The sequence below is a fragment of the Tursiops truncatus genome, chromosome 19 (genome assembly GCF_011762595.2).
Source record: "Tursiops truncatus isolate mTurTru1 chromosome 19, mTurTru1.mat.Y, whole genome shotgun sequence".
NCBI classification, from domain to species: Eukaryota; Metazoa; Chordata; class Mammalia; order Artiodactyla; family Delphinidae; genus Tursiops; species Tursiops truncatus.
The window spans coordinates 52,495,180-52,612,714 of record NC_047052.1 but is presented as its reverse complement, the minus strand read 5'-3'; the positions used below and the strand labels follow the sequence as shown (position 1 = coordinate 52,612,714).

Sequence of the window (117,535 nt, the reverse complement as noted above, 5' to 3'; positions counted from 1 at the left end):
AACCTAGAACCTACAACCCTGGGGCTGCCTGTTTTTGTGAATAAAATTTTGTTGGCACCCAGCCACATTAATTCGTTTGCAAATGGTCTACGGTTGCTTTTGCACTACAGTTGAATAGTTGCAACGGAGACCCTATGGCTTGAAAAGCCTAAATACTTACTATCTGGCCCTTTAGCAGAAAGGTCTCCTGACCCCTGACATAAAACGTCAGGTTGAGAAGCTTGTAAATTATTCTTTGGGCTTGAGGAGAGAGCGGTATTTTGGCTATGGTCAGCTCTAAGATTTAGGAAATTCTCTAAATGTTATTACTTGATTTTGGCTATAGCAGGACTAGTAGAAGACAGGGAGGGTGGAAAGGGAAGATTCAGGAATGGCAAGAGATGGTGCTGGAGGTCCAGTCAAGGAAGGGATCCATGGGAGGGTTTTGAGTAGACAGTGAGACTGACATGTAGCCGATGTGGTGCCCGGGACAGGACATACCCAGCCTCTGGGTGAATTGAGCAAACAAACAAACAAAATGTTGCCTGCCGTTTCAGTAAACAAAGGATGTTGTCCGCCGTTAAACAATCAACCACTGGGGTCTCCCCCGAAGGTGTGCCCTGAGGGGAATTCAGGACGAGAAAAACACGATCCTGGCCCTAGAGTGTTAAGCTGCATCTAAGGACTAATTTCCAATCAGCTCAGACTCCTGCATCCTCCCATACACAGAAAAGCTCTAAAGCTCCAAAGTCATTACTCTGATCGTCTGATGTTTGTGGTTGGACATCTTTTGATGTTCGACTACATGTTTGTTTGTTTGTTTTCAGCAAAAACACCCTTATATCCTGGCTCCTCCCTGACCTCTTTGGAGCAGCTCCTCAGAGCTATGGGAGAGGCTGTCTCCCAGGCTATAGTCCTCAGTAAGGTCCCCAAATAAAACATAACATGCAACTTTTAGGTTGTGAGCTTTTGTTCCGTGGACAAAGGTCACAATGTATGAAGACTTCTGTTGCATATTTGGTACTTTCGTTTAATCCTCACAACAACCTTGTGATGCTGGACCTCTCACATCCATTTCACCAAAGCAGAAAACCAAGACATGGCGGGGTAAGGTGCCGCGCATGATATCATACTCTTGCTGAATGAGAAAGCGTGGGTTTGATGCCAGGTGTCTCTGAATGCAAAGCCTAAGATAGTTCCAATAGAGCAGGAAAGGCACTAACAGTAGTTCATAAACCCATCACCTACGGGGATGTTAAGTCCCTAAGGATTAGCCTGTGGGTCCCGCTTCCTGTAGAGGAAATGGACGTCCTGCCTGAGGCTGATGCTGCGTGCGGTCCCTCACTTGGTCCTGATCTCCGAGTATTCTGAGTGGGCGCTCTCCTGAGGATGACGCGTCCCATGGAAGCTGAGGGAGGCGTAATGCAGCTCTTCCTCCATCCCCGAGGTGGGGGTGGCCCCTGCCGAGCTTGTGGGGTCAGGAGGATCCTCTAACTTGGACTCTCGCCGGTGATCCTGGATGGAGAGCAAAGGAAGGGGTCAGATCAAGGTAGTTTCGGGGGGAGAAGGGAGAGAGGGTCCAGGAAGCGAATTTGACTCTGGGACAGAGCATCTATTCCTTCTTCCATTCTGCTACCAAACGTTTCTGAAGGTGCCATTGATTCAGTCATCCAACACATATAACGCTATAGATTGTTTCCCAGTTCTACTGAGCACCCACACAGACCTACGGAGGAAATATTACTACGTTACAGGGAGAGAAACGAAGTCTCAGAGAGGGTAGGTTCCTCCCAAGGTCACACATCTATTGATCACAAACTCAACCCCTGGCCCTCTGAGGTTTCCTGAGGTTTTCCGTAAACAGGAGGGTGTTTATGGAAAAACTCACTTCTGTGTGTCTCTCCTTTACTCTCGCACTGTTATCACACTCACAACACTTCTGTCACCAGATGCGTGGGTTCTTTGTACCCCCACACCAAGGAATTCTCCCACACCAGCTGGGTGTCCTGCAATGTAACTCAATTCTGATACTATCTGCCTGGAGAGAGTGTCAGATCCCACAGGTTGAGGGCTCAGTCCCATGAGACTGCCTCCCCCCCACTTCAGGTGTCAATCACAAGTCCAGGTTGTCACCTGTGCTTCTGACCAACTGGCTATAAATCAGAGGTTCCTAGGGCCTCCTCCTCAGGTTTGATTAATTTGCTGGAGTGGCTCACAAAACTCAGGAAAACCGTTTACTTACTAGATTACTAGTTTATTATGAAAGGATATAGCTTAGGAAGGCGTGAAAAGTCCGATGAAGAAATACACAGGGCAAGGTATGTGGGAAGGGGTGCAGGGTTTCCACCCCCTCTCAAGACACGTCACTCTCCCAGCACCTCCACTTGTGCGCCAGCCAGAAGCTCCCTGTGCCCCATACTATTGGGATTTTTATGGCGGCTTCGTCATGACTAAGCGATGCGTCTCTCCAATGCATCAGCTTGTCCCAACCTCTGAGCCCAGCACTTGCGGCTCCCTCTGTCTAGAGCCCTTCAACGACTCTCTTTCAGGGGCTCACACTGTGTTCCTTCACTTCCTGCAGGGGTTTTCTCAAAGCCTCCCACCCCCAGAACTGTCCCTCCCATTGCATTTCCCTCCATAGCTCTCATTTCCTGTATACTTTCACTACTCACCTGTTCATTGCTTTCACCACAACCGCCCCACTCCCCTCAATAAATGTAAGCCCTTGACAGCAAGGGACATTTTCCACTGTCTCTGTAAAAATACAGAGATTACCCAAGTGCTCAGAACAATCAACAAGTGAGAGATAGTTGCTGAAGGAATAAGTGAATGCATGCATGATGGATTTGCTCAGAGACCTCAGTGATGGCCACATTAGCCATAGCTCAAGAAATAAATGCAAGTCAGGGATCAGAGGATGAGCATGAGTAGGGCTGGTTGATACGGACACGGGAGGAGAAGGGGGCAGATGGGCAATGATTCTGAGGGGCAAAAAGCTTACTTTGCTTGAGCAAGCCTGTTTGGAAGAAGTGCAGCATCAAAGCTGACTCTGGTTTTCCTGCCCTAAATGTCAATCAAGTTGTTTGGCAGTGCGGAGAAACAGTGCATTTCAGACTTGGGCAGGATGGGACGACTGTCTAATACAGATGCAGGCAGTGCAGATGCAGTCAATGCAGATGCAGGTAATACAGATGCAGGCAGTGCAGGTGCAGGTAATGCAGATGCAGGTTATTCAGATGCAGGCCATGCAGACACAGGCAATGCAGATCAGGTCATGCAGGTGCAGGTAATGCAGGTGCAGGCTATGCAGGAGCAGGCAATGCAGATGCAGGGCATGCAGATGCAGGTAATGCAGGTGCAGGTGATGCAGGTGCAGGCTATGCAGGAGCAGGTAGTGCAGATGCAGGGCATGCAGGTGCAGGTAATGCAGATGTTTGGGGGAAGGTGGGGAGGCTTCAGCAGGATAAGAACTAAGTGGGGAGCTCAGCTCAAAGGGAGTGTTTGTATCAAGCTGTATTTAGAAGAAAAACAGACATGCTTTGCAGTGTATCAGTGCAGGAAGAGGTGATGGGGGAAAGGGATAGATCTCTGGCTGGGAGTCAGGAACAAGAGTACCATTGATGAATTGGAGAACCCAGCAGAAGTATGTTTAGGGATGCATTCACCATGTGTTTCTGATGTTTTGACAACCAGGGCTTTGTTAACCCTCGAGGGATTGCCCCTGCCAGTGCTAGTCAAGTTCTAGGGATTCTAAGGGATCTGCCTGCAAGCCTGCCCTTCATATTGCAAACCGATCAGCCCAAACCACTTCCTTTATCAAACTCTTACTCTCTGGACCGTTATCCTGCTCTCATCACCCCGGGGCCAGGTACCAGAAAACCAGAGACAACCCCTACACCCCAGAGCATTCTGAAATCATTCAACTAGACATTCCTCAGTCTGCTTACCCTGCCTGTTCCTTCCCACATAAACCACAAAATCTCTTGCCCAGGTTTCCTCCTCACTCCCTCTGCCTCTTGACAGACCCTTGTGCTGCCCCTCATGGCCCTGCAGGGTGTGGCACGCCCCCTCCTCTTGGGAACTGTACTACCTGTCTTTTTTGTGGCAATCGTCTCCTGATCTCTTGGCCTCACACAGAGGAATAATAATAAATCCTACATTTTCAAAGAAGCAGGAAGGGGAAGAGCTCATTTCTGGACATGCTGAATGGAGCAGGGCTGTGGGCCGCCCCGGGAGATCTGCAGGGCAGGCTGCATTGCCGGGATGCCCGTGTCACTCACCAGGGAAGTTGGTCCTATGACAGGGTGGATGTCCTCCATACCCACTGCAGTCCTGGCTGCTCTCTTCCTGTAGGTCTTCACTCTGTTGGGAGACACGAGGGTCTGTGACACAGGGTATCTCTTTTGAGGCTGGAGTGAGTGACTAAGGCAGGTCAAGCGTAGGGTGAGCCCAACATATTCAGAAAAAACCATAATTCGGAAAGACACCTGCACCCCAACGTTCATAGCAGCACACTTACAATAGCCTGGACGTGGAAGCAACCTAAATGTCCATCGACAGAGGAATGGATAAAGAAGATGTGGCACATATATACAATGGAATATTACTCAGCCATGAAAAAGAACAAAATAATGCCATTTTCTGGGACATGGGTGGACCTAGAGATTGTCATACTGAGTGAAGTAAGCCAGACAGAGAAAGACAAATGTCATGTTATATGGCTAATATGTGGAATCTAAAAAAATGGTACAAATGGACTTATTTACAAAACAGAAATAGAGTCACAGACGCAGAAAACAAACTTATGGTTACCAAGGGGGAAAAGCGGTGGGATAAATTGGGAGATTGGGATTGACATACACACACTGCTATATATAATGCAGATGACTAATAAGGACCTACTATATAGCACGGGGAACTCTACTCAGTACTTTGTAATGACATATGGGAATAGAATCTAAAAAAGAGTGGATATATGCGTATGCATAACTTATTCAATTTGCTGTACACCAGAAACTAGCACAACATTGTAAATCAACTCTACTCCAATAAAAAATAAAAATTAAAAGGGTAGAGGGAGCCCAGGAGCGTTTATAACAAGACTGTGACAAGGTCCCCTCTCCCTCCCGGCTTCTGGATCTGGGACCAGGGCTGGGAACACACTCAAGCCTGGCCAGGTGTCTACGAGCTGGATCTTCACTACCCCTGCACCGCCCCAGCCTTGCTCTGGGTCCTCACAACCCCTCCAGTCCCCTCTTCTCCTCCCCTGGCCCACAGCCAACCCAACTCACCTGAAGAAGATGAGGCACAGGCAGAGAACAAGCAGCGTGGTGACACCAGCTCCCCCAAGGGCCCCCTCAATCACTCCTGCCCTGGCCCCCGAGTTTCCTGCAGACAAGAGAGACTTGGGGAGAATTCCAATCCTGACGAGCAGGCATAGGTCTCCTCCTCTCCGTAGCAGATAGAGAGGGGTGCCCCCCCTTCCCACCGAGGGTTCAGCCCCTATGTTCCCCCACCATTTGTAGGACCTGAGCCTTCTCCAGAAGGGCACAGTCTATGCCACACCTCCTCTCCAGCCCACATACTCCTAACAAACTTCAGCTCTTCGTGGAGTCAGCTATTTGTCCATCCAGGGTCTCTCTGCAAAAGACTCCAGACCTGGCCACAGCAGAGCCATGAGGTTCTGGGCCCCGTGGACATTCCAGAGAGACAGAGAGCACTGTGGGAGGCTGAAGGGCCTTGTCTCTCCTTCCTTCCAGGGAGGGGGTCTAAATCTGCTCTCCTGGCCTCTGTTGGCCCTGTCACTCAGGGTCCACGGTGATCTTTTGTGCCTTCAGAAGGAGGTGGCAGCAGGAAGCTTCTCAGACCTCCAGGTCAGACCCAGACAGCTCTCCTGGCCCTGCCTGGTGGTACCCCTACACTCAGGGCAAGGGATGTGCGTCTGGGCGTCACCTGTCAACAGTGTGGTGGGCACTGCTGAGACAGCCCTAATGGGGCTCTGTCCAGATGGGGGACCAGGTGTTATGACCAGTGGGAATACAGCAGTGAGGGGAGCGCTGGGCTCCAGAGAGGGCTCAGGGTGAGGGCTGAGGGGCTGACAGTCAAAAAAGTGGTCCAAAGAGATGTTGGGACAATCAAACTCTTCTGTATGATACTATAATGGCAGATACATGTCGTTATACATTTGTCCAAACCCATGAAATGTACAACAGCAAGAGGGAACCCTAATGTCAATCATGCACTTTGGTTGAAAATGACGGGTCAGTGGAGATTCATCGATTGTAACAGGCACCCTCTGGCGGGGCGTGCTGTTGGGGGGAGGCCGTGCGTGTGTGGGAAAGTGCAGTGGGGACGAGGGAAGTCTCTTTAACTTCTGATGAATCTGCTATGAACCTAAATCAGTTCCTGAAAATAAAGTCTACTTAAAAAATGTCCCCCCCCCCCCCGCGGCAAGGCTTTCAGTGACTGGAGAAAGATAAAGCCCATATTTAGAATGGGCAGGGAGGGAGGTGTGGGTCACTTTGGCAAGACCAGAGTCGGAGGATACTGCAGGAAGGGACCTAATGGGGGCTTCTTGTGGCTAATTGCAGGACCACACCCGACCTGCACCATTTGAGCTCTGAAAGTGCAGCTCTGACCCAACCTGGAAGAGACCCCACTCCACTCAATGCCCCATGGATGGGGGGGCTCCGTCTTACCTGTGCCATCCCCTGAGCACACACCTCTTGCTGGGCTCTGTGGAGCACCTAGGAGTGGAAGACAGGATTTCCTTCCTCAGTGAGAGGACTGGGGTGAGATAAGCGTAGGCATCCCCCCCACACACACCCAGAAGCCACAGAAATGCAGGAGGGACAGGGCTTCTGTCCTTCCAGGCCCTCCTACTCAGCCGGGTCTCCAGGCAACAGCACCAAGCACCTCCGGCCTGGCCCACCTGCCCCCATCCCCTCACGCCCCGGGCATCACGGCGCAGCGCTCACAGGTGACGCTGAGCTGGATGGTCCTCTCCACGATCACACCGCTTGCGGGGAACTTCACCTGACAGGTGACATTGGTGCCATTGTCCTGGGGCTGTGGGGTGATGGTGAGCACTGAGGACAGGTGGGTCCTGGGGCCCAGGGAGGTGAGGGCGGCTGACGTCCAGGAGAAGATGGGGGGCGCGCCCTGCTCACAGGCCCAGGGCACAGAGCAGGTCAGATTCCCGGGGCGGCCCGCCTCCAGCGTCGCAGGAATGAGAATGTGGGGTGTGTGGTTCAGGGCTGATGAAGAGAGGGGGAGACGGGGTCAGGAGGAGGGTTAGAGGTGCAGCCCTGAGATAAGCTTCAGGCTTTGGTCCAGCCCGTCTTTCTGAACCCCCACTTGCTCTCCCCCCGACCCCTCCCAGGAGGGGGTCCTATCCGAGTCCTGCCCTGGGGCTCCAGGTCCTTCCCCTGAGGCCTCTCCCGGACCCCACTCCTTACCCGTCACATGCAAGGAGAGCTTGTTATAATTATAACTCCATAATGTCATTCCTCTTTCCACATGAAAAAAATATGAACCTTGATCCCTCCTCCTGGCGTCTCTGATGTCCAGGGAGCAATTGTTTCCATGGTCCCCTAGGAAGTGGAATCGGCCTTGGGTCTCTTTCTGAACTTTACGATGTCGGTTGTTTGTGGCCACAGGGGCATCCAGCTTCACATCGGCCCCTTCCTTGAACCAGTAGCCGAAAACTGGGGCAGAGTTGTCCCAGCCGTTCCAGTGATAGTAGAAGGAGCAGGGCACGCGGACACACAGGCCCTCCTGCACCGTCACGGACTCCTGCACTTCCAGCTGGTATCTGCTGTCCCAAGCCAGGGACCCTGCGGGGAAACGAGGGTCAGCCACAGCCCCTGCCCTGCCCAGCCCTCTCCCCGCAGCCCACCCACCTGCCCACAGCAGGGACAGCAGCAGCGGCAGCATCTCTGAGACGGAGGGCTTCTGGGCGTCCTGTGTGTGAAAAGAGAAGGGGGAGGAGAGAGGGAGGTAAGGCTGCGGGGAGACCCACGGGAAGCCGGGGAGGAACACGAGACCCAGCTGTTCACAGAAGAGGAACTGCAAAGCCGGAGCTCGGCCCCCCCTCCGCACAGAGCGCACGGACACCCCTCAGTCCAGTGACCCCGGAGACCTGCCCAGAGAGGAGCAGGCAAGGAGGAGAGCCCTGCCCTGCCCCCCATCTCGGGTGGGTCCTTCCAGCACCAGAGCCTCTGAGGACACGGACGCGTAGGACACGGCGAGCCTCCTAAGGTCCTCCCGTCTGAGCACCGCTGTCTACACCAGGGAGCCGCTCAGCTCCTGTCTCGACCTGGAGGGTCCCAGCCTCACCTAGACCCTCGGGTGGTCGGTCCCGCAAGATGTCGGGCTCTTTAGGGTCTGTGTGAGCGTCTGGGGCAGAAGACAAGAAGGGGCTCCTGGGTGACGTGAAGGCAGCCGCCAATCATGCCTTCACTCCTTCCCCCAACACTGAGCATCTTGGGCTGGTGACCTGGAGACCAGAAGGGCTACGGCTGGCCTGGTCCCTGCCCAGGAGATGCTCCCACCCGGGCCCATCACTTCCCCAAACAGGCAGCACTGTCGGGCTTTAGAGCTGCATCAGTGGTGAGATTGCCGAGTGTCCGGCAGCATACTGGGTATTTTCTAAAAATATGATATGGGATGTTTGTTTAACTTCTACTATGCTGATTCGCAAACTTTCAATGGCATCTTCAGAATAAAAACCATGTAGCATCTTCATGTAGAACAAACGGGCAAGCACATGGTCTATGTCAGTGCAAAGGAAATTTCTTTTTTTTAACGAGCCTCCAAATTATTTAGTTTTCAATTTAGTTTCATTTTTATTTTGTATTGGAGTAGAGTTGATTTACAATGGTGTGTTGGTTTCAGTTGTGCAGCAAGGTGATTCAGTTATACATATACATATATCTATTCTTGTTCAGATTTTTTTCCAGTATAGGTTATTGCAGAATATTGAGTAGCGTTCCCTGTGCTATGCTTTGTCCTTGTTGAGTGTCGATTTTATTTATAGTGGTGTGTATGTGTTAGTCCCAAACTCCTCATTTATCCCTCCCCCATCCCCTTTCCCCTTTGGTAACCATAAGTTTGTTTTCTATGTCTGTGAGTCTGTTTCTGTTTTGTATATGAATTTAGTGGTATTAGTTTTTAGATTCCACATGAAAGTGATATTATATAATGTTATCTCTGTCTGACTTACTTCACTTAGTGTGATCATCTCTAGGTCCATCCATGTTGCTTCAAATGGCATTATTTCATTCTTTTTATGGCTAGGTAATATTCCATTATATATATTCATATATATATCTCACATCCTTATCATTTCTCTGTGGATGGACACTTAGGTTGCTTATATGTCTTGGCTGTTGTGAATAGAGCTGCTATGAACATTGGGTTGCACGTACCTTTTTGAATTAGAGGTTTCTTCGGATATATGCCGAGGAGTGTGATTGCTGGATCATATGCTAACTCTATTTTTAGTTGTTTTTCTTGTTTTTCTGTTTTTTTCTTGCAGTATGCGTCACTGTTGTGGCCTCTCCCGTTGCAGAGTACAGGCTCCGGACGCGCAGGCCCGGCGGCCATGGCTCACGGGCACAGCCGCTCCGTGGCATGTGGGATCTTGCGGACCGGGGCACGAACCCGTGTCGCCTGCATCGGCAGGCGACTCTCAACCACTGCCCCACCAGGGAAGCCCCTATTTTTAGTTTTTTAAGGAACTTCCATACTGTTCTCCTTAGTGGCTGCACCAGTTTACATTTCCATCCACAGTTCCGAGGGGTTCCCTTTTCTTCACACCCTCTCCAGCATTTATTATTTGTAGACTTTTCGATGATTGCCGTCCTGACCGGTGTAAGGTGATACCTCAATGTAGTTTGGATTTGCATTTCCATGAGGATCCTTTTCAAATGAAAGTTCAATCCTGTCTCTGCTCTCCTCAAAGGCTTCCGGATACTTGCATTGGCCTGGAAGCCCTTGGGATAATTGTCTCTTAGGGGAGCACAGAACCTGCTTTCTTCCACTTTCAAGTCTTGGCTCAAACATCACCTCGGGCACACTCTCAGCGACAGAAAACAGCCCCCAAATGTCACCTGTTCGCTCCCTGCCCGATGCTTCTCCAGACACATGTTACCATCAAACACACTCAATGTTTTTCTTTATTTTTAAAAAATGTTTCTATTTTATATCCAGAAGGACAGCTTCTTGATGACAGAGATTTAAAAAATTTCTTTATTGAAATGTAGTTATTTACATTATTTACAATGTTGTGTGTAATGTCTGCTGTCCAGCAAAGTGGCTTAGCTATTCTTATACATATAATACATGTGCTTTTCCATATTCTTTTCCATATGGTTTATCCCAGGATATTGACTATAGTTCCCTGTGTTGTACAGTGGGACCTTGTTTATCCATTCTATATATAATAGTTCACATCTGCTAACCCCAAACTCCGAATCCATCCCCCCCCACACCCCAGGTAACCACAAGCTTATTCTCTATGCTTGATGACAGAGATTTTTTAAAATTTTTTATTTGCAGTACGCGGGCCTCTCACTGTTGTGGCCTCTCCTGTTGCGGAGCACAGGTTCCGGACGCGCAGGCTCAGCGGCCATGGCTCACGGGCCCAACTGCTCCGCGGCATGTGGGATCTTCCCAGACCGGGGCACGAACCCGTGTCCTCTGCATCGGCAGGCGGACTCTCAACCACTGCGCCACCAGGGAAGCCCGAGGACAGAGATGTTTGATGCTGTGCTCACTGATGCCCCCTGGGAACCTCCAACAAGGGGGCACAGAGTACATGTTCAATAGTTCTTGCCGAATAGTCTGTAATTAAGTGTATGCCACTCTTCCACCCAAAACGAGACAATGAAACACACACACACACTCACACACACACACACACACACTCACACACACGCGGTGACATTTAAGCCTGAGCCTGAGGATATTCTCAGGACTTGGAGAGGCAGGAATGGGGAGGGAAGGATGTTTCAGGGGAGGGACTGCACATACAAAGTCTTAGAGTCACAGAGGTCAGGCCAGGCTGGGTGTGGAGACGTGGGGAGATGCAGGGAGAGGAGGGATCTGGGTGGAGAGTCCAGCAGGGCAGAGCCCGCCAGGGTGGAAACTCCAGCCAGTGGTGTGTGCACCTTGGTCTCTGGCTGTGGAGAGGAAACACAGCTGTCCCTGCTGTGCAGCAAGTGGATAGTAACGGTCTCTGCGAACAGTGCGGAGGGCTGTGTTTCCCAGGGAGATGGAGGCAGAAGGTGGGGGGTTCAGAGACCCAGGGAAGAGTTGAGGCTGCTGGAACGACTGGGGTCAAGACGGGAAGGAGATGGGCATCAGGAGGAGCTGTGCTTAGGAGGAAGGATGGACAGCACGTAGTGATTATTGGATCCTGGAGAAGAGGAGCGGGGATGAAAGGGGGCAAACCCCGTCCTTCCTTCTGGCCTTAGAGATGGGGGCCACCTTGTCATCAGTGTGACAGGGAACCCAGCGGAGAAGTGGGTTTGGGGAGGAAGATGGCAGCTCCACTTTGGGTACGCTGAGCGGAGCAATCCTGGGGGCCATTCTGGGGCAGGTGTGCAGTGGGATGTTGGGTGGTAGGATGCCGACATCACTCACCCAGAGGGGTAACCTGGAATGGCGTTTGCAATAGACGCGCCCCCTGCAGGCCTGGCTGCCTTCCTCCTGCGGGACGTCACTCTGAGCCAGGGAAGAGACCAGGCTCTGGTCAGATCGGGTGCCGCGGGCCGCACACTCACCCTGTTCCTTGTTCAGGGGCGGGGGGATGACTGAGGTGGGAGAGGGCAGGTCTGGCCCCACAGACCCTCTAGAGCACAGCGGCTACCTTCAACCCTGACACTGGGCGGGGAGGAGCCTCTGCCCCAGGGGACTCCTCACCGCCCCCAAGCCCCGCCCCCCCACTCCCCCTTCCCGTCAGCCTCCTGCCGGCCCCGCCCCCGCCCCCTCCAGCGCTGGTTCCAGGGTGCAGCCACCTGCGCCCTGCCCTCCCCACCCATCCCCTCTCCCCTCTCCCAGGGGTGCTCACAGGAGGGCGATGAGGACCAAGAAGAGTAGCGGGATCTTGACAGCCGCTTCCCAGATGGCCGTCAGAATCACCTGTGCTGCGACGCGCCCCGACTGCCCTGCAGGAAAGCGGGACCAGGATGGAATCATCTGCTCAATCCTGTGTCCTTCCGCTCCCAGGAGGACTCTGGACGTTGGTCTTCCAGGCTTTCCTCATCCACCGGATGCCAAACCCCATGTGCCTGCGGTATCAGCCCACCCCATGCCCTTACCTTCCAGCAGCTGAACAGGAAACAAAAATGCATAAGTTGGACTTCATGGAAATGAAATATTCGGCTCATCAGTGGACTGAGAAAGTGAAAAACCAACCCATTTAATGGGAGAAAATATTTGCAAATCATAGATTCGATAAGTGTGTGATATCCAGCCTATATAAAAGCCATATAGAAAACAATTGAAGGGCTTCGCTGGTGGCGCAGTGGTTGAGAGTCCGCCTGCCGATGCAGGGGACACGGGTTCGTGCCCCGGTCCGGGAGGGTCCCACGCGCCGCGGAGCGGCTGGGCCCGTGAGCCATGGCCGCTGGGCCTGCGCATCCCGAGTCTGTGCTCCGCGACTGGAGAGGCCGCAACAGTGAGAGGCCCGCGTACCGCAAAAAAAAAAAAGAAAAAACAAACAAACAAAAAAACAATTCAAGAACAAAGAGACAAACAATGAAATTTTTCAAAACGGACAAAGGAATACAAAAGTTCTCCAAATAACCAATACATTCATGAATAAAATGAACGATGTCATTATTCGCTCCATAAATGTAACTCAGAACGTATGAGGTATTTCTTCACACCCACCAGCAGGCTCGAATTGTTTTTTTAAGGAAAATAATGGCGACAAGGATCTGGAGAAATTGGAACCCTCATACATTGCTGGTGGGAATGTAAAATGGTGCTGCCAGTGTGGAAACCATCTGGCATTTCCTCAGAAATTTAAAATTAGAAACTAACATTTGACCCATAAATTTCACTCCTAGGTATATGCCCGAGAAAACTGAAATCAATGATACAAAAAAAATAAAATAAAAATAAAAAGGAAAAGTATAGCAACGTTCATAGCAGCATTGTAAGAGTCAAAAAGTGGAAACAACCCAAACGTCCATCCACTGCTAACTGGATGGAGACAAGCTGGCGCATCCGCGCAATGGAATGTTATTCAGACAAAAAGGAACTGATACTGATACACGCTCTACGGATGATGCTTGAGAACGTTTAGTGAGAGAAGCCGGACAGAAAAGGCCACTGTTTTGTCACATTCCACGTGTATGAAGTATCCACTATAGGCAGATCCAGAGACATGGAGAGCAGCCTCCTGACCTGGCCACAGCAGAGCCATGAGGTTCGGTGCCCCGTGGACATTCCAGAGAGACAGAGAGCACTGTGGGAGGCTGAAGGGCCTTGCCTCTCCTTCCTTCCACGGAGGGGGTCTAAATCTGCTCTCCTGGCCTCTACTCGCCCTGTCACTCAGGGTCCACGGTGATCTTTTGTGCCTTCAGAAGGAGGTGGAAGCAGGAAGCTTCTCAGACCTCCGGGTCAGACCCAGACAGCTCTCCTGGCCCTGCCTGTAGCACCCCAACACCCAGCACAAGGGATGTGCGTCTGGGCATCACCTGTCTACAGATTGGTGGGCACTGCTGAGACAGCCCTAATGGGGCTCTGTCCAGATGGGGGACCAGATGTTATGACCAGTGGGAATACAGCAGTGAGGGGAGCGCTGGGCTCCAGAGAGGGGTCAGGGTGAGGGCTGAGGGGCTGACAGTCACAAAAGTGGTCCAAAGAGATGTTGGGACAATGAAACTCTTCTGTATGATACTATAATGGCAGATACATGTCGTTATACATTTGACCAAACCCATGAAATGTACAACAGCAAGAGGGAACCCTAACGTCAATCATGCACTTTGGTTGAAAATGACGTGTCAGTGGAGATTCATCGATTGTAACAGGAACCCTTTGGCGGGGCGTGCTGTTGCGGGGAGGCCGTGCGTGTGTGGGAAACTGCAACGGGGACAAGGGAAGTCTCTTTACCGTCTGACGAATTCTGCTACGAACCCAAATCAGTTCCTGAAAATAAAGTCTACTTAAGAAATGCCCCCCCCGCAAGGCCTTCGGTGACTGGAAAAAGATAAAGACCATATTTAGAATGGGCAGGGAGGGAGGTGTGGGTCACTTTGGCAAGACCAGAGTCGGAGGATACGGCAGGAAGAGGTCTAATGGGGGCTTCTTGTGTCTAATTGCAGGACCACACCCGACCTGCACCATTTGAGCTCTGAAAGTGCAGCTCTGACCCAACCTGGAAGAGACCCCACTCCACTCAATGCCCCATGGATGGGCGGCTCCGTCTTACCTGTGCCATCCCCTGAGCACACACCTCTTGCTGGGCTCTGTGGAGCACCTAGGAGTGGAAGACAGTGTTTCCTTCCTCAGTGAGAGGACTGGGGTGAGATAAGGGTAGGCATCCCCCCACACACACACCCGGAAGCCACAGAAATGCAGGAGGGACAGGGCTTCTGTCCTTCCAGGCCCTCCTACTCAGCCGGGTCTCAAGGCAACAGCCCCAAGCACCCCCGGCCTGGCCCACCTGCCCCCATCCCCTCACGCCCCGGGCATCACGGCGCAGCGCTCACAGATGACACTGAGCTGGATGGTCCTCTCCACGATCACACCGCTTGCGGGGAACTTCACCTGACAGGTGACATTGGTGCCATTGTCCTGGGGCTGTGGGGTGATGGTGAGCACTGAGGACAGGTGGGTCCTGGGGCCCAGGGAGGTGAGGGCGGCTGACGTCCAGGAGAAGATGGGGGGCGCGCCCTGCTCACAGGCCCAGGGCACAGAGCAGGTCAGGTTCCCGGGGCATCCAGCCTCCAGCGTCGCAGGAATGAGGATGTGGGGTGTGTGGTTTAGGGCTGATGAAGAAAGGGGGAGATGGGGTCAGGAGGAGGGTTAGAGGTGCAGCCCTGAGATAAGCTTCAGGCTTTGGTCCAGCCCCTCTTTCTGAACCCCCACTTGCTCTCCCCCCGACCCCTCCCAGGAGGGGGTCCTATCCGAGTCCTGCCCTGGGGCTCCAGGTCCTTCCCCTGATGCCTCTCCCGGACCCCACTCCTTACCCGTCACATGCAAGGAGAGCTTTTTAGGCTTATAAGTCCATAATGTCGTTCCTCTTTGCACACGAAAAAAATATGAACCTTGATCCCTCCTCCTGGCGTCTCTGATGTCCAGGGAGCAATTGTTTCCATGGTCCCCTAGGAGGTGGAATCGGCCTTGGGTCTCTTCCTGAACTTCACGTCCTGCGTTGTTTGTGGCCACAGGGGCATCCAGCTTCACATCGGCCCCTTCCTTGAACCAGTAGCCGAAAACTGGGGCAGAGTTGTCCGTGTATTCCCAGTGATAGTAGAAGGAGCAGGGCACGCGGACACACAGGCCCTCCTGCACCGTCACGGACTGCTGCACTTCCAGCCGATATCTTCTGTCATGAGCCAGGGACCCTGCGGGGAAACGAGGGTCAGCCACAGCCCCTGCCCTGCCCAGCCCTCTCCCCGCAGCCCACCCACCTGCCCACAGCAGGGACAGCAGCAGCGGCAGCATCTCTGAGACGGAGGGCTTCTGGGCGTCCTGTGTGTGAAAAGAGAAGGGGGAGGAGAGAGGGAGGTAAGGCTGCGGGGAGACCCACGGGAAGCCGGGGAGGAACACGAGACCCAGCTGTTCACAGAAGAGGAACTGCAGAGCCGGAGCTCGGCCCCCCCCTCCGCACAGAGCGCACGGACACCCCTCGGTCCAGAGACCCCGGAGACCTGCCCAGAGAGGAGCAGGCAAGGAGGAGAGCCCTGTCCTGCCCCCCATCTCGGGTGGGTCCTTCCAGCACCAGAGCCTCTGAGGACACGGAGGCGTAGGACACGGTGAGCCTCCTAAGGTCCTCCCGTCTGAGCACCGCTGTCTACACCAGGGAGCCGCTAGCTCCTGTCTCGACCTGGAGGGTCCCAGCCTCACCTAGACCCTCGGGTGGTCAGTCCCGCAAGATGTCGGGTTCTTTAGGGTCTGTGTGAGCGTCTGGGGCAGAAGACAAGAAGGGGCTCCTGGGTGACGTGAAGGCAGCCGCCAATCATGCCTTCACTCCTTCCCCCAACACTGAGCATCTTGGGCTGGTGACCTGGAGACCAGAAGGGCTACGGCTGGCCTGGTCCCTGCCCAGGAGATGCTCCCACCCGGGCCCATCACTTCCTCCCCAAACAGGCAGCACTGTCGGGCTTTAGAGCTGCATCAGTGGTGAGATTGCCGAGTGTCCGGCAGCATACTGGGTATTTTCTAAAAATATGATATGGGATGTTTGTTTAACTTCTACTATGCTGATTCGCAAACTTTCAGTGGCATCTTCAGAATAAAAACCATGTAGCATCTTCATGTAAAACAAACGGGAAGCACATGTTCTATGTCAGTGCAAAGGAAATTTCTTTTTTTTAACGAGCCTCCAAATTATTTAGTTTTCAATTTAGTTTCATTTTTATTTTGTATTGGAGTAGAGTTGATTTACGATGTTGTGTTAGTTTCAGTTGTGCGGCAAGGTGATTCAGTTATACATATACATATATCTATTCTTGTTCAGATTTTTTCCAATATAGGTTATTGCAGAATATTGAGTAGCGTTCCCTGTGCTCTGCTTTGTCCTTGTTGAGTGTCGATTTTATTTATAGCAGTGTGTATGTGTTAGTCTCAAACTCCTCATTTATCCCTGCCCATCCCCTTTCCCCTTTGGTAACCATAAGTTTGTTTTCTATGTCTGTGAGTCTGTTTCTGTTTTGTACATGCATTTATTTGTATTATTTTTTAGATTCCACATGAAAGTGATATTATATTATGTTTATCTCTGTCTGACCTACTTCACTTAGTGTGATCGTCTCTAGGTCCATCCAGGTTGCTGCAAATGGCATTATTTCATTCTTTTCATGGCTAGGTGATATTCCATTATATATATTCATATATATATCTCACATCCTTATCATTTCTCTGTGGATGGACACTCAGGTTGCTTCCATGTCTTGGCTGTTGTGAATAGAGCTGCTATGAACATTGGGTTTCACGTACCTTTTTGAATTAGAGGTTTCTTCGGATATATGCCGAGGAGTGTGATTGCTGGATCATAGGCTAACTCTATTTTTAGTTTTTTTTTGTTTTTTTTTTTTTGCAGTACGCGTCACTGTTGTGGCCTCTCCCATTGCTCCGGACGCGCAGGCCCAGCGGCCATGGCTCACGGGCACAGCCGCTCCGCGGCATGTAGGATCTTCCCGGACCGGGGCACGAACCCGTGTCCCCTGCAGCGGCAGGCGGACTCTCAACCACTGTGCCACCAGGGAAGCCCCTATTTTTAGTTTTTTTATGGAACCTCCATACTGTTCTCCATAGTGGCTGCACCAGTTTACATTTCCATCCACAGTGCAGAGGGGTTCCCTTTTCTTCACACCCTCTCCAGCATTTATTATTTGTAGACTTTTTGATGATGGCCATTCTGACCGGTGTCAGGCGATACCTCATTGTAGTTTGGATTTGCATTTCCGTGAGGATCCTTTTCAAATGAAAGTTCAATCCTGTCTCTGCTCTCCTCAAAGGCTTCCGGATACTTGCATTGCCCTGGAAGCCCTTGGGTCAATTGTCTGTTACAGGAACACAGAACCTGCTTTCTTCCACTTTCAAGTCTTGGCTCAAACATCACCTCGGGCACACTCTCAGCAACAGAAAACAGCCCCCAAATGTCACGTGTTCGCTTCCCTGAGAAGCTGTTCGCTTCTCCAGACACATGTTACCATCAAACACACTCAATATTTTTCTTTATTTTTAAAAAATGTTTCTATCCTTCTTATATCCAGAAGGACAGCTTCTTGATGACAGAGAGTTAAAAACAATTTTTTATTGAAACATAATTATTTACAAAGTTGTGTTTAATGTCTGCTGTCCAGCAAAGTGGCTTAGTTATTCATACACATATAATACATGTGCTTTTCCATATTCTTTTCCATATGGTTTATCCCAGGATATTGACTATAGTTCCCTGTGCTGTACAGTGGGATCTTGTTTATCCATTCTGTATATAATAGTTCACATCTGCTAACCCCAAACTCCGAATCCATCCCCCCCCGTCCCCCAGGTAACCACAAGCTTATTCTCTATGCTTGATGACAGAGATTTTTTTTTTTTTTGCGGTACGCGGCCCTCTGACTGTTGTGGCCTCTCCCATTGCGGAGCACAAGCTCCGGATGCGCAGGCTCAGCGGCCATGCCTCACGGGCCCAGACGCTCTGCGGCATGTGGGATTTTCCCGGACCAGGGCAAACACCCGTGTCCCCTGCATTGGCAGGCGGACTCTCAACCACTGTGCCACCCGGGAAGCCCGATGACAGAGATGTTTGATGCTGTCCTCACTGATGCGCCCTGGGAACCTCCAACAAGGGGGCACAGAGTACATGTTCAATAGTTCTTGCCGAATAGTCTATAATTAAGTGTATGCCACTCTTCCACCCAAAACCAGACAATAAAACACACACACACACACACACACACACACACACACACACACTCACATGCGGTGACATTTAAGCCTGAGCCTGAGGATATTCTCAGGACTTGGAGAGGCAGGAATGGGGAGGGAAGGATGTTTCAGGGGAGGGACTGCACATACAAAGTCTCAGAGTCACAGAGGTCAGGCCAGGCTGGGTGTGGAGACGTGGGGAGATGCAGGGAGAGGAGGGATGTGGGTGGAGAGTCCAGCAGGGCAGAGCCCGCCAGGGCTGCAAATCCAGCCAGTGGTGTGTGCACCTTGGTCTCTGGCCGTGGAGAGGAAACACAGCTGTCCCTGCTGTGCAGCAAGTGGATGGTAGCGGTCTCTGCGAACAGTGCGGAGGCCTGTGTTTCCCAGGGAGATGGAGGCAGGAGGTGGGTGGGTTCAGAGACCCAGGGAAGAGAGGAGGCTGCTGGAACGACTGGGGTCAAGATGGGAAGGAGACGGGCATCAGGACGAGCTGTGCTTAGGAGGAAGGATGGACAGCACTTAGTGATTATTGGATCCTGGAGAAGAGGAGCGGGGATGAAAGGGGGCAAACCCCGTCCTTCCTTCTGGCCTTAGAGATGGGGGCCACCTTGTCATCAGTGTGACAGGGAACCCAGCGGAGAAGTGGGTTTGGGGAGGAAGATGGCAGCTCCACTTTGGGTACGCTGAGCGGAGCAATCCTGGGGGCCATTCTGGGGCAGGTGTGCAGTGGGATGTTGGGTGGTAGGATGCCGACATCACTCACCCAGAGGGGTAACCTGGAATGGCGTTTGCAATAGACGCGCCCCCTGCAGGCCTGGCTGCCTTCCTCCTGCGGGACATCACTCTGAGCCAGAGAAGAGACCAGACTCTGGTCAGATCGGGTGCCGCGGGCCGCACACTCACCCTGTTCCTTGTTCAGGGGCGGGGGCATGACTGAGGTGGGAGAGGGCAGGTCTGGCCCCACAGACCCTCTAGAGCACAGCGGCTACCCTCAACCCTGACACTGGGCGGGGAGGAGCCCCTGCCCCAGGGGACTCCTCACCGCCCCCAAGCCCCGCCCCCCCACTCCCCCTTCCCGTCAGCCTCCTGCCGGCCCCGCCCCCGCCCCCTCCAGCTCTGGTTCCAGGGTGCAGCCACCTGCGCCCTGCCCTCCCCACCCATCCCCTCTCCCCTCTCCCAGGGGTGCTCACAGGAGGGCGATGAGGACCAAGAAGAGTAGCGGGATCTTGACAGCCGCTTCCCAGATGGCCGTCAGAATCACCTGTGCTGCGACGCGCCCCGACTGCCCTGCAGGAAAGTGGGACCAGGATGGAATCATCTGCTCAATCCTGTGTCCTTCCGCTCCCAGGAGAACTCTGGGCGTTGGTCTTCCAGGCTTTCCTCATCCACCCGATGCCGAACCCCGTGTGCCAGGGGTATCAGCCCACCCCATGCCCTTACCTTCCAGCAGCTGAACAGAAAACAAAAATGCGTAAGTTGGACTTCATGAAAATGAAAAATTCGGCTCATCAATCGACTGAGAAAGTGAAAAACCAACCCATTTAATGGGAGAAAATATTTGCAAATCATAGATTCGATATGTGTGTGATATCCAGCCTATATAAAAGCTATATCAAAAACAATACAAGGGCTTCGCTGGTGGCGCCGTGGTTGAGAGTCCGCCTGCCGATGCAGGGGACGCGGGTTCGTGCCCCGGTCCGGGAGGGTCCCACGTGCCGCGGAGCGGCTGGGCCCGTGAGCCATGGCCTCTGGGTCTACGCGGCCGGAGCCTGTGCTCCGCGACGGGAGAGGCCGGAACAGTGAGAGGCCTGCGTACCGCAAAAAAAAAAAAGAAAAAAAAAGACCAAAAAAACAATTCAAGAACAAAGAGACAATGAAATTTTTACAAACGGACAAAGAACTAAAACAATTTTCCAAATAACCAATACGTTCATGAATAAAATGAACGATGCCATTACTCGCTCCATAAATGTAACTCAAAATAAAGTCTACTTAAAAAATGTCCCCCCCCCCCCCCCCCCCCCCCCCCCCCCCCCCCCCCCCCGCGCAAGGCCTTCGGTGACTGGAGAAAGATAAAGACCATATTTAGAATGGGCAGGGAGGGAGGTGTGGGTCACTTTGACAAGACCAGAGTCGGAGGATACGGCAGGAAGAGACCTAATGGGGGCTTCTTGTGTCTAATTGTAGGACCACACCCGACCTGCACCATTTGAGCTCTGAATGTGCAGTCCTGACCCAACCTGGAAGAGACCCCACTCCAGTCAATGCCCCATAGATGGGGGGCTCCGTCTTACCTGTGCCATCCCCTGAGCACACACCTCTTGCTGGGCTCTGTGGAGCACCTAGGAGTGGAAGACAGTGTTTCCTTCCTCAGTGATAGGACTGGGGTGAGATAAGCGTAGGCACCCCACACACACACACCCAGAAGCCACAGAAATGCAGGAGGGACAAGGTTTCTGTCCTTCCAGGCCCTCCTACTCAGCCAGGTCTCCAGGCAACAGCCCCAAGCACCCCCGGCCTGGCCCACCTGCCCCCATCCCCTCACGCCCCGGGCATCACGGCGCAGCGCTCACAGGTGACACTGAGCTGGATGGTCCTCTCCACGATCACACCGCTTGCGGGGAACTTCACCTGACAGGTGACATTGGTGCCATTGTCCTGGGGCTGTGGGGTGATGGTGAGCACTGAGGACAGGTGGGTCCTGGGGCCCAGGGAGGTGAGGGCGGCTGACGTCCAGGAGAAGATGGGGGGCGCGCCCTGCTCACAGGCCCAGGGCACAGAGCAGGTCAGGTTCCCGGGGCGGCCCGCCTCCAGCGTCGCAGGAATGAGGATGTGGGGTGTGTGGTTCAGGGCTGATGAAGAGAGGGGGAGACGGGGTCAGGAGGAGGGTTAGAGGTGCAGCCCTGAGATAAGCTTCAGGCTTTGGTCCAGCCCCTCTTTCTGAACCCCCACTTGCTCTCCCCCCGACCCCTCCCAGGAGGGGGTCCTATCCGAGTCCTGCCCTGGGGCTCCAGGTCCTTCCCCTGATGCCTCTCCCGGACCCCACTCCTTACCCGTCACATGCAAGGAGAGCTTGTTAGACTTATAACTCCAGAATGTCGTTCCTCTTTCCACACGAAAAAAATATGAACCTTGATCCCTCCTCCTGGCGTCTCTGATGTCCAGGGAGCAATTGTTTCCATGGTCCCCTAGGAGGTGGAATCGGCCTTGGGTCTCTTCCTGAACTTCACGTTCTGGGTTGTTTGTGGCCACAGGGGCATCCAGCTTCTCATTGGCCCCTTCCTTGAACCAGTAGCCGAAAACTGGGGCAGACTTGTCCCAGCTGTACCAGAGATAGTAGAAGGAGCAGGGCACACAGACACACAGGCCCTCCTGCACCGTCACGGACTGCTGCACTTCCAGCCGCAATCTGCTGTCCTGAGCCAGGGACCCTGCGGGGAAACAAGGGTCAGCCGCAGCCCCTGCCCTGCCCACCCCTCTCCCCGCAGCCCACCCACCTGCCCACATCAGGGACAGCAGCAGTGGCAGCATCTCTGAGATGGAGGGCTTCTGGGCATCCTGTGTGTGAAAAGAGAAGGGGAAGGAGAGAGGGAGGTAAGGCTGCGGGGAGACCCACGGGAAGCCGGGGAGGAACACGAGACCCAGCTTTCACAGAAGAGGAACTGCAGAGCCAGAGCTCGGCCCCCCTCCGCACAGAGCGCACGGACACCCCTCGGTCCAGAGACCCCGGAGACCTGCCCAGAGAGGAGCAGGCAAGGAGGAGAGCCCTGTCCTGCCCCCCATCTCGGGTGGGTCCTTCCAGCACCAGAGCCTCTGAGGACACGGACGCGTAGGACACGGTGAGCCTCCTATGGTCCTCGCCTCTGAGCACCGCTGTCTACACCAGGGAGCCGCTGAGGTCGTGTCTTGACCTGGAGGGTCCCAGCCTCACCTAGACCCTCGGGTGGTCGGTCCTGCAAGATGTCAGGTTCTTTAGGGTCTGTGTGAGCGTCTGGGGCAGAATACAAGAAGGGGCTCCTGGGTGACGTGAAGGCAGCCGCCAATCATGCCTTCACTCCTTCCCCCAACACTGAGCATCTTGGGTTGGTGACCTGGAGACCAGAAGGGCTACGGCTGGCCCGGTCCCTGCCCAGGAGATGCTCCCACCCGGGCCCATCACTTCCTCCCCAAACAGGCAGCACTGTCGGGCTTTAGAGCTGCATCAGTGGTGAGATTGCCGAGTGTCCGGCAGCATACTGGGTATTTTCTAAAGATATGATATGGGATGTTTTTTTAACTTCTACTATGCTGATTCCCAAACTTTCAATGGCATCTTCAGAATAAAAACCATGTAGCATCTTCATGTAAAACAAACGGGAAGCACATGGTCTATGTCAGTGCAAAGGAAATTTCTTTCTTTAACGAGCCTCCAAATTATTTAGTTTTCAATTTAGTTTCATTTTTATTTTGTATTGGAGTAGAGTTGATTTACGATGTTGTGTTAGTTTCAGTTGTGCAGCAAGGTGATTCAGTTATACATATACATATATCTATTCTTGTTCAGATTTTTTTCCAGTATAGGTTATTGCAGAATATTGAGTAGCGTTCCCAGTGCTATGCTTTGTCCTTGTTGAGTGTCGATTTTATTTATAGTGGTGTGTATGTGTTAGTCCCAAACTCCTCATTTATCCCTGCCCATCCCCTTTCCCCTTTGGTAACCATAAGTTTGTTTTCTATGTCTGTGAGTCTGTTTCTGTTTTGTACATGAATTTAGTGGTTTTAGTTTTTAGATTCCACATGAACGTGATATTATATAATGTTTGTCTCTGTCTGACTTACTTCACTCAGTGTGATCATCTCTAGGTCCATCCAGGTTGCTGCAAATGGCATTATTTCCTTCTTTTTATGGCTAGGTGATATTCCACTATATATATTTATATATATATCTCACATCCTTATCCATTTCTCTGTGGATGGACACTCAGGTGGCTTCCATGTCTTCGCTGTTGTGAATAGAGCTGCTATGAACATTGGGTTGCACGTATCTTTTTGAATTAGAGGTTTCTTCGGATATATGCCCAGGAGTGTGATTGCTGGATCATATGCTAACTCTATTTTTAGTTTTTTTTTGTTCTTTTTTTTTGCAGTACGCGTCACTGTTGTGGCCTCTCCCATTGCTCCGGACGCACAGGCCCAGCGGCCATGGCTCACGGGCCCAGCCGCTCCGCGGCATGTAGGATCTTCCCGGACCGGGGCACGAACCCGTGTCCCCTGCATCGGCAGGCAGACTCTCAACCACTGTGCCACCAGGGAAGCCCCTATTTTTAGTTTTTTAAGGAACCTCCATTCTGTTCTCCATAGTGGCTGCACCAGTTTACATTTCCATCCACAGTGCAGAGGGGTTCCCTTTTCTTCACACCCTCTCCAGCATTTATTATTTGTAGACTTTTTGATGATGGCCATTCTGACGGGTGTCAGGGGATACCTCATTTTAGTTTGGATTTGCATTTCCGTGAGGATTCTTTTCAAATGAAAGTTCAATCCTGTCTCTGCTCTGCTCAAAGGCTTCCGGATACTTGCATTGGCCTGGAAGCCCTTGGGATAATTGTCTCTTACGGGAACACAGAACCTGCTTTCTTCCACTTTCAAGTCTTGGCTCAAACATCACCTCGGGCACACTCTCAGCAACAGAAAACAGCCCCCAAATGTCACGTGTTCGCTCCCTGCCCGATGCTTCTCCAGACACATGTTACCATCAAGCACACTCAATATTTTTCCTTATTTTTTAAAAATGTTTCTATCCTTATATCCAGAAGGACAGCTTCTTGATGACAGAGATTTTAAAAATTTCTTTATTGAAATGTAGTTATTTACAATGTTATGTATAATGTCTGCTGTCCAGCAAAGTGGCTTAGTTATTCATATACATATAATACATGTGCTTTTTCATATTCTTCTCCATATGGTTTATCCCAGGATATTGACTATAGTTCCCTGTGCTGTACAGTGGGACCTTGTTTATCCATTCTGTATATAATAGTTCATATCTGCTAACCCCAAACTCCGAATCCATCCCCCCCCCCGTCCCCCAGGTAACCACAAGCTTATTCTCTATGCTTGATGACAGACATTTTTTTTTTTTTTTTGCGGTACGCGGACCTCTCACTGTTGTGGCCTCTCCCGTTGCGGAGCACAGGTTCCGGATGCGCAGGCTCAGCGGCCATGGCTCACGGGCCCAGACGCTCCGCTGCATGTGGGATCTTCCCGGACCAGGGCACGAACCCGTGTCCCCTGCATCGGCAGGCGGACTCTCAACCACTGCGCCACCAGGGAAGCCCGATGACAGAGATGTTTGATGCTGTGCTCACTGATGCCCCCTGGGAACCTCCAACAAGGGAGCACAGAGTACATGTTCAATAGTTCTTGCCGAATAGTCTATAATTAAGTGTATGCCATTCTTCCACCCAAAACCAGACAATGACACACACACACACACACACACACTCACACACACACACACACACGCGGTGACATTTAAGCCTGAGCCTGAGGATATGCTCAGGACTTGGAGAGGCAGGAATGGGGAGGGAAGGATGTTTCAGGGGAAGGGACTGCACATACAAAGTCTCAGAGTCATGAGGTCTGGCCAGGCTGGGTGTGGAGATGTGGGGAGATGCAGGGAGAGGACGGATGTGGGTGGAGAGTCCAGCAGGGCAGAGCCCACCAGGGCTGCAACTCCAGCCGTGGTGTGTGCACCTTGGTCTCTGGCCGTGGAGAAAACACAGCTGTCCCTGCTGTGCAGCAAGTGGATGGTAACGGTCTCTACGAACAGTGCGGAGGCCTGTGTTTCCCAGGGAGATGGAGGCAGGAGGTGGGTGGGTTCAGAGACCCAGGGAAGAGAGGAGGCTGCTGGAACGACTGGGGTCAAGATGGGAAGGAGACGGGCATCAGGAGGAGCTGTGCTTCGGAGGAAGGATGGACAGCACGTAGTGATTATTGGCTCCTGGAGAAGAGAAGCGGGGATGAAAGGGGGCAAACCCCGTCCTTCCTTCTGGCCTTAGAGATGGGGGCCACCTTGTCATCAGTGTGACAGGGAACCCAGCAGAGAAGTGGTTTTGGGGAGGAAGATGGCACGTCCACTTTGGGTACGCTGAGCGGAGCAATCCTGGGGGCCATTCTGGGGCAGGTGTGCAGTGGGATGTTGGGTGGTAGGATGCCGACATCACTCACCCAGAGGGGTAACCTGGAATGGCGTTTGCAATAGACGCGCCCCCTGCAGGCCTGGCTGCCTTCCTCCTGCGGGACATCACTCTGAGCCAGAGAAGAGACCAGGCTCTGGTCATATCGGGTGCCCCGGGCCGCAGACTCACCCTGTTCCTTGTTCAGGGGCGGGGGCATGACTGAGGTGGGAGAGGGCAGGTCTGGCCCCACAGACCCTCTAGAGCACAGCGGCTACCTTCAACCCTGACACTGGGCGGGGAGGAGCCTCTGCCCCAGGGACTCCTCACCGCCCCCAAGCCCCGCCCCCCACTCCCCCTTCCCGTCAGCCTCCTGCCGGCCCCGCCCCCGCCCCCTCCAGCGCTGGTTCCAGGGTGCAGCCACCTGCGCCCTGCCCTCCCCACCCATCCCCTCTCCCCTCTCCCAGGGGTGCTCACAGGAGGGCGATGAGGACCAAGAAGAGTAGCGGGATCTTGACAGCCGCTTCCCAGATGGCCGTCAGAATCACCTGCTCTGCGACGCGCCCCGACTGCCCTGCAGGAAAGCGGGACCAGGATGGAATCATCTGCTCAATCCTGTGTCCTTCCGCTCCCAGGAGGACTCTGGACGTTGGTCTTCCAGGCTTTCCTCATCCACCGGATGCCAAACCCCATGTGCCTGCGGTATCAGCCCACCCCATGCCCTTACCTTCCAGCAGCTGAACAGGAAACAAAAATGCATAAGTTGGACTTCATGGAAATGAAATATTCGGCTCATCAGTGGACTGAGAAAGTGAAAAACCAACCCATTTAATGGGAGAAAATATTTGCAAATCATAGATTCGATAAGTGTGTGATATCCAGCCTATATAAAAGCCATATAGAAAACAATTGAAGGGCTTCGCTGGTGGCGCAGTGGTTGAGAGTCCGCCTGCCGATGCAGGGGACACGGGTTCGTGCCCCGGTCCGGGAGGGTCCCACGCGCCGCGGAGCGGCTGGGCCCGTGAGCCATGGCCGCTGGGCCTGCGCATCCCGAGTCTGTGCTCCGCGACTGGAGAGGCCGCAACAGTGAGAGGCCCGCGTACCGCAAAAAAAAAAAGAAAAAACAAACAAACAAAAAAACAATTCAAGAACAAAGAGACAAACAATGAAATTTTTCAAAACGGACAAAGGAATACAAAAGTTCTCCAAATAACCAATACATTCATGAATAAAATGAACGATGTCATTATTCGCTCCATAAATGTAACTCAGAACGTATGAGGTATTTCTTCACACCCACCAGCAGGCTCGAATTGTTTTTTTAAGGAAAATAATGTCGACAAGGATCTGGAGAAATTGGAACCCTCCTACATTGCTGGTGGGAATGTAAAATGGTGCTGCCAGTGTGGAAAACATCTGGCATTTCCTCCGAAATTTAAAATTAGAAACTAACATTTGACCCAGAAATTTCAGTTCTAGGTACATGCCCGAGAAAACTGAAATCAATGATCGAAAAAAAATAAAATAAAAATAAAAAGGAAAAGTATAGCAACGTTCATAGCAGCATTGTAAGAGTCAAAAAGTGGAAACAACCCAAACGTCCATCCACTGCTAACTGGATGGAGACAAGCTGGCGCATCCGCGCAATGGAATGTTATTCAGACAAAAAGGAACTGATATGATACACGCTCTACGGATGATGCTTGAGAACGTTTAGCGAGAGAAGCCGGACAGAAAAGGCCACTGTTCTGTCACATTCCACGTGTATGAAGTATCCACTATAGGCAGATCCAGAGACATGGAGAGCAGCCTCCAGACCTGACCACAGCAGAGCCATGAGGTTCGGTGCCCCGTGGACATTCCAGAGAGACAGAGAGCACTGTGGGAGGCTGAGGGGCCTTGCCTCTCCTTCCTTCCAGGGAGGGGATCTAAATCTGCTCTCCTGGCCCCTATTGGCCCTGTCACTCAGGGTCCACGGTGATCTTTTGTGCCTTCAGAAGGAGGTGGCAGCAGGAAGCTTCTCAGACCTCCAGGTCAGACCCAGACAGCTCTCCTGGCCCTGCCTGTAGCACCCCAACACCCAGCACAAGGGATGTGCGTCTGGGCATCACCTGTCTACAGATTGGTGGGCACTGCTGAGACAGCCCTAATGGGGCTCTGTCCAGATGGGGGACCAGATGTTATGACCAGTGGGAATACAGCAGTGAGGGGAGCGCTGGGCTCCAGAGAGGGCTCAGGGTGAGGGCTGAGGGGCTGACAGTCACAAAAATGGCCCAAAGAGATGTTGGGACAATGAAACTCTTCTGTATGTTACGATAATGGCAGATACATGTCATTATACATTTGACCAAACCCATGAAATGTACAACTGCAAGAGGGAACCCTAATGTCAATCATGCACTTTGGTTGAAAATGACGTGTCAGTGGAGATTCATCGACTGTAACAAGAACCCTCTAGCGGGGCGTGCTGTTGGGGGGAGGCCGTGCGTCTGTGGGAAAGTGCAGCGGGGACAAGGGAAGTCTCTTTACCTTCTGACGAATCTGCTACGAACCCAAATCAGTTCCTGAAAATAAAGTCTACTTAAAAAATGCCCCCCCCCCCGGGCAGGCCTTCGGTGACCGGAGAAAGAAATAGACCATATTTAGAATGGGCAGGGAGGGAGGTGTGGGTCACTTTGGCAAGACCAGAGTCGGAGGATACGGCAGGAAGAGACCTAATGGGGGCCTTTTGTGTCTAATTGCAGGACCACACCCGACCTGCACCATTTGAGCTCTGAAAGTGCAGCTCTGACCCAACCTGGAAGAGACCCCACTCCACTCAATGCCCCATGGATGGGGGGCTCCGTCTTACCTGTGCCATCCCCTGAGCACACACCTCTTGCTGGGCTCTGTGGAGCACCTAGCAGTGGAGGACAGTGTTTCCTTCCTCAGTGAGAGGACTGGGGTGAGATAAGGGTAGGCATCCCCCCCCCCACACACACACCCAGAAGCCACAGAAACGCAGGAGGGACAGGGCTTCTGTCCTTCCAGGCCCTCCTACTCAGCCGGGTCTCCAGGCAACAGCACCAAGCACCTCCGGCCTGGCCCACCTGCCCCCATCCCCTCACGCCCCGGGCAACACGGCGCAGCGCTCACAGGTGACGCTGAGCTGGATGGTCCTCTCCACGATCACACCGCTTGCGGGGAACTTCACCTGACAGGTGACATTGGTTCCATTGTCCTGGGGCTGTGGGGTGATGGTGAGCACTGAGGACAGGTGGGTCCTGGGGCCCAGGGAGGTGAGGGCGGCTGACGTCCAGGAGAAGATGGGGGGCGCGCCCTGCTCACAGGCCCAGGGCACAGAGCAGGTCAGGTTCCCGGGGCAGCCCGCCTCCAGCGTCGCAGGAATGAGGATGTGGGGTGTGTGGTTCAGGGCTGATGAAGAAAGGGGGAGATGGGGTCAGGAGGAGGGTTAGAGGTGCAGCCCTGAGATAAGCTTCAGGCTTTGGTCCAGCCCGTCTTTCTGAACCCCCACTTGCTCTCCCCCCGACCCCTCCCAGGAGGGGGTCCTATCCGAGTCCTGCCCTGGGGCTCCAGGTCCTTCCCCTGAGGCCTCTCCCGGACCCCACTCCTTACCCGTCACATGCAAGGAGAGCTTGTTAGGCTTATAACTCCATAATGTCGTTCCTCTTTCCACACGAAAAAAATATGAACCTTGATCCCTCCTCCTGGCGTCTCTGATGTCCAGGGAGCAATTGTTTCCATGGTCCCCTAGGAGGTGGAATCGGCCTTGGGTCTCTTTCTGAACTTTACGATGTCGGTTGTTTGTGGCCACAGGGGCATCCAGCTTCACATCGGCCCCTTCCTGGAACCAGTAGCCGAAAACTGGGGCAGAGTTGTCCTTGTTGCCCCATGAAAAGGAGAAGGAGCAGGGCACGCGGACACACAGGCCCTCCTGCACCGTCACGGACTCCTGCACTTCCAGCCTGTATTCTCTGTACCGAAACAGGGACCCTGCGGGGAAACGAGGGTCAGCCGCAGCCCCTGCCCTGCCCACCCCTCTCCCCGCAACCCACCCACCTGCCCACAGCAGGGACAGCAGCAGCGGCAGCATCTCTGAGACGGAGGGCTTCTGGGCGTCCTGTGTGTGAAAAGAGAAGGGGAAGGAGAGAGGGAGGTAAGGCTGCGGGGAGACCCACGGGAAGCCAGGGAGGAACACGAGACCCAGCTCTTCACAGAAGAGGAACTGCAGAGCCGGAGCTCGGCCCCCCCTCCGCACAGAGCGGACGGACACCCCTCGGTCCAGAGACCCCGGAGACCTGCCCAGAGAGGAGCAGGCAAGGAGGAGAGCCCTGTCCTGCCCCCCATCTCGGGTGGGTCCTTCCAGCACCAGAGCCTCTGAGGACACGGACGCGTAGGACACGGCGAGCCTCCTAAGGTCTTCCCGTCTGAGCACCGCTGTCTACACCAGGGAGCCGCTCAGCTCCTCTCTCGACCTGGAGGGTCCCAGCCTCACCTAGACCCTCGGGTGGTCGATCCCGCAAGATGTCGGGTTCTTTAGGGTCTGTGTGAGCGTCTGTGGCAGAAGACAAGAAGGGGCTCCTGGGTGACGTGAAGGCAGCCGCCAATCATGCCTTCACTCCTTCCCCCAACACTGAGCATCTTGGGCTGGTGACCTGGAGACCAGAAGGGCTACGGCTGGCCTGGTCCCTGCCCAGGAGATGCTCCCACCCGGGCCCATCACTTCCTCCCCAAACAGGCAGCACTGTCGGGCTTTAGAGCTGCATCAGTGGTGAGATTGCCGAGTGTCCGGCAGCATACTGGGTATTTTCTAAAAATATGATATGGGATGTTTGTTTAACTTCTACTATGCTGATTCCCAAACTTTCAATGGCATCTTCAGAATAAAAACCATGTAGCATCTTCATGTAAAACAAACGGGCAAGCACATGGTCTATGTCAGTGCAAAGGAAATTTCTTTCTTTAACGAGCCTCCAAATTATTTAGTTTTCAATTTAGTTTCATTTTTATTTTGTATTGGAGTACAGTTGATTTACGATGTTGTGTTAGTTTCAGTTGTGCAGCAAGGTGATTCAGTTATACATATACATATATCTATTCTTTTTCAGATTTTTTTCCAATATAGGTTATTGCAGAATATTGAGTAGAGTTCCCAGTGCTATGCATGGTCCTTGTTGAGTGTCGATTTTATTTATAGCAGTGTGTATGTGTTAGTCCCAAACTCCTCATTTATCCCTGCCCATCCCCTTTCCCCTTTGGTAACCATAAGTTTGTTTTCTATGTCTGTGAGTCTGTTTCTGTTTTGTACATGAATTTAGTGGTTTTAGTTTTTAGATTCCACATGAACGTGATATTATATAATGTTATCTCTGTCTGACTTACTTCACTCAGTGTGATCATCTCTAGGTCCATCCAGGTTGCTGCAAATGGCATTATTTCATTCTTTTCATGGTTAGGTGATATTCCACTATATATATTCATATATATATCTCACATCCTTATCCATTTCTCTGTGGATGGACACTCAGGTTGCTTCCATGTCTTCGCTGTTGTGAATAGAGCTGCTATGAACATTGGGTTGCACGTACCTTTTTGAATTAGAGGTTTCTTCGGATATATGCCGAGGAGTGTGATTGCTGGATCATATGCTAACTCTATTTTTAGTTGTTTTTTGTTTTTTTTTTTTTGCAGTATGCGTCACTGTTGTGGCCTCTCCCATTGCAGAGTACAGGCTCCGGACGCGCAGGCCCAGCGGCCATGGCTCACGGGCACAGCCGCTCCGCGGCATGTAGGATCTTCCCGGACCGGGGCACGAACCCGTGTCCCCTGCATCGGCAGGCCGACTCTCAACCACTGTGCCACCAGGGAAGCCCCTATTTTTAGTTTTTTAAGGAACCTCCATTCTGTTCTCCATAGTGGCTGCACCAGTTTACATTTCCATCCACAGTGCAGAGGGGTTCCCTTTTCTTCACACCCTCTCCAGCATTTATTATTTGTAGACTTTTTGATGAATGCCATTCTGACGCGTGTCAGGGGATACCTCATTGTAGTTTGGATTTGCATTTCCGTGAGGATCCTTTTCAAATGAAAGTTCAATCCTGTCTCTGCTCTCCTCAAAGGCTTCCGGATACTTGCATTGGCCTGGAAGCCCGTGGGATAATTGTCTCTTACGGGAACACAGAACCTGCTTTCTTCCACTTTCAAGTCTTCGCTCAAACATCACCTCGGGCACACTCTCAGTGACAGAAGACAGCCCCCGAATGTCACGTGTTCGCTCCCTGCCCGATGCTTCTCCAGACACATGTTACCATCAAACACACTCAATATTTTTCTTTATTTTTAAAAAATGTTTCTATCCTTCTTATATCCAGAAGGACAGCTTCTTGATGACAGAGAGTTAAAAACAATTTTTTATTGAAACATAATTATTTACAAAGTTGTGTTTATGTCTGCTGTCCAGCAAAGTGGCTTAGTTACTCATATACATATAATACATGTGCTTTTTCATATTCTTTTCCATATGGTTTATCCCAGGATATTGACTATAGTTCCCTGTGCTGTACAGTGGGACCTTGTTTATCCATTCTGTATATAATAGTTCACATCTGCTAACCCCAAACTCCGAATCCATCCCCCCCCCCGCCACCATAGGTAACCACAAGCTTATTCTCTATGCTTGATGACAGAGATTTTTTTTTTTTTTGCGGTACGCGGACCTCTCACTGTTGTGGCCTCTCCCTTTGCGGAGCACAGGTTCCGGATGCGCAGGCTCAGCGGCCACGGCTCACGGGCCCAGCCGCTCTGCGGCATGTGAGATCTTCCCAAACCGGGGCACGAACCCGTGTCCCCTGCATCGGCAGGCAGACTCTCAACCACTGTGCCACCAGGGGAGCCCGATGACAGAGATGTTTGATCCTGTGCTCACTGATGCGCCCTGGGAACCTCCAACAAGGGGGCACAGAGTACATGTTCAATAGTTCTTGCCGAATAGTCTATAATTAAGTGTATCCACTCTTCCATCCAAAACCAGACAGTGAAACACACACACACACACACACACACTCACACACACACACACACACGGGGACATTTAAGCCTGAGCCTGAGGATATGCTCAGGACTTGGAGAGGCAGGAATGGGGAGAGAAGGATGTTTCAGGGGAAGGGACTGCACGTACAAAGTCTCAGAGTCACAGAGGTCTGGCCAGGCTGGGTGTGGAGATGTGGGGAGATGCAGGGAGAGGAGGGATGTGGGTGGAGAGTCCAGCAGGGCAGAGCCCGCCAGGGCTGCAACTCCAGCCAGTGGTGTGTGCACCTTGGTCTCTGGCCGTGGAGAGGAAACACAGCTGTCCCTGCTGTGCAGCAAGAGGATGGTAACGGTCTCTGAGAACAGTGCGGAGGCCTGTGTTTCCCAGGGAGATGGAGGCAGGAGGTGGGTGGGCTCAGAGACCCAGGGAAGAGAGGAGGCTGCTGGAACGACTGGGGTCAAGATGAGAAGGAGACGGGCATCAGGACGAACTGTGCTTAGGAGGAAGGATGGACAGCACTTAGTGATTATTGGATCCTGGAGAAGAGGAGCGGGGATGAAAGGGGACAAACCCCGTCCTTCCTTCTGGCCTTAGAGATGGGGGCCACCTTGTCATCAGTGTGACAGGGAACCCAGCAGAGAAGTGGGTTTGGGGAGGAAGATGGCACGTCCACTTTGGGTACGCTGAGTGGAGGAATCCTGGGGGCCATTCTGGGGCAGGTGTGCAGTGGGATGTTGGGTGGTAGGATGCCGACATCACTCACCCAGAGGGGTAACCTGGAATGGCGTTTGCAATAGACGCGCCCCCTGCCGGCCTGGCGTTTGCATCTGACACGCCCCCTGCAGGCCTGGCTGCCTTCCTCCTGCGGGACGTCACTCTGAGCCAGAGAAGAGACCAGGCTCTGGTCAGATCGGGTGCCGCGGGCCGCAGACTCACCCTGTTCCTTGCTCAGGGGCGCGGGGATGACTGAGGTGGGAGAGGGCAGGTATGGCCCCACAGACCCTCTAGAGCACAGCGGCTACCCTCAACCTTGACACTGGGTGGGGAGGAGACCCTGCCCCAGGGGACTCCTCACCGCCCCCAAGCCCCGCACCCCCATTCCCCCTTCCCGTCAGCCTCCTGCCAGCCCCGCCCCGGCCCCCTCCAGCGCTGGTTTCAGGGTGCAGCCACCTGCATCCTGCCCTCCCCACCCCTCCCCTCTCCCCTCTCCCTGGGGGTGCTCACAGGAGGGCGATGAGGACCAAGAAGAGTAGCGGGATCTTGACAGCCGCTTCCCAGATGGCCGTCAGAATCACCTGTGCTGCGACGTGGCCCGACTGCCCTGCAGGAAAGTGGGACCAGGATGGAATCATCTGCTCAATCCTGTGTCCTTCCGCTCCCAGGAGGACTCTGGACGTTGGTCTTCCAGGCTTTCCTCATCCACCGGATGCCGAACCCCGTGTGCCCGGGGTATCAACCCACCCCTAGCCCTTACCTTCCAGCAGCTGAACAGAAAACAAAAATGCATAAGTTGGACTTCATGAAAATGAAAAATTCGGCTCATCAGTGGACTGAGAAAGTGAAAAACCAACCCCTTTAATGGGAGAAAATATTTCCAAACCATAGATTCGATAAGTGTGTGATATGCAGCCTATATAAAAGCTATACGAAAAACAATTCAAGAACAAAAAGACAAACAACGCAATTTTTTAAAACGGGCAAAGGAATAAAAAAATTCTCCAAATGACCAATACGTTCATGAAGAAAATGAACAACGTCATTACTCGCTCCATAAATGTAAATCAAAACATGATGAGATATTCCTTCACACCCGCTAGCAGTCTCGAATTTTTTTTTAAGGAAAATAATGTCGACAAGGATCTGGAGAAATTGGAACCCTCATACATTGCTGGTGGGAAAGTAAAATGGTGCTGCCAGTGTGGAAACCATCTGGCATTTCCTCCGAAATTTAATATTAGAAACTAACATTTGACCCATAAATTTCAGTTCTAGGTACATGCCCGAGAAAACTGAAATCAATGATACAAAAAAAATAAAATAAAAATAAAAAGGAAAAGTATAGCAACGTTCATAGCAGCATTGTAAGAGCCAAAAAGTGGAAACAACCCAAACGTCCATCCACTGCTAACTGGATGGAGACAAGCTGGCGCATCCGCGCAATGGAATATTATTCAGACAGAAAGGAACTGATACTGATACACGCTCTACGGATGATGCTAGAGAACGTTTAGTGAGAGAAGCCGGACAGAAAAGGCCACTGTTTTGTAACATTCCACGTGTATGAAGTATCCACTATAGGCAGATCCAGAGACATGGAGAGCAGCCTCCAGACCTGGCCACAGCAGAGCCATGAGGTTCTCTGCCCCGTGGACATTCCAGAGAGACAGAGAGCACTGTGGGAGGCTGAAGGGCCTTGCCTCTCCTTCCTTCCAGGGAGGGGGTCTAAATCTGCTCTCCTGGCCTCTGTTGGCCCTGTCCCTCAGGGTCCACGGTGATCTTTTGTGCCTTCAGAAGGAGGTGGCAGCAGGAAGCTTCGCAGACATCCAGGTCAGACCCAGACAGCTCTCCTGGCCCTGCCTGGTGGCACCCCAACACCCAGGGCAAGGGATGTGCGTCCGGGCGTCACCTGTCAACAGTGTGGTGGGCACTGCTGAGACAGCCCTAATGGGGCTCTGTCCAGATGGGGGACCAGGTGTTATGACCAGTGGGAATACAGCAGTGAGGGGAGCGCTGGGCTCCAGAGAGGGTTCAGGGTGAGGGCTGAGGGGCTGACAGTCACAAAAATGGCCCAAAGAGATGTTGGGACAACGAAACTCTTCTGTATGATACTATAATGGCAGATACATGTCATTTTACATTTGTCCAAACCCATGAAATGTACAACAGCAAAAGGGAACCCTAACGTCAATCATGCACTTTGGTTGAAAATGACGCGTCAGTGGAGATTCATCGATTGTAACAGGCACCCTCTGGTGCGTGTGTGGGAAAGTGCAGCGGGGATGAGGGAAGTCTCTTTAACTTCTGATGAATCTGGTACAAACCCAAATAAGTTCCTGAAAATAAAGTCTACTTAAAAAATGCGCCACACCCCGCCAGGCCTTCGGTGACCGGAGAAAGATAAAGACCATATTTGGAATGGGCAGGGAGGGAGGTGTGGTTCACTTTGGCAAGACCAGAGTCGGAGGATACGGCAGGAAGAGATCTAATGGGGGCCTTTTGTGTCTAATTGCAGGACCACACCCGACCTGCACCATTTGAGCTCTGAAAGTGCAGCTCTGAGCCAACCTGGAAAAGACCCCACTCCAGTCAATGCCCCATGGATGGGGGGCTCCTTCTTACCTGTGCCATCCCCTGAGCACACACCTCTTGCTGGGCTCTGTGGAGCACCTAGCAGTGGAAGACAGTGTTTCCTTCCTCAGTGAGAGGACTGGGGTGAGATAAGGGTAGGCATCCCCCCCACACACACACCCAGAAGCCACAGAAATGCAGGAGGGACAGGACTTCTGTCCTTCCAGGCCCTCCTACTCAGCCGGGTCTCCAGGCAGCAACACCAAGCACCCCCGGCCTGGCCCACCTGCCCCCATCCCCTCACGCCCCGGGCAACACGGCGCAGCGCTCACAGGTGACGCTGAGCTGGATGGTCCTCTCCACGATCACACCGCTTGCGGGGTACTTCACCTGACAGGTGACATTGGTTCCATTGTCCTGGGGCTGTGGGGTGATGGTGAGCACTGAGGACAGGTGGGTCCTGGGGCCCAGGGAGGTGAGGGCGGCTGACGTCCAGGAGAAGATGGGGGGCGCGCCCTGCTCACAGGCCCAGGGCACAGAGCAGGTCAGGTTCCCGGGGCGGCCAGCCTCCAGCGTCGCAGGAATGAGGATGTGGGGTGTGTGGTTCAGGGCTGATGAAGAGAGGGGGAGACGGGGTCAGGAGGAGGGTTAGAGGTGCAGCCCTGAGATAAGCTTCAGGCTTTGGTCCAGCCCGTCTTTCTGAACCCCCACTTGCTCTCACCCCGACCCCTCCCAGGGGGTGGTCCTATCCGAGTCCTGCCCTGGGGCTCCAGGTCCTTCCCCTGAGGCCTCTCCCGGACCCCACTCCTTACCCGTCACATGCAAGGAGAGCTTGTTAGACTTATAACTCCATAATGTCGTTCCTCTTTCCACACGAAAAAAGTATGAACCTTGATCCCTCCTCCTGGCGTCTCTGATGTCCAGGGAGCAATTGTTTCCATGGTCCCCTAGGAGGTGGAATCGGCCTTGGGTCTCTTTCTGAACTTTACGATGTCGGTTGTTTGTGGCCACAGGGGCATCCAGCTTCACATCGGCCCCTTCCGGGAACCAGTAGCCGAAAACTGGGGCAGAGTTGTCCTTGTTGCCCCATGAAAAGGAGAAGGAGCAGGGCACGCGGACACACAGGCCCTCCTGCACCGTCACGGACTCCTGCACTTCCAGCTGGTATCTGCTGTCCCAAGCCAGGGACCCTGCGGGGAAACGAGGGTCAGCCACAGCCCCTGCCCTGCCCACCCCTCTCCCCACAGCCCACCCACCTGCCCACAGCAGGGACAGCAGCAGCGGCAGCATCTCTGAGACGGAGGGCTTCTGGGCGTCCTGTGTGTGAAAAGAGAAGGGGAAGGAGAGAGGGAAGTAAGGCTGCGGGGAGACCCATGGGAAGTCGGGAAGGAACACGAGACCCAGGTGTTTACAGAAGAGGAACTGCAGAGCCGGAGCTTGGCCGCTCCCCGCACAGAGCGGACGGACACCCCTCGGTCCAGAGACCCCGGAGACCTGCCCTGAGAGGAGCAGGCAAGGAGGAGAGCCCTGCTCTGCCCCCCATCTCACGTGGGTCCTTCCAGCACCAGAGCCTCTGAGGACACGGAGGCGTAGGACACGGTGAGCCTCCTAAGGTCCTCCCGTCTGAGCACCGCTGTCTACACCAGGGAGCCGCTCAGCTCCTGTCTCGACATGGAGGGTCCCAGCCTCACCTAGACCCTCGGGTGGTCGGTCCTGCAAGATGTCAGGTTCTTTAGGGTCTGTGTGAGCGTCTGTGGCAGAAGACAAGAAGGGGCTCCTGGGTGACGTGAAGGCAGCCGCCAATCATGCCTTCACTCCTTCCCCCAACACTGAGCACCTTGGGCTGGTGACCTGGAGACCAGAAGGGCTACGGCTGGCCTGGTCCCTGCCCAGGAGATGCTCCCACCCGGGCCCATCACTTCCTCCCCAAACAGGCAGCACTGTCGGGCTTTAGAGCTGCATCAGTGGTGAGATTGCCGAGTGTCCGGCAGCATACTGGGTATTTTCTAAAAATATGATATGGGATGTTTGTTTAACTTCTACTATGCTGATTCGCAAACTTTCAATGGCATCTTCAGAATAAAAACCATGTAGCATCTTCATGTAAAACAAACGGGCAAGCACATGGTCTATGTCAGTGCAAAGGAAATTTCCTTTTTTTAACGAGCCTCCAAATTATTTAGTTTTCAATTTAGTTTCATTTTTATTTTGTATTGGAGTACAGTTGATTTACGATGTTGTGTTAGTTTCAGTTGTGCAGCAAGGTGATTCAGTTATACATATACATATATCTATTCTTTTTCAGATTTTTTCCAATATAGGTTATTGCAGAATATTGAGTAGCGTTCCCTGTGCTATGCTTTGTCCTTGTTGAGTGTCGATTTTATTTATAGCAGTGTGTATGTGTTAGTCCCAAACTCCTCATTTATCCCTGCCCATCCCCTTTCCCCTTTGGTAACCATAAGTTTGTTTTCTATGTCTGTGAGTCTGTTTCTGTTTTGTAAATGAATTTATTTGTATTATTTTTTAGATTCCACATGAAAGTGATATTATATAATGTTTGTCTCTGTCTGACTTACTTCACTCAGTGTGATCATCTCTAGGTCCATCCATGTTGCTGCAAATGGCATTATTTCATTCTTTTCATGGCTAGGTGATATTCCACTATATATATTCATATATATATCTCACATCCTTATCCATTTCTCTGTGGATGGACACTTAGATTGCTTCCATGTCTTCGCTGTTGTGAATAGAGCTGCTATGAACACTGGGTTGCACATACCTTTTTGAATTAGAGTTTTCTTCGGATATATGCCGAGGAGTGTGATTGCTGGATCATATGCTAACTCTATTTTTAGTTGTTTTTCTGTTTTTTTCTTGCAGTATGCGTCACTGTTGTGGCCTCTCCTATTGCAGAGTACAGGCTCCGGTCGCGCAGGCCCAGCGGCCATGGCTCACGGGCACGGCGCTCCGCGGCGTGTCGGATCTTCCCGGAGCGGGGCACGAACCCGTGTCGCCTGCATCAGCAGGCGGACTCTCAACCACTGCGCCACCAGGGAAGCCCCTATTTTTAGTTTTTTAAGGAACTTCCATACTGTTCTCCTTAGTGGCTGCACCAGTTTACATTTCCATCCACAGTGCAGAGGGGTTCCCTTTTCTTCACACCCTCTCCAGCATTTATTATTTGTAGACTTTTCGATGATTGCCATTCTGACCGGTGTAAGGTGATACCTCATTGTAGTTTGGATTTGCATTTCCGTGAGGATCCTTTTCAAATGAAAGTTCAATCCTGTGTCTGCTCTCCTCAAAGGCTTCCGGATACTTGCATTGGCCTGGAAGCCCTTGGGATAATTGTCTCTTACGGGAACACAGAACCTGCTTTCTTCCACTTTCAAGTCTTCGCTCAAACATCACCTCGGGCACACTCTCAGCAACAGAAAACAGCCCCCGAATGTCACGTGTTCGCTCCCTGCCCGATGCTTCTCCAGACACATGTTACCATCAAACACACTCAATATTTTTCCTCTTTTTTTAAAAATGTTTCTATCCTTCTTATATCCAGAAGGACAGCTTCTTGATGACAGAGATATAAAAAATTTCTTTATTGAAACGTAGTTATTTACAAAGTTGTGTTTAATGTCTGCTGTCCAGCAAAGTGGCTTAGTTATTCATATACATATAATACATGTGCTTTTCCATATTCTTTTCCATATGGTTTATCACAGGATATTGACTATAGTTCCCTGTGCTGTACAGTAGGACCTTGTTTATCCATTCTATAAATAATAGTTCACATCTGCTAACCCCAAACTCCGAATCCATCCCCCCCCCGACCCCCAGGTAACCACAAGCTTATTGTCTATGCTTGATGACAGAGAATTTTTTTTTTTTGCGGTACGCGGACCTCTCACCGTTGTGGCCTCTCCTGTTGCGGAGCACAAGCTCCGGACGCGCAGGCTCAGCGGTCATGGCTCATGGGCCCATCCGCTCCGCGGCATGTGGGATCTTCCCAGACCGGGGCATGAACCCGTGTCCCCTGCATCGGCAGGCGGACTCGCAACCACTGTGCCACCAGGGAAGCCCGATGACAGAGATGTTTGATGCTGTGCTCACTGATGCCCCCTGGGAACCTCCAACAAGGGGGCACAGAGTACATGTTCAATAGTTCTTGCCGAATAGTCTGTAATTAAGTGTATGCCACTCTTCCACCCAAAACCAGACAATGAAACACACACACACACACACACACACTCACACGCGGTGACATTTAAGCCTGAGCCTGAGGATATGCTCAGGACTTGGAGAGGCAGGAATGGGGAGGGAAGGATGTTTCAGGGGAGGGACTGCACATACAAAGTCTTAGAGTCACAGAGGTCAGGCCAGGCTGGGTGTGGAGACGTGGGGAGATGCAGGGAGAGGAGGGATCTGGGTGGAGAGTCCAGCAGGGCAGAGCCCGCCAGGGTGGAAACTCCAGCCAGTGGTGTGTGCACCTTGGTCTCTGGCCGTGGAGAGGAAACACAGCTGTCCCTGCTGTGCAGCAAGTGGATGGTAACGGTCTCTGCGTACAGTGCGGAGGTCTGTGTTTCCCAGGGAGATGGAGGCAGGAGGTGGGTGGGTTCAGAGACCCAGGGAAGAGAGGAGGCTGCTGGAACGACTGGGGTCAAGATGGGAAGGAGACGGGCATCAGGACGAGCTGTGCTTAGGAGGAAGGATGGACAGCACTTAGTGATTATTGGATCCTGGAGAAGAGGAGCGGGGATGAAAGGGGGCAAACCCCGTCCTTCCTTCTGGCCTTAGAGATGGGGGCCACCTTGTCATCAGTGTGACAGGGAACCCAGCAGAGAAGTGGGTTTGGGGAGGAAGATGGCAGCTCCACTTTGGGTACGCTGAGCGGAGCAATTCTGGGGGCCATTCTGGGGCAGGTGTGCAGTGGGATGTTGGGTGGTAGGATGCCGACATCACTCACCCAGAGGGGTAACCTGGAATGGCGTTTGGAATAGACGCGCCCCCTGCAGGCCTGGCTGCCTTCCTCCTGCGGGACGTCACTCTGAGCCAGAGAAGAGACCAGGCTCTGGTCAGATCGGGTGCCGCGGGCCGCAGACTCACCCTGTTCCTTGTTCAGGGGCGGGGGCATGACTGAGGTGGGAGAGGGCAGGTCTGGCCCCACAGACCCTCTAGAGCACAGCGGCTACCCTCAACCCTGACACTGGGCGGGGAGGAGCCCCTGCCCCAGGGGACTCCTCACCGCCCCCAAGCCCCGCCCCCCCACTCCCCCTTCCCGTCAGCCTCCTGCCGGCCACGCCCTCGCCCCCTCCAGCGCTGGTTCCAGGGTGCAGCCACCTGCGCCCTGCCCTCCCCACCCCTCCCCTCTCCCCTCTCCCTGGGGGTGCTCACAGGAGGGCGATGAGGACCAAGAAGAGTAGCGGGATCTTGACAGCCGCTTCCCAGATGGCCGTCAGAATCACCTGCGCTGTGACGCGCCCCGACTGCCCTGCAGGAAAGCGGGACAAGGATGGAATCATCTGCTCAATCCTGTGTCCTTCTGCTCCCAGGAGGACTCTGGACGTTGGTCTTCCAGGCTTTCCTCATGCACCAGATGCCGAATCCCGTGTGCCCGGGGTATCAGCCCACCCCATGCCCTTGCCTTTCAGCAGCTGAACAGAAAACAAAAATGCATAAGTTGGACTTCATGAAAACGAAAAATTCGGCTCATCAATCGACTGAGAAAGTGAAAAACCCACCCATTTAATGGGAGAAAATATTTGCAAATCATAGATTCGATATGTGTGTGATATCCAGCCTATATAAAAGCTATATCAAAAACAATACAAGGGCTTCGCTGGTGGCGCCGTGGTTGAGAGTCCGCCTGCCGATGCAGGGGACGCGGGTTCATGCCCTGGTCCGGGAAGATCCCACATGCCGCGGAGCGGCTGGGCCCGTGAGCCATGGCCGCTGAGCCTGCGCGTCCGGAGCCTGTGCTCCGCAACGGGAGAGGCCGCAACACTGAGAGGCTCGCGTACCGCAAAAAAAAAAAAAAAAAGGAAAAACAAACAAACAAACAAAAAACAATTCAAGAACAAAAAGGCAAACAGTGCAATTTTTCCAAACGGCCAAAGGAATAAAAAAATTCTCCAAATGACCAATACGTTCATGAATAAAATGAACGACGTCATTACTCGCTCCATAAATGTAAATCAAAACATGATGAGATATTTCTTCACACCCACCAGCGGGCTCGAATTTTTTTTAAGGAAGATAATGTCGACAAGGATCTGGAGAAATTGGAACCCTCATACATTGCTGGTGGGAATGTAAAATGGTGCTGCCAGTGTGGAAAACATCTGGCATTTCCTCCGAAATTTAAAATTAGAAACTAACATTTGACCCAGAAATTTCAGTTCTAGGTACATGCCCGAGAAAACTGAAATCAATGATCGAAAAAAAATAAAATAAAAATAAAAAGGAAAAGTATAGCAACGTTCATAGCAGCATTGTAAGAGTCAAAAAGTGGAAACAACCCAAACGTCCATCCACTGCTAACTGGATGGAGACAAGCTGGCGCATCTGCGCAATGGAATGATATTCAGACAAAAAGGAACTGATACTGATACACGCTCTACGGATGATGCTTGAGAACGTTTAGTGAGAGAAGCCGGACAGAAAAGGCCACTGTTTTGTAACATTCCACGTGTATGAAGTATCCACTATAGGCAGATCCAGAGACATGGAGAGCAGATCAGTGGTTGCCAGGGGCTGGGGAGGGGAGTGTGGGGAGTGACTACTTCATGGGTACCAGGCTTCTCTTTGGGGTGATGAAAACATCAGATGGATGGAATTAGGTAGTGGTGATGTTTGTAGAACATCGTGAATGTTCTCAAAGCCAACTATTGTATGTTTTAAACTGGCTAAAATGGTGAATATTATTTTATCTGATTTTTCCACAATAAAAAATAATGCATTTAGGGACTTTGCTGATGGTGCAGTGGCTAAGAATCTGCCTGCCAATGCAGGGGACACAGGTTTGAGCCCTGCTCTGGGAAGATCCCACATGTCGCAGAGCAACAAAGCCCGTGTGCTACAACTACTGAGCCTGCGCTCTAGAGCCCACGCACCACAGCTACTGTAGCCCGGGCGCCTAGAGCCCATGCTCCACAACAAGAGAAGCCACCACAGTGAGAAGTCTGTGCACCGCAACAAAGAGTAACCCCACTCGTAACAGCTAGAGAAAGCCCACGTGCAGCAATGAAGACCCAATGCAGCCAAAAATAAATTAAAAAAAAAAACTAACCTTCTCTGAAAGCCACTGGGGAGGGGAGTTCAGGTCGTTTGAGTACGAACTACTCATTCTCCCTGCTTGGTGCCCTGCAATAAATGCTGTACTCTCCTTCACCACATCTTGGTATCAGTAGATTGGCTTTGCTATGCAGACCCAAGCTTGGTTTGGTAACAGAGTGTTGGTGGTTCTGTGTGGGTGTCTGGGGCATAACAGATGAGTAAGGGTCTTAGGTAACTGTTGGAAGCAGTTCACCCATTCATTCATTCACTCCTTCATTCATTCACTCAACAAACACAGAGTGAGCATCTGGTCTGTGATGAGTCTGGAGGCAAAGAGGAGACACAGCCAACTCTATTCATGTCCTGATGCTCCCCCCCACCCCCGGGGAGACACAGACAAATCTACAAGCATCTGGTGGAGACCCTGAAGATGGAAACACGGGCTGGGGCAGCAGGGTTACAGGCTTTGTCAGCACGTTGCTTTGGACACAAGTGATCAACTGGACATGGCCTGGACTCTGAGGGGACAAGAAGGAAGGTTCTCAGCTCTTGGACCCTGCTGTGGGCCCAGGGTCAATGAAGAGGCCAGATCGCCAAGAGGGTAGATCAGGGGAGGGGGGCTCTTCTCACCTCTTCCCTCATCCTCGCTGCTCATGGGACACCTGGCATTTCACAGTGCCCTCAGCTGGCCTTCAGGTCTTGCTTTATTTCTCACCTCCCTTCGTCCTGGGCTGACACTCTGTCATCCTGCCACTCCTGCTGGAGGCCACACCTGCGCTCACAATTGACCCCCGGTTCCCGCGAGAGGATCTGATGGGCTCGTTTGAATAATCCCACCGCTGATTGGGAACTTGTCTTAGTCAGCTCAGCTTCTGTCACAAAATGCCAACCAGGTGACTTGAACAAACACATTTATTTCTCACGGTTCTGGAAGCTGGCAAGTCCGAGATCGCAGTGTCAACAAATTTGGTTCCTAGTGAGAACTCCCTTCTTAGCTTACAGATAACTGCCTTCCTGCTGTGTCTTCACAAGGTCTTTCCTCATAGCATGCATGTGGCAGGGAGTGTGGCGGGGAGAGAGAGATTGCTCTTTCTCTTCCTCTTCTTATAAGGCCATCAATCTTAGGACTCCACCCTTATGCATTTATTGAATCTCAATGATCTTGGAAAAGCACTCTCTGAATAAGTCAATGCTGGGGAGTTAAGGCTTCAACATATGAATCTGCAGGGGACAACATCCAGTCTGTAGCATTCAGGTTCCATGGGGTCCCCACATTCCGTCTTGTCCTCTTCATAGGAAATTCCATACCTGTCACATGCAAAGAAAGCAAGCCACATTAGTAATTATGTTCTGCCTCTCCTCTCTCCACTGGAAAGAAGTATGTCCCATTCGCCATCATCCTGGTTTCCATGATGCTGAAAGCACAGCTATGTTTCCCAGGGTCCCCCAAGGAGTTGGAATCACCCCCTGAATCCCAACCTGCAGTATTTAGTCCAGGTGGGTTGTGGCCACAGGTACATCCTTACCAGGCTTGTCCCTCTTCTGGAACCAGTAGCCACAGGCAGGTGTGGATTCATTCCAGCCATCCCGAGGGTAGGAGATGGTGCAGGACACAGGGATGCACAAGCCCTCCTGTATCATCAAGGACTTATTCACTTCCAGCTGGAAATCCAGATGCTCAGCCTGAGGCCCTGGGGGTGAAAGGCTTGACCTCAGCCCCCCGCCCCCATCCTACTTACTCATTCCCAGATGGTAGGGGCAGCTCCAGCTCTGGAATGGGAAGGGCCAAGCCCTTTTCTGGCGTCTATGTTCCCTCTTTCAAGGAACCAAGAGCGCTAAGACCAAGAGGAAATCCTGAAAACAAGTGTGTGGGGGGGGAGGGGGAGAGAGGGAGGGGCAGGGCGAGAGAGAGAGAGAGAGAGAGAGAGAGAGAGAGAGAGAGAGAGAGAGAGAGAGAGAGAGAGAGAGAGAGATTGTGTGTGTTTGCAGAAGAGGAGTCTTAGACCTGCTCTCATCAGACCTAGGCTGTCTTGGGAGATGGTCCTCACTTACTCATTTTTCAGAGAGACACTGCAGTCCAGAGAGGGCAACGGACAACCCAAGATACTTGGAAAGGCAAGATCTGCTCCCCCGTCTCCTGGCTGCCTCTCCACGTCCTGTCCTTTGGAACCTGCTTTGCATACCAGGGACCCAGGCACTCCCGGGCAGGCATCAGAGAGTCACTACTTTTCATCATGCTGGCATATTATTCCTGCTGGGGATTAGTTCTGGAGTGGCCCGAGTTGGCTTTAAAGGCAGAAGAGTGTGGAAGAACCCCAAGTGAGCTGAGGGAGGAAGATTTTCACTCCTTCGTGTAATTAGCAATACAGAGTGAACACATTCAGTGCACCAGGGGCTGGGACTAAGACCTGGCCTCACCGCTCACTGTTTAGTGGGATGGGTCATAGGCAATTCCAGCATTTCAGTGATAGGAGCTGGAACAGGGGAAGAGCAGAGCCCTCGCTCTTCTAGGTTTTCCCCGAATCACCACACACCTGATCCCAACATCTGTTTGTTTTAAAAGGTGGGGGTGGGCGGGTCATTACTATCATCCGGTGGCCACAACCTGAACTTCTGCTTCTGTAATTTCCCACGTGAAGAGGTGGTCCAAACAGCAGCTCACTACAGGTTTCTACGAAAGAATGCTTGAGTACATGGGTGAAGGCTGTTCCTCTCCGCCTAATTCAAAGTGCAAAGCTGCTCTGGAACTTGCATCCCACATCAATCTTTTTTTTTAACGGAGGCTCTTGCTCTGGGCAGCACCTCCTTTACTCAAGGTTAACACGTGCGACTGTTTCTCTTGCTTTTCACATGCTCTGAGCACCTTGTACGCGTGTGCCCGGAGATGCCTGATTCACGCAGACTACTGTTTATTCTGTGGTGGGAAGAGCAAATTGTGTCTGGTATGAAGGCAGGACCTAGGTTTGTATCAGTGTGCAGTAAGGTTCTGTTACAAAATTTCCTGTGTAGCGGCCGCGAAAAGCCCTCCTCTCTCTCTGCAGAGGTTCCTGGAATGCTACTTTTTACCAACCTCCCATCTAGTGCAGAGAAGCCAGAACAGAATCTACCGTGAAACTGCAGTTCACCAAACGAGGATGAGGGAGGGCATTCTTGCCTGTTTGAGACCACCCTCCTTTGGGAATTTTCAGAGGCAGAAATCAGGTTGTGGCCATCAGATGGCAGTAACAATTCCTCAATTTCTAGTCTTAATTAAACCCAACAGCTATTGGAATCAGGTGACAGGTTATCTGAGACTTGTATGATTAGCCAGATGTAGTCCAGTTATGGTTGAAGCATGTTAGGGTGAGCATCTAGTGTCAATTAATTACTGTTCTAAATTATTTACCTACAGCAGATCCTCTGAGCCTTAGGAAAACCTGCCGAGGTCAGTAGTAATGATCCACTTACCAGTGATGAGGTTCAGAGATGTCAACACATTTTCTTTCTTTTTTTGTTTTAAACTGCGTATTGAGATATAATTTATATATGAATTTATATATCATATAATTATATATGATATCATTTATATATGATATAATTTATAAACATGGGACACATTTAATGTATACAATTTGATGAGTTCAGACATATGCATTTACCTGTGAAACAATGACCACAACCAAAATAAGAGAAATACTCATCACCTCCCAGAGTTTACCTGTGCACAGTACCGGTAACTACAGGTGCTACGTTGTACAGCAGATCTCTAGAACTCATTCATCTTGCATAACTGAAACTTTATATCCCCATTTCCTCTCCCTCAAACCCCTGACAACCACCACTCCATTCTCTGCTTCTCTGAATTTGCCTATTTTCGATACTTCCTAGAAGTGGAATCAGGAAGCATTTGTCTTTCTGTGACTGACTTATTCCACTTAGCATAATGCCTTACAAGAAATGCTTGAGAGAGTTCTTCAAGTTGAAACGAAAGGATGGTAAAGAACGACATGAAAGCATACGGGAGCATAAAACTCACCGGTAAAGGCAGATAAAGAGAGAAATACAGAATACCGTAACAGGGCAATGGTGGTGTGTAAATCACTTTGAATTTGAGTCTGAAAGTAAAAGACACAATTATTAAGGATAACTGTAGTATCCACTATTTGTTAATGGATACATAAGATCAGAAGATATAAGTTGCCACACGAAGAACGTGAAGTGTTGGGGGTGAAATTGTAGCGTTTGGTTATGGGATTAAAGTTAAAATGTTGTCAACTTATAATAGACTGTTACCACATGGTGATATTTCATGACCCCGCTTTCTAGAGAGCAGATCCAGCTCTTGCTTGGAGATAAGATTTGAATCTCATCTTCCTGTCTGTAGAGCAGGGGTGCCCAACCCCCGGGCTGTGGACCGTACGGTCCTCGGCCTGTTAGGAGCTGGGCCGCACAGCAGGAGGTGAGTGGAGGGCGAGCGAGTGAGCCAAGCTTCATCTGCTGCTTCCCACTGCTCCCCATTTCTCGCATTACCGCCTGAACCATCCCCCCTCCCTGCGCCTGTCCATGGAAAAATTACCTTCCACGAAACCGGTCCCTGGTGCCAAAAAGGTTAGGAACTGCTGCTCTAGAGCACCTGGGGTTTTTTTTGTTTTTCTGTTTTTTAAATTGAAGTATAGGTGACTTACCATGTTGTGCTAGTTTCAGGTGTACAACAGAGAGATTCAGATTTATATATTCTTTTCCTTTATAGATTATTACAAAATACTGAGTAGAGTTCCCTGTGCTATTCTGTAGGTCCTTGTTGGTTATCTATTTTATATATAGTAGTGTGTATATGTTAATCTCAGACTCCCAGTTAATCCCTCTCTCCTCCACCCCCACCCTTTTCCCTTTGGTGAACATAAGTGTGTTTTCTGTGTTTGTGGGTCTGTTTCTGTTTTTAACAGTATACTCCAAATCCCCAACCTGCCCCCCACCCCACAAAAATATATATAGTGAGGGATAAAATGTGGACTGGAGTTAAGTATTGAGTCGTCCACCAGGTCTGGGGCTCCTGTCTTATATGTCTCTGCCTCCTGAGTCCCTTTTATTTTTTTTTATTCAGGACATAGTTTGACCTGGCTTTAGATGTGGCTGGATTTCAGGGTGCATATGATGGAAGGGCCTCTCTCTCTCCTCGCTTTTTTGGTGTTGTTGTTGATTTGATTCAGCCTGGTTTTTGCTCTCAGATTCATACAGGTAGGAGCTGTGATGCCCACTTTGCAAATGAAGACACTGATGCCTGCAGAGGTTAGGTAAGTTTCCTTTAGAAACTGGAGTCTGGGCACATCTCACTGCCTCATGAGGTCCTGACCCTTGCAGCTGCGCATCTAGCTCAACGTTCCCTGGGGAACGTTGGTAGCGCGCCCTCTGCTGCTCATCCAGGGAATTACCGGGATCACTGCACAGGTTTCCACTGCCCTGATCATCTTTTTTTTTTTTTTTTTGGCAGCGCTGTGCTTAGTTCCCCCGCCGGGGATTGAACCCACCACGGCAGTGAAAGCACTGAGTCTTAACCACTGGACCTCCAGGGAACATCTCAACTTTTTCAATCCATATTTTTTCACTATCAACTTCTTCCTGATGCCTAGTTCCCACCCTATCACTCAGGGGCTAATCTATCTCAAGATTTATAGTCTCATTACATAGGTATGATAAATAGGAAATAATAATATTATTATTACTGTTATTATTAACAGTGCTATTGTTTTTAAAAAATTTTATTTATTTATTTTTGGCTGCGTTGTGTCTTCGTTGCTGCACGCGGGCTTTCTCTAGTTGTGGCGGGCAGGGGCTACTCTTCGTTGCGGTGCGCGGGCTTCTCATTGCGGTGGCTTCTCTTGTTGCTTTAGGCATGCGGGCTCAGTAGTTGTAGCTCGCGGGCTCTAGAGCGCAGGCTCAGTAGTTGTGACGCACGGGCTGAGTTGCTCCGCGTCATGTGGGTATCTTCCGGGACCAGGGCTCAAACCCGTGTCCCCTGCATTGGCAGGCAGATTCTTAACCACTGCGCCACCAGGGAAGCCCCGCTACTGTTAATCTTAAACTTATTACTATTTTCCCATTCCACTCCCTTCTTCTCTGGAAGCTGATAGGGGACCCTGCCACTTACCCTCTCTATCCAATGCTTACTGTACCCCCATGAGGATGTAGACCAAGAACGGGATTGCCGCGTTTCACAACTCCATGGCTCCCCCTGGTGGTCGGATGCACTTGGGGTGATGGGGTTTGCCCAGGCAGGTCCACAAGGATGGGGGCTGGGGGTTATTAGGTCTCCACCTTGTTTAGAGTTCCACAAAGATTCCAGGTTAATATTCCTTGTGCTCTCCAGGCCTGATACATAGGTGGGAGTGGAAGCTTATTAACGTCCGTGCTGGCTGCACCAGGCAGGACTTTGCCGTGGGCGGGGCTGTGACGTTTTGCTCTTCCGATAAGAAAGAACAAAGCTGCTCCCCTGGCTGCCCCCTGCTCCCAGGTGAGCACTGGGGCTGGCTAAGGGGAGCTATACCTGGTATTAGCATGTGTTTCCGGAGGGAATCAATTCCGCAACATCGGTCAGACTTCTCTGATTCCGGATGTTCAGGGGCTGATGATGTAGGAAACCTCACGCTCCTGACTAGGGGTCAGACAAGTTGCTCCAAGTGATAGGGAATCCAGGATGGAATGGGCCAGGGCCAGCTCCGGCATCTGCTTGAAGGCAGGAGAGTGAGTCTCTGGAGGCTGGGAGGTGTTGCAAGCCTGCAATCACCTCCCGAGGGTCTCACTGCATTAAACTCTCAGGTTCGTGCGATGAACCGGAACTGGACTCTGAATGAAACCGGTTCTATCTATCTTGGACCAGTCATCGCTGATCACGTACAGTCTGAATAAAAGGGAGGGACATTTCTCTGCAATAACTTGGCACAAAACTCTATCTGATGGGGCAGCTCCATGTCGGATGTCGCCAAAGAGGTCCGGTCAGAAGCTCTCTGTGAGAGAGGTTGCTGGTCTCCTCCTATTATCCCCCACTTCTCTTTAGTAATAAAGACCCCCCTCCCCACCCACCCCCACAATGGACACTTGTTCTTTCCCGCCGCTTTTGTATGTAACATTCAAGATGACCCAGGGGCAGAATTCTGATAGCATCACAACGTGTGGGAGTTTGGTGAAACTCAACGTGAATCAAGGTAAGTGTGTTCCAGCAGGATAGGTGTTAGCTCTTCTCTAAATGTTTGATAGAATTCGCCTGTGAAGCCATCTGGTGGCATGGATATATATACACTAGCAAAGATAAGGTAGATAGCTAGTGGGAAGCAGCCGCATAGCACAGGGAGATCAGCTCGGTGCTTTGTGACCACCTAGAGGGGTGGGATAGGAAGGGTGGGAGGGAGGGAGATGCAAGAGGGAAGAGATACGGGGACATATGTGTATGTATAACTGATTCACTTTGTTATAAAGCAGAAACTAACACACCATTGTAAAGCAATTATACTCCAATAAAGATGTTAAAAACATAACTAATGTAGAAGAAAATAAAAAGGTAAGCGTGTTCTAAGACTGAGAAAGTGGGGGGTGGCGGTGGTGACAATGCCCCCCAGAAAGGCTATGCTTTTCATCCAAATCAGAACTTGCTTTGGACGCAGAAAGAAGGCAATGACATTGTAAGAAACACAAAAGACTGAAGAATTCGATTACATCCTTTCTTATCACATTAGTTCCCTGCATTAGCCAACAGCTTATACTGAAAATGATGACCTAGGAGGAAATGGAAGGATAGGGCCCCAGAGTTCTTTCTCCTTCTCATCCTTCCTTACCCATCAGGAATCTGAGGGCAGAGCACGTGGGCAGAATGTGCCTGTATCAGGAAGTGAAATAAAAACACTGAGGTAACAGGGAATGTTATGAACCTACTGTTTCCCCCCAACTAAATTCGTATGTTGAAGTCCTAACCCTCCAGTCAGGACCTTTAGAGACATAATTAAATAAAAATGAGGTCATTAGGGTGGGTCCTAGTCCAATCTGCCTGGTGCCCATATAAGAAGAGGAGATGAGGGCACTGACACACCAAGAGGCAAGACCCTATGAAGACAGCAAGAAGACCGCCACGCACAAGTGAAGGAGAGACGGTGCCTCAGAAGGCACCAACCCTGCAGACACCTTGATCTTGGACTTCTAGCCTCCAGAACCGTGAGGAAATAAAGGTCTGTTGTTTAAACCACCCGGTCCGTGGTACTATGTTACGGCAGGCTGAGAAGACTAACACAAAACCTTATTGTATAATGAGTGCAGATTTCCAGTTTCAGAAGATGAAAAAGGTTTGGAGAGTGATGGTGGTGATGGTTGCACGACGATGTGAATGCACTCAAAGCCACGGCACTGTGTACTACTTAAAAATGGTTAAAAGAGTCCATTTTATGCTCTGTAGACTTTGCCACACACACACAAATTTGAATTAGTGCAGTGCGGTGTTTCCACTCTTCTGTTAAGAACAAAATACATACACCTGTACCACTGACAAATTAGGAATCGTGCAAACTCCAGGATTTCATAGACGAGTTAAATGTTCTTGTACTCAAAACTGGCATTGCACAATAGAAAGACGAATGGTAAACTAATGCTAATAGCTTAAAATTTAATTTTTCCTAGAGCGACATTAAATAGCAAATATAAATCGCCACGACGAGTCAAGAGAAGCACAGCAGGGGCTTCCCTGGTGGCGCAGTGGTTGAGAATCCGCCTGCCGATGCAGGGGACATGGGTTCGTGCCCCGTTCTGGGAAGATCCCACATGCCGCGGAGCGGCTGGGCCCGTGAGCCATGGCCACTGAGCCTGTGCGTCCGGAGCCTGTGCTCCGCAACGGGAGAGGCCACAACAGTGAGAGGCCCGCGTACCGCAAAAAAAAAAAAAAAAAAAAAGGAAAAGAAAAACAAGAGAAGATGGTTAGAGGTGCGGCCCTGAGAGAAGCCTCAGGCTTGGGTCCAGCTACTCCCTCTGAGCCCCCACCTGCCTTACCCCGACCCCCATCTCAGGAGTGTCTCATCCCAGTCCTACCCAGGGACCTCTAAGGCCTTCCCCTGTGACCGCTCCTGGATCCTCTTCATTATCCACCATATACAAGGAGACCAGGTTACACATGTAATTCTATTTCATTCTTCCTCTCTCTATCCTAAAAAAGGTATTTTCCATCGTCCCTCCTCCTGTCATCGCTGATGTCCAGGGAGCAGTTGGTCTGGGGGTCCCCAAGGAGGAGGATTCAGCTCCGAGTTTCCTCCTGTAGTTTATGATTTGGATCGTTTGTGGCCACTGGAGCCTCCCAGTCTGTATCTTGGAACCAGTAGCCGTGAACTGGGGTACAGTCAGTCTAGCATCTCCTGGGATAGTAGAAGGAGCAGGGCACATGGACACACAGGCCCTCCTGCACCGTCACCAGCCCCTGCACTTGCACCATGTAATCCTTCCTGGACTCCCTCTGGCCCTCGGCCCCCTCCGTCTACCAGAACAGGGCCACCAGCAGCAGCAGAAGCACATCTGGGGGTGACAGTGCCAGGGTCCCCCAGGGAAAGTCTGTTTCTCAGGGTTCGTCTTTCAGGAACTAAATGTTGCAAGATTTAGAGGAGCCCCAGCAGGAAAATGTGAGTGAGGTCAGAACATTGAGCCTCCTCAGAGGAGGAACTTCACAGCCAGAGACTGTTGGCACCAGGAGAGCCCTTAGAGATCAACCACGCACCACCCCACGTCCACTCCTGGGGACACTGGACCAGGGAAGGTGAGAGACTTGCCCAAATCCACACCCCATGCTGGGCCTGAGCTCCATTTCCTGCCTCGCTGTCAATGCCCTTCCCCTCAGGGGTCATTTTCTGCAAAGTGAAAGTTGGTCCCTTCTGGCCAGACCCCTTGAGTCGCAGGGTGTAATTTGTGGAGGTCGGTCCAGCCAGGGTGGGACGTAGGGACATGGGAGGTGGAGGGGACCTCTCCCAGTGTCCATGTGATGGGCATCCCCTCTCTGCTCCTGACATCACACACCAGGCCTAGACGCTGTCCCTTGAGTCACCGTCCAGTGGGGAGACAATAGATGTCCTGGCACCTGGAGCTGTGATGGGGGATGCACAGGTGTGTAGGGTGTCGCTGTCCCAACAGGGTTGGAAGTTGAGTGTCAGGAGGACTGAGTAGAGGGGAATCTCGGGCAGTGGAGTTGAGGATTCTGTGTATTAACACACATGGAAGACTTGGAGGGGAGGTGGGCTTTCAGGATGCCTGGGAAACAGAGCATGGTTCTCTGTACGGATTTCGAAAGGGATGGAAACTAGCCCATGTGTTGTGGCTGTCCAGGCGCCAGGATTATTTCTTCACTGCTGGTGTGTCTTATGACCACACTTCTCTTTGTTACTCCAGAGTGTGGTGGGGGTCTGTCAGCCTCTGGGGCTTTGCCCGCGCAGGTTCTGCCCCCAGAAGTACAGGTGTGCAGGAGACCTGGAGCGAGGAACACCAGCCTGGCAGTCGCCCACCCTCGGGGATGGTAAGGATTTCATGAGAGAAGAGACATGCACCGAACTGACAGAAGATTATTTTTAACTGTGTGGCTGGGGGCTGGGAGGAAGTGGTTGGAAGGCATGGCAAGCGGTGACTCCTCAGAGCCATGCTGGGTTTTTTTGAAATATTATTGGGGAAAGATATAAGACAACTTACCGATTCAACACAAAACGAACACCCTCCAAGAAACAGAACACTGCCAGGCCCCCAGGATCTCTCTCTTGTTTCTCCTCCCCATTCCCACACTTCACTCCTTCAATAAGCCCCTAGCCTCACTTTAATGCTATTTGGTTCCTTGCTTTTCTCTGTAGTTTTAACATCCGAGCATGCTGCCTTCAGTACTATGGCTTTGCACTTGTTTTTCTTAAGACCTGGTATAAAGAGAGAGAACTGCCATCTGTTTTCTTCCATTCAGCTTCATGAATCTGCCCGTCCTATATCATCCCCTTCCTGGAACCATTACCCATAACACGGGGTAGCGTCGGTGCTGGGATAATTGAGAAGGGAAGGTGCGGGGTCTAAGCACGCAGGGCACACGCACGCCATCAGCAACTCCTGCATTTTCAGCTGGTATCTCATCCTGCAGCCCCATCCCCCTCCTCGTCCTGGCCAACTCACTCTCTCCTAGCAGGGGTAGTTACAGCATCTCTGTGCTCAGAGGCGCGGGGCTATGCCCAAACTATTTCCCATGGTCCTCAATTTGCAAAGAAAAGCAGAATAATTGGAGGAGAGACACAGGGAAGCCACAGAGGATCTAACAGTGTGCGAAAGAGGAACTTATGACCACAGGACATCAGAGCTAGGAGGACTTTTAGCCCCAGTTATTCAATTCGCAGAAGAAGACACTGAGGTTCAGAGTGGGCAAGTGGATTGTCCAAATCACACAGGAGCCCTGTCTCATGCACCATGGACTGCACAGGGACACACTTCATCAATCTTTGCCCAGGGTTCATTGGCTGGGTGATAAGAAGTGTATGTTAATATGAGAAGGAAGAATTGTCTACTCTTACAGTGAGGCGAGGGAAGAACTTTCAGTCACTTATCCACCATCCACACTGTGCCTTTAGGTTTCTAGTAAAGATTCAGCTCTTGTTCTTGAGGAAAGCAGCATCTGATTGGGGGGACAGGTTACGTGACAATTTCAGTGCCATAGGGAAAATGCCTGTGATGGGAGAAACAAAGGCAGGTGATGGGTGGGGCTGTTGTTCTTCTGGACTAGAAGGTGAGTTCTCAGAGAGGAATAGGCCAGGTAGACATGGTAGGGACTTTCAGGCACTCACAGGGTATGTGAATTCTGCAGATGGTCCTGGACTCTCAGGTACTATGTTCTCCATCCCACTTACTCTCCCACTGTGCTGGGGATCCTTCACCAGCAACCAAGTTCTGTGCTCTGTTCGGGACCACCCCCACCTCTGCCCCAGCAGGGGTCGGACCTCTGCCCCAGCAGGGGTCGGGCCTCTGCCCAAGACTTGCTCCTAGGGATCCCGGGGATCCCTGGGAAAAGGCGATGCCGCTGTCCGTGGTGCTGATTCAGAGTCGAGTGCTGACTCGGGATGTCTGCAGCTCTGGGGCAGAGGAGGGGGAGCTGATCACAAAGAACAGGGACCCTAGGTCTGTATTCAGGAGGGTCAATATGTCAGATGTGCTGGAAAGGGTCCAGGTCTGCCTGCGAGGAAGCGCTCAGGGGAAAGGAAGACCTCTGTTTCTCCTCCTTGACCTTCTGGCAACCCTCAGGAATGTCCTATGGACATTCAATAACATAGGCTGTCGACACCGGTCCAAGCTCAGGGAAGGTGAAAGTTTTGTGCTACCCTTTTACAGATATGGTCTCATTTCATTTTCTGAACACCCCTGACAGAAAGGGGTAATCCCCCCCACAGAGAGAGGGTGCAGCTGACAGACGGAGGAGTAGCTGTAGGTACTAGTCTCCAAAGACCACTCCAAACAATCCTACCCCTGCCTTATGCAAACATGGTCATCCTTTTATTACATAATGGAATTTATTATGTCTTCCTCTCGAATCTGGATTGGGCCCGTGACTGCTTTTCCCAATAAAATGTGGAGGACAAAACGTCCTGAGATTTGTATGACTCAGATATTAAGAAGGCCTGGCAGCTTCTGCTCCTGTCTCATGGATCCCTGGGTATCTGTGTAAGCAGTCCAGGGGACTCTGATGGAAAGAGATGCTACACAGGGAAACCCTGAGGGGTTAGACCTTCAGCCCCAGCCCCAGCCACAGTTTCAACATGACTGCCTGAAAGAGCTCAAGGCAAAACTAGAAGTGAAACTGCCCACCTGGTCTCTGGCCAATTCATAGCACCATGAGATAGCATTAAATGATTGTTGGGGCCATTGAGTTTTAGGGTGGTTTGCTGTGCAGCAATACATAACCGAACTAGCAGCCCACACGAATTATAGCTAATAGGGGAAAAGGGAAATTGGAGGCTTACTCACCACCAATTTTCTCACGTACTGTAAGTACGTAGGTAGGTACATATGTATTTATTTATTTGCTGCAATGCACAGCTTGCGGGATCTTAGTTCCATGACCAGAGATGGAACACGGGCCATGGCAGTGAAAGCACCGAGTCCTAACTACTGGACCGCCAGGGAATTCCCCCACATACTGTATTTAAAGGATGACTTTTAAATGGTAACTTGAAGCCTTCAGTGAAGATAACCTGTGGCGTCTTTGTCAGGCTGGTGAGCTCCAAGCAACAGGGTGGCGCTGCCCGTGGTGCTGAAATAGAGCCAGGTCCTGAGCTCAAAAATCGCCCAGCTCCAGGAGGGGTCTGATCCCTCAAGCATGGGATCCAAGACTCAGGCCAGGAAGGAAGCCATATAACCTGGAGTGGTGAAAAGATAAGGTCTTCTTAACAGAAAAGGATTCGGGGACAAGAAGACCCTCTTATCAGTGGGCTGGGGTTCTCTTATTTTTCTCTCTGCTTCCTAGTTCATCCTCAGGGATGCTTCTGCATGTCTGCCTGTCCTAATTGCTTAAGGGAATAAAGGACAGTGAGTCTACAGGAAAGACCATGGGGCCTAAGGTTGAGGACACTAATGGGGACCAGAGAGAGAAGGATTACAGGAGAGTTTCGGACCTTATGTAGAGAGATTGAGAAATGAACTGATAGGAACTCATCGGGGAGGGACCGTCAGTTTCAGCAAGTAATTATAATAATAGTGAGAAGTATTCATAATCCTCATTAACTATTATATTTCAGGAAAAATGTTAAACTATGTTTTCTCATAAGACCTTACTAGGTATGATTTGTACTTATTAAATAGAATGTTTAGATCTAGGTTTTGGAGGGACCAGCTGACTTTCCCTCATTCTTGAATGTTGATTGAACATCTACTCTATGCAAAGCACCATCCCACACATGAGGTTAAATGGTGTCACGGTATGGTCTATAACGTCATCAACACCAGGTCCAGCTTCCCAGAGCCAACGACATTTGATTACCCCCTTGGTAGACTTCTTTTTTTTTCTGGGCATTTGTTTTCTCTATTATATGTCCTATTGGAAGTATGATTTTATGTTGTTCTGTTTTATTTTTCTGGGCAATTACCTAGTCTTCTAAATTCAATTCTCACTTAAAAAAAAAAAAATATATATATATATATATATTTAGTTAGTTAGTTGCACCAGGTCTTAGATGTGGCAGGCAGGCTCCTTAGTTGTGGCATGCAAACTCTAATTTGAGGCACGCATGTGGGATCTAGTTTCCTGACCAGGGATCAAACCCCGGCCCCCTGCATTGGGAGTGCAAAGTCTTAAACACTGCACCACCAGGGAAGTCCCCTCACTGTTTTTTTTAAAAAAGAGGAAATGTGCTATATTTAATAAAACTTTCAAATGAGGTTGGGCATTTATTTTGCTTCCACTTTATCTTGAGTGAAAGTGCTTTTCTTTTCTTTTTTTTTTGGCTGTGCCGCGCAGTATGTGGGATCTCAGTTCCTCGACCAGGGATCGAACCTGTGCCTCCTGCAGTGGAAGCCCAGAGTCTTAGCCTCTGGATCTCCAAGGGAAGTGCCCCAAAATGCTTTAAATTCACCACCTCTGGAGATTCATTTTACCAGTTCTTTCTAATTTCGCAACTGGAATAAACTTTCTAGAGCACAAACCACTCTTTGTAGGTGTTGTTAATTCAATTTGACTTCACATAAGCCCTTTAAGGCAGGTATTGCTATTATCATCCCCATTCTACAGATGAGCAAACTAAGACAGTGCATGTAAAGTGCTAAGCACACTGTCTAATAACCTCTGCTTGAATTTTTTCCCGTGATGCCCTGGCTAGCAGTGATTGAGGCTCAGCTTCCAGAGCTCCTAACACCGACGTCAAGCTTTGTCACCTGTATTAACTATGACTCTCTCACCCCCACCAGGCAGAGGGCTAAGAGGACTGTGACTTCGCTTGTGTCACCAGAACCTAGCACAGGGCCAGCCTGGCACAAGGAGACCTCAGGAAATGACCATTCAACAGAAGAACCAACGAGCCAGTGATGACAAGAACTGGCCCATGATGACCCTTGATGGTGACTTCATGGAGGCCATCTCATCTTACACTAAGGCATCATGGCTCCCCTGTCATGAGGAAAGCATGGCCTCCACAGTGCCTGTCAAGCCACTCGTGACATCACTCACCACAGACCCGCACACCCTGGGGCTGTGCACCTCTGTCTTGGGATCCCTGAGGCTCTGGTCCCTTCATCGTGAGGACCTTTGAGCATCAGTTTTGGGGGATCTGGTTTGGGGACCCTGGGTCTCAGTTTCTGAGGCCCAGGATCTCTGGTCTTCTGCGTCTAAGAGATCTGAATCTTTGGTCTTCTTTGGCCCCCAGATTTCAGTTTTGAGGGCCTGGGGGGTGAACCCTCCAGGTCTCTGGGCTTTGGTTGGGGAGAGTTGTCTCTGGAGTCCTGGTTCTCTCGGCTGCTTGAAGTCTCAGGGGTCTGGGTCTCTGCGTCACTGGAACTCCGAGTCTCTATGACACGGGGCCTAGGGACTAGTGAGTTTCAGGGATCTGAGTCTTTGGAACCCTCAGTCTCAGAAGTCGGAGGCTCTAGGGCTGATGCACGCGCAGAGACCTCAGCTTACACACACACTGCTCCCTCTCCCCACCCTACGCGTCCACACGCACCATTACCACCCCTGCAGGCAATGCCTAGATCCATTCCGAACCCCCACCTTCAGGCTCTCTGCGCTGCGCATGCGCTGTCTCCTTTTACACCCACGACCAAACCCCGCACTCCCACCTTCAATTCCCACCCGCAATCCCACCTCAAAGGGTAAAAATAATATGCTCTATAATCCCTCTAAAAGCCTATAATAATCCCACTAAAGCAGATCATCCGAATACAGCCATTTCGCCTTTTAAGCGTCCGGCATGGTAACAGATTACTACCACAGCAAACAGTACACACCCCACGTCCCTCGTCCGTGCGCAGGCGCAGACGGAAACAAGGCAGTGCATTTTGGGAGTGGTAGGCAGAGCGAAACAAGGGGCAGCAGGGACTGCTGGGAGTTGAAGGCCGAGGGCCCAGTAACCACAGGCGCTTCAGGTGGAGCTGTTGCATGGGGTTCTGGGAGTCGTAGGCAAGACAGCCCCCAAGGCCTTGTGGTAGTCGTAGTCTCTGGAGCCACTTCCGCGCCAGAGTTCCGCGTGTTCGGCAGTTTGGACCATCCAGCACCGCGTTCTACTCAGGTATTTCCTCACCAGCTGGTCGGCTCGTGAGCGCCCGCTCTTTGTTGCGGTGCCGTGTGAGGGTTGAGGGTCTCTCTGGGGGTGAAGCCACTCGCCTTTGATTTCCCAACGCTTGTATCGCAGAGGCCTTCTGACCGGGATCCCCACTTTGGGCACTGCGGTCCGGCCTGTCTCTTACTCGCCCATCCCCTCCCCCAGGCTGGAATTCGACCATTTCCCTGCCCCCGCTTCCAACTGGGTACGTCCGGGAGGTCCCTACTCTGTCCTGGAACCTCTGTTTTGATAGAATGATGTTACACACTCTCCGTCCTTCCGACAAGGCTGCGATTCGGAGGCATCCCTGGGGGTCTGGGTCTCGTCTTCCGGGCGCATTTATTATTCCCTCAGCCTACAGATCTTTCCTGAGCACCGACCCTGTGCCAAATCCCGTGCGAGGCAGGAGAAGTCAGTGGTGGCCGAAGCAGACCCTGTCCCTGCCGTTAGTGAGCTCACAGTACAACGGGGGAGACAGGCCTGTCACCACGAAGGATACCGTCATGATCCGGTTGGGGTGGGGGCATACATGGGGCTCTGCGAGCCCAAAGGAGGCGCCTGACCCAGCCTGGGGTCTATAACGTCTTCGAGGGGGAGATGCATAACAGACACTTCAAATCTGACATGTCCAAATGGAATTCTGGTCAGCTCCCCTCTGACTAAATGGTCCCATCATCCTCCCAGGTGCTCAGGCCCAAACCTCCAAGTCATCCTTTTCTCTTTCCTCATGACCACATCCTCCACCCCAATCCAAGTTCTGTGCAAGTCCCGTGGACCCTACCTTCAAAATAGATACAAAATCCCACCTCTTCTTGTCATCTCCACTGCCAGCACCCCAGTCCAGGCCACCATCATCTCACTGACTATTGCCATAGCCTCTTCCCTGGCCTCGCTGCCTCTGATCCTGCCTGCCACGGCCTGTTCCCCACACAGCAGCCAAAGGGAAACTTTTAAAACCCAAGTCAGATCGTATCCCTTCTTCGCGCAAAACCCTCCCATGGCTCCCATCTCTCTCTGAATAAGATTAAAACTGTATCATGACTTATGAGCCTCTGACAGTCTGCACAGACTCATCGCCTGCCAGGGTCTTCCTCACTCAGGAGGTAGACCCCTAGGACCGAGTGACCATAGATTTAGGGGGAGAAGAGAGATGAGTCCAGGGTGACTTTATGTCTTGTCCTGGGGAGGAGCTGGAAGTGGCAGTCCTCTCAGGAGACAGGGAACAGCTGGGCAAGCACAGGTTTCTCCCTGTGGGGAGCAGGGTTGCTGGTCAGTTTGGGCACCTAGGATCCCAGAGGACCAGCGGGGATCCTCAGTGGGGCATCTGGAGGACCAGCCCGATGGACGTCATTATTCAGAGTCACCCACAAGGAAAATGAGCTGGGCAGGACCTGAGAACCATAGAGAGCTCTCCAAACGAGACTGGAGGCTGAGCAGGAAGCAGACCAGGAGAGCGAGGGAGAATCAAGTCAAAGCCGGGGGTGGGATAGGGTGTGTGTGGGGGGGAAGATTTCAAGAGGGCGTTGCTCAGCTGTGACGGATGTGCCGAATGGTCATGGCCAATGGGTCCTGAGGGCTGCTTGCTGGGCCCAGTGACAAGGAAGAGTACTCTGGGCAGAGGGAAGAGCAGTGCTAACACTTTCCTGGGTAGGTGTTTCCTGGGGTGTTGGAGAGTAGAGGCCAGAGTGGCTGAAGGAGAGTGGAATGTGAGGTCAGAGAAAAAGGGAGCCTCATCAGACGTAAGCTTTTACGAAAGTGAGATGAGATGCATGGGAGAATGTAGAGGAGGTACTGGGCAGGATCCCACTGGCTGTTTTGTGGAGAATTGTGTGTGTAGAGGAGGGGAGGGTGGGGCGGGGAGACCAAGGAGGAGCCTCCTGCAGTAAGAGCGACATGGCTCAGCTCAGACTAGGGTCGCAGTTGTGGAGATGCTAAGGAGCGTTGGGCTTCTGTTTTGAAGCTACAAACAGGATTTGCTCCATTCTGGTTGGGCATCTGGGGTTTGAGGTCTGAGGAGGATGCCCCAGGTGCATCTTCAGTGGCGCATTTGGAGGAAAGGCTGGGACTTGCCATTGCAGTTGGGAGTCACCCACAGGGAGAGTGAGAAGCAAGAGCAGTCGTGGGTCCTGGACCACAAGGCTCCTGCCCTGAGTAGCTGGAGGGATGGAGCTGCCCTTTACCGCAAGAGAAGCAGGTTTGGGAAGGGGAATCAGGAGTCTAGGTTTTGAGATGCCTGTCAGACGTCTGGGTTACACTGGTCCTTAATTGGTGTTACAGGCAGTAAACATACAAGTCACATAAAATGATTCCACACATTGTGGTAAATCCTGGAAACAGGGTGACCTGCTCAGGGGCTACTGCACTAGCTCAGCCTGGAGATGATGGTGGCTTGGGGAGGAGGGACTCAGTCTGGTGGGTTTTCATGGGTTCCCCAAGCAGGTGGGTCCGAGGAGAGAGGGTTGGAATTTTTGGCTGGGTGGGGACGGATGAGGTGGGGGAAACAGAAATGAGTTAAAACTGGGCTGATCCAAGTCTTGGTAAGGCCACAGAAGCTTTCGGGAGATTCTGAGACCACAGCAATCCTGGAGGCCCACAGCCCGCCCTCCCCTCGCCCCCAAAACAGAAGAAGCCACAGTCGATCTCCTTGGAGGTACGACCCATGCTGCCTCTGTGTCTCCCTGGAGGAGATGACTGCCCTGCCTTTCAGAGGATACAATTGGGACCAATGCCTAGAGACAGTATCCCACCCCCACCAAAGTGAAATCCAGTTGGTCTTTTCTGTCCATCCCCCTTCCCCTAACAGAGCTGCAGTTCCCTGGACTCCCTCTGTTCTTAGATCACTGCCCCTCCCAAGCTCTCTGAACAGCCCTGGGAGCCCAGGTCAGTGATAAGCACCCTGTCTTTCTGACCAGGGTTGTAAAAGGGCTGGCCTCCCTGGAGACTGTGAAACTGGCCCTAATAGGCACCTCCATCCCTCCAAACAGAATCCGACCTAATTCTGGGTGTAACTTGCCTGTCTCTCCCTCTCCCCTCCACCTCTCCCAACCAGCTCCTTCTCTTCTTGGTGTGTAATGGGTGTAATCCAAGAAGTCTTCCTGGAGGCACTAAGCTTTCTTAAACTGGAATACAGTTGACCCTTGAACAACATGAGTTTGAACTGCGCTGGTCCCCTAATACTCTGATTTTTTTTTCCCAATAAATACATACAGTACTACACCATCCGCGGTTTGGTTGAATCCGCGGATGCGGAACCAGAAAGGCCGACTGTAAAGTTATGCGGATTTCGGCTGCGTCCCTGGCCCCCGTGTTGTTCAAGGGTCAACTGTATACGTATAACCCTCCCTTACTCTGGAAAAGGCCTACTCGGCCTGCATTATTCCTGGCAGAGACACTACGCAAGCAGCCTCTCTGTAGGCAGACTCCTGCAATCCGGAATCCACGTGTAACCCGCCTCCCCTCTCCACCCATCCAGGAGAAGCCGACCCTCCCGTCTCGCCAGGACCCCGCGATGCCCGCCCCGCGGTGCGCCTCCTGCCACAAGGCGCGAGCCGCCCTCCGCCGTCCGCGCTCGGGCCAGGCGCTGTGCACCACCTGCTTCTGCGCCTCCTTCGAGGCCGAGGTGCTGCACACGGTGGTCGCGGGCCGCCTGCTGCCGCCCGGCGCCGTGGTGGCCGTGGGCGCCTCGGGCGGCAAGGACTCCACTGTGCTGGCGCACGTGCTGCGCGAGCTGGCCCCGCGCCTGGGCATCTCGCTGCACCTCGTGGCCGTGGACGAGGGCATCGGCGGCTACCGGGACGCGGCGCTGGCGGCCGTGCGGCGGCAAGCAGCACGCTGGGAGCTCCCGCTCACCGTCGTGGCCTACGCAGAGCTCTTCGGGGGCTGGACGATGGACGCCGTGGCCCGCAGCACGGCCGGCTCCGGCCGCAGCCGCTCCTGTTGCACCTTCTGCGGGGTGCTGCGACGCCGGGCGCTAGAGGAAGGGGCGCGCCGCGTGGGAGCCACGCACGTCGTGACGGGTGAGCGCAGGCGCGGCACAGAGGGGCGCGGTGGGAGGAACGGGCGCATGCGCGGGCGAGGAGCGGACGTTGTAAGCCCACTGAGGCGGATGCCCCAGAGGTCGTAAAGGAGACTGCGTATATCCTAATTGGAGACGCTAAAAAAGGAGGAGGGGCTGTGCATGCACACTGAAGGTTCATAGTGTGTGCGTGTCCTTAGGTTGGGCATGGTAAGCTTTGGAGTCACTGCCATCATCTTTGTACACACACGCTGGCAAATAGAGGGGTGGTAGGGTACTCTCTAGGGGCTAGGGCTGTGGTTCTCTGCGCTTATTTTTTTATGACATTGTGTCCCTTGTCACAAAAGGAGGGGTATGAAGGGGCATCTCCCATCAGAAGCATCTAGTCTGAACGCAACTGTGTCCTTTTCTCTATTCGCTTCTCCTCTTTGATAACACTTTCTCTGTACCAATCATGACTTAAACAAATAACTGCTGACCATTTATTGTGTGCCAGATGCAAGCTATATAGCCTAGAACAAACTACCTAACCTTGGCTTCCTCTTTTATATAATGGGGATATTAATACTATCTAGGACCTAGAGTTACTGGGAATTGGATGAATTATGGGAATTACGTATGACGCACTTAGACAAGACACTGAGAAACGGTAAACATATAAATGTTTGCCGTTATGATGATGCACAAGACAGTCTCTGCTCCTGTCCGTTTCTCACATATGTAATTATAACCTGATTATAATCATTTCCTGTGCCACTAAGGAAAATGACACAGGAGGACCTAGTGAAGGGAGAAACGTGGGGATTAAGGAAGTGTTTCCTGAGTGAGCGGAGACCTGAAGCCGAGTGGGTAACTAGGTGAAGGACAAAACGGGGGTGGGAGAGGTTCTGAGAAGAGGAAACAGCTTATGCAAAGGCCCTGAGGAGGGAAAGTATGGCCGACTTGAGAAGCCCTAAGGCCGGTGTTTTACTATAGACTCAAGTATAAGATGACAAGTTGCAGAATAAGCAGAGATTCAGCTTCAAATTTATGGTGACTGTTGTGTAACTATGCACTTACTTTCTCCCTGGTCCTTCTAAATACCATAATCTGCATTCCCAGAGGCACTTGTGTCAACAGCCCACTTGAGCATCTCCATCAAATGCCATTTTGATGTCTGTGCGGTCTGAAGTACACTTCACTAGACTGAAATTGTATCTGTAGCGTAAAGCAGTGTTACTCACTACCTGAAAGGGCACCGAGCACAGAGCCTGGTTTGCAATAAGAGGGGGGCAAATGAGGGCATCCCAAGTTGCTCCACGGGAGCCTGGTGTGTTCCCCTCTCCTTTCTCGCGGGGTTCACCCGCAGCCTCCCCCGGCCGCCCCACGGTACCGCGGGGTCTCCTCCCGCGGACCCGCCGGCCCCCGCGCCCCCTCCTCACCGGCTCGCGTCTCTCCCCCAGGACACAACGCCGACGACATGGCGGAGACGGTGCTCATGAACTTCCTGCGGGGCGACGCGGGCCGGCTGGCGCGCGGCGGGGGCCTGGGCTCTCCGGGCGAGGGGGGCGCCCTGCCGCGCTGCCGCCCGCTGCAGCTGGCCTCGCAGAAGGAGGTGGTGCTGTACGCGCACTTCCGCCGCCTGGACTACTTCTCCGAGGAGTGCGTGTACGCGCCCGAGGCCTTCCGCGGCCACGCGCGCGACCTGCTCAAGCTGCTGGAGGCGGCGCGGCCGTCGGCGGTGCTGGACCTCGTGCACTCGGCCGAGCGCCTGGCGCTGGCCCCGGCCGCGCGGCCCCCGCCCCCCGGCGCCTGCTCCCGCTGCGGGGCGCTGGCCAGCCGCGCGCTCTGCCAGGCCTGCGCCCTCCTGGAAGGCCTGAACCGCGGCCGGCCCCGCCTGGCCATCGGCAAGGGCCGCCGGGGGCTGGACGAGGAGGGGTCGCCGCGGGAGCCACAGCCGTCCGGACCCCCGACTTCAGAGCCCATCCCCGGCTTCTAGAGACTCCAGTTCTCCGCTGGGATCCGACGACGTGGGAGTGCGGGGCCACCTGTAAATGACACTGTGAAGGAACCCGAGTTACCTTAGCCCGGGCTTCGGTGTGAGGTTGGGAAGTGGTCGGAACCTCTTACCTGTGGTCCTGCAGAAGCTGGGGCTCTGGGCTCCTGGGGCTGCGGAGGACTCCTGGGTGTCTGGGGGACCCCTGGGCCTCAGAGAGGAGAGAGCTGTACAACTTTGCATTCCTGAGCGAGTGGGAATTAGGGGGCCGCTTGCCTGTACCTCTGTGGGGCTCTGGGCGTGCTCAGATAGTCCTGACCCTTCTTGAGCGCCTACTGTGTGCCTCATGTTTCATGTTTGCCTGCAGTGGGATAAGCAAAACCATGTAACGTGATGGGCACGTCAGTTACAGCAATCGTGATGCTTCTGTGTGAGCGCTGTGTACAGGGCAGGCGCTGGATCATCTCATTTCATCCTCACCACGATCTCATTGGCTGTAGCCTGAGCCCCATAACTGGCCTGAGGTCACCTCGCTGGAGCCCCAAATGGGGGCTCACACCCAGGTCTGCCTGGGGCTCCTCAAGACGGTGTATTTAGCCCTTACCCCCACTCTCCCCACCCACCACCACCTGAGTCTCTGTGTGATGGGTGGGGAGCCGCTGGGTGAGCTCCCCAGACCTCAGATTTCTGGAGGCAGAGCTGGGTGAACCTGGGTCAGTGACTTAACCTCTCTGGTCTTCCATTTCCTCCTCTGAGAATGGAATCAAAGCCTCCTAGCAAAGCACTGTTGTGAGTATTTGATAATGGTGTCCAACTTCGTTGTTCACATTAAAGTTCGGCCCCCCGGGGGGCTCTGGGTTGCAGGGTTGCCTCCCTGCCGGTGCAGACAGGTGTGAGGCTCAGAAACTTCCTGCCTGACCCCTGGGGAGACTTGGTGTCCTCGGTCCCACCTCCGAGCTGTGCTGGGCTGGTTCCTTGTCAGGAGTGCCCTCCTTTCCCATCTTCCAGCTCACATCCTCCAGGGGCCTCCTGGAAGCATCCCTGATTCTCTCCTCCCACCCTGCCCAGCCCAGGACATTAGGACTCTCCCAAACCCCAGCCCTTGGGTCCTGTCCTCCAGCCATCCACACTCTTTGGGGCTCGCTTTTCCTAATTAGATTGGGCTGGAAGGCAGGGACCAGAGGCCCCACCTCCTCCGTGAGTTAACTGAGCATCAGGATAATTATTCATTCGACAGACGTTTATTGAGCACCTCATCTGTGGCCCATGTGCCAAGTGCTAGGAATACTGCAGTGAGCAAAAGACAAAAAGCCCCTGCCCCCGTGAAGTTCACAATCTGGGAGAAACAGACAATAAGTCAATAAAAATAAAATTTCAGATAGTGATTAATACAACAAAAATAAAGCAGGATAAAGAGGGAGGGAGACAGCAAGAGCCAGTGTCCATAGGGGTCAGGGCAAGGCCTCTTTGAGGAGGTGGCATTTGAGCTGAGACCTGAATAAAGCAAAGGAGTGAATTATAAGGCCATCTTGGGGGAGAGCTTTCCAGGCAGAGGGAACTGCCGATGCAAAAGCCCAGAGGTGGGAATAAAGTTGGTAAGTCCAGGGAACAGCAAGGAAGTGTGGTCAGGGCAGAGTGGGCAGGGAGAAGAAGAGCAAGAGTTGAGATCAGGTGGTAGCCAGGGCTGGTCCTGCGACGTCTCGCAGAGGCAGGAGCCCATCTCCGTTTTCTAAAAATCCCTGCAGCTGCGGTGGAGAGAACGGGCTCTAGGGGGCGCAAGATGATCACGGTCAATTGGAATGATTCTAGTGCACCAGGCACTGCGGAACGCTCCTTCCTTGCGTTTTGATCCCCAATTTTACAAAGGGTAAATTTTTGACTCAGAGGGGTGAAGTGACTTTCCCAAGGTCACACAGCAGCAAATCAGTGAAGGAGCTAGGACTTTTGAACCTTTTTGCTATGCCGCCTGCTGGAAGCAAGAGGACCTGGGCCCTTGTTGCAGGTCGGCCACTGATTGACCCTGTGGTTTGGGGCAAGGGACTTTTCTGTAACCGAGTTTCTCCCGTCACACCTTCACACCTTCACACCAGGAGGTGGGTGGTTGGTTAGATTTCTGTTGTGGTTTAGAGTAGCACTATCCAATAGGAATATAATGCGAGCCATATGAGTAATTTCAAAATTACAAGTAGCCATATTTTTAAGGGGGGGAGGGGAAAATTTAATAATGTATTTTATTTGACCCACTATATCCAAAATATTACTATTTTAACATGTAATCAATATTTTAAAACCTTGAGGATGGGACTTCCTGGTGGCTCAGTGGTTAAGAATCCGCCTGCCAAGGCAGGGGACACGGTTTTATCCCTGGTCTGGGAAGATCCCACATGCCGCGGAGCAACTAAGTCTGTGTGCCACAACTACTGAACCTGCGCTCTAGAGCCTCCGAACTACAGCTACTGAAGCCCACGCGCCTAGAACCGGTGCTCCGCAACAAGAGAAGCCACAGAAATGAGAAGCCCGCGCACCACAAGGCAGAGTAGACCAGAGAAAGCCCGCGCCTAGCAACGAAGACCCCGCACAGCCAAAAGTAAATAAATTAATTAAAACCTTGAGGGTGTTTTACGTTTTTTTGGTACTAAGTTTTCAAAATCCGGTGTGTATGTTACACTTAACAACCCGTCTCTATTCAGATTCAACCACGGTTCTGTGGCAAATGTGACAAGAGGGCCTCGAGTGGGAGCTGGGGAAAAGGCTGTTCTCAGCTCCAACCACAAGGGGGTCACTGACCGCACCTTGCATTGGGTGGCCATTGGCAGAAGAGCAAAGTCTTTCCTTCCGCTGCCTGGCTGGGGAGCTTTGCTCTCTCCTCCCACCTCCCCACCGGTCCCCCTGGCCTGAGCCAGCCTCCAAGGGCGAGAGACACAGTCTGGCAGAAACCTGAAGGTCCCCTGTGAACACTGGAAACCTTCCATGACCTCAAGATCCATGTGTACATTCATTCATTCATTCATTCTGCAAATATGTATCGAGCACCCAATTTGTGACAGCAACGAACAAAACAAAAACCTGCCCTCATGGGAGAGGCCAGAAAAGGAGGAAAATAAATAGAGTATGTAGTGTGTCAGCTGGTGATAAACTGATTAATCGGAGGATGGGAAGCATGCCACACATGTACGTAGGGTGGCTACGGCAGACCTCGAGGAGAAGACGACATTTGAGCAGAGACCCACACAGCGTGAGGCAGTGGGCTCTGCAGATGTGCGGGAAGGGCGATGCTGGCCAGGGAACAGCGTGTGCGCACGCCAAGGGAGGCAGGCGAGTGGTGGAGCGGGTAACTGGAGGAGAGAGGTAAGAGGGGCCGGACTGCATGGGCGCAGCTGTGATTTTGAGGCGGAAGCCACGGAGATTTTGGAGCAGAGGAGTGATAAAGGATCATCCCTTTATTCACGAAGCCAACATTTGCTGGCATCTCCCAGGAGCCAGGCCCTGCACGGGGCACTGGGGAAACAGAGCTGGGTGAGCCCCAGTCCCTGCCCTCAGAGGGCTCTCTGTCTGATGGGGGAGGCGGCACGGACCGACACTGGCAAATCAAGACCCAAAGGGATACGTGTCACGGCGGGGGTTAGTAAGGGCACAGGGGAGCCCAGAGGTGGGGCGACCAACTTAGCGTGGGGCGTCACAGAACGCTTTCTGAAGGAGGTAGTGTTTAAACCAGGCCCGAGAAGATGAGTAAGAATGAGCACGGGGAAAAGGGTGGAGGAGGACGAGTGCACCTGCGGCCCAGAGAACAGCAGGTGGAAAGCCTGCAGGGAAGGACACACCGTGAACCGGGCGGAATGGCTGCTTCTGGTGCAGGACGCCTGGGTAGGAGCTGGTGAGGGCGGCCAGCGTCCCCCCACCCCACCCCCAAGAGGGTCAGAATGCCATTGCACAAGGCAGATTTCCCGCTGGGGTGATGGGGCACCAGGAAGGGTTTAGAGCAGACAGGCCTCGCCCCGGGTGTCAGAAAGAGCCTTCTGGGTCTGTGTCTAGGAGGACTGTGGGGTGGGGCTGGGGGAGGGGGACTTAAAGGCCAAGAGGCCAGGGAGAAGCCAAAACCATTAGGGGGTGGGAATGGTGGGAACAGAGATGAGGGCTATTTAAGAAGTCTGGAAATCCTACTAAACTCTAGGGTGTGCTTTGTAAGTATTAAGAGCTCCTGCCTAAACCCCCAAAACTGTAAATACAAGAGAAACCTCTCCTAGACAGGCTGACCAAAAATAAAGATGTTTGCCACTTAGGCAGATGGCCGTGGTGAGCACAGCCGAGTCTTTCTGAGGGAGAAAGTCGTGGTAAACAAGGAGGGTGGGGCGCGGGTGTTGCCCAGGCACGAAGCCTAGTCATCACGGAGCAGGGCTCTGGCTAGGGCGGAGGTCAGGAGATTTGGGGGCAGAGGAGTGATAAGGATCACCCCTTTATTCACGAAGCCAACGTCTGCTGGCATCTCCCAGGAGCCAGGCCCTGCATGGGGCACTGGGGAAACAGAGCTGGGTGAGCCCCAGTCCCTGCCCTCAGTGGGCTCTCTGTCTGGGAGCCCACGGGCCCTGGTGAAGGCAGCCCTTACCTAAACACAAGGGGTCCTTTATACTTATCGAATGTCTGTGAAAGGACCAAGACTGACGAGGCTCCCCACGCCTTAAGGTACCATCCCCTGGAGTCAGAAGCATTCTTCCCTGCAAGGATTTAGAACCCAATCTCAGAAAGATGGGCTTCCCCACCTTCCCCCTGTGCGTGCTCTCCCAGGGCTGGGTAATTAGAGGTTCCTGTCAGGTCTGAAGATGTGGGGGCATTGGGTGCAGGGATTCTGGGGAGAGGAAGGCTCTCAATAATGTCACTCTCATTCAGCCTGCTTTCATAGAGCCCCAGCACGTGCCAGGCACCAGAGTGGGCTCCAGGGATTCAGCAGTGAACACCTTAGACAACGTCCCTGCCCTCATGAAGCCGCAGTCTGAGTGAGAGAAATGTTTCTTCATTCCATAAATGTTTACTGAGCACCTACTAGGTGCCAGGGAACAGAAGCCAAGAAAGCAGGCAAAACCCCCTGCCCCGTCAGAGATGGCACTCAAGTTGTGGGAGATAGACTACACAGAAAAGGAGATAAATAAAACACGAGGGACATCCAATGGTGATAAATGCCATAGAGAAAAAACAACAACAAAAAAGGAAGCAAACACATAAAGCAATTATAGATTGAAATGAGGCATAGGAAGGAAACCAACAAGGGGCCGAGATAGAAACTAGAAGGGAATGTCTACTCTAGAGAAGGTGATCATGGGCAGAGGGATGGGACGCGTGTCCCAGGCAGAGGGAACAGCAAAGACAGGCTCTGAGGTGGGAAGGCACCTACCATGTCAAGAAAGTCAAGGAAGTCTAGGGGGTCCGAGGCACAGTGCATGACGGAATGGTGAGGCTGGAGAGCCGGACACAGAGTGCCTTGGAGGTGTTTAGGTTTTATTACAATTGCAGTGGGAAATCATAGATGGGCTTTAAGCAGGGTTTAATATGATACTCTTTTATATTTTAAGAACACATTGCCTGCCAAGTGGAGAATGAACTTAGTGTGGGGTAGGAGTGGGGGGAGGTGGGAACGGGGTTGAATGTGGAAGCAGGTGGGAACATTGAATGTGGAAGCAGGGAGACTAGCTTGCATGCTCTTGCACCTGTCCAGGTGAGATATAAGGGTAGCTTGGACAAGGGTGAGTGAGAGGGAGTAAGTGGGTGGACTCAGTGTCTATTTTGACACTAAGGTGACGTGAATTGCCAAAGTAGGAAGTGGGCGTGAGGGAGGGATCAAGGACCACTCTCAGCTTTTGACAGAAGCAACTGGGGAGAGGACGGTGTCACCACCAACAAAGGAAAATAAGTGATTGATGATGGAGATGGAGGGAGGTGGGGCAGAGATGTTCGTTGGCTGTTGACGGGGCATCAGGGACACCCAGGTGTGTGTGCAGAAGCTGCCTGGCATGTAGCAGATTCAGGTGCTGACTCAGAGCCACCTAAGAGATTACCCAGAGAGAGTGTCTGGGTAATCAAAGAGACACATGAAATCAGCAGCAGAGGAGCATGGAGTCAGATGCACTGGGGTTCCAATCCAAGCTCCACCACCTGCTTGTTGGGCAACTGACCTCATTCCTCTCAGTTTCCGCATCTGTAGAATGGGTGTGATTGTGTGCCCCTCACAGGGCCAATGGGGGAATTAAGCAAGACGTGACACTTAGGAGGTACTAGAGAAATTGCCAACCAAGAGCTGATGGGGGACAGAGATAAAGGTGAGGGTCCTTTGGTTTTTTGTTTGTTTTGTTTTGTTTTGTTTTGTTTTGGCAGCCTGCGGGATCTTAGTTCCCTGACCAGGGATCGAACCCATGCCCCCTGCAGTGGAAGGGTGGCGTCCTAACCACTGGACTGCCAGGAAATTCCCAAGGTGAGGGTCCATTTGCACATACCAGAAACACTCTTTGCACGAACTCTCAGACGCTGGGGCTGTTCCAGGAGACGAGGATCCAGCAGAGAACTCCCCGCCCTCGATGGCATGGAGACAGATTTGGAGACAGAATGGCGTGGCATTTAACAGCCAGATGACCCAGCTTCCAATCCCGGCTAATGCCATTTGCACAAGTGACTTCTGCCTGAGACCCAGTTTCCTCATCTCTAACGTGGTACTAACCCTAACCCTAACCCTAACCTCATAAAGCTCTTGTGAGGATTAAATGTGATAATGTATGGAAAGTCCTTGACAACCTGCCAGATTTGTATTATAAATGGAGATAGAGACAGGCATTTGCTGACAGGGAGTCAGGAGCCCCCAGGAGAGAGGACCCCCTGGCTTCACAGCCCCTCAGCCTCCAGGTGGCCGGAGACCACCTCCCCCATCACCCATTCCCACAGGTACACCCTGGCCACTACCTCCATCAGAAGAGCTCCACCTCTAAAACCACAAAAGCCCACGTCCCACTCCCTGACCACAGCCTCCCATGCTTCCACCGCAAAGACACCCTGACCCTCTGTGTGCAGCCCTCCCTCCACCAAGGCCCTTCTTTCTGCACTTCCTTTACCCCTACATTCCGCCCCTTCACCACACCCCCTCCCACTGTCCTTTGCCGGAGGAAAACGAAACAAAATCACCCAGCCGCTCCGAGGACGCGTCTTTAAATTCCTGATCACCAACCTCACCCGGGAACCTGCTAGCCGTCCTCCCCTCCCCAGCCAGGTGCCCGCTGAGATGAGTTGGCCCGGGCCTCCCCGTCTCCCTGGCCCAGCCCTCCCTCCACGTCTGGCCACCCGACCCACAGCCCACCTGCAAACTCCCCCACCCTTTCCTTCTTCCTTCCTGAGCAAGGGAAGACGTGTCTCTCCTTCCGTCTGGGGCTCATCCCACCACTCGGCTGGGCAGTTGCTCCACCCACGCCTCTGTGTTCGGGCATCCCTGAGGTTGTTAAGAGCCCTTTGCCTGGGTTTGTGTCGTGTGCTACCACTCAGCTTTGTGTAACCTTGGACGGGCGTCTCCACTTCTCCTTCTGCACGTGGAGAATCATACGTGTACCTTTCTCACCAGACCCTGGGAAGGGTTGGATGAGTTAACTTACGAAAAATGCGTTAAGACAGTGTTGGACACACAAATTAGCGCTCAGATGGAACTGAGGCTCAGATCACCTCGGGAGACCATAGGGAGGATTCAGAGAGTCCAAGAGTTTGTACGCTTCCTCCTGCGCTTACCAGCTGGATAACCTTGGACAAGCCACTTCCCCCTTCCCCCAGCCTCCGTTTCTCAGACTGTAAAATGGGCCCAAGATAGTCCCTAGCACATGGAGCCCGGACTTTCCACGACCTCACCGCCCTCATTTCCTTCTATTTTCTTCCCTGGCCCATGCTGCACCAGCCACACTGGCCTCCTCACTGGTTCCCAGACACATCAGCCCTCCTTCCACCCCAGGGCCTTTGCACATGCTGCTCTCTCTGTCTGGAACAGTCTTCCCCCGGTATCCCTGACAATCTGCAGGTCTTTGCTCAAAGATCCCCTCAGTCAGGCCTTCCCCGGACACTGACCTCCTCCTTAGCACTTAGCACTCATAACTTGTAATAGTATACATTGTGTTTATTTAACTTTCTTTTGCTTGGTTGCCTTTCCTTCCACAATGGAAGCCTCAGGAGGGTAGGGATCTCCGTCTATTTTGTTTATTGCTATATCCTCAGCACTTAGAACCATGCCTGATACCTAGTAGGTGCTCAAGAAATATTTGTTGAATGGAAGGAAGGATAGGGAGAAAGGGAGGGAGGGAAGGAGGAACGAAAGAAGCTAACCCACATAAAGAAGTTACCTGGGTACACAAATTGTGCTTATCCACACGGTGTTGTATGATCCAGCCTTAAAAAGGAAGGAAATTCTTGGGACTTCCCTGGTGGTCCAGTGGTTAAGAATCTGCGCTCCCACTGTAGGGGGTGCAGGATCCCTGGTCCGGAAAATAAGATTCTGCATGCCGCATGCTGCAGCAAAACAAAGTATAAAAAAAGGAAGGAAATTCTGACATGAGCCTTGAGGATATTATGCTCAGGGAAATAAGGCAGACACACACGAGATAATCACACAATGACTACATGATGACACTTACATGAAATACCTAGAGTAGTCAAATTCATAGAGACAGAAAGGAGGATGAAGGTTACCAGGGCCTGGGGGAGGGGGGATGGGAAACCCGTGTTTCATGGGGACAGAGCTGCAGTTGGGGAAGATGAAAAGGTTTTGGAGACGGATGGTGAAGGCTGCACAACCAAGTGAATGTGCTGCATGCCATTTAAAGATGTTTTAAGGGGCTTCCCTGGTGGCGCAGTGATTAAGAATCCACCTGCCAACGCAGGGGACACGGGTACGATCCTTGATCCTGGAAGATCCCGCATGCCGCGGAGCAACTAAGCCCGTGCGCCACAACTACTGAGCCTGTGCTCTAGAGCCCGTCTGCCACAACTACTGAATCTCGCACGCCTAGAGCCTGTGGTCCGCAACAAGAGAAGCCACCGCAATGAGAAGCCCGTGCACCGCAACAAAGAGTAGCCCCCGCTCGCCGCAACTAGAGAAAAGCCCGAGCACATCAACGAAGACCCAACGTAGCCCAAAATAAATAAATAAATAAAAATTTATTTAAAAAAATGTTTTAAATGGTAAGTTTTATGTTATGTATCTATTATATTTATGTGTTTATTATGTTATGTATGTATCATACTTCACCACAATAAAAAATTTTATTTTTAAAAAAGTTTTGAACATTAAAAAGAAAGCAGAAAGAAGAACATGACACAGCACCTGGCTGAACCAACACCTCGGTACATGTGTGGGGTTTGTTTTTGGTTTTGTTTTTTGACAATTTAAAGCTGGAAATTCTTTTTTTTTAACTTTTAATTTCGTATTGGAGTATAGTTGATTAACAATGTTGTGTTACCATGTTCACTGCAGCTCTATTTACAGTAGCCAGGACATGGAAGCAATCTAAGTGTCCATCGACAGATGAATGGATAAAGAAGATGTGGCACATATATACAATGGAATATTACTCAGCCATAAAAAGAAACGAAATTGAGTTATTTGTGGTGAGGTGGATGGACCTAGAGTCTGTCACACAGAGTGAAGTAAGTCAGAAAGAGAAAAACAAATACCGTATGCTAACACATATATATGGAATTTAAAAAAAGAAAAAAAAAAAGGTCATGAAGAACCTAGGGGCAGGATGGGAATAAAGATGCAGACCTACTAGAGAATGGACTTGAGGACACAGGGAGGGGGAAGGGTAAGCTGGGACGAAGTGAGAGAGTGGCACTGACATATATACACTACCAAACGTAAAATAGATAGCTAGTGGGAAGCAGCCGCATAGCACAGGGAGATCAGCTCGGTGCTTTGTGACCACCTAGAGGCGTGGGATAGGGAGGGTGGGAGAGAGGGAGACACAAGAGGGAAGAGATACGGGGATATATGTATATGTATAGCTGATTCACTTTGTTATAAAGCAGAAACTAACACCATTGTAAAGCAATTATACTCCAATAAAGACGTTTAAAACAAACAAACAAACAAACACCAACAAAAAAATGTTGTGTTAGTTTAAGGTGTACAGCAAAGTGACCCAGTTATACATATACACGTATTTTCAAATTCTTTTCCCATTTAGGTTGTTTTATAATATTGAGCCGCGGTACCCAGCTTAGACAGACCGCCCTCTGCAAACACTGTCCCCGCCCCTGGGGCTTCATCAGGCCCTTCAACACCGCCACCCCTTCCCACCCCCCACCCCCATTAGAGCACAGATCACACCAGACTGACTTTCCTGTTGCCTCTTAGGCCTTTCCTGCCAGACTGTGAGTTTCTTGAAGGCAAGGACTGTGGCCATATGTTCATGCATTCATTCATCATCAAATATTTTTTGAGGCCCCCTGTCATGGCAAACAGTCCTGTGGCGGGTGGAGTAGGGAGCAAAGCAGTGCAGAGTGGAGTCTGACGGGAGGGGAATGAGTAGCCTGGCAGTGAACCGAGGGAACGAGGGGCTGAACGGGGAGGATAAGGCAGTTAACTGAGCCCTATTCGTGGTTGCATCCCCAGCGCTTTTTTCTTGCGCTCCCTGGGGTTTGCCGGGGCTTGTGCTCGAGCTGAGTGTTCTTTCTAGGAAGAGGGAGATCTCAGGTTTACCTAAGCCTTCTAGCTCAGCAGAGGGTCCCCACGCGTCCCCCAAATCACAGCCTTCTGCTCAAATGGAGGGGGGGCAGGGCTTGCGCTTACCAGGAATTTGTTTTGTTGTTCATTCTTTATTTTGAAATAATGATAGACTCCCAGGAAGCTGCACAGAGAGTACAGAGTCCCAACACCCTTTCCCCAGCCTCCCCCAGTCCCGGCAGCTCAGATAGCTGCAGCCCAAACTCAGAGTCGGGAGATCGACGAGGGTACCGTGCTATTGACGGGACTACAGGTCTCATTCGGTGTTTGTTGTCTACGTGCATCTAGTTGCCTGTGCACCTATGTGCACGTGTGTTTCTGTGTCATTTTATCCCAAGTGTGGATCCGTGTAACCACAATGGCATCAAGATGCAGATCTGAACGCTCACAGGGCAGCTGCCTGTCCACCCCACGCCTTCAGGGGGGTTTCTGTTTGTGCATCTCGCCCTTCTGGTTTGCCAGGGCCGGAGCCAAGACCTTCAGTTCAAAGCAGCGAGGCCCCTCAGCAGAGCCAGTTCACGGGAAACAGACACGCACGGGGGGCTAGGTGGGCACGTGGATTCAGAGGCACAGAGGGACTCTCTAGGGGCAGAGACCAGCCCGGGGGAAAGGGGAGGAAAGTGGTTTGGGAGCAAGCCCCGGGGTTGGTGAGGGAGGGAGGGTGCAGAGACGTGGCCTCTTGAGTCGCTGCGTGGTGGTTCGGATGGGCTGCCCAAGCCCAGAGACAGACGCAGTCATTAGAGAATTTAAGAGGCTGGGGGAGGGGCTGAGGCCAGCTAGCCCCGCCCAAAGTTAGGATGAGTCCCCCAAACCCAGGCCCTCCTCTGTCTGCCTGGAGCCATTCCCCACCTGCCCCCCTCTCTCTGGGTCTCTGTCCCCCTCTCTCTGGGTCCCTGTCCCCCTCTCTCTGGGTCTCTGTGCCCCTCTCTCTGGGTCTCTGTCCCCTTCTCTCTGGGTCCCTGTCCCCCTCTCTCTGGGTCTCTGTGCCCCTCTTTCTGGGTCCCTGTCCCCCTTCTCTGGGTCTCTGTCCCCCTTCTCTGGGTCCCTGTCCCCCTCTCTCTGGGTCCCTGTCCCCCTCTCTCTGGGTCTCTGTCCCCCTCTCCCTGGGTCCCCGTCCCCCTCTCTCTGAGTCTCTGTCCCCCTCTCTCTGGGTCTCTGTCCCCCTCTCCCTGGGTCCCTGTCCCCCTCTCTCTGGGTCTCTGTCCCCCTCTCTCTGGGTCTCTGTCCCCCTCTCTCTGGGTCTCTTTCTGGGTCTCTGTCCCCCTCTCTCTGGGTCCCTGTCCCCCTTCTCTGGGTCTCTTTCCCCCTCTCTCTGGGTCCCTGTCCCCCTTCTCTGGGTCTCTGTCCCCCTCTCTCTGGGTCCCTGTATCCCACTCTCCCCCGACCTCTCTGCAGAGCCTGAGTTGGGGGGCACAAGTTCTGCCCTGAGCCCCTGCCCTCACTCCCTGCCGGGGCCCTTGCTCCCCCACCCTTCAGGACTGTGTGGACCACAAGGTGAGAGAGCCTAGGAGACAGGACCACCTGGCACCAGTTGCCTCCAGCACCTCCAGTCTCCTGCCGGCTCCCCACCCCCACCCCCTTCTCTCTTCCTCTGCGGCTGTGTGTCCTCTGCGTCCCGCTCTCCCTCCATCTCCCCACTGTCCCCTGCCTGGGCCTGCATCTCCGCCTCACTGTTCCCCGTATCACCACTTCCTTATCTGTCATCTCTTGGCCTCCTTTCATCATCACTGCTATTATTCTGTATGAGTGTGTTTGGAGTTGGGGTACCTCTGCCTCTTTTCTCTCTCTCCATTTTTTTCTCTTTCTCTGTGCCTGTTTCTATTCTGCCTCCCCCTTCTTCCCTCTGTTTTTCTGCTTCTGTCTCTCACTTTTCCACACTCACCTCTCCATGAGTGTCTGTCCCTGTGTCCTGTCCCCATCTGTCTTGTCTCTTTCTATCTGCCTCCCTTCCGCATCTATATTCATCTGCTCTTTGTCCGTCTCCCTAAATTCTCTCTACCTCTGACTCTTCTCTCTCTGGCCTGTATTCTCTTACTCTTTCTCTGCCTCTCCACCTTCATATGCTACTTCTCTCACATTTCCTAGATTCTCTCTCCTCCCATGGCAGCCCCTCTCTCTGTCTCTGTCCCTCCCTCTCTCAGACTCTCTCCCACCCCCACCCCGTCCACCCTGCCCTGGGGTCCCCCTCCCGGGATTCCTTCCAGATTACAACACCTTCACCTACCAGGCAGGCAGGTTCTCATTAACAATTGGGACTACTTCTCTGGTGAGAGAGGAGAGAGAAGAGATGGGACAGGCTATCCTGGAATGGGAAGTAGGCAATAAAAAAAAAAAAAAGTCAGAAGGGTGGAGGAGAAGCGTCAGCTACTCAGACCAGAGATAAAAGGCCTCCATGAATGACAAGGAAGACATCTTCCCCACTCCTCCAGACAGGAGACACCAGGGCAGGACCTGAACCCATCTCAGCATCCTCTCTCCAGCCACCAAGGAGCCCCCGGACCCTGCCCTCCTGGTTTCTGGCCTCTATTCTGTCCCTCATCCATGCCTCTAAGGTCTTAGTCTCTGTCTAAGACGCTCTGCCTCTGACCTATAACTTCTGGGTCTCTCGCAGCCTCCTTAACCCTCACTTTCTCTCTACATCTGCCAGGATCCGACCCCCAGCCCTCAGAATGTTCCTCCTGCTGACGGCGCTTCAGATCTTGGCTGTAGGTAAGACAGCAGTGGGGCCTGGACTCTGAGAAGAGATGGGGAAGGGTCCTGGGGACCCGATGTGCTCACAGATGACCCGATGAGAAGGGGCAGGGAGTCGTTTGGGGATCATGGCTGAGGAGCATGCCGGAGGGGGCGCCTAAGTTCTAAGTTGTGGAGGTATTAGGAGGTTGCAGGGTCCAGGGGGTTGTAGGAGACGGGGAGAAATAAAAGAGGAATTGAGAAAAACTATCAGGTCTTGACTGGGTCTTATTAGAAAGGACAGCAGGACACTTCTTGATTGTGTTAGGGAAGAACTGATACGGGAAAGACAACGTGTTGCCAGAAATGATGGTGGGAAGGACGATGGGATGGTGAGCTCTCGGCAGGGAGAGTGGGTGTGGGGAGAGATAGCGGATCCTGGGGGAGTCACACTGAGTGAGAAGTTTGGGGAAGGAACAGGGAGCTCCCTGAAGGTGTTGGAGGATTCCTGGGTGGAATTGTGCTGTATTGTGAAAAGTGATGACAGAAAGTATTCATGGAGAAGCAGAGTCAATCATAGTAGCTGTATCAGGACCCTGGAGGAGGTGGCCCTGGGATCCAATAATAGATACTATGGAGGTGCCTGGGGGTGGGGGGGTGTCAGAAAACTCCCTGGTTATGTTGGGACAATAATGGGGGCAGTGTTGGGCATATCTCCTATAGGGTGGGGTAGATAAAGGTGGGGGGGTTTAAGGATTAGGCAGAAAAGGGGGGATTTGTGGATTCCAGATGTCCTAGAGAGTTGGGGGTAGATGGAGAGCATCTGTTCATCTGCTTTCCCCACTCCACCCCACCCTTGCCTTCTCCTAGCCACGGCACAGAACCAAGGGGACAAGATAATTGGTGGTTCCAGATGCATCCGGAACTCCCAACCATGGCAGGCGGCCCTGCTGGCAGGTCCCCACCGTAGTTTTCTCTGTGGAGGGTCCCTGCTGTCTGACGAATGGGTCATCACTGCTGCTCATTGCGCCCGTCCGTGAGTGAACCCCTCTTTGTTCTTCTGCCAAGTGCATTCCAGAGTCCAGCCCTGTGTGGAACCCAGTGTAGTAGCTGGACCCTGGTTTGGGGTCTAGATAAGAGCTTAGAACAACAGACCCAGCTCAGAACGTGGAATCCAGCCATAAACCTTGAACTCAGTTTAGGTTCTAAAAGCAGATCAACCGTTTAGAACCCACACACAAGCTTAGAGTCCCACACGGAACCTAGAATCTAACACATAACCTGAGCTCCATCCAGGGGCCCAGCTCTACATAGAGACTAAGACTAGGAGTCTGTTCCAGAGTCGTGGTTGAATTCTGCACACAGTCTACCTTCAGAAGCTCAGGACCCCCTCAGAACACTGCCTGGAATCTAGAGTCAGGTTCAGAACCCACAGTCCAGCCCTAAATCCAGAAACCTGCTCACAGCTCAGAGCATAAGATAGAGACAGAACCTGAAGCTTGTTCTAGATCCAACATTTAATCCAGAGTCTAGTCTACAGCTCCTCTCTGAGCAGCCTTGAGCCCAGACCTCAACCCACCATCTACATCCCAGAATGGAGGCCGTAATCCAAAACTTCATATTGAACCCAGAGCCCTTCTCAGATTCTAGACTGAAACCTGGACCTCAGACCCCAGACTAGAAGTCAAAGTCCAGATGAAAGCTCACCCAGTGCCCATAAACCAGATGTAATGTCATAAACGGAAGTTCAGCGTAGAACCTAGGGCCCAGACTCTAGAATGGGAACCAACATCTAGAACCTGGGACCTGGAGCTCCGTCTAGAGCCCAGAGCCTGGCCTGAGGTCAAGGGCTCAGACCAGAGTCTAGAACCAAGAGCCCAGACTATCACCTGTAATTTGATCTAAGACAGAACCCAACCTAGAATCAAGAATGCAGACCAGCGTTTAGAGCCCCGAGCCCAGCTGGAGCACAGAGCTCAAACCTTTGTCTACAACCCAGGTCATCAACTAGAGCTTAATCAAGAACCCAGAACTCAACCTGGAAACTGGAGCTCACACCAGTATCTAGAAAGTGTGCTATCGTCCAGATTCAATCTAGAACCCAGCTCCCGGCTTAGAGTCCAAAGTTCCGGATGAGTCCAAAGGCCAGACTAGAACTGGAATGGAGCCTCCCTGAAGCAATGGAGTAACTGGAACGAATACTCCAGAATATCAGTTCTGACCTAGAGCCACAGCCCACAGTCTCACTTAGAACTCAGAGTATTGATCCAGGTGCAGACCCTAGGACAGAACCAAGACCGCTCAACCACCACCTGATACCCAAGGGGGAAGGCAAAGTGCAGCCCACAAGGGGAAGGGGAGAATGGTAGGATCGGGTCCAGAGAGAAAGCCGAGGCTGGGGGAGAGTGTACAGGATGCCAGGAGGCACTCAGCCTGCAGTTAGAGGGAGGGTTAGACATCACCAGGGAAGGGAGCATCGCTGGAGGGTGGGGAGAGGCCTCCAGGTCAGATCCTGAGCAGCGCTACTCTTGGGGGTCACGGGCCAGGAACCTTCGAGTTGCCCTGGGAAAGCACAACCTGAGGATTTGGGAGGTAACACAGCAGGTGCTGCGTGTGGTCCGCCAGGTGCCACACCCCCAGTACAACCCCTGGACCATCGCAAACGACCTGATGCTGCTGCAGCTGGAGCAGCCCGCTCGGCTGCGGAGGGCAGTGAGGCCCATCGCCGTGGCCAGCTCCTGTGCCAGCGCAGGGACTCCCTGCCTTGTGTCGGGCTGGGGCACAACATCCAGTCCCAACGGTGAGAGTCCTGCGTCAGGAAAGAGGGGCGGGAGCCTGCGTCCTGGGTCTGAGGGGGGAGGGGCCGGGGCCTGGATCCTGGGTCTGAGGGAGGAGGGGCCTGGGGACCTGGAACCCTGGGTCTGAGGGGGGAGGGGCTAGGGGTCTGGACTCCTGGGTCTGAGGGAGGAGGGGCTGGGGGCCTGGATCCTGGGTCTGAGGGGGGAGGGGCTGGGGCCTGGATCCTGGGTCTGAGGGAGGAGGGGCCGGGGGCCTGGATCCTGGGGCTGAGGGGGAGGGGCTCAGGCCCTGACTCCTGGGGCTTGGTGGAGGGTCGACTCCGTCGTAACCCCTCAGTGCCCCTGCAGCCAGGTTCCCCAAGTTTCTGCAATGCGTGAACATCAACATCTCCTCGGATCGGGATTGTCAGTGGGCCTATCCTGGAGCCATCACCGCTGGCATGGTCTGCGCAGGGGTCCCCCAAGGTGGGAAGAACTCTTGTCAGGTGAGGCCCAGGGAGAGCATGGGCAGGGGGATTGTTTGGGGCAGGGACTTAGGTACAAAAGGACCGCAGGAACATGACGATCAGGGGAGTCCCCCCCCCAACTCCACACACACAGAGAACGAGAGAGGTTGTAATAGCCGGGCTTCCTCCACGCCATTCGCCCTTGGGTACCGGACCTCAGTTTCCTCATCTGTCCCCTGGGGGTAGCAGGTCTTAGTCGGTGGAATGAGATGAGCTAGTCCATGGAGAGAGCACAGAGCTCTGATGACCACTGTCATTGCCATCATCACATACTGGTACCTGGAAAGCCGGGCTCAGGTCCTCTAGAGGTCTTAATCCATCCCTGAGCAATGGCTCCAGAGGCAGGGGATGTGGAAACACACACATAGTTTTCTAGAGACAGAGCTAAGATGAAGAGGGGCCCAAGGGACAGAGACAGAGTGGGAACCAGTGACCCCAACACCCAGGGGCTGAGGTCTCCAGAGCCCCTGCCCAGGGGTCTCAGCCCACCCCCATCCCATCTTTGCCTCTCGGGTTCTCCATGCCCACGGCTCTGGTCATCTGTCTGTGGATGTCTCCATCTCTGTCTCTCCCCCTCAGGGTGACTCCGGGGGACCCCTGGTGTGCAGAGGAGAGCTCCAGGGCCTCGTGTCCTGGGGGATGGAGAACTGTGCCCAGCCTGATTACCCCAGCGTCTATACCAACCTATGCAAGTACCAAACCTGGATCCAGGAGACCATACAGAGCAGATCTTAGCTGGTGTTACAGAATATCACCTGCCCACATGCTCCCCAAGACCCTGCTCTTCTTTCCCAGAGCAGTTCCTTCAGGGGTTCTCTCTGCACCCCACCGCATCCCCGTCATTATTCAAGGTGCCCCTGAGACACACAGAGCAGGAGTGTGAAGGCAAAGGCACTGCACTGGCACCATATTCCGAAGAAGACAATTTTCAAAACTCTTGGTGTCTGTAAAAACCAGGGAAATGCTACGAATAAAACTTTAACAATCCTAAATTCCATTCTCCATTCATTTAATTCACCCAACAGATATGCACACACAGGTCCAATCGTGCCCAGCCAGAAGCCATGTTCCAAAGCGCATGGTGTCCCCTGGGGGTCTGCCCCCTCACCATCCACTGTACTTGGTGCGGTAGAAGGAAGCGCCCCAGCCTTGCGCTGCGACCCTGAGCAGGGACCGCTGAGGTCCCGGACTGGGAGGGCAAAGACCTAGCTTGTTTCCTGGAAAACACTATGGAAGTGAAGAGATCCTCGTTTCCCTAATCAGATCTCAGGTGAGGAGAGTTGAGTTAATCACACTCAGGTCCTGAGAGCTCTGCTCTCGTTTTATTTATTTCCATTTGTCATCCCTGGCTCTGGTTCCCCTCCCTCCCCAAAGGCATCAACACAGATGGCCTTGAATACCCTGCATCCTTGGAACACATGCATTGTCACATTGTGTTGCTTCTAATTTACACAAAATCATTGTGTTATGAATCTCATTCTCTTTCTTATTTTCATTCAAGAATGATTATTTATCGGACACCTACTGTATGCAAGGCATTGGTCTATTTACTGGGCATCTACTATGCACCAGGCATTGGTCTATTTACTGGGTACCTCCTATGCGCCAGGCATGGTTCTAGGTACTGGAAGTAGGGCTGCGAACGAGCCAGATAATCTAAATGTTTCTCGTCACAGAGCTTGCATTCTAGCAGGAGGTCACAGACGAGAAACAGTAAACATAATTTAAAAGCAAAGTAGAGGGCTTCCCTGGTGGCGCAGTGGTTGAGAGTCCGCCTGCCGACGCAGAGGACACGGGTTCGTGCCCCGGTCCGGGAAGATCCCACATGAAAGATTGCTGGGGTGAATATAGCCAATATTTTATAAAACTATACATGGAGCCTAACCTTTAAAAATTGTGAATCACTATATTGTATACCTGGAAATTATATAATATTTTACAGCAACTATACTTCAATTAAGAAAAAGAAAAAAGAGGGGAAAACACGATGGCTGGGGGGACTTCCCTGGTGGCACAGTGGTTAAAAATCTGCCTGCCAATGCAGGGGACATGGGTTCGATGCCTGATCCGGGAAGATCCTACATGCCGCAGAGCAACGAAGCCCCAGGGCCACAACTACTGAGGCTGCGCTCTAGAGCCACGGTCTACAACTATCGAAGCCCACACGCCTAGAGCCCGTGCTCCGCAGAGAAGCCACCGCAATGAGAAGCCCGCACACCGCAACGAAGAGTAGCCCCTGCTCGCCACAACTAGAGAGAGCCCGGGCGCAGCAACAAAGACCCAATGCAGCATTAAAAAAACAAAAAGAAGATTGCTGGGAAGTGGAGACTGCACCTTCTGTCATGGTGATACAGACACACCTTGGCTCTCATGTGTGGCAACCACCCAAGCTCTGCGGACGAAAGGCGTTGAAAGCAGCTGTGTACTTGAGTAGCTCTGAGCCCCCAGAGAGATGAAGACACGGACCACCCTATAATTCTTGGCCTGCATCCTACTATAAAGCTAAGTAAAAATAGTTTAAAGTAATCTTTAACCTGATTTCCAACTCATATTCCCAGCTGTGATGGTTACGTGCCCTATTTTATTGCTTCTTAGATGCACATCCGGTTCCCGTTTTTACCACCTCCGTAAGCGGGAGGCATCTTATAATTAGCTGAGGGTTATGTCTTAGCATTACGCCCTAATTTCATCGATGGCCCCTTTTTCTTTCTCAGTGGTATACAAAGTGATAGTGCCAATACTACTGAGGCATTTTAGATTGATGCAATAGGGTGTGAAGGCAGGTGGGTGTGGGTGAGGAGTCAGGTTTCAGTATTAAACAGGCGACCTTATTCCACCAAAGGTGGTGTGACGTTATTTCACACCAAAATACCGTGTTAACAGCCTACCCATGTTGCTCTCTGCCCATCTGGTTTATTACTGCTCACTGCCACGGTGTTGGTGTTTTCTCAACCTGTGTTGTCCAAGATGGTAACCACTAGCCACATGTGGTCATTTAATTTTTAAAGTAAAATTATCTAGATTGAATGTGCATTACAATTCCATTCCTCGGTCGCACTCGCCACATTTCTGATGCTCTATAACCGTATGTGGCTGGTGGCTGCCGTATTGGACAGCACAGATAAATAGAATTCCATCATTGCGGAGAGTTCTGTTGGACAGGACTGCTCGAGTCTATACCCTTGCTCCTAGTGTGGTCCAGGGGACAGCAGTACCAGAATTATCTGGGGCTTATTAGAAGTCAGAGTCTTGGACCCCACCCCAGACCAACTGAACCGGAATCTGCATTTTAACAAGACCCCCAGGGGTCTCAATGCTTATTAGAGTTTGAGAAGTACCACTCCGTGGTGTACATCCACCATGTTTAATGACCCAGTCCGCCAGTGATGGACACCTAGTTTCCTTCTACTACCCAAGCAATACTGCACTGACTATTAGGGGGCAGGCCCCTTATATAACTAGAGAAGACTTCTCTGGACTATCACAGAAGCAGGACCACTGGGCCAAAAGCCTTACTTTTAATCAATTTCACCAAGTACTGGCAAATTTTTGCCCAGATAAGAAAGATTCACATCTCTCCACACCCTCAAAAATGCCCGTCGTTCATTCATTCATTCAGCAAATATTTACTGAATCCTATTATGTGCCAGTTACTGCTCTAGGAACAAGGCAGGTAATATTGTTGCCCTCGGGGAACTCACTTCTGGAGGTGAGGCAAACAAGGGACAAGTAAATGAGTAAAACATGAAATATTGGGAATTCCCTGGCAGTCCAGTGGTTAGGACCCAGCACTTTCACTGCCATGGCCCAGGTTCGATCCCTGGTCAGGGAACTGAGATCCTGCAAGCTTCATGGTACTGCCAAAAAAACCCATTAAATATTACAGACGGGAGCGAGTGCTTTGGAGAAAACTAAAGCAGAGTAAGGGGATAGAGAATGTCAGAGGAAGGTTCTAATTTTAAGTGGGTTATGCAGTGGGTGGTTAACTCCGCAGGGCTATGTTGTCCAAACCCTGCATATTACAAAAGTAGTTAGGCCCTTGCCTGGCATCTGGGAGAGAACCTCTAAGCCTTTGTAATATTCTGCCTAATAACAGCGTCTTTCTTTACCTGGGGGCCTTGGGCCATGCCAGATAGTCTATCGTAACGGGATGATTTGTGATGGAGGTCTTGGGGCATATTTGACCTGAGAAGGAGCTGGAGACGAAGGCCAGCCATGCAGGCAGGCAGCCATGTGCCTATGTGACTGACCCCCAGTAAAAAACACAGACAACCAAGGCTCAGGTGGACTTTCCTGGTGGGCAATCCTCTGTACGTGTTGTCACACGTTGTTGCTGGGCAAAGTGAGTGCTGTCTATACGACTCCTCTGGGAGAGGTCAGCTGGAAGCTCGTGCCTGGTCTCTCCTGCACTTGGCCCCATGCGTCTTTTTATTTTGCTGTGATAAACCAAAATCATGAGTGCAGGAGTTTTCCGAGTTCTGTGAGTCCTTCTAGTAATTCCCTGAACCCATCTCAGGGATCTCCAACTACAATGGTCAAGGAAGTCTTCATGGAGAGGATGACAAGAATGGAAGAAACCAGGCAGACGTCTGGTTTGGAAGAGGGGTCCGGGGGTGGGAATTAAAATACTAAAGTTCTGAGATGGGATTGTGCCTGACATGAGAGGGGCAGGAGAAGAGGAAGCGGTAGGTGACGTCAGAGGACTACTGGGGCCAGACGGTCTGGGGCCTTGTTGGCCACCATAAGGAAACCTGACTTTCACTCTGAGGGAGGTGGGAGGCACTGCGGGCTTTCCAGAAGAGGCGTGGCCTGCCCTGACTTACACTTTATAATAAAAGTTCACTCTGGCTGCTGTGTGTAAACAGTGCAGGCGGACAAGGACAAAAACAGGGAGACCAGATAAGAAGCTTGCATAATCCAGATGAGAGATGATGGCGGCTGGGAGGGGCCAGGGCGGCGAGGATGGAAGATGTTGAGAAATGGTCCGATTCTGGATCTATCTTGAAGGCGGCACTGGCAGGGTTCGGTAACACAGTGGATGTGTGGTGTGTGAGAAAAGGAATTCAAGGGCGAGACTGAGGTTTGGGCTGAGGAATGAAAGGACGAAGAAACTATTTACTGAGACGATCAAGACTGTAGGAGGAGCCCATCTGGAACATGAGAGGGGTGAAGGACAAGAGTTTGGTTTTGAACGTGAATCTGTTGAGTAGGCAGTGGGATGTCAAGTTGAGAGTTTAAGAGCAAGGTCTGGCTGGAGACATAACATTTGGGAGTCATCAGCATGTAGATGGTATTTAAAGCCACAGGAGCAGATGAGATCACGGAGGGAGTGAGCATAGACAGAGCAAAGAAGAGGGTCAAATGCTCCAGCATGTAGAGATTGGGGACGTGAGTAGAAAACAACACCGGTCATGAAAGAGAAGCAGTCAGTGAGTTATGAGGAAGACCAGGAGAAAGGTAGCATCTCAGAAGCCGAGGAAAGACCTTGAAAGACCAGGGAGTGAACCACTTGTTAAATGCTGCTGATATCTCAAGTAAGATGAACCCCAAAGAGGTAGCCACTGGGTTCAGCGCCATGGATCTTATTGGCGCCCTTAAAAGAGGCACCCTCGGTGGAGCAGTGGGGGTGGAAGCCTGCGTGGAGTGGGCTCAAGAGAACAGGAGGAGAGGACTGCCAGACAGGACGTGCAGCCAACATTTTGGAGTATTGCAGTCAAAGGCAGCAAAACGGGTCAGGGGCTGAAGGAGAGCACAGAGGTTGAGAGAAGGTTTTTAAAAAATTCTGTTCATGGAACATGGGAGACATTGTAGCATGTGTGTATGTTAATGGAGAAGAAGAAAATTGATGATGCAGGCAAGGGAGCAGAGGACTGCTGGCTGGAACAGTGTCCTCGAGGAGGTGAGAGGGGATGGGGTACCTCGCACAAGTGGAGGTGTCTTTCTTAGACGGAGGTGAAGATTGTTCACCTATAGAAATGGAAGGGGGCGGAGCATGTGAGCACAGATGCAGGTAGATGGCAAGTCTGACCTTTCTAGCGTTTGTTATTCTGATGGGTGAAAAGTGGTATTTCGTTGATGTGTGAGAAAGATGATGACTGGGACCAACATCCTTAATAACATGGATCCAGCTCTAAAGAAGAAGTCACCTCAGTGTGTCAATTTCTTGTGCATCTGTCTCTCCAAAAGACCAAGTCTGATTTCTCCCCAGGCGTCTCTCTTTCTACCTCTTACATCGTCTTGCCTTTGTCTCTCCCTGCATTTCCTCTGCTCTCTCCCATCCACCTTGTTTTTCTGTCTCTGTGTATTTATCCCTTTGGGTCTTTCTTAGTCTCCCCATCCCTTCACATCTGCATCAGGGCCTCTGCTCTGGGCCTGGGTGTAGGGCCAACTTTCTCATCCCAGCCAGCAATTCCAACCAGAACTTCCAGTTCCTGCTTGACAAAGAACCTCATTTTGAAGCCAAGCTATAGGGTGGGGGCCCCTGGGAACCTCAGGCTGCCTCCATCTCCAGCTTTACTTATTTAACAAGCGTGTTTGTGGCCTTTGGTTCGTGTCAAACTCTCCTCTAAGCATCTTCAGATATTAACTCATTTAACCCTGCTCTGTGAGGAATGTGCTGTGGTTAGTGCCATTTTACGGAGGCACAGAGTGGCCATGTCACTTGAACTCAGCTCTGAACCACTAGGAACACTGTCTCTTTTTCTACTCCTTTTTCTTTCTTGCTCTAGCCCTTCTCTCTGAGGGCGACAGACCCTGATCTATGTGACAGTACCCCTGGATTTGGTCTAACTGGCATGTGACTTTCAGCTACCCACTGAACTCCGTGGGCTCCAGTTGCCTTATTGATCAAGTGAGGGGGTAGAGTACCCCCAACTCTTGGTGGGTCCATGACCTCACTTCAACAAGAGTCAGCCAATCATTAGCCCTACTGTCAGTGTTGACCTGGTACTCGCCCCTCCACAAATACCAAAGACAGCCACCCCACTGCAAGTTCCAGCCATTCCCAAGGGAGAAAGACTTTTTCTGGAAGTGTGGACCTAGGCCACAAAGGAGCACAGGTTCCCCGACTTCCCACACAAACCTGTCACCTCACTTAACCCGCATCCTCCCTCCTGCCACTCAGCCTGAACCCAACTCAACTCAGAAAGAGTGAACTCGGTCCCTACTCTGGGTCCAGTCCTGGGAAGTGGGGTAATTCCAAGGTGGGGAAGGACAGTGGCTTTCTGTCACCATGAGAGGACTCACAGCTATGACCCAGCACGCTCCTACCAAAACCCTACCCTGACGCAGATACTGGACCTCACATCTGGCGCTCATTAACAATGTCAACGCACAACACCAACTCAACTGTATTTCAACACCTCCCCACCCAAATACTCAATCTTGGCCTCATCTCCAGCCCCACCCCAACTGGACTCTCAACAACATTATCCCCAGATCCCTCCCATCTACAGCTTAATTCTATCCCCAAAACCAACTCCAACCCCATCCTCACCCCAGGTCCATTCTCTTCCCCAAACTCACCTGTGTAGTCGTCAGAGCCCCTCCCCCCACACCAACCACCATCTTAAACCCGACCACACACTTTTCTTCCTAGTGTAGGGAAAAACTGTGAAAGACTTTCAGATGGACCCAACAGACGTCATCAATGGAACACGAGGTGGGTTATCTGATTCTATGGGGTCTCAGCTTCTTTCACTGTCTTTGATCTACTTTACAACTCTGTAAATGATAACTAGTGGATCATAGTGCAAATAATTCTCGTCCGTAACCGTGCACATGAGTTTTGTCAGGTGGAAGTACAATTCTCTCCCCTCCATATAGAATAAGCCAGTTTCGCATCTATTGGTGAATTCATGTTAGCGCTTCTTATCGCCCGCGCACCGCAACGAAGAGTAGCCCCCGCTCACCGCAACTAGAGAAAGCCCGCACGCAGCAACAAAGACCCAGGGCAGCCAAAAATAAATTAATTAATTAAAAAAAAAAAGAAGGGCCTTGTGCTCATGATAAGGTGCTACCAACGAATTCAGTTCCCTCCATCGGAGGATTAAGAAGTCTCTCAGTCAATGAATGAACTTAAAAAAAATAGAACCTACTTCAGAGGGTTCTTGGGAGGATTGAGTTAGTGTGTGAGAGCGCTCCCTAAGGAGAACGCCCGGTACGGAGTGAACGCTTACTAAGTGGTTGCTCTCATTAGTATTACTGTTGTTCTTATTATTGATGTCATTGTTATGCTTCCTCCAAGGCCCCAGTGCCAGAGCAAGACACCTTGGGTGGCAGCTGTGTATTTGAGAGAATGAAAGGTAGCCGCCCAAATCCTTCCCGTGGGACAGAAAATAAGGACATAGCTGAGACGGAGATTCTGACTGCCAACAAGACCTTAATTCAAGAAGGCCAGCCAGGTGGCAGGCTTCTCAGACCACCCTCCTCCCTGCCGTCTCCAGGGACTTTGCAGCCACACGTCCTCTCCTCCCTGTTTTTGCCCAGGGGAGTTTTAACATCCTGGGCAGGAAGGAATTTGGAGGCTGGTGGAGGGAGAGAGGAGGTCAAAATACCGGGGAAGAGAACAAAGCAGAGAGAGGAGAGTCAAAGAGATAACGATACTTCCTGTCTTTGGTCCAGCAGATGAAGCCCTTTCATGCCATTTCCCCAAGGCCCCGGTTGGGGAAATGTCAGCTCCCCATTTTACAGAAGTGTAGACCTAGACTAAGGAAAATCCGCCGGTGAGTTGAATCCATCCAGGCTGATGGAGACACATTCCTGTATCTCTCTTCTGAGACCCTCTTCAGGGGCAGCCCCCTCAAGTCTGGAAGGAGGGCCCAGACCGTGCTGAACCACTGCCCGATGTGGGAGGCCTTGTTTAAGGGACGAGGCTGGACTTACCAGGCAAACGGGAACAACACGCATAGAAGCCCGCAGTTCCGTTCTAACAAATTCAACGCTAAGATGAAAGAAGCGGACAGGCCGTGAGAGGGTTGAAGAGGCCAGAGACCCAGGTCAGGTTTTTTGGAGGAAGGGATAAGGAAGGATAATGTAGCCATCCCACAGAAATAGGACGGAGTCCGCCATCCAAGGATTGGTTCAGATGTCATGATTCGTGATGCCCCACATGGGGACTTCCCTGGCGGGCCAGTGGTTAGGACTCCATGCTTTCACTGCAGGGGGGTGCAGGTTTGCTCCCTGATCAGGGAATCAAGATCTCACATGCTGCACGGTGTGCGCCCCCCAGCCCCCCCCCCCCAAAGAAACTCAAACAAACAAAACGATGCCACACCTGCAGCAAAGGGTCCTTTCTGCCCCTGTGGGGTGACCACCATTGGCACTGTGAGTGGGGGTCTAGATGGGACCACCACCTTGTCCACTGAAAAAAAAAACGCACAACCTAAAAGGTGGGAATTACGTTTTATTCAGCAGACATGCTGAGGACTTAAGCCCGGGAGACGGCCTCTCAGAGAGCTCTGAGGGACAGCGTCAAAGATAAGGGAGGAACCAGGATATACACTGGAGCGTTAGCAACAAAAGCCAGACAGTCGGGAACGTCAAGAGATTACCGTGCATTAAAGAAAGTCAACAAACAAGCACTTCCAGTTAGTGAATTTCATGCCTTTCTATGTATGGGAAGATGCCAGAGTCTGGGCTCGTTGAAATCACTCCTTTGCTGTGCACCTCAGCTATGCAGGGCCAGTAGCCCGTTTCTCTCCATCCTGAATCCCGGCAGGGCGCACAGTCCTCGGTGGCCGAAGTGGCTGTCGATGGCTCGACGGCTGCAACGTCCTTTGTTTACTGGTACGGCAGGTGACACTTTTTGTCCACGGCCTCCGAGGCCTTTCTCATCTTGCCGTCTGGCTCACTGGCCCCGCGGCCAGGCATTTTGAGCTGTGCCTCCTGCTGCTCTATTTGCTGAGACCTAAGGAGACGCCGTTGTAGATTTAACAGACCTAAGTCAGAAGTTTCCATAGTTGGTGTTCAGGAACGGGGTATGGGGCCCTCCTTCAAGGGGCCCTGGGTTGTGCATCTCCAGCTGGGACCTTTGTGCCTCTCTCCTTCCCTGAGGTCGGAAGGTGGGACTCTGAGTTCCAACCCCTCCAATCAATTGGTTGGTTCCCCTAGCAGCCAGCCCCCATTTCCTCCCCCATCCTGTCACTTCATTAACATAAACTCAAATAGGGTTACTGGGATTTATTATGAAAAGCGAAAGAGGCTCATCTTTCCCCTACCACTTGGGAAATTCCAAGAGTTGGGTTTCTTTTAATAAATTAATTTATTTTATTTTTGGCTGTGTTGGATCTTCGTTGCTACGCGCGGGCTTTCTCTAGTTGCGGTGAGCGGGGGCGGGCTTCTCACTGCGGTGGCTTCTCTTGTTGTGGAGCACGGACTCTAGGCATGCAGGCTTCAGTAGTTGTGGCACGTGGGCTCAGTAGTTGTGGCGCACGGGCTTAGTTTCTCCGCGGCATGTGAGATCTTCCCAGATCAGGGATCGAACCCGCGTCCCCTGCATCGGCAGGCGGACTCTCAACCACTGCGCCACCAGGGAAGCCCCCCCCAAGAGTTTTTAAAAGCTCTGTGACCAGGACAGGTTGGTGGGGACAGATGGTGAGGTGGGTTTATATTGTCCAGGAGGCTGTTGGATGCACAGGAATGAGAACCAACCTGCCCCAGGTGACAGGTGAAACTGTCAGGTGTATACAATCAGTGCAGAGGACAAGGCTTAGGACAGAGCCCTGGGAACACCCTTGTTTGTACAGACACCAATGGAGGGGAAAAAAAAAAAAAAAGGCCTATTAATGAAGGAGGCTGGGAAGGAGAGTCAGGAGAAGGAGGAAAACCAGAAATGCATGGTGTCCCAGAAGGAAACCCAGAGAAGGGAGGCCGGCCATGTTGAGTGCTGCCCAAAGGTTGAGTAAGACGGGGACAGGCAGGTGACTGTTGGATTGTTCAACATGGAAGTCTCTGGAGACCCAAAAAGACTGTGGCTATGGGGTGCAAGCAGTGAGTAGATCTCCAGGGAGAAGTGTTGCTGGGAAGGATGGTAGGAAAACAAGGCAGTAACTGAGGGGCGTGTGGACTGTGGGTTGCGATTCAACTCTGTGGCCCTGGCATCTCCCAGCAGATTATCAGGCCCACACAGCAAAATGTTTGCAGAGTGAATGAATGAATGAATGAGACAGAAATAGAGTGAGAGAGAGGTGTAAAGGTAAACTGAAGACTACAGAGAAAAAGATTCTGTCATCCAAGTCAGCTTTGAAAATTCCTCCTTTTTTTTTTTCTGCAGTACGCAGGCCTCTCACTGTTGTGGCCTCTCCCGTTGCGGAGCACAGGCTCCGGACATGCAGGCTCAGCGGCCATGGCTCACGGGCCTAGTCGCTCCGCGGCATGTGGGATCTTCCTGGACCGGGGCACAAACCCGTGTCTCCTGCATCGGCAGGCGGACTCTCAACCACTGCACCACCAGGGAAGTCTCCCACCCATCTTTTGTTGCCTTGTTCGAGGACCCCAAGAGGAAGTGGTAGGTAGACATTTAGCTTCCTCCCAGCCCCACTTTTTAAAAAATTTATTTTATTTATTTATTTTTGTCTGCGTTGGGTCTTCTTCGCTGCGCGCGGGCTTTCTCTAGTTGCGGTGAGCGGGGGCTACTCTTGGTTACGGTGCACAGGCTTCTCATTGCAGTGGCTTCTCTTGTTGTGGAGCACGGGCTCTAGGTGCGTGGGCTTCAGTAGTTGTGGCACGTGGGCTCAGTAGTTGTGGCTCGCGGGCTCTAGAGCACAGACTCAGTAGCTGTGGCTCACGGGCTTAGTTGCTCGGCGGCATGTGGGATCTTCCCGGACCAGGGCTTGAACCCGTGTCCCCTGCATTGGCAGGCGGATTCTTAACCACTGTGCCACCAGGGAAGCCCTCAGTTAGTCATTCTTTTGCTCATTCACATATTTGGATAATGATTAACAATACAAGTTCTGGAGCCAGTCTGCCTCAGTTCAAACTCCAGTTCTGCCTCTTACCAACTGTGTGACTTTGGGCAAGCAGCTCCACCAAGCTGTGTCTCGGTTTCCACACCTATGATGGTATCCATGCCCTGAGACATCACCCCACGTGTTGGGATGCCTGAGTTGTCTTTAGGGAACGGGCTTCATGGTGAGCTTATGATGACGCCCAAGAGGAAAGCATGAGACACAGGGACTTGAGCGCTCCAGGGGCTCCCCGGATGAGGTGGCAAAGCTGCTCAGAGCTTTTTCGGAGAGCAGGAGGTCTGTCCTCTCTGAGTCTCCAGCTACAAAAAGGGATTGACTTTATCCAGAAGCCACAAGCCGCAAGTCTGTGTGTCAAAAGAGAATCGCTAAGCAGTCATTCCCCACCCCCACTCCCTGCCGCCCCGGGCAATCACTAGCCTGCTTTCTGTCTCCACCGATTGGCCTTTTCCGGATATTTCATATAAATGGGATCATACGGTTTGTGGGCCTTTATGACGGGCTTCTTTCCCTCCGCACAGTGTTTTCAAGGTCCGTCCACGTGTAGCACACATCAGTACTTTGTTCCTTTTGTAGCTGAATAATACTCCATAGCATGGACAGATCGCCTTTTATTTGTCCCTTCATCATCTGATGCACATCAGTTTAACGGGTATGGGGTCTCCTTTGGGGGTGACGAGCATGTTCTGGAATTAGTCGGTGGTAGCATAGCATAGCACCGTGAGTGCAGTGGAATTCACGGCGTTGTAGACTTTAAAATGGTTCGAAGGCTGGATTTTATGTTATATAAATTTTACTTCCAAAAAAAAATAAAAAGATAAGAGGAGAAAGAGAGGGATTCTGTCCTGAGTCTCTTTCACTCTCCCTCTCTCTGTTTCCTGTCCCCTGTCTCTCTTTCTCAGTGGACGGCCCTATGCAAACAACTTTCATGGAGTTAGATAAATCGACCTCCTAAGACCTGTGCTCTGAATTTAAAAACATCAATTAGAACCAAGCTTCCTTGGATCCCAGTTTGGAAACTCCTCTGTCTCCCCTATTTTGTTTTTGGCTTTTTATTTTGCGGTACACAGGCCTCTCACTGTTGTGGCCTCTCCCGTTGCGGAGCACAGGCTCCGGACGCGCAGGCTCAGCGGCCATGGCTCACGGGCCCAGCCGCTCCGCGGCATGTGGGATCTTCCCGGACCGGGGCACGAACCCACGCCCCCTGCATCAGCAGGCGGACTCTCAACCACTGCGCCACCAGGGAAGCCCTGTCTCCCCTCTTTTGAAACCTCTTCCCTCTCCTCCTCTTCTGTCTCAGGCTCTCTCTGCCCTTGGTTTCCTTGACTCTCTCACTTCCACCCTGTTGCCCCTTCCATGAAACGCTCAGGGAGGAGTCCAGGTATCTACCTGCCCCACTCTCCCTGAGGCTTCATTACAGGAGTCGGGGAAGATCCCAGATCACCTTGCGTCATTGGCCTCAGGGCTGCTGGCTAGTTTGCAGAGGAGGGGAGAAGGAAAGGGCCTGGGTCTTCCCTCCAGAGCCATACTGGGGCCCCCGCCCCCCTCCATCTAACTGTAAATCTCACTAATTGTCATTAGCCAAGAAGAGTTTCTACCTGATTAGAGGGTGTCCCGCCCCATGTCTACCTTGTCTCCTTCCCTCAACCCGTAAATCGCATGAGCTGGGACAGAGTTAAAAGCTGTATCAGCTGCTGGTCTGGGACAGACAGACGGAAGGAAGAAGACAGGTGGTGCAGCATGACAGGTGGCTGAGAGGCCAGGTGAACAGCAGGAGAGTTGCCTGATAGGGTGGCTGGCAGATGAAGAGACAAGCAGGCAGGGGGCCAGACAGATAGCAGACAGACCGACAGGCTGCGATTGCAACGGTCACATGGAGGAACCGGCAGGGGGAGAAGCAAGGTGAGCAGGGGGCAGGCCAACATCAGTGAGGGGGTAACGCTCGGGGGATGGGGACAGAGAGGAAAGGGCCTGTGGACCATCCCCTCCTCGTGGAATTGCTGGTGGAAGGGGAGGAGAAAGGGAGGGTCCACTTGACAGGGAAAAGGAGGGTCCAGTTGCCATCTCTGAGATGCCTCGCCTTTTCCCCAGAACCTGGAAGTGGACCACCTTGGTGCCCAGCACCTTTTTTCTCCTGTGTTTGATTGGTGAGTTCCCCAGAAGGCAAGGAACCCTCACGAGGATGCCTGGCGCTGAGGAGGGGAGGGAGGCTGGCTGACCCTATGCCTCCATTCACCTCCATCTCCAGGGGTCCTATGCACCTCGCTCCCCCTGTATCTTCCGATCCATCTCCCCTCTGTCTCTCCCTGTCACTATGTCTCTGTCCTTTCTCTCTCTGAATCTCTGTTTCGCTTATCTTTAAGCATCTCTCTCTCTTCCTCTTTGTGTCCTTTGGGTGTTTCACTGTGTCTTTATATATCACTGGGTCTGTGTCTCCCTGCCTGTGACTCTCTCTCTCTCTCTCTCTCCCTCTCGGTTTCTTTCTCTTGCCTCTTTCTTGTTCTTTCTGTATCTCTCTTTCTATCTGGTCCACAGTCTCTAGGTTCCTGACTGTCTCTCTGGCCCATGCCACTGTCCTCAGGGCTCAGCCACGAGGGCACACAGAAGGTTTTTAAAGGCACGGAGCGTATCCCTCACTCTCAGCTTTGGCAGGTGGGGCTGTTTGAAGGTACACAGCTGCGCTGTGGGGGAGTCCTCATCGACCGCAGGTGGGTTCTCACAGCTGCTCGCTGCAGCAACAGGTAAGCCCCCCACTTGGGTCCCTGCCTACTCAGGGTGGGAAGGGAGGGTGATGGGGAGGGTAGCGCTGGGCGGAGGGGGCTCACAGGAGTAAGGAGATGGTCCTGCAACAAGAGGGTCTGAGGTTAGACAAGAAGTAGGACTTCTTCACAATGGGCCTGGGGTGGACCTGGGTGGGGATCGGTGGAGTGGAGGTCAGGGGAGAGCCCTGGAATCTGCCCACCCCCCCAATGTTCCCTCATGTCCCCCTTCCTTCCCATGGGGTGTCATCAGTTCAGCATCTCCTGACCCAGTCTGAGCTGGGGACCCACGTCTGACCCAAACTCTTTGCGCAGCTTCAGAGTTACATCTGGCGCCTCTCTGGGCCTCAGTGGTCCCATCTGTGAAATGAGGTCAGAGGTTACATCCGGCGCCTCTCTGGGCCTCAGTGGTCCCATCTGTGAAATGAGGTCAGAGGTTACATCCGGCGCCTCTCTGGGCCTCAGTGGTCCCATCTGTGAAATGAGGTCAGAGGTTACATCCGGCGCCTCTCTGGGCCTCAGTTTTCCCATCTGTAAAATGAGGGGATTGGGATTTGTAGGTCTGATGCTCTCGATTTTTTTTCTTTTTCCAAAAGGGAAGTTTCAGACATGGAGAGACAGAGATATTTGGGGACAGGGACGGACACCAGCAGGACAGAGTCCACTCATTATTCCCCCGTTCGTTTAGTTGACGGTGTTGATGGCCCAGGCCACCCGCTGGGTGGTGGGAACAGGGCAGTGAATAGGACTAATGGATGTCCCTGCCCCCATGGCCATCACCAGCTAAGAGAATCAGAAAGTGACACACATGCGGTAGCATGGAGAGGAGCAATAGGACCAACACTAGAAACGGAAAGATGGCGATGGAAATAGAGACCAAGAGGCGGGAAGAGACTAAGAGAATGAGAGCAAGGGAATGAACAACCATCAAGGTGCGGAGCAGCAGAGAGAGGCAGGCGGGTCTGGGAGCCCCAGGCCAGCCCACCCTGCCCCTGCTGAGCCTCTGCGACCCCCAGCAGGCACTGGCTGAGCCTGGGCGAACACAGCCTCAGCCAGATGGACTGGACCGAACAGATCCGGCACAGTGGCCTCTCCGTGACCCACCCTGGCTACCAGGCAGCCCTGCAGAACCAAGACAATGACCTCCGGCTTCTGCAACTGGGCATCCCTGTTCTCTTGACCCACAGTATCCAGCCCCTGCCCCTGCCCATGACCTGTGCAGTGGCTGGCACCAGGTGCCACATCTCGGGCTGGGGCACCACCAACCACACAAGGAGTAAGGGGGTGCTGGGGTCAGGGGTCACGATTGGCAAAAGTTTGCGGCAGAGGGTGAGAGGTCAGGAGTCATGCCATCTCAGAGGAAGGATGGGTAAAGTGTCACACATCAGGATTCATGCTTTAGGGTCTGAGATCATGGTGCGTAGGGGTCTTGGGAGTTAAAGAGGTTAAGTGGTTGCGTATGGAGTTAGGAGTCATGGGTCAGGGATGTGGTTAGAGGTCAGAGTGATGTTATCAGACTGGATGGAGCAAAAGACATATGTAGATAGGATCTTGGGGTCATGGGTCAGGTACTCTGATGTTACTCATTGTAGAGTTGAGGTCATGGGATCCAGATGTTGGCCACAATCCGAGGACGGAAATTGGGATTCGATCAAGGATCACTGGTCTGGGACTGGAAGCCACAGGGCTTGGTGTGTGGAGGTAGAGGTTAGGGGTCATGGAGTCTGGAGTCAAATAAACTAGGATCAGAGGTCACTTTGGAGGATTCCGAGCTGAGGTTGGAGGTTAAGGTGAAGACAAGGAACATGGGGCCAAGAGACAGAGAGAAGACATGAGGCCAAGTTGGGATCAAAGGGCAATAAGATTGAAGGTCAAAGGTCACAGTAGCTGGGATTGAAGGAGAAAGCCAGGTCTGGATTCACTGTATCTGAGTCGTAAGCTGAAGGTCAGGGGGACGGGGCCAATGAATTGAAATCAAGAGCTACTGTGTAATCAAGTCACAATCTGAAATTTAGAGCTTGGAGGATTGTAGTGGAGGTCATAGGGAGGGGGTGGGGTACAGACTTGTATTGGGTTTCCTTGAGAAGAGGGATGTGGCCTCTTCGGGGAGATGAGGGAAGCTTTGGGGGATCCTGCAGCATCCCTCTTCCATCCCCAGACCAGTTGTCAGACCGACTCCAATGCCTTAACCTCTCTATCGTCTCTAACGCCACCTGCCGGGCAGCGTTCCCCGGGAGAATCACGGACAACATGGTGTGTGCTGGCGGCATCGCTGGGAAGGATGCCTGCCAGGTGAGCGACTGCAGGCAACATCCGGGACAGAAAGTAGGGGAGGGAGAATTGGGGAGGTGGGGAAGGGGGAGAAGGTAAGTCAGGGAAAGGAGATGGGGAGAGAGATAAGGTCAGAAAGAAGGGGAGGCACAGGATGCGGGAGGGAGAGCCAGGGAGTGGAGGACAGAAAGAGGGAGGGCAGAAACAGAGAAGGAAAGATGGGTGGGGCACAAAGGGAGGGAGAGGAAGAGACAAAGACGATGGGGGAGGGAAAGAGGCAGCCGGCATTTGGAGCTCAGGCAGGTAGCCGGCTGTCTCTCCAGTTCCGAGTCTTCCCCATACCATCCAGTTGGTGCTGGCCCAATTAAGAGCGAGAGATTCCAGGATGGAGGAGGAAAGGAGGCTGGAGGACTCTCTCACCCTGTAATTCTGCTACCTTATCCTCTCGGTCCTTCACAGAGGAGGCTGCCCCTCCCTACTGGCCAGGGCCCCAGCCACTGTCTTGGAGAGAACTCTTAAGGAGTCCCGCCCTCCTTCTCTAGGATTGGTCACTGGTTCTGGTGCTCTCCTCCCTCATTGGTCAGAACCCCAGCCATTTTCCTTGACACGGAGTCCCGTCCTCCTTCGCTGGGATTGGTCACTGGTGCCTGTGCTCTCTTCCCCCATTGGTCAGAGCCTACCCATTGTCCTTGAGGGAACGCTCTACCCAGCATAGAGCCCCGCCCTCCTTCCCTGGCGTTGGCCCCTAGGGACAGTGTGTTCTCTATTAGTCATTGCTGTTGTCCTCTGGGAACTTGTGTGTTCTTTTTTCTCTGCTGACGAGGCTTGGAGCCACGGTCCTCAAGGCCCAGGAATGGGTGAGGGGGCAGGAGGCTGTGGAGAGGAAAACTGGAAAAGGATTTCTCCCATATTCAGATCATGCTCCTTCTCCTCTGCCTTCCAGAGTGACTCTGGGGGTCCCCTAGTATGCGGAGGAGTCCTTCAGGGTCTGGTGTCCTGGGGATCCGTGGAGCCTTGTGGGCAAGAAGGAATCCCAGGGGTCTACACCAATATTTGCAAATACGTGGATTGGATCTGGATGGTCACGAGGAACAACTGACCTGCTCCCTCCACCTTCATGCCTCAGCTTGGGGGCCACTCTGACCCTCAGAGCGCCAATACCTCCTCCATCATCACCCCCAGCTCCCACTCTTCTTGGACTGGGGATCTTCTTCCTGGAACTCCAACTCCAGCCAGCCCTTCTAAGACCCATGGTTGGGGGAGGAGGGAGTATACAACTATCTGGGATAAATATAACTGGAGGAGGGGCTGTGTCTGTCTGTTTGATCCCCCTGCTGGTTGAGATTGGAGGGAGGGTTACCCATCAGTTGCCCTACCCACAGGTGTAGAAATAGAGATCAGAGAGGGTGAGGGTTTTCCCTCAGGGGCCACACAGGAATGGACTAGAGAAAGTTACTTATAACAGTAAAAAATTAAGGCCATTTTTCTCCATCTGCCGCAACAGGAACACTGCCTAGAGCTTATAAGCCGAAATGGGGGAGGGGTGTGTGTGGACAGGATTGTTGGCTGCAAAATACCAAATGAAAACTGCAAAATCAAAATCCACTACCATTTAATTGTGTCTATAAAACGTAACCTTCTTCCAACTAGCCAACTGCAACTTGGCTCAGCTGGAGTTGAGCACGTATTATACTTAATGTGGGGTGCGGGTTTGCTTTAATACATCTGCGATGATGGAGGGTGGGGTGCAGCCTTGGAAAGCAAGAGGACCCAGCCTAGGTCTAAAAATAGTTCTGCCCACTATTCTGTCTTCACAGCCTCTCCAGGAGTTGGAAAGAGAGTTTCTTCTCCGCAATGAATGGAAGGGAAATTTGAGGTGGGAGAGGGTGAGGGGTGACTGTGGCAGCTGTGGGAGCATTTGCTGACTGCCTATTGTACTTGGCTCTCCTGGAGTCATCATCCCAACCCCCTGAGGCAGGGCTGTCACCCCCATCTCACAGATGAAGAAACTGAGCCTCGCCGGGGTGGAGTCTCTCGTCCCACATCACTGTGGTAGGAAGAGGCAGTGCTGGGATCTGGGGCCAGGGCTGGCTGCTGTGAGAACCCAGGCCTACCCCGTAGTCCTTTTTTTTTTTTAAGTGCTACGTGGGCCTCTCACTTTTGTGGCCTCTCCCGTTGTGGAGCACAGGCTCCAGACGCTCCGCGGCACGTGGGATCTTCCCGGACCGGGGCACGAACCCGTGTGCCCTGCATCGGCAGGCGGACTCTCAACCACTGTGCCACCAGGGAAGCCCCTACCCCGTAGTCTTGCTTCACATGTCGTTAGGGGAGAGAGGAGGGTGAGACGGAGAACTAACTGATAACAAACAAGCTGGGAGAAGTAGGGATCGTCACTTGAGTTCTGCAGACGAGGAAATTGAGTTGGCTCGGATTTGGGAAGTCATCGGACCTACGTCACAGAGCAAGTAAATGCCACAGTGGGATTCTGGGGACCCTGGGTTCCTGGCAGCCTAAGAGGCTGGCAGAAGGGAGTGGAGGGAAGGGTCGGCAGAGAAGTAAAGCCCCAGAGGAGCTCTGGGGGTTGTGGTACCTGCCCAGGGCTGACTTCCCTTTCCTGGGCCTTGAATCCCACAGGCCCCAACCTGCCTTCCCCACCCTCCTGCCTGCCCCTTCGGCTGGCAGCAGCCCCACCTGTGTGACGTCCCAGTCCCCCCACCCCGCTCCTTGGAATGATGAAGGGAGGGGCCAGAAGGGGCCAGGGTCCCACCTGGACTTGGGCTGTGGGGAGGGAGGGGCTGGGAGATGAGGATGGAGAGGGATTTAGACACAGAAATGGAGGGAGGGAGAGAAAGAGAGAGGGATGGAGGCAGGCAGAGACAGAGACACAAAGAAAGATATAAAGCATTAGAGGAGATGTGCAGATAGACACGGGGAGAGAAGAACAGAGTTAGACAAAGAGAAAAAGGCCCAGAGAGACATAGGAACAGAAAGAAAAATGACACACACATACATACACACAAAGAATTATAGAAATGTGGGAGAGGTAAAGAGAGACAGGGAAGGATGCAGACAGACGGACGGACACAGAGGTGTGGGGAAACAGAGAAGCAGAGAGAAGAGGGGCTTGGGGAGGTGACAGTGACAGGTGGGCAGCACCTCCAAGGCCCAGGGCTGGACTGGGGAGGGCTCCCACACACCCCGCCCCCAGGGCAGTAAGGCAGGGTTGGGAAGCCCAGTCATCCTGGGCCTGCGAGGGAGTGGGTGTGTGGTGAGGGGGCACCCCTGCCTGCTCGCCTTCCTGGTGCCTCCCGCTCCGAGACCCAGCCTGCCGCGTCTGCCACCACTGCCAGGCCCCCAGAGCCCATGAGTCCAGAAGGGAAGGGAGGGCTCCCCTCCAGGCACCTGCCCTGCCGAGTGTGCCAGGCCTCTGCCCCAGCATCATTTCTCCTTCTGCTCTGTACTTCTTGGGGTGGGGGGGATTGTGTCTCTCTGCCTTGATCTGCATCTCCAGCAGCTGCCCCCCAACCTCAGTGTCCTGCAACCCCACCTTCGGTCACTGAGTCCAACCCTCCAGCCCCACTCCCGCTGGCCAGGGCAGCTAAGGGCACTGGCCCTTCCAGTGATCAGCCCTTCTCTGCCTCACTGTTCTTCAAAGGGGCAGGGGTTCAGCAGGGGGGGGGCCAGAATGATGTCCCAGGCCGAGCCCCCTACTGTACCCCAGGTAGCCTTCAAAGGGCTCGTATCACCCTGGCGTGGTTACTGAACGGAGCCTGGTTCCCTTTATCCTCCCACCCCAAGCTGCTGGGCCCCAGGTCTCAGGTGGGTAAGAAGGAAAACATTTTCCAAACCACCTACGAGGTCCCGTGGCTGATTTAAACGGAGCCAGCCTGTCGCTTGCCCTGGGCAATGCCTTCCCAGCAACTTGGGTATGAGAGGCTCTAACTGGGATTAGGCCCCTGCAAGGCCACACTCCATACCAAAGATTTATTTTGAAAGTTTGGAGGTTGGGATGCTGTGTGAGCCAAGGGATTCCTCACACCTGGTTGTTTCTCCCTGGGGGGAGCCGGAGCAGGCATGGGGGAGAGAGAGGGCGTGAACCAGCCCTAAATCTCCCCATGGAGTGATTTGGCCCCTTGTCCCTCCTTGTTCCCAGAAGAACCTGGGGCCTGCCCTGCCCCCCTCCAGGCCATGATGATTCTGCAATTAATCATGTTTGCTCTGGTGACAGGTACGGTGGAGATGGGGATGGGCAGGGGTCTCCCTCTCCAATCTCTAGGATTCCCAACCCTCTATGTCTAGACAATGACGGGGCTGATATTAAAAATATAGAACAACCATAGGGCATCTGAATGGATATATGAGCCATAACAAGGTCCTGGATGCCCCTTGCCTTCCAAAGGTGTAATCTCTTTAGAGCTAGGATGGGGAGAGGTCCAAGAGGGTCCCAGAGGAGGGACCGGGGCAGCTGGGGTGGTGTGGGAGACATTCAAAGAGCTCAGGAAAGTGGCTACTGACCGACGGGTGTGGAAGGATTTCAATCATTTAATACCCAGCCTGTCCATTCAATGCGTCCCCATAGGACACCAGGCTATGGTCCTCCCCCCCGCCGCCCCATTTCTGGGAGTCGTCTCATGGCCGAGCCTCTTTTGCTCTCACCCTCTCTAGGACATGTAGGGGGAGAGACCAGGATCAATAAAGGATATGAGTGCTCTCCTCATTCCCAGCCGCCCTGGCAGGCGGCTTTGTTCCAGAAGACACAGCTGCTCTGTGGGGCAACCTCATCGCCCTCAAATGGCTACTGACGGCAGCCCACTGCCACAGGCCATGAGTGCGGGGGCAGGGGCGGGGCTGGGAGGGGGCTGGAGATGGAGAGGTGGATAGAGAAGGGCTTGGGGATGGGGAGAATGTGTATGGGGTGGGGAAAGTGGGGTCAGAGACGGGCACTGATGATGGGGATTGGGTTGGGATTGAAGATGGAAGGATGAATGATGTTGGAACTGGCATGGTGTTGGGAATGGGGTTGGATGCTGGGCTGGGGATAAGGTTTTGGTGGGAGATGGGGATGAGTTTGGAAGTGGAGCTATGTTTCTTCATTCTCTTCATCTCGCCCCTTCCCCCCCCCCCTACAATGTCACTCTCCATTTCCTGTCTCTCCTTCCCCTTCCATCTCTGACCACCATCTCTCTCACTTCAACTGATATGTAGCTCATCTGGGAGAACACAGCCTCCACTGACGGGATGGCTGTGAGCACACCCGAGGAGCCACTGAGTCCTTCCCCCACCCAGACTTCAACAGTAGCCTGCCCAACACAGCCCACTGCGATGACATCACGCTGCTGAACATGGTGGCCCCAGCCTTCGTCATCTGGGCCGTGCGACCCACAGGGTGTCATCACACTGTGTCACTGCTGGCACCCGCTGCCTCATTTCCGACTGGGGCACCACGTCCTGCCCCCAGTGTAGGGGCTCCAGAGAGGAGCGTGATGGGGGGTGGGGTGGGGGAAGGTGTTTATGATTGTGGAAGGAAATAGGGAACCAGAGGAACCTTCAAAGATGAGATTCATAGTGATACAAGAGGGTGCTCCCTGGAGGTGTCAATAGTGGGATAAGTTGAAAGGAAGTGTGGAAAAGTAAGGGCTGGGGAGGGCGGAGACAAAAGTTTGGGCCTTGGATTCAGGCAGACATGATGTGCAATTTCAGATCCACAACCTGCTAGTTGTAGGTCCTTAGGCAAGTCTCTGAACCTTGGTTTTCTTCTCTATAAAATGAGAATAATCACATCCACCTACTAGAGCGGGATTAGACATAATGTTTATAGAGCAACTGACGTAAAGAGTTTTACTTGATAGCGTTACTGTTGCTATGGTTACAAGCAGAGAGGTGAGTTGACTGCAAGCAAGAAGGACAGGAACTGGATTCAGAGCAAGGTCCCTGGTTCTCTGCTGGGTTCAGAGCAAGCCCTGCAGTGTGGGGAAGGGGAACAAAGGGATCTAATTTTCTGTACCCCCTCATGTCATTTCTACAGTGCACTTTCCCCACACCTAGCGATGTACCAACATGACCATCATCGAGCACAAGGAGTATGAGGACGCCTACCCTGGGGACATCACAGACACCATGGGATGTACCAGCGTTCGAGAAGAGGGCAAGGAATCCTGCCAGCTCAGAGGGCAGGGCTTGGGTCTCCAGTCACATTTCCATTCCCATCTCCAACCTCAACCATGTCTTCATCTACATCCACAATCTCATCCCCAACCTCAACGCCACTTCCCCCTGCAACCCCCAATCCATCTCCACTCCCAGGTCCCATTTCTAACATAAACACAATTCCCAGCTCCATTCCCAGTCCCACCCCTATTTCCGACCCTAACCATCCCCAAATCAATTTTCGACCCTAACCCCATCTTTGTTCTCACCCATAACTCTAACCTCACCCTCAATCCCATTGCCAACCCCATTTCAACCTCCAGCTCACTTTCAACACAATTCCCCCCTCCTCCCTAACACCATGTCCAACCCTTTCCCCTCTCCTGAGGCCTCCCCTCCTCTCTGACTGGTTCTCTTCCTCCCCATCTCCAGGGCGATTCTGGGGGCCCACTGGTCTATAATGGGTCTCTTCAAGGCATCACCTCCTGGGGCCAGGATCCATGTGCTGTCAGCAGAAAGCCCAGGGTATACACAAAGGTCTGCAATATGTGGTCCGGATCCAGAAGACTATAGAGAACAATTAGCCAGGACCAGCTCATCACGGCCCAATCCCCTGCTCCCTACTTGGTGCTGTGGTACCTGTTCATTCTGTTAATAATGAAGCCTGAGCCAGGACCCCTTTATATACTTTTCTGGGGGCCTTCTTGACTATGAGAGATGCTGTACCTTAATAATCAATTTGGAGTTTGGGATTAGGAGACCTGGGTTCTCCTCCTGCCTCATACTAACTTGTGACTCTGGGAGTGAAAATAGTTGTTTGGTTCACTGTTGTACCTGCAGTCTCAAACACAATTCCTGGCACACACCAAGGTTTCAGTAAATAGTTACTAAACAAATGAATCTTTTGAATGCTTACTACGTGCCAGACCCTGGTCCAAGGGCTTTGAAATGTATCGACTGACGTAATCTTCACAAAACCCTACAAGGTTGGTACTATTATTATTATACCCATTTTGCAGCTGAGGAAACTGAGGCACAGAGAAACGAAGTCACCCGTTCACGATCACAGAGCCAGCAAGTAGAAGAGCAAGGAATCTGAAGCAAGGTGATTTCTTAACTGACAAGCAATACTACCTTGATTAAGGCTCCATTCCCTGGGACTTCCCTGGTGGCGCAGTGGTTAAGAATCTGTCTGCCAATGCAGGGGGTATGGATTCAAGCCTGGGTTCGAGCCCTGGTGTAATGAGGACCCAACACAGCCAAAAATAAATAATTTTTTTAAAAAAAAGACTCCTTTCCTTATCTGTAAAATCGTGCATGCAAACGTATGATAGTACACAAAGTCAGTCAGCCTGCACGTAGCTAAGACCCAATAAAAGGGAGCTATCATTGTTTTCTTTCCAACCTCTGCAATAGGTAATAGGTAGTTCATCGAGACCTGAGCAGGTCAGTACAGTAGCCACTAACCATACATGGCTATTTAAATTAAAACTGCCTAAAGTCAGAAATGTAATTCTTCATCTAGAGGGGTGGGATAGGGAGGGTGGGAGGGAGACGCAAGAGGGAATGGCTATGGGGATATATGTATACGTATAGCCGATTCACTTTGTTATACAGTAGAAACTAACACACCATTGTAAAGTAACTAAACTCCAATAACGATGTTAAAATTTTTTTTTTAATTTTTAATTAAAAAAATAAATGTAATTCCTCAGTTGCACTCGCCACATATCAAAAGCTCTCTAGACACATGTGGCTGGTGGCTACCGCGTTGCATAGCACAAACGGAGCACTTCCATCACGGCGGAAAGTTCAACTGAACGGCGCTGTGCTGGACAACCTCTAGAGTTAACTGACTTCTCGCTGGAGAAGATGCTTCACAAATAGTCCAGAACTCGGGGTCTCTTCTGCTGTTCTGCTCACCTTGCAGGGGAGGCAGTGGGCATGAGCAGTTAAGAGCCCAGAGCTGGAACTGGGCGTCTGGGTTGTTAAATGGACTTGCTGTGTGACCTCCTGTGAGTCACTGCCCTCTCTGAGCCTCCCATTCCTCACCTGAAATGAGGGAGCTGGCTGAAGTGACACTGATGCCCCTTGTAGCTTTTGGCCTCCTGTGATTCACGGGCCTGTGTGTCACCTGGAGACATGAAAAGGGCAGGAAGTATGTGAAGTGACCACACATGGGCTAGTTGCTGGGACACACGACGCTGCTCTGGCCGTGGATGAGGGCTCAAGCACAGAGCGTCCCTCTGGGTCTGCATCTTCCTCTTCCCTCTCTGTGTTTTCTTTCCCTCGTTTGTGTGCATCTCTTGTTCCTACTCTTTCCTTCGATCTATCTTATCTCTCTGCCTCCCTCTTTCAGGGTCAGCATTCTGGCTTTTCTCATTATGCCACTCTAGGTATGCACGTCCCTGTTTATTTATTTTCCTCTCTCTCGCTTACAATCATCGGTCTCCGACACTATCCCCGCGACCCCCACGGCCCCTGGGGATGTGGCACCCTCTTTCCCCATCTGCGAAGACTTCTTGGAACAGGGACCTGGGGAACCTCCATGAAATCCACCTCTAAAAAGGGTGTTTCGGGCACTGGGAGAAGCCTGTATTCCCGGGCCCCTCCCAGAGCAGGAATCTGGGGCCCAGGTTGGGTGCCAGCCTCACCCAGGGTGTAATTAGGGAGAGGGAAAGGGAGGAGGTAAATCCCTGGGGGGAGGGTGGGGAAAACGGCTCTTCGGGGTTAAAAGGGAGGGCCTGAAAGGGGTCCCTGGGCAGAGGATTACCGGCGGCCCACACGGCAGGACTGAGGCACTTCCCCTCCACGACTCCCAGGTGAGCGGCATGCACCTCACCTTGGTTGGGGTGGGTCGCGAGAGCACAGGTGGGGACCCTCGGGTAGCGGGCAGGAGACTTGTTCCAGCCTTAGTTTCCTTATCTACGGGACGCACTTCGGAGCCTCGAATCCCCAGCCCACCTGTGAAGGTAGGCGAACCCCGAAGCGCTGAGAGGCTGGCAGCCGGGACAGCCCCGGCCAGGAGAGCGCTCCCCTCGGGCGTAGGGAGAGCAGGACGCCAGAGCGCCGTCATTAGGGTATTTGCGCCCATTACGCCTGTTCAGGCCCCGATCGCCCGTCTGCCCACCCCTGCGTTTGTCGGCCGCAAGTTAAACGGGTCCCCGCGGGCTGGGGTGGCCCAGGACGGGCGGACGGGCGTGGCAGGCTGGGGTGTCTGACCCGGCAAGTGTTTTGAACCGTCCCCCGCCCACCCGCACCCCCCCAGCCTAGGTCCTGGCCATGAGACCCTCACACCTCCACCTCTCCGCCGCCTCCGGCCCTTGGGGCCTCGAGAACCTTCTGCTGCCGCTACTGATGGCGCAACTCTGGGGTGAGGCCGGGGACAGGGCTCGGCGGGAGGTGCCGGACACTGGGGGCGATGGCAGAGTGGGCTCTTATCACCAAGCCCCGCACACTTCTCCTCCCCTTGGGACCCCAGCACTCACCCACAGATCCGGAGAAGTCCCGCCCCAAGTCAGACCCGCCCCTCTTCTAGCTCCGCCCTAGGTATCCCGCCCCCTTCACTCTTCCGAGATCCGTACTCCCCCTTTCTCCTCGCCGCGTCCTTTCCCCGCCCCTTCTTACTTCGCCCGATTTTACCCCAAGTCTTGCCTTAAGAGCCCTCTGCCCTCACCCCTTCTTCCGGCGAGTTGCGTTATTCCCACCACTACTTTCACCCACCAGGACCTGCTTTCTATCCCCGCCCCTTTCCGCCCCGCCCACCTTAGCCCCGCCCCTTCTGCCCCGCCTTGTTGCATTCCTGACCTCTTCAAGCTCGCTGCAGCGTCCCTGCTCCTCCAGACCCAACCTGTTAGGTCGCCTTACTCCATTCTTAACCCCGCCTCCTTGCCCTTTCACGCCGTTCTTCTCCGCCCACTTCCATTCAGTTCCTTCAGGATCCCCAATTTCCACGTACACTCTCGGGTTCAGGCTGTGCCCCCCCCGAAGCCCCGTCCCATGGCCCCACTCGGATCCCGCACCCAGTGCTTGCCCTGCTGTCCTGCCTGCTCTGATCTCCACCTCCTTTCTTTCTCCAGTCGCGGAGGCTCTGCAGCTCCCCGGAAACGACACGCACTCGCTCTCCGTGGCCTCCAGCGCCCCTTGCCCTTATAGGTCGCAGCCCTGGCAGGTGTCCCTCTTCAATGGCTTCTGGTTCCACTGCGCCGGCGTCTTGGTGGACAGGAGTTGGGTGCTCACGGCTGCGCACTGCGGGAAAAATAAGTAGGGAGAGCTGCTTAGGGACGCTACGGAGGGGCTGTGGAGGCAGGTCCTGGGGAGGGGGCGGGAAGGGCTGGGGTACTTGAGGGTATGGAACTAACAGCTCGATGTGGGGTCGGCCCTGGAGGGCTTCCTGTAGGAGGAGAGGTGGGCTTGTGCTGTGGCCACGAGGGGGCAGTGTGGTCTTTCTCAGAGTTTCTGGGCCCATCCAGAGCCACTGACCAGCTGATTCTGCTAGGGTTCCATTTAGGTGTAGATAGTTGTTTGCAGCAGACAGAAGCCAGGATCTGGTGTGGTTAGGACTTCAGAACTAAAAGAAATTGTTCATCTCATGAGTCCCCACTGAGGGAGGAAGAAAAGGGTAGGTTTACCAAGGTAGACCCTCTGCCCTCAATTCCTGCAGAACTCAGGGACCCAAACACCTGATCGTGTTTCCCCATGTCCCCCCAGATCAGGTCTCCAGCTCCCTTCTCCCCTACCCACTCCTCCCTCAGACCCAGGAGTCCCAGCCCCCAGGCCCCTCCCCTGCCAGGACCCAAGTGTCTATCCCCACCCCACTGCCTGTACCCTCCTTCCCAGGGACTCAGCCTTCAGTCTCAGTCCCCGTGAAGGCTTTGCATCCATGAGACTCTTCCCTCCCCAGGCCTCTGTGGGCTCGAGTTGGGGATGACCACCTGCTGCTTCCCCAGGGAGAGCAGATCCGCAGGACCTCTCTTCCTATTATCCACCCCAAGTACAAGAACTTGGGCCCCATCCTGCCCAGGCGAACAGATGAGCATGACCTCATGCTGCTGCATCTGGCCATACCCGTTGTGCTGGGGCCTCGAATCCAACCTCTACGCCTGCCCTATCGCTGTGCCCAGCCCGGAGACCAGTGCCAGGTCGCCGGCTGGGGCACCACGGCCTCCCGAAGAGGCAAGAGCTGGGGGCCCTGGGGCCTGTATCTTGGGGAAGGAGGACGAGGGGCCTGGACTCCTGGGCCTGAGGGAGGGGCATTTGGGGGCCTGAAGCCTGTGTTGGGAACAGTCTGGGTATCTGGGCTCCTGGATCCTGGAGGATTGGGGGCCGGACCCCAGGATTACCTGATGTTTTCTCCCATCAGTGAAGTACAAGCGCCTGAGTTGCTCCCGTGTCTCTATCCTGAGCCCTGAGGAGTGTGACGTCTTCTATCCTGGCGTGGTCACCAACAACATGATATGTGCAGGACTCAGCAAGGGTCAGGACCCCTGCCTGGTAGGAACTGGCCAGAGAGGGTCTCTGACTCATGGGAGCAGCATAGGGAGGTTATGGGAAAACAGACATCCCCAACCCCATAGCCACTCCCAGCCCAATTTCATCCCCACGTCCAGCACTATCCCATTCCTACGCCAACATCAACCCCATGTCCAACTCTACCTCCTTGGGTCCACCTTCTCATGCCCAACCCTGTCCCCAAGTCTACTCTCAAGCCAATCCCTAGCCCTAACCCCCTTCCCACCCCATCCTCAACCACATTCCCATCCTCAAGCCATGCCTAAGCCCCTACCTCAGCCCTATCTCTAGATCCAGCTCCATCCCTCACCTACCAAGAACTACAGTCCCAGCTCCATCGACTCTCCATTCTCATCCCCCACCCAATGCCCCCAAACCCCAAGTCCAACTCCATCACAACCCCACCCCACCCCCAACCCCAACCCAGCTCCAACCCTACCCAACACCTCCCTTCCCCATCACTACCCCAGCCCCCAAGTGGCAGCCTTTCCACTGGTGTATTTATTTGATCTCTCCTTCCTCCCACCCCCAGAGTGACTCAGGTGGCCCTCTGGTCTGTGATGAGACCCTTCAGGGCATCCTTTCATGGGGAGTTTACCCCTGCGGCTCTGCTCAGCGTCCAGCTGTCTACACTGAGATCTGCAAATACCGCAACTGGATAGAGAAAACCATCGGCTCCAAGTGACCCAAAGGCCCTGCAACTGCTTCGCCATCTGCCCTCTTCCTCCTTCCTCCCCTCCTTCCCCCGCAGACAGCTGGACTCTCCCCCTGCCCCACTCAAACTTCTGTCACCCATCCACACCTATTAACATCTCTCGTCTTCCCTCATGCCTCCTGCCCACTGCTGTTCTCTGCCCGCGTTGAAGCCAAGATGCAGAACGTGGTGGCAAAGTTTTGTTCATGAGAAACGAGGAAGCCGGTGGTCACTAGTCTCTGAGAGAAGTTATCAATCACCCAACCTGGCTTCCTCCACCACTCCCTGATGTGTGACCTTGGGCAAGCCAAGCGTCTTCTCTGAGCCTCAGTTTCCTCACCTGGAAAATGAGAACAATGAAGTGTGTACCTCATAAACGTGTTATGAAGAGACTATAACGTGTGTAGATTGTTATGGTCATTGTCATGCAAAGTACTAACACGGTGGGTAGTGAGTTCTGATTAAATGGCAACAGGTCCTGGTGGGAATGTGTGGATTTTGTGTCCTGGGGAGAAAAGCACAGGGGTACCCTACCATCCCAACCCCCCATACCATCCCCATCCCCATCCCTCAGGGCTGATGGGAGAATTACATTCCTCACCCTCCTGTCAAGTTCCATGAAGCACCTCTTAACCACTTCCTTCTTCCCTCCCACTGTTTCCCATGTCTGGGTCTACCCAACACCTGTTCCTCCTGTCCCAGGAGGAACTGGGCTGTCTCTGAGTCATCTGGTACCTTCTGTGCCTTCCTGGGGCCACTGGAACTCAAGGGACCTCACCCTGCATCCGTCTCAGCCTCTAAGACCAGAGGACCTCACCCCACTTCAGTTGCTAAGTTTATGCAAAGAAGCCCTCGGAAATTTAGAGGAAATTTTTTGCTTTCTTTGTTAGATCCGTCCCCATCCCCTCACCTACTACCGGCTCCAATTCCAGCTCTACCACGTCTCCATTCTCATTCCCTGATCCAACACCCAGACACCCTAAGTCCAGCTCCATCCCCACCCCCATCCCAAATTGGCTTTGAAATTTTGTCCTGAAAATTGATCCAACACCCAGACACCCTAAGTCCAGCTCCATCCCCACCCCCATCCCAAATTGGCTTTGAAATTTTGTCCTGAAAATTGATCCAACACCCAGACACCCTAAGTCCAGCTCCATCCCCACCCCCATCTCAAATTGGCTTTGAAATTTTGTCCTGAAAATTGGGAGGAGGGCTTCTTGTCCTGTCCCTGAAACTGTCCCTGTGTAAATATTCCCATGCTGGGGGCTATTATACACAAAATCCAGGCAAAGCTAACAGAAGTTTCAGTGTCTCCACTTAGCCCAGACTTTGGAGTGGTAACGTAAGCAGAACACATGCACAGTAGAAATTTTCCATCCAGCACAGGTTGTTTTGTCCACTTGCACACCCCTCCCCCCCTTTTTTTTTGGCGAGGCTTGTGGGATTTTAGTTCCCCGACCAGGGATCAAACCCGGGCCCTTGGCAGTGAGAGCACGGAGCCCTAACTACTTCCCTGTTTCCCCTTTCAAACACCAATTTATTTATTTTAAAATATACTATTTCAGTTTCATTTTATTTATTTTATTTTTAAATATTTAAATATTTCTTTCTTTATTTATGGCTGCGTTGGGTCTTCATTGCTGTGTGTGGGCTTTTTTCAGTTGCTGTGAGCAGGGGGTACTCTTCGTTGCGCAGCCTTCCCATTCCAGTGGCTTCTCTTGTTGCGGAGCACGGGCTCTAGGCGCGTGGGCTTTAGTAGTTGTGGCTCGTGGGCTCAGTAGTTGTGGCACGTAGGCTTTAGAGTGCAGGCTCAGTAGTTGTGGCACACGGGCGTAGTTGCTCTGTGGCATGTGGGATCTTCCCAGACCAAGGCTCAAACCCATGTCCCCTGCACTGGCAGGTGGATTCTTAACCATTGGGCCACCAGGGAAGCCCACACCAATTTATTGAGCACCTGTTGTATGGCAGGCCCGGTGCTGGGCGCTGGGAACACAGTGGTGACCACAAGGTCCCTGCCCCACAGAGCCCACAGGAGATCGGGGCACAGGGTTTGAGCAGAGACTACACAGCTCTCTTCCGCTGACTGTCCCCCCACTCCTATTAGCACACCCAGGAAACATCAGTCAGGCTTATCAGCTGAGTTCATTACGCAAGAATCAGAAGCGAAGTAGGTAGGAACTCAAAAACTCGATTCATTTTTAAAGGTAATTCACCCATTCCTTTAGTCACATCATAAATGTTTACTGAGCCATGTCCTATGCCAGGTCTTAGAGATGAATCAGAGTGAGCCCTACCTTCAGGAAGCTGCTAGTCAGGTCAGGAAGCCTTGCGTTCTTGTCATTTGGGTCTCCATTTAAAGGTCACTTCTTCAAGGAGGCCTTCCAGGATTGCCCTGGCTAAAGGGGTCTCCCCCTGTACTCCTCCTCCCTGGCCACTAATCCATTGCTCTGTTTATTTCTTTTGCAGCACTTGTTATAGCAAAAATGATCTCATTTATCTGTTTACTCCATAATGGTCTGTCCCCTACTTCCCCTCACCCAGTCAATGTGGGCAGGGACTCTGATTAATTCACTGTGGTTTTCTAAGCACCTGGTCTGATGCTTGACACACAGAAGGCATTTAACACATTGTTGAATTAACAAATAACACAAATTGATCAGTGCTCTAACAGAAGGAGGCATAGGGTGCCCCAAGAGGGCCTAAGGACTCCTCCTGAAGGAATCGGGGAAGGCTTCTCAGGTGAGGGGATATATGCATGGGGTTTTAAAGGATCAGTAGGAGTTCACCAGGAAGCAAATACATTTCTGTAACTCACTGTGTGACTTGAGCAAAAAACTTGAATGCTCTCTTTACCACAGTTATCCCCACTATGAAATAGAGATTGGTTAGACCCTTGTGAGAATTAAATGAGAAAGCATACATGAAATGTTTAGCCAACTGCCTGGCACAGAGTAAACAGTCAATAAAGTTAGCAATCAAAATGTTCTATAGGGCTTCCCTGGTGGCGCAGTGGTGGAGAGTCCGCCTGCCGATGCAGGGGACGTGGGTTCGTGCCCCGGTCCAGGAGGATCCCACATGCCGCGGAGCGGCTAGGCCCGTGAGCCATGGCCGCTGAGCCTGCGCGTCCGGAGCCTGTTGCTCCGCAACGGGAGAGGCCACAACAGTGAGAGGCCCGCGTACCGCAAAAAAAAAAAAAAAAAAAAAGTTATATAAAGCGGTTAGTATGACACTTAGCACATAGTGCGTGTTCAGTCCCTGGCCTCGAGGACTTCTCAGTCTGCAGAGGGTATAAGGCAACTGCAGCCATGGATAAAATGTATTATGACGGTGGCAGCGCAGGGCTCTATAGGTGAGGGACAAACATATTTATTGAATGCCTACCACAGTTGTAAGCGCTTCATATGTGTTAACTCACATAATCCTCCCACAACCCCAGTTATTATTGCTACTTAATAGATGGAGCAACTGAGAGAGGTCCAGTGACTTGCCCAAGGTCACACACTTAATAATTACCAGCACTGAGGTTTGGACCCACATGGTCCAGCTCCACAGTCCATGCTCCAAACCACTAAATCATGGTGAGTTGTACACATTCAAGGGGAGCCCAGACCCAGCCTGATAACCAGGCTTACAGCAACAGAAAGTGGAAGAAGCCTGGAAGTGCCCAGGCTGGAAAAGGTGGACTCTGCCTGGAGAAATCAGAGAAGGCTTCCTGGAGGAAGGGGCATTTAGGTTGGATCTTGAAGAATGAGTTGGAGTTCACTGGAAAAAGAAAGATGTGGAGAAAGACATTCACTCATTCAATTAACATCTCCTGAGACCCCCCCCCCCCCACCATGATCCCAGCCCTGAACAGGATGATGTGAGGGACACAGAGATGAGTCAGATCTGGGCTTGGCCCTCCAAGGGCTGCCCATCTGGTGAGAAGGAGGGATGGGGGGAGAGGCAGGAAAGATGAGGTGATGGGAAGGACAGTGGAGGGGAGGAGATGGGTGGAAAAAAACAAGACCATGTTCTCAGGACTTAGCCAAGATATGGTGGCATTAAGAGAATGGGAAAAGTGCTTAGTTCCACCTAGGTTGGGCACCTGGATCCTTGGAGTGGTGAGGATGTGAAAAAGGAAGTAGGTTATCACAAGAATGAGTTAACCCAGCTGGAACCATGCTAGGAGAGGCCTCTGTCCTCGCGGAAAGGGGCCCAAACCCCCAGTGCAGGGAGGGTTCTGTGGGTGTGTACACATGTGCAGCTCTCTTTGTAGTCTCTGCCACTCCAGACAGTGTTTCTGTCTCTCTTTCCTTACCTCCTCCTGCATCCTTCAATGTCTTCGTCCCTCTGTTTTGTTTTGTTTTTCTTTCTCCCTCTTTCCCTGCCTCCCCCCATCCTGCCTTCTTGCTTGTCTTTTTGCTCTGAGTCCTGACTCTTTCTCCCACTCCTTGCCTGATTTCTGGGAGGTCCTTCTATGTAAACCTCCAGCCTGCCCAGTGCCCTGGTCCCAGCCCACTGCAGCTACATTCAAGATAAACTTGCTTCCACCCCAGGACTCCACTTGAGGGATCTTCCTCCTTTCCCTCTTCCTCCTCCAGGCCACAGAATATCCTGTATGTAGATGCTGTAACCAGAAGTCAGGGTTACTCTGGGCTCCTCCCTCTGGTGAACGCCAGAAGGACTATACAACCCAGAGCCCCTCCCCCATTTAGCAGGATCCCTGAGCCCCTCCCCCACTTAGCGGGATTCCCTGATGCTGCAGGCCACCAGCTCATCCTGACAAGTGGTCTCTCTCTGTGCTGTCTTCCTTCCCAAGGCCCCCGGGGAGGAGGCTTCCCCCTCCCCCTGGAGTATTTCCCAGCCCAGATTAATCACCGGGGCGGCCCCAGGGAGGAGGAATATAGTATGATTTACCGTAAAGAAGCACGGACTTGGAGAGCAGGCTCGAGGACCAAAGCACCCTGGAGGTCATGAGGCTGGGATTCATCTGTGCTCTGCTTTCTCTCCTGGAAGGTGAGGTTCCTGCCGTCCTGCCATCATGCTGCGCCTCCATGGCCCCCCGGCGCCCCTCTATCGTGCTCTTTGCCGCCCAGGCGCCCACTCCTGCCCTCTAGGCATCCCAGCATCTGTCCCCAGCCCGCCCAACCTGGCTCTTCACCAACCCTTCTGCCTCTCACCCCCACCCCAGGGCAAAGCTGGGCAGACACCCGAGCCATCGGGGGCAAGGAATGCCGCCCCAACTCGCAGCCCTGGCAGGTCGGGCTCTTCTTCCTCACCCGACTCTTCTGCGGGGCGACCCTCATCAGTGACCGCTGGCTGCTGACAGCTGCCCACTGCCGCAAGCCGTGAGTGACCTGGGCGGGCCACTCTGGTGGGGGGCTGGAGGTCAGGAAAGGGAGAGAGCGCAAGGAGCCTCGTAGAGGAGGGAGGGAGCTGTGGGCAGGAAGAGCCGAGCCTCCATTTCTGTTCCCCAAAGTTCAACTCTTCAGAATGACAAAATGCCCACTCTCCAAATTCTGGCGTCCAGAAGAATCTGTTGCTAAGAGTGTAAGATTTGCAACGTAGACTCTTAGAAGCCTAGACTCTGACCCAGAAAAATCCAGAGTTGTAGAATCCTAAAATCTTGGATCCAGGAGATGTTACATTAGCTTCACTAAATTGTAGAATCCTAGATTCAGAGACTGGTCGACTCTGAGAAGCCTGGAGCAGCGCTGTCCAATGGAAGTATAGCCCCAATCACAGAGGAAAGTTTTAAGTTTTCTAGTAGACACATTAAAAAAGGTAAAAAAGAAATGAGTGCAATTAATTTTAATAATAGATTTAACTTGCCATCTCAAAATATTATTTCAACATGTAATTATCAATTTTTAAATATTTATGAATGACATAGTTTAGTCTTC

At 52.4% G+C, this 117,535-nt stretch overlaps 10 protein-coding genes across 18 annotated transcripts in view; 5 read left to right on the top strand and 5 right to left on the bottom strand.

The window, feature by feature from the left end:
• Positions 1–980: 980 nt before the first annotated feature.
• On the bottom strand, positions 981–8,043 carry CD33 (CD33 molecule). Its single transcript, XM_033845658.2, has 7 exons — positions 7,881–8,043; positions 7,437–7,814; positions 6,957–7,235; positions 6,678–6,725; positions 5,271–5,367; positions 4,260–4,341; positions 981–1,494 (listed from the first exon to the last, which is right to left on the bottom strand). Exons 1-7 carry the CDS (start codon positions 7,912–7,914, stop codon positions 1,321–1,323), a joined length of 1,092 nt encoding a protein of 363 aa, XP_033701549.1. The 5' UTR covers positions 7,915–8,043; the 3' UTR covers positions 981–1,320.
• Positions 8,044–10,650: 2,607 nt separating this feature from the next.
• Positions 10,651–41,020, bottom strand: LOC117309162 (myeloid cell surface antigen CD33-like). The gene is made up of 9 exons (XM_073796659.1): positions 40,560–41,020; positions 39,981–40,199; positions 37,323–37,383; positions 36,879–37,256; positions 36,399–36,677; positions 36,118–36,165; positions 34,003–34,099; positions 33,542–33,655; positions 10,651–11,398 (listed from the first exon to the last, which is right to left on the bottom strand). The coding sequence occupies exons 3-9, from the start codon at positions 37,354–37,356 to the stop codon at positions 11,389–11,391; spliced, it is 960 nt and encodes a 319-aa protein (XP_073652760.1). The 5' UTR covers positions 37,357–37,383; positions 39,981–40,199; positions 40,560–41,020; the 3' UTR covers positions 10,651–11,388.
• LOC117309158 (myeloid cell surface antigen CD33-like) lies at positions 11,306–18,197 on the bottom strand. Its single transcript, XM_033845608.2, has 7 exons — positions 18,180–18,197; positions 15,630–15,690; positions 15,186–15,563; positions 14,706–14,984; positions 14,426–14,473; positions 12,053–12,149; positions 11,306–11,706 (listed from the first exon to the last, which is right to left on the bottom strand). The coding sequence occupies exons 1-7, from the start codon at positions 18,195–18,197 to the stop codon at positions 11,622–11,624; spliced, it is 966 nt and encodes a 321-aa protein (XP_033701499.2). The 3' UTR covers positions 11,306–11,621.
• LOC117308941 (myeloid cell surface antigen CD33-like) lies at positions 17,958–24,646 on the bottom strand. Its single transcript, XM_033844045.2, has 8 exons — positions 24,629–24,646; positions 22,092–22,152; positions 21,648–22,025; positions 21,168–21,446; positions 20,889–20,936; positions 19,785–19,881; positions 19,358–19,438; positions 17,958–19,089 (listed from the first exon to the last, which is right to left on the bottom strand). The coding sequence occupies exons 1-8, from the start codon at positions 24,644–24,646 to the stop codon at positions 18,723–18,725; spliced, it is 1,329 nt and encodes a 442-aa protein (XP_033699936.1). The 3' UTR covers positions 17,958–18,722.
• Positions 25,328–29,877, bottom strand: LOC117309161 (myeloid cell surface antigen CD33-like). 3 transcript variants are annotated; one of them, XM_033845619.2, is made up of 7 exons: positions 29,811–29,877; positions 29,367–29,744; positions 28,887–29,165; positions 28,603–28,650; positions 26,229–26,325; positions 25,804–25,884; positions 25,328–25,491 (listed from the first exon to the last, which is right to left on the bottom strand). In XM_033845619.2, the coding sequence occupies exons 1-7, from the start codon at positions 29,842–29,844 to the stop codon at positions 25,455–25,457; spliced, it is 954 nt and encodes a 317-aa protein (XP_033701510.1). In that variant the 5' UTR covers positions 29,845–29,877; the 3' UTR covers positions 25,328–25,454. The 3 variants fall into 3 exon arrangements, with proteins under 3 accessions (XP_033701510.1, XP_033701511.1, XP_033701512.1); XM_033845620.2 differs by having other exon boundaries at positions 25,328–25,576; positions 29,811–29,876; XM_033845621.2 differs by lacking the exon at positions 28,603–28,650 and having other exon boundaries at positions 29,811–29,873.
• An 18,466-nt stretch (positions 41,021–59,486) lies between the features above and the next one.
• LOC101339889 (cytoplasmic tRNA 2-thiolation protein 1) lies at positions 59,487–74,780 on the top strand. 2 transcript variants are annotated; one of them, XM_073796665.1, is made up of 5 exons: positions 59,487–59,573; positions 63,079–63,622; positions 65,064–68,944; positions 71,960–72,056; positions 74,488–74,780. In XM_073796665.1, exons 2-3 carry the CDS (start codon positions 63,115–63,117, stop codon positions 65,597–65,599), a joined length of 1,044 nt encoding a protein of 347 aa, XP_073652766.1. In that variant the 5' UTR covers positions 59,487–59,573; positions 63,079–63,114; the 3' UTR covers positions 65,600–68,944; positions 71,960–72,056; positions 74,488–74,780. The 2 variants fall into 2 exon arrangements, with proteins under 2 accessions (XP_073652766.1, XP_033701495.1); XM_033845604.2 differs by lacking the exon at positions 71,960–72,056.
• Positions 74,781–78,688: 3,908 nt separating this feature from the next.
• On the top strand, positions 78,689–83,297 carry KLK14 (kallikrein related peptidase 14). 2 transcript variants are annotated; one of them, XM_033845628.1, is made up of 6 exons: positions 78,689–78,843; positions 78,979–79,040; positions 79,872–80,037; positions 81,548–81,801; positions 82,148–82,284; positions 82,885–83,297. In XM_033845628.1, exons 1-6 carry the CDS (start codon positions 78,728–78,730, stop codon positions 83,038–83,040), a joined length of 891 nt encoding a protein of 296 aa, XP_033701519.1. In that variant the 5' UTR covers positions 78,689–78,727; the 3' UTR covers positions 83,041–83,297. The 2 variants fall into 2 exon arrangements, with proteins under 2 accessions (XP_033701519.1, XP_033701520.1); XM_033845629.1 differs by having other exon boundaries at positions 78,690–78,883.
• Positions 83,298–83,413: 116 nt separating this feature from the next.
• On the top strand, positions 83,414–106,020 carry KLK12 (kallikrein related peptidase 12). 2 transcript variants are annotated; one of them, XM_033845667.2, is made up of 6 exons: positions 83,414–96,170; positions 96,360–96,415; positions 96,850–97,009; positions 98,044–98,303; positions 99,186–99,319; positions 100,242–100,899. In XM_033845667.2, the coding sequence occupies exons 1-6, from the start codon at positions 96,142–96,144 to the stop codon at positions 100,395–100,397; spliced, it is 795 nt and encodes a 264-aa protein (XP_033701558.1). In that variant the 5' UTR covers positions 83,414–96,141; the 3' UTR covers positions 100,398–100,899. The 2 variants fall into 2 exon arrangements, 1 of the variants encoding a protein (XP_033701558.1); XR_012328202.1 differs by lacking the exons at positions 83,414–96,170; positions 96,360–96,415; positions 96,850–97,009; positions 100,242–100,899 and adding exons at positions 101,116–101,763; positions 103,452–106,020 and having other exon boundaries at positions 98,148–98,262.
• A 2,102-nt stretch (positions 106,021–108,122) lies between these two features.
• KLK10 (kallikrein related peptidase 10) lies at positions 108,123–112,128 on the top strand. 3 transcript variants are annotated; one of them, XM_033845637.2, is made up of 6 exons: positions 108,123–108,267; positions 108,714–108,818; positions 109,525–109,708; positions 110,349–110,620; positions 110,808–110,938; positions 111,489–112,128. In XM_033845637.2, exons 2-6 carry the CDS (start codon positions 108,728–108,730, stop codon positions 111,639–111,641), a joined length of 831 nt encoding a protein of 276 aa, XP_033701528.1. In that variant the 5' UTR covers positions 108,123–108,267; positions 108,714–108,727; the 3' UTR covers positions 111,642–112,128. The 3 variants fall into 3 exon arrangements, with proteins under 3 accessions (XP_033701528.1, XP_033701529.1, XP_033701527.1); XM_033845638.2 differs by lacking the exon at positions 108,123–108,267 and adding an exon at positions 108,274–108,417; XM_033845636.2 differs by lacking the exon at positions 108,123–108,267 and adding an exon at positions 108,281–108,525.
• Positions 112,129–116,400: 4,272 nt separating this feature from the next.
• LOC101333978 (kallikrein-9) overlaps positions 116,401–117,535 on the top strand; it is a 6,462-nt gene continuing 5,327 nt past the window's right edge. The window contains exons 1-2 of one of the 2 annotated variants that reach the window (XM_019927293.3): positions 116,401–116,648; positions 116,824–116,980. In XM_019927293.3, coding sequence (XP_019782852.1) covers positions 116,606–116,648; positions 116,824–116,980 — 200 coding nt within the window. In that variant the 5' untranslated portion in view covers positions 116,401–116,605. The remainder of the gene's footprint in view (positions 116,649–116,823; positions 116,981–117,535) is intronic. The other variant, XM_004324222.4, reaches the window with a different exon arrangement.

Excerpts from the sequence above, each read along its gene's own strand:
- KLK10 (XM_033845637.2), top strand. The coding sequence starts at position 108,728 with ATGAGACCCTCACACCTCCACCTCTCCGCCGCCTCCGGCCCTTGGGGC. Across the intron at positions 109,709-110,348 it reads GCGCACTGCGGGAAAAATAA|GCCTCTGTGGGCTCGAGTTG; the intron begins GTAGGGAGAGCT and ends TTCCCTCCCCAG. Across the intron at positions 110,621-110,807 it reads CACCACGGCCTCCCGAAGAG|TGAAGTACAAGCGCCTGAGT; the intron begins GCAAGAGCTGGG and ends TTCTCCCATCAG.
- LOC117309161 (XM_033845619.2), bottom strand. The coding sequence starts at position 29,844 with ATGCTGCCGCTGCTGCTGTCCCTGCTGTGGGCAG. Across the intron at positions 29,166-29,366 it reads GCTCTCCTTGCATGTGACGG|CCCTGAACCACACACCCCAC; the intron begins GTAAGGAGTGGG and ends TTTCTTCATCAG. Across the intron at positions 28,651-28,886 it reads CATCCAGCTCAGCGTCACCT|GTGCTCCACAGAGCCCAGCA; the intron begins GTGAGCGCTGCG and ends CTCCACTGCTAG.
- KLK12 (XM_033845667.2), top strand. The coding sequence starts at position 96,142 with ATGGAGGAACCGGCAGGGGGAGAAGCAAG. Across the intron at positions 96,416-96,849 it reads TTTTCTCCTGTGTTTGATTG|GGCTCAGCCACGAGGGCACA; the intron begins GTGAGTTCCCCA and ends CACTGTCCTCAG. Across the intron at positions 97,010-98,043 it reads GCTGCTCGCTGCAGCAACAG|CAGGCACTGGCTGAGCCTGG; the intron begins GTAAGCCCCCCA and ends TGCGACCCCCAG.
- LOC101339889 (XM_033845604.2), top strand. The coding sequence starts at position 63,115 with ATGCCCGCCCCGCGGTGCGCCTCCTGCCACAAGGCGCGAGCCGCCCTC. Across the intron at positions 63,623-65,063 it reads AGCCACGCACGTCGTGACGG|GACACAACGCCGACGACATG; the intron begins GTGAGCGCAGGC and ends TCTCTCCCCCAG.
- LOC117309158 (XM_033845608.2), bottom strand. Across the intron at positions 15,564-15,629 it reads GCTGTCCCTGCTGTGGGCAG|GGTCCCTGGCTCATGACAGA; the intron begins GTGGGTGGGCTG and ends GTTTCCCCGCAG. Across the intron at positions 14,474-14,705 it reads CATCCAGCTCAGTGTCATCT|GTGCTCCACAGAGCCCAGCA; the intron begins GTGAGCGCTGCG and ends TTCCACTCCTAG.
- LOC117309162 (XM_073796659.1), bottom strand. The coding sequence starts at position 37,356 with ATGCTGCCGCTGCTGCTGTCCCTGCTGTGGGCAG. Across the intron at positions 36,678-36,878 it reads GCTCTCCTTGCATGTGACGG|CCCTGAACCACACACCCCAC; the intron begins GTAAGGAGTGGG and ends TCTCTTCATCAG. Across the intron at positions 33,656-34,002 it reads TTGGTCCTCATCGCCCTCCT|AGTGACGTCCCGCAGGAGGA; the intron begins GTGAGCACCCCC and ends TCTCTGGCTCAG.
- KLK14 (XM_033845628.1), top strand. The coding sequence starts at position 78,728 with ATGACAAGGAAGACATCTTCCCCACTCCTCCAGACAGGAGACACCAGG. Across the intron at positions 78,844-78,978 it reads CCCCGGACCCTGCCCTCCTG|GATCCGACCCCCAGCCCTCA; the intron begins GTTTCTGGCCTC and ends TACATCTGCCAG. Across the intron at positions 79,041-79,871 it reads GCTTCAGATCTTGGCTGTAG|CCACGGCACAGAACCAAGGG; the intron begins GTAAGACAGCAG and ends GCCTTCTCCTAG.
- CD33 (XM_033845658.2), bottom strand. The coding sequence starts at position 7,914 with ATGCTGCCGCTGCTGCTGTCCCTGCTGTGGGCAG. Across the intron at positions 7,815-7,880 it reads GCTGTCCCTGCTGTGGGCAG|GGTCCCTGGCTTGGGACAGC; the intron begins GTGGGTGGGCTG and ends GTTTCCCCGCAG. Across the intron at positions 6,726-6,956 it reads CATCCAGCTCAGCGTCACCT|GTGCTCCACAGAGCCCAGCA; the intron begins GTGAGCGCTGCG and ends TTCCACTCCTAG.
- LOC117308941 (XM_033844045.2), bottom strand. Across the intron at positions 19,882-20,888 it reads GTGCTCAGGGGATGGCACAG|GGCAGTCGGGGCGCGTCGCA; the intron begins GTAAGACGGAGC and ends ACTTTCCTGCAG. Across the intron at positions 19,439-19,784 it reads TTGGTCCTCATCGCCCTCCT|AGTGATGTCCCGCAGGAGGA; the intron begins GTGAGCACCCCT and ends TCTCTGGCTCAG.